The 144,179-nt window shown below is 45.4% G+C and overlaps 1 protein-coding gene across 1 annotated transcript; it reads right to left on the bottom strand.

The window, feature by feature from the left end:
• Window positions 1-46,106: 46,106 nt before the first annotated feature.
• INSC (INSC spindle orientation adaptor protein) lies at window positions 46,107-139,795 on the bottom strand. The gene is made up of 12 exons (XM_080687939.1): window positions 139,698-139,795; window positions 112,635-112,980; window positions 111,598-111,650; window positions 110,346-110,469; window positions 96,961-97,074; window positions 89,402-89,527; window positions 70,967-71,138; window positions 66,878-67,056; window positions 57,444-57,510; window positions 55,156-55,311; window positions 53,203-53,279; window positions 46,107-46,755 (listed from the first exon to the last, which is right to left on the bottom strand). The coding sequence occupies exons 1-12, from the start codon at window positions 139,751-139,753 to the stop codon at window positions 46,627-46,629; spliced, it is 1,599 nt and encodes a 532-aa protein (XP_080544065.1). The 5' UTR covers window positions 139,754-139,795; the 3' UTR covers window positions 46,107-46,626.
• Window positions 139,796-144,179: the final 4,384 nt, after the last annotated feature.

Below are 144,179 nucleotides of genomic sequence, written 5' to 3'. Positions count from 1 at the left end.
ATTCAAAAGGTGGAGAAATAGATTTCACCTCTGGGTGGGAGGAGCTCCAACACCACATTACACAGGAGTATACATACTGGGGTGGGAAGTATCCGTGGCTATTTTTACAAGTTACCTCTGAGATAAGTGCTTCTTCCAGGGCTGTCTGCTTCCTATGACCCAGTGGCTCACACAGAAAGCAGATATCCTCTATGCACATCAGGAAACGTTCCCATAACTTTTCCAGCATTCCTCCAAATCAGTGCCAAAATGGTGTTGTGGTCTCTAGCCTAGAAGCCTGTGAGCAGGAGACAGAGACAAAAGAACAAATGCTTAAATTATCTGATGAATGTCAGATACATTAAACTAATTTATGTAATAACGTAAGCACAGTGATGGGAAGGTAATATGAGAGACATAAATTATACATTATTATTGTCAGCTCTAGCACTTATCTTAGTAGTGTGTCAAAATACATCCTGATAAGCTAACATTTATAGAAATGAACAAGTGCTTGTGCTCAGGGATACAGCAGTGAGAAGCTAGATGTCATTTGCATGTATGTACCAATCCATCATTGTCTCTCCTGGGAATGAATGACAAGGTAATGAGAAGAAGGTGCCCAGTGTGCTTAGCTTCCCTAGACACCCTGGGCTCAACTCCCCCTGGCAAGGATTCCAGGGTGTGGTCAGTGTGGAAAGCCATGAAAGAGCATGGTCTTAGGATCAGACTGGCAACTTAACAGCTCTCAAACCCAAGTCATTTCACCTCTCCAAACCTCAGTTTTCACATCTGTGAAATGGGAATAATAAACCTATCTTTAAAAGAGTCCCATAAAGATAAAATAAAATTATTTTGTTATCTTCTCACAGAGGCACGTCCTGCGTAGTGGCATGGGAGATGCATCTGAGGTGCATGTAAGTCCTAATAAACCCATGTCTTTCACAAAAAAAATAAAAAATAATAAAATATAAATAAACACAGGAAACCTCAAGGAAGGCTGGTCAGCTTTTCTCAAGCACAGTTACTGACTTCCCGACTATGGTTTTGTTTATTCACCTCCACTCCATCCACAAGATACTGCCTGATGTTCCCTTTCTCTTCTGTATTACGGCCAGACTATAATTCTCATGCCCAGAGTTTAACACCAGAGTGTAACGCTAATAGCAATCTTCCAGGGCTCACAAAGGTCTGCAAGAAACTGTGGGTTGATCTCAGACATATGCAGGGTCTGGCCTCTGAGGCAGAAGAAACTCAGGGTCTCAGAGGCACAGAAGTCTCTGGACACTAGAGGAAGATGTAAGTAGGACATCTCCCACTGGAAAACATGGCCCTGGGGAGGGGAATCCAGCTCACAGGGCCAAGCATGTGGGCAGCCCTCCTCAGGAGGAATGCCCCATGGATGACAGCCCATCCCACGGGAGCCAAGAGTGGGCCTCCAGCTAAACCAAAGCTAAGTCCTCAGCGTAAGCAGCCCCAGGACAGGGAAACCCAGAAGAGGAGCAGGCAGAAGCTCAGCAGAGAACCCCAGGAGAGAGGCTGTGCACAGTCCCCAGAAGCTCATCATGTCCAGCAAGGGTGGTGGTGAACCAAGGCTGTTCCAATCCTATCTGCCCAGTGTACCCACTGGTCTGGCTGAATCTATGGGAGGACACAGAGGGGACTGAGCCCAGAAGTGAGGAGCTGGAGAAGCAGAGGCCAGAGGTGGGGTGGGGCAACAATGGCCCTGAGGTGGCATCCAGACCCCTGGAATCTGCCTCCTTTCCCTTCTCTTTCCTTAAGACCCCCCACCTCCTGAGCCTATTATTCTTTCCATGATTTCTAGTCAGGCAAGTCCAGATCCTCTTCTAGACTTCAGTTTCTTCATTCTGAACAGGAGTTAAAAGGCCTTGCCACTCAGACCATGCCCCTTCTGGACCAGCCTCCACCCGGGGGCTGGGAGTATGGTGAGGCAGGAAAAGAGTCCAGAGCATGAGATATAAGGAGGTGCTCCCTCTCAGATGCAGGCAGGTGCAGGCCCAGCACATAATGCTTGCCTCCCTTGCTCACCCAAGTCCTGGCCTGAGCCTCCACTCCCAGGGCCTGTGTGAGGAGTCCTAGGATCACAGCAATGAGCATCTTGGAGTTTCCAGAGCAATTCTCAAGACCACACCATGCTCTGCCCTAACAGGCTGCACTGGGAAGAGGAGAGACACTCACATCCCTGCCTGGACAGACACACCTTCTCTTGGCTCCTTATGGTCCCTGGGGAATTATGCAGCGATACTAATGCTTAAATCTAGTCCTGCCTCTCCCCTGTCTGGGCGGTCTCTATGGCAAGCCCGTCACCCATGGAATAACAGCTAACCTCCTTAAGTCAAGGCCATTGTCTATACTAGCTTTTAGCATACTTTGCTGTAACCACTTGCTGTATGACCAAACTGGATGGTGAGCATCTCCAGGGCAAGCAATACCCCCCATTCCAATGCCAGGCTCAAAGATTCTTGAGTTAGTGAGCACCTATTCTGTGCAGATTCTATGCCCAAGGCTGGGTATACTACAGAAATCACCATAGACTAAGCCCCTGCTTTCATGGGACTTACACTCTAATTGGGAGTCACAAACAAAATATTAATTAAATACATAACACCCCACATGATGCATGTGCTAAGAAAAAAATGAAGCATGGCAAAGTGACAGGGAGACAAAGTGAAGGATGCTGTTTTATATATAGTGCTCAAGCCCGGCCAGCCTGGCTCAGTGGTTGAGCATCGACCTATGAATAAGGAGGTCACAGTTTGATTCCCAGTCAGGGCACATGCCCAGGTTGCAGGCTCAGTCCCCAGGGTGGGGTGTGCAGGAGACAGCTGATTAATGATTCTCTCTCATCATTGATGTTTCTATCTCTCTTTCACTCTCTGTTTCTCTGAAAGCATTAAAAAAATATTTTTAAAAAATAAAGAGGGAGGAAGGAAGGAAGGAAGGAAGGAAGGAAGGAAGGAAGGAAGGAAGGAAGGAAGATAGTGTTCAAGGAAAGCCTCTCTGAGGAGCTGCTGTTTAAGGAGAGAGCTACAGGAATCAAGGAAACAAGCCATGTGGGAAGATCATTTCCGGAGTGAGAACAGTGAGCATGAAGCTCCTCAGTGGTGTTCAAGGAGCAAATGCATGCCTTCCCTCACACTCCCTCACACTCCCATGCTTCAGCCACATTAAAAATGATCTTTAATGCCTTGTGTTGCAACTGTTATTCCCTCTACTTAACATGCATTTTACCCTTTTTTCTCTGCCTGGCAAACTCCTATTCATTCTTCAAAACCCGTCTTAAAAAACACTTATTTATAGGCTTCCCAGACAGATAGATACCATTGCTTTCTTCTCCTGAATTTTCACAGTATTTTGCAAATCCTCAATTACAGCAATTTAATAGATCTGTCTCCTCTGTAGACTATGAGCTCTCCAAGGGCAGAACCCCCATTGGCCCAACACTGAGCCGTTCTTATAGATATTCCTACTAATGCTGACCCCACCAACTAGTGGCTGCTCCCTTGTTTCTAAGCAGATTGTGTGTCTTTCTCTCGGATGGTCTGCTTTGCAGGGTGATTAGAAAGGTCAGCAAAGATAGTAGTAAGAAATGGCTTCCTTCCACAGATGCATTTTTAAGTTAATCCTGGACCCAACTTCATAAAAACCTTTTCTCTGATAGATTAGTCATCTAATTCAATACACCAAAATAAATAAATCCTAACACTCTAATAGCAGATTCCAAAGAAAGAACTTCACCATTAGAATGTGAACTCCTTGACATCAAGACACCTTTTTTGTTGTTGTTTTCATTGATTTTTAGAGAGAATGGAAGGGAGGAAGGAGGAAATGAGAGAGAGAAACATCAATGTGAGAGAGGAGGAAATGAGAGAGAGAAACATCGATGTGAGAGAGACACACCGATTGGTTGCCTGCCGCACATGCCCCAACCAGGGCCAGGAATGAACCTGCAACCCAGGTACGTGCCCTTGACTAGGAACCGAACCCATGACGCTTTGGTGTGTGGGTCAATGCTCTAACCCAGTGGTCGGCAAACTCATTAGTCAACCGAGCCAAATATCAATAGTACAACGATTGAAATTTCTTTTGAGAGCCAAATTTTTTAAACTTAAACTTCTTCTAATGCCACTTCTTCAAAATAGACTCACCCAGGCCGTGGTATTTTGTGGAAGAGCCACACTCAAGGGGCCAAAGAGCCGCATGTGGCTCGCGATCCGCGGTTTGCCAACCACTGCTCTAACCAATTAGCACCAACTGCCAGGGCCAGGACACCTTTTTTTTTTTTTTTTTTTAGTGATCTGTCTATTTAATGATCTGTGTATTTATCTAGCAATGCCTATTGCCTTAGATGGAAGTCAAAAATATGCTTGATGAATGGGAAGTCATGAGTCCTTCTTAGGAGAAAATTGGTGGAGAAGTGTCCCTTTAGTTTAATGTATTTGGTTGGCATGACCAGATCCACATGTGGCATCCACTAGAGCAAGGTCAGCAAACCAGGACCTAGGACAAGGATGGCTCCCAACCTGTTTTGGTAAATAAGATGTTATTGCAACTCAGCAACTCCCACTGCTTCCTTGGACTGTTTTCACACTACAATGGCAGAGTTGAGCAGTTGTGACATTGACTGAATGGTAAGGCCTTCACAGGAGAAGTTTACGGACCTTGGAATTAGAGAATCATGGAATATAATACATAGTAAAGTGCGGATTGCCATGTGAACAGACCTTAATGCTATAGTAAGTGCTTTCTCTGTGTCATTTTCATTCTCTACAACAGAGATGGTACCATGCCTTCAGCTAGGTTTTCCTAGGCACTGTGTTGGAGTGATAATCCCAGATCCCTGAAGGGGCAAAGAGGTGGAGGTGCTCTTAAAGCAGGCTCCAGCTGGAAGGAATGCCAGTCCTCTTGTCTTCTGATCTATAACCCCCATGACACCCAACCAGCGATATCATTTCCCCCATCTCCTTGCAAAGCCAAGCAACTTTGCCCACCCATTTGCCATTTGACAAAGTCTTTTAAACAGATGACTTTTAATAAGTTAATCCATTCATTGTCTGGAGCTCTGAAAACTGACATAAAAGCACAATGACGCCTAATTAAACTTGTTCTGTGAAAACTAATTTGTCAAACCCAGAAGCACAGTTCATAGATAAATGCTAATATTTGAAAGTCAAATTAAAGTTGAAAAGGTTTGTAATAACAGTTAATTAACTCTTGTTTTGTTTTCCTTCACTGCAAACTGGCACCAACTGCATTGCGGGCGCCTCTTTAACATTTTGGACCACAAAGATAAAATTCAAAGCTTTGAGATAAGCCTTTGATGTTGGTATTCTCTGCAGATTCGATATTATTTTAAGTCTCTTTGTTTAAAAATTCATTTTTATTATCCCTGCATGAAATGCATGGCAATTCCCCAAATAACGAGCCATCAGTGCAATTAACATCGTCGATCGACACCAGCGTCCTGATAATTAATACAGACGCGCTGCCTCCCCAGCGAGAACTGTGAGGGCTTGATTTTTTCAGAACAACTGTTCATTTACAGACTCAGCTTCAACCTAATGAAAATGGATTGTGAAACTTTAATGAACAAGACTTTGCTGTCATAATAATAAAGACTTTGAAACAACGCGGAGGCCTCCATAGCAAGTGTCTGGCGCTGTGCTTGTTGCTACGGTACATCAAACCAATTAAGCCATATGATGAATATTTACACCGAGGTTTTTTTCAACTCTATGACATAAGATAAACTCGTAAAAATGAGCATTAATTCTGCATCAACAGTTTCCGACATTACATCGCAGCAAAATCGCATCCGCCCAGCCAAAAGGCTGTCTGCTCACTTCTGTTTTGTCTTAATAAATGTCAACAAAGGATTAGAAGGGTCTGAAAATCCAATTTGCATGCACAAGTTGTCAGTACAAGTGCAAGGAAAATATCTACCTTGAGATGCATGTGTGTGTGTGTGTGTGTGTGTGTGTGTGTGTTTTGCTTGTGGGTATGTGTATGATAGCACCCGGGTGGGCCTGATTTGTATGTTTGCATCTCTGTGCCTGAGGGAGTGTGTGTCTGCCTAGTGCACATGGATCTGGGGTGGGGGGAGGGGTGATGGGGTAACAGTGCATAAGCTCATATCTCTGTGCATATATCATATTTGTGCATACATTTATATCTCTGATAATATGTATATGTGAGTGACTTCATGGGTTTGTTTGAATTTGCATGACTATTTCTTGTATCCATTCAACAATATTTATTGAGCACCTATTATGTAGTAGACAATGTGAAGTTACAATTGTTATAAAATTTTTAAAAGCATCTCTACTCAGTGAACTAATGTCTGGTGGGGGACGCTATACATCAATTAATATTCAATCACAGGAGAGTATACAAGTGCTAAAATGGGGAAAGGAGTATTTTTGGTGTGCATAAGAGGGACATATAACATACATTAAGAGAAATTAGCAAAGATTTCTCCAAAGAAGTGCAATGTAAGCTGAAGCCTGAACATCAGGAGGAGTTAGCCAGGCAAAGCAAGGGATCCAGGTGAAGAAAATGCAGGTAGGTGCCTTTGTGTGCAGTATGTATCATGCACGTGGCAGATACATTTTGTCTAGGGTCCATATGGGTGCCTGTGTGAGTTCTTTGGACAACACATGGGTACATGCACCTTTGTATAATGTGTAAGAAGCATAGCACCCCCTGGCAGGAAATACTATCTCAAAACCAGACCCTGCCCCTCTGGGTGTCAATGATGCAAGTAGAGAGCAAAGGGCCATGACTTTGGAAGACTCGGGGCAGCAAATCAAGCTTTCATGTACCATAATTGCCTGAGGTTCTTATTTACAGAAGCACAGAACTTCCCAGAGGCTAATGGAAGATACATTTACCCTCTGATTTTGAGCACAAGGTTATTAGTAGCATAAGAATTCACAAGTCAGAGATTTTTAAACAATCTTCTCTTTCAAGTAAGAGTGCCAGATATAGAGAAATCAACCAAACTATAGTAACTTCTGAATCTAGCTCTACTCAGCCGTATACAGTTGTGCACACATGCATGAACACAAAAGAACAAGCCCTGATTTTAGTATTTTTAAATCAAGGAGTCAGCATTGCTCTCAGACAACATCAGAGAGCAGTGGAAGATTCCACAATTTGTTTTCCAGTTGGAGGATAGGTCATAACTATACTATGTGTGTCCAGAGCACGTCCAGGTACAAGAGGGGAAACAATCAAGATGGGAACCAGCCAAAAACACTGTCTCAAACCCATGCACTTTATTCACAGGGGGCCCTTCAGGCATGTGGAAACTCATTTTACTCACAAAATTCTTGAATGTTCTTTTTCCAGCCTATAGAAGAGAAGAGGTAACTAATTTAATTTGTAGAGAATGCTACTATTCACAGATATATCACCAGAAGTGATAAGGAAGAAGTTTGTTCTGGGGCCATTTATCATGGAGGCACAACTCCCTACCCACTTACCCAGGGCCTCTCTGGGCAGAGCTTGGTGTTCATAATGATGACCCGAGACCCTAAGAGAAGGTTAAATCATATTCAGTTTGCTCCGGTGAAATAAGGTATAAAGATCTGCAGCAAAATACTTTTTAAAAGATTTAAAGTTTAAAGGTTTAGTCTCTGGCTATTCAGAAAGTTCAACTATCCAGTTCATATTCACAAGCACATACTGAGTGCCAACAAGGCCTTGGGCTAGATATTTCCACCAGTCATCTCACAGAATCCTTATCAAAATCCTGAGAAGCAGAATTTATTACCCCCACATCAGAGATGAGGAAACCAAAACAGAGAATTGGGGTAGTATAGGGCATTTCTTTTGTTTCTCACTCTTTCTACTTCTACATCTTCTTTTAGAACAACAAATTGTCCCAGGGTTCCAGAGACCTAAGGTCTTATGGCAGATGCTTAAAATTTCTCCATACCAATCAGCTGGTAGTATCATCACTAATTGAGAGACTATCTTCCCTTTGCATTTTTCCAGATCCTCTGTCAGTATCCCAGTTCTGGGTGGGTCTCCCCATCAGAATCAGCAGAAATAGAAATTTCTTAAGGCAAAACTTGAAGAAAGATGTTAGAATATGTAAAGTGATGCATCAGAGGATGCAGCACAACCCCCCCCCCACCTTGAAACTCCAAAAGGGTTTGGGGAAAGGACAGTTACATGTATGCTTTCCTGTGTGCTCTCTTACTTATTCTGCACAACCACCTTGTAAATATGTACATCTGTAATAGGCAATGTACATAAGGCACATTATAGAATTCACCTATGCTGTGCCAGGCACCATGTAAGCATCATCTCTATTCTGTATGATGCAGCAAGTGGATAACATGGACCCAAGAAATCAGAGGTACAGAGAGGTTTAGCAAGTTACCCAAAGTCACAGAGCTATGAGCGAAGTGCTGGGATTTGGACACAGGCTCTCTGACTCTAAGTCCAGTGTTCTTTCCCTCACCTATGCTACCTCTCAGTTCCTCATGCCCCCCAAAGGCTAAACCTATCATATCTGGGAAGTTCCTTCCAGTTTGGGGCTCATGGTACAGAAAAGAGGGTTAACTGTATCTTATCACGGAGGCACCTCGCTCCATGGCTGGGGTCTCCAGAGTCTCCAAGAGTGTTGGGAAAAGACCTAGTTCTGTGCCTCCTGATGTCAAGAGAGCCTTGTCACCCAGCCTAGAGGCTTAGAACAGAGACTCCCATGGACCTATGGACCTCAAGCATCATCTTGCCTAACCTCTTTGCAACTTGCCAGAGGCCTCTATTTAAAGGTTATTGGTAGCTGTGAATTCTTCTCAATGAAATATATTATAGAGTTCTTGTTCTACAGAACTAAACTAGAGTTGAAATCTGTCTATAGGTTCCACCAACTGGTCCAACACAGGCCCTTCCTCCATGGGACCCCATTTCCATTATGAGGGTGGCAGCAGCAAGGCCACAGGCTTTTCCTCGGAATGCATACCTGGGGTCTGTTTGTGGTTTCCATTCTCCTCAATGAGCTTCCATGGGTCTCAGATTTACAGACATGAGACAACCAGACCTCATGAGCCCTGCAATAATCTGACTGGCCCTCTCTGACTGGGGCTGAAGGGGAGCATGTGCTCTGGTCAGGCTGGAGCCTCCATAGCCTCACTGGTCAGACTCTCATCCCACCAGACAACACCTCCTCTTCATCCTCAACATTGGGGCCCAGGACCTTTGTGAATCACTCACCCAAGGGGCCTAAAGATCTAAGTGCTTGACAGAGTACCTGGAAGAAATGCCCACTGAGTATATGGTATTATTATTACTACTAGAGATCCGGTGCACAAAATTCATGCACGAGGGACGGGGGGTCGGTAGTCAGACATCCCTCTCACACTCTGGGACTGCTGGCTCCTAACTGCTCACCTGCCTGCCTGCCTGCCTGATCACCCCTAACCACTCTGCCTGCCTGCCTGATCACTCCTAATCCCTCTGCCTGCCTGCCTGATCACCCCTAACTGCTTTCCCCTGCCAACCTGATCACCTCTAACCACTCTACCTCAGCCCCCGCCACCATGGCTTTGTCCAGAAGGATGTCCAGAAAATGTCCGGTCTATGCAGTCTAATTAGCATATTACCCTTTTATTAGTATAGACTAGAGGCCCAGTGCATGAAATTCGTGCACGGGGGTGTGTGTCCCTCAGCCCAGCCTGCACCCTTTCCAATCTGGGATCCCTCTCACAATACAGGACTGCTGGATCCCAACTGCTCGCCTGCCTGCCTTCCTAATTGCCCCTAACCGCTTCTGCCTGCCAGCCTGATCACCCCCTAGCCACTCCCCTGCCAGCCTGATTGATGCCTGACTGCTCCCCTGCCAGCCTGTTTTCCCCTAACTGCCCTCCCCTGCAGGCCTGGTCACCCCTAACTGCCCTCCCCTGTAGGCCTGGTCACCCCTAACTGCTGTCCCCTGCAGGCCTGGTCCCCCCCAACTGCTCTCCCCTGCAGGCCTCGTCCCCCCCAACTGCTCTCCCCTGCAGGCCTGGGTCCGCCCCAACTTCCCTCCTCTGCCGGCCTGGTCACTCCTAACTGCCTCCCCTGCAGACTTGATCTCCCCCAACTGCCCTCCCTTGCAGGACTGGTCCCTCCCAACTACCCTCCCCTGCTGACCATCTTGTGGTGGCCATCTTGTGTCCACATGGGGACAGCCATCTTGTGTGTTGGAGTGATGGTCAATTACTCTTTTATTAGATAGGATTATTAGATAGGATAGAGGCCTGGTGCATGGGTAGGGGCCAGCTGGTTTGCCCTGAAGGGTGTCCTGGATCAGGATGGGGGTTCCCTTGGGGTGTGGGGCAGCCTGGGCGAGGGGCCTGTGGTGGTTTGCAGGCCGGCCACGACCCCCGGTGACCCAAGCGGAGGCCCTGGTATGTGGGATTTATTTATCTTCTATAATTGAAACTTTGTAGCCTTGAGTGGAGGCCTGGGCCCGCCAGGGTGTGTGGAAAGCTTGGCTTCCTCCATTTCTGGGGAAACCCAAGCCTCCTGCTCTCTCCATGGCTGCAGCCATCTTGGTTGGGGTTAATTTGCATACTCACTCCTGATTGGCTGGTGGCCGTGACTTGTGGGTGTAGCAGAGTGATGGTTAATTTGCATATTACTATTTTATTAGATAGGATTGTTGTTGTTGTTACATGGCAATAGTATCCCAGGGTTATTAGCAGGGGGGAGGCACTAAGGCTCACTAAAGACCTCACACTGCTTTGATGAACATAAATTGTGGTGATAAGGAAATCTGAATTTTAAGTAGTCTCACTATTAAAGATGAAGAGGAGGAGGAGAAGGAGTTTTATAAGGGACACAACAAGAGCAATCACCTTTTCTACCCTGCTTATAAACATCAGGCACACTAAAATGAATGCTTATAACAACCCTGTAAAGTGGATACTATTATTTAGCCCCATTTTGCAGATGAAGAAACTGAGGCTTAGAGAGGTTAAGTAGCTTGCCAAGGCCACATAACCAGTATATGATGAGACTCTTGTGGTCCAAGAGTCCCTGAGCCCCTGCTTTTAACCACTATGTGATATTTCCTGTCATTAACCAGCTGTGCAAGTTTGGGCAAGACACTTTCCCTCCCTGAGCCTCAATCCCCCATCACGCAGGGATTTCACAGCTCAATAGCCCATAGTATGGACTTGAGAGAGTCAGTAGAGCTCATGGAGAAGCTAAATCACCCCCAATGAGCTCTCCCACCCCTCCAATTTTCTGCATGTGAATTCCCTCCTGGCTTCCAGGACAGCTCTCAGGCTCATCTGAACATGCAAATCAGGATTAATTATTCAAGACTTGGCTACTTTGCATACCAATTCTATTTTCTTCTGTGTGGGAAGGTTCTCACCCCTTTTAACACTTTGGAATAATGTGTATCAGACCTCAAAAAATGAAAACAAAAGTTAAAAAAAAAAAAAAACCTAGAGGAAGAAGGGATAAACTGGTTTCCTTTGCTGGTTCTCCCTGGCTGGGGCTGGGCTGGGCTGGAAACCAGATGAGCAGAGGCTTCTGCAGGCTGGGATGGTCTCTGCCATTGATGATGAACAAGGGCTCTTAAATTCCAGGATCATCACTACCTTTAAGCTGTGGAGTCTATTCTCAAAAAAAAAAAAAAAAAAGTGCAAATCTACTAAATGTGGTATACAGTATGAAACATTTCCTAAGAACCTGAAGTTCAACCTGGATTCCTGATTAAAAAGCCAGAAATATTGTGGGGATGAGGGCCCCTAAGATTCCTGGGCATGCAGGTGTATCAATGAGAATTAAGGAAGATGACTGAGTCATTGGTCCCCAGCCTGGTTGAGTACAATTTATCTAAGATGCCTAAAGATCCCTGTGTCCTTCATTGAGACCAAGGTGGACAAGGGCCCATCTCAAGGCACCAGAGCCTTGATTGGCTCACCTGGGAGTATGTGCTTAAAGGAAGATATCTCAACCACATTTCTGCAGAAGATGTAAAAAATGTTACTTACACATTATACTATTTTATATCACCATTAGAGGCCCGGTGCACGAAATTCATGCACGGGGGGAGGGGGTCCTCTCAGCCCAGACTGCATCCTCTCAAATCTGGGACCCCTCCGGGCCCGCTGTGGGATCAGGCCTAAACTGGCAGTCGGACATCCCTCTCACAATCCAGGACCACTGGCTCCTAACTGCTCACCTGCCTGCCTGCCTGATCACCCCTAACTGCCCCCCTGATGGCCTGGTTGCCCCTCATTGCCTTCCTCTGCTGGCATGATCACCCCTCACTGCCTCCCCTGCCGGCCTGGTCGCCCCACACATCCTGCTGTTTGGTCATTTGGTCATCCCTCACTAACCCCCCTGTCGGCCTGGTTGCCCACACAGCCTGCTGCTCAGTCGTTTGGTCGTCCCTCACTGAGCCTCCTGCCGACCTGGTTGCCCTACACAGCCTGTTCAGTCGTCCGTTCGGTTGTTTCGGTTGCAACAGTCGCTTAGGCTTTTATATATATAGATAACTGTAAGAATAACCACACAGAAACAAAGATAAGAAAAAATAAGTAAAATTTACTTGGACATTATTGATGAGTGTAATAATAGGTAATTTTTCTTTTAACCTATTTTCTATATTTTTTCCAGTTTTGCCTTATGAAGAAAAACACATTAAGTTTACATCAAAAATTTTTAAGGTGGGTGGGGCCCATGCTTAGCTTCTAGCACAGAGACAAATGAAGTCTATCATGATATTTTAAAAAATAAATAAAAGTTGGGTTAATATGTAGGGATGGCTGTGATGACTTGAATGCAAGCAGAAAAAATAAAACTGGCCAGAGGAGAAACAGAATGAATTGTGCTCAAAGAGGCAGAGAGCAGAGCCTACAGTGCACTCCTCTCCTGAAAAAAAAAAAAAAAAGAGGGAAAGTCACACCCTGGCTCCTGATACCCCAGGAGACCTGGCTGAGCTTTGTGAACCAGCTAATCTTCCCAATAAATTCTTTTTGCCTAAGTTGGTTTGAGTGGGCTCCATCTCATGTAACCAAATAATACCAAGAACAGTGTGAAGCTAAACAGAACAAGTATGTGATTGAGTGTCTGTAACATCTGAATGAGTGTAGGTGACATCTGAGAAATTATGTGTAACATCTGCATGGGTGTGTTTGTGTAACAGGCTGAGTGTGTGTAACATCCAAGCATTTGTGACATCTTGAGAGAGTGTGTGTGTGAGATCAAAGTCAGTGTATGTAGCACTGGAATAAGTATGCATAGTTAGCTGGAGTCAATAAATGTTTAAATCTGTGACCTGTCAGTTGTAATTTTTGTCAATTTCCTCTCCACAATCTGGTCTTATACTCAGCCCAAGGGTTCCATCTTTTCAAATATCAACTGATATCAGGACAGACTCTCTCTGGACACAGATGCCCAGCTCCCTGTGCATCCCCTCCTGGCTCTTCTCTACAACGTCAGCTGATTCTCTACAAGCCCTCTTTTGGAAAACTCAAACTCAAGGCAAAGAGGTAGTTCCCACATAATCTTAGCATCAGGCCAGTATTTCATCTGATACCCAAAGCAACCGTGGGTGTCATTTGGGCAGAGATAACAATATCCATGTCACAGATAAGTAACACTGAGGTGTGTATTGATGAAAAGACTTGTCCACGTCACCTGGTTAAGAGCAGCCAGGATTTGAACACAGCTCTCTTGACTGCAGAGCTGTGTCCCTCCTAGTATGGCACACTCCTCACAACCAGACTCTGCAGATGTCATGATCTGTTTTTCTCAGCTCCAATCTGGTCTCAGCTAATTTCCAATTTCCCATCAAGGGCTCCCAGATGGGCATCCATGGCAACACTGAGCCCTGGCAACAGGAGTAACTACAGACCCCACTTGCTGGTGGCTTTCAGCCCATTGGCACAGGGGTTGACATAGGGACAGAGGACACTGTGCCTGCAAATTGTATAGGCCTACACCTGACCGGTGTTGGGAAGGCAGATTTGTTCTGCTAGTTTCTTGGGATTGATTTAATTTGGAGGACTGGTGACATAGAGATTGCTGCATAATGAAGCCCTAAGAATATTTCATCCAGGCTGATGCAGAATCCAGAAAGCCCAGCAAATACAGCCTGGTTGCACATTGTACCAGGCATGTATGTTTCTAAAGCTCTATCAGAAAACTGGGGAGACTCCATTGGTATCCAATGGACGCTAGGAAGACATCTTACTTGGCTGAGACCTAGAAGAAGAATGCATAGTTTCATCAGGTGCTGAGGCCACTGGGGGATGTGGCATTGGGGGTTGACCTTGTTTTATGCTATTTCCTTTCCTGTTGGTCACATGAGGCATGTCCAGCCCACAGGGCCATCTACAGTGAACAGTAAAAATTGTGTGGGTAATTCCTATAGGTGAATTCCTACAACTGGGCTTGAAACTCCCATGGGATTGCTCTGTAAAGGGAATCCTTGGTTCAACCCCAACCCCCATCCAGATATCATGCAGAACAATATTCTTCCTTGAGACCTCACTGTGAATAAATCTATCAGAGCCTTTCCTGAAAGCTGGATTTTGTGGGAAGGATGTGGGGAGCATGTAAGGAACTGGATAAGGTTGAGGAGAGGCGGAGGATATGGAAATGTAAAGACAGCAAGCTGAAAGCTTAGAAGACAAACTGTACCAACAGCTCACTTTGCAGAAGGCCTGTCCACTCACATTCAAAGTGAAGATCCTTGTGGCTGAGCACTGATGAAATTATTTCTGCATGTTGGGCACAGTTGTAAGCACTTCGTATCCATTAACTCTCTTAATCCCTTTTCTCTCCAGCTCTTGGGCTCACTACTTTGCGCCGATAAAGTAATTCATGGGCTAAAAGATTACCAAAGTGACTAAGATGGATAGGTGTGATAGTGAGCCAGTAAGAAGAAAGAAAGAAAATGGCCTGTGGGATATCTCTTTTGTGTCACTGTCATTAGTTTTGAAAACATTTTCCTGCCCTTATTCTCCATAAACTATTTTCAGTGGGTCTTTTTTATCCTGGCTGTCTTTTTCCCACTTGGCTAGGAAACCATTGAATGAAGAAATGGTAGATTTCTATTAGAAATAGAAGGCAAAATCACAAGCACCACTATTAATGAGGTGATTTAAAATATATATATATATTCAATCAAGAGTAATTGGGGCTGAGCATAGTAAGTCATGGAAAATTATAAGCTCTGCCCACTCTAGGGCATGACTGACTATTAAAATCTTTTTCACACCATTGCCTACAGAAAGCAGCTGGGCACCATGCCACCAGGGATGTGGCAGTAGAATGGCCTCATGCCCTAAACAAGCTTGCAAAAAGAGGACAGTTTGTTGGATTGCTGAATCAAACTTAAGTCTTTTAAGTGAATTTTTGACAAAGAAATATCAAGAGTTAACTCCTTAATAGCAAGCCATTGGATGGCATATTCATTTGAAAAACATTTTTTGAACATATTTATTGAATACCCACTATGCACTTCTGCATTGGGTATCCCATTTCCTTTCATTCTCAAACAAACATATAGCGATTTTATTCACCTTTTTTATAAAAGCAGAAACTGGAGGTGAGAGAAACCAAAGTGATCTGGCCAAGGACCCGTAGAGGACCTGTGGCAGAGCTGCAGGTGGATATTTTGACTCTGCTCCCAAAACTCTTCTCAGGACCCCCCAGACACCTAGTTTGCTTGTTCTGCATCCCCCAGCTATGGTTCGATAAAGACCAATAAACCTCAGTTAACCAGAACCGCTGGCACCTGGGTTTTTCTTTAATAATCCTCCCCATTTTACTCAGAGTTAAAGACAAAACCCTTCTGTTTCAGCCATGGTAGTTGAAAAGTTTGGGACAATATCCAGATCTGTTTTCTGTACTGGCCCATGCAGTGAGCAAGGTGAATTAGAGTCTTTCTAGGAAGGAGCTACTTGCAGAAAAGATCTCTTTGAACACCATCCAGGACTAGGAGTAGTGGGAATCCCAGTATCCCTGAATGTCCAAGTTCTCTCATCTGGCTCCCTCTTCTTGCCACCCCTAACTTTACCTCCACTCCCACCATATCAGAGATTAGCACCCCGAAAGAGACAGTGACTTGGCTGACTTAGATAAGGGCTGATCCTAGCATATATGTTTTCTTTCATACTAATAAACCCTTAATATGAGTCTGTTTTATTGTGTTATACCCCATGTTCCATTAAAAAAAAAAGCAAAGGGAAAATAAAAATCCTATTTCAGTGAAGTATTTGATTATCTAGGATCTATTTTGTTAAGGTGAGAGGCCACATTGCCTGATAAAAAGAACTCAGCTGATGTGGCTCATTGCTTGAGCATTGACTTATGAACCAGGTGGTCATGGTTAATTCCCAGTCGGGGCACATGCCTGGGTTGCGGGCTTGATCCCCAATGTAGGGCATGCAAGAGGCAGCTGATCAATGATTGTCTCTCATCATTGATGTTTCTCTCTCTCTCTCTCTCTCCTTCTCCCTTACTCTCTGAAATCAATAAAAATATATTTTTAAAAAAGAACTCTAAATCAAGCATTAGTTAACAAGGATTCTAGTCTGAAATGCACTATCTCTTATAAGTGTGACCATAGGACATTTATTCAATCTCTGTGGGTATCAATATCTTCAACTTTGAGTGGAACTAATATTAGTTACCACAAGATGGTTGTGAAGATCAAGTAATATAATGAATATGAAAGTATTTGGAACATTTAGAAATGCTGTCAAAAGGGTATGTGTCTTGTGCTCATGACTTGGGCCACCAGCATTCCAATCTCTGATACATGGAATTGAAGCATTACTGGGACCATAAATGGAGTAGCATGAAAAGAGCAAAGTCTTTGGGATCAGATTGCTGCTGGTTCAAATGTGGATTCTACCATTACTAGTTGAGTGCCCTTGAACAAATTACTTATGTTCACTGAATCTCAGTTTTTTCATCTATAAAGTGAAAGAAAATAGCTGTACTTTTGTTATTTTGTTGTGGAGAGGACTAGAGTGGCATGCTGGTAAACATTTAACCACCAGCTTTCTGAACTACAAAAAAAGCCCTGGGTTTGTAGCGCTTCCTGGTTCCTGTGGTGTAAATACTCTCACTGCAGCTGACATCACGTTACCAACTCAGAGATGGATGCTGAGTTGGGAAGTTGGGCACACTTGGATTTTGCAAACCAACCTGAGCCAGAGCTGCCAGCCCACCACTCAGATTAGATGAGTTGATGCATGGAAAGTCCCAGTATAAGTCTCCCATTTACCAGGAACTCAATACATATACATTGATTTTCTTTTGCTTGGGCCCTGTCCTCCAAGGCTCAGACTCTGAGGCAGACACTGAGGCAACTTGGGGGAGGAACGGGGAATCTACAAGGAGATTCATTCCTGGGGTAAAGAAAAAGGAAGAGGCATCTTCGTCCTGCAGTGTGGACCAGATAACTAGAGGAAGATCATCAGCAGAAAATGGAGGAATCCTTCCCCCAAGCCCTGGAAACAGTGAAGGACTGGATCCTACCTAGTCTTGGCATCATCCAGATCCTCTTAGGATCATCACCTAGGTAACTGGGACAATGTGGAATTAGTTGCCTGGCAATGATGCCCACCTCTCTACTCCTATATATACCCATATATATAGGTAGATATAGACATAGATATAGATATCTATCTTACCTAATAATAGACAAACATGTAAATTGACCATACCTCCGCTACACCCACAGCCAATCAAAGTGAGTATGCAAATTAGAAGGCCAAAGATGGCGGCTGCCCAGCTGCTCCAGGCGCGGAGTGGCCAGGCAGGGCAGGACGCCTGCTATGAGAGGGAGGGCGGGGGCAAAGGGATCTACAGGAGCGGAGTGCCTCAGCGAAGCCAAGACTGCAGACTCCAGAGTCTACAGCAAAGACAAAAATGGCAGACTCTGACTGGAGTGAAGGCCTGGGTCCCAGGTGCCAAAGGAAAACCAGTGCTGGTAGCCAAGGGAAGGAAGGCCTATTGCACAAATCTCTTCATGCAATGGGCCTCTAATATATATATATCTGACCTCTGATGTCATTCCCTCCCCACAGGCCACTGCCTGTCCCAGTAACACATCTCTACTCCCACCCCCAGCCCCTGGGTCAGGCCCCAGGCTTATTTAACCAGAGTCCACTGACCCAGAAATCCACCAGCCAGCCTGCTCTCATGGAGGAAAAGCACCAAAGACAAAGAGCCCAGGTCAGGGGTCAGGAGTCTTAACGTCTAGTCTCAGCTCCACACAAGACCAGCTGCTGTGGGATCTTGGGCAGGTTGTTTGACTTCTATAAGTTTGTTGGTTTTTTTGTTTTTGTTTTTGTTTTTTGTTTTTATCCCCCCAAACAGAGAGTCCCTTCTCATCTGTGCAATGGGGATTTTCCTTCATTGGCAAAATGGGGGGTTATAATGCCTTCTGGGCCAACACAAAGAGCCATCCTGGGGTCCATATGTGTGGAGAGTCCCCTGATGCACATAAAGGGCAAGGGGAGTTCCCCAAAGCTAGGTGGAGGCCTCGGCACCAGTAAACCAAGAGACAAGTGAAGTCGACATGTTCTAATGGATTCTGAAGAGCGTTTGTGCTCCTGCCCTTAACTATTGTAGCACCATGTGCACAGGCAGCCCGGGATCCTGCCCAACAGCGCGCTCTCTGCTAGAATTGGCAGCCCTGGGAAGTGAGCAGCTCTCAGGTTGGACTTGATTAGGGACCAATTTGGGACTGTTAGCCGAGCCTCCAGTATCATCTCAGCCAATTACTGGCCCAGCCTGGCCTGCAGCTTGCTGATCTCTTCCAAACTGGACACTTTTATTTCCAGTAGAGCTCTCTCTGCACCTGAGGCAAGAGACCAGGGTGACTGTGGCCCATTAAAAAGATGGAGAGAGAAATAACTCACTCAGTAAAATAATGGTGTGGGTGGGGATTGAGCTGGAGCTTTAATTAAAAAAAAAAAAAAAAAAAGTTCTCAATAAACAGTCTTATGCCTTGCACGTAATAAGTATGGGAATTTATAAACTCTCCCCAGCTATGGGGCTCTGATGACTATTAAACTTCACATCTGGCAGAGGAATTTCGGCCTTATGGGCTAACTGTGCTACTCCACCTCTGCCAAGGCAAACAGGTTGGCAACCCAGGAGGGAGGCCAGGGAAACTGTGCTGAGACCGCCTCCCTACCGTTCAAAAGCTCCTGGGGTCAGGCTTTACCCCAAACAGCGCTGGCCCTTAGTAAGACCAATATTGGCCAAAAGACTCTCCTTCCTGCTCCTTTCCTGGCCTCCGCAGGAACCTGGCACTCACTCCTGCCTCCCTGCAGTCAAAGCATTGCCTGCAGGAATGCAAGGGAGAAGGGTCAAATCTCAGAATAATGTGTTACCTCTTCCCAGGGGGCTGGTGTTGCCTTGTATGTTTAACAGCCCTCACTTGTCAGCATAGCAGTCAAAGCCCCCCACCATCTGGCCCTTCTTACCTAACTTCTTGACACTCTCTGCTTCCTGCTTAGCCCTCCCTGCACTCTTCGTACAGTCCCTTGCCTTTGGGCTTCTCCCTCTGCCTGGATGCCCACTCCCTTAAATTCTTGCCTGATGTAAAGTAGTTTGTTAAGTGCATGAACCCCAAGGCCAACCTAGAGTTTGAATCCCAGTTCACCAGTTATTTTGCTTTTGGGCAATTTTAACCATTAATACCTCCAACTTCTTCACTATAAATAGGAAACTGTGATATCTCCATCATACAGTTATTGGGAGGAGTCAATGAGTAGTGTGTGCATATATAGTGTGTAGGTATGCATTGTGTTTGGCACACATTAATATAGCTATTTGTTGTTATTATACCCTTTAATATAAAAGCCTATAAACAATAACCTACAGGCCAAATCCATCTTGTTTTCTTTCCTTTTTTGTGTGTGTTTTTTGTTGTTCTTGTTGTTGTTGTTGCCAAATCTTACTTGCTTTCATAAATACAGCTTTATTATTGGAGCACAGCCACACCCATTGTTTATTATTATCTATGACTGCTTTCCTGTTACAATGGCAAAGTTGAGCAGTTGTGACAGAAACTGTACAGCCCCCAAAGCCTAAACAATTTACTACCTGCCTCTTTACAGAACAACTGCGTTGACCCCTACTTGAAGATTTAGTTGAAGAATATACTGACTCTGACACTTCCCACCATCCTTTCTGTCCCCATGCCCAGCTCCTGGCACTGCAGGCATCTCAGCAGATGCCTTCCTCCATTGGACTGTGAGCCTTCAAGGGAAGGAACTACATTTTTTTCATTTGTTTTTCACCCATAGGTCATAGCAAGTAAATTATGAATAATAGATGAACTAGGGAGGGATCATGGTTGATACCTGAGCCACAGAGACTCGAGCACAAACCTAGCAAGCTGAACCATGTGCCCAGTTTGGGATGGGGCAGACCCAGATCACCAGGTGGGAGCTCCAGTGACATTTATAGGACAAGCCTCAGCCTTGCCTGATTCTTGTTGGAGCTTCCCAAGACGGAGCCATTTCAGACCGAAATCGCTTCAGAAACATGAGTTAATGGGGGAGAAGAAAGAACAACCTGATATCCACACACAAATTTTTATTATTATTAGTTCAGTGTTTCAAAATCTCATTTCTCCGTCATCTTTCCCTAATATTAGAGTAATGCTCAGAGGTGGCTCACCAAGTTATTCATATGAGGTTGGATGGAATATGTGATGATGAGGCAAGAATGAGGCTGAGGATCCAAGAAACACAGGAATAACATTCCCAAGTCATTGGGAGGCTGAGAAAATGGAAAGATGGCCAAGTCTGAGGTTTTCTAGAACATTCTTCTGCATAGCCTTAAGTGAAGAGAAGTAGGACAGCCTGGCCAGTGTGGCTCAGTAGTTGAGCATCAACCTATGAACCAGGAGGTCACGGTTCCATCAATTCCTGGTCAAGGCACATGCCTGGGTTGCAGGCTCGATCCCTAGTGTGGGGTGTGCAGGAGGAAGCCAATCAATGATTGTCTCTCATCATTGATGTTCCTTTTCTCCCTCTCTCCCTCTCCCTTCATCTCTGAGATCAACAAAAAATGTAAAAAATAGAAGAAGGACATCTGAGCTGGAAGATAAAGGAAAAAGAAAGGTTGCTATGACCTTGATGAACACCTAATGTCACATTCATATAAGCAGGAGCTACTAACTCACAGCCTTGAAATAAATTGTTGTCTTGACAGCAGGGATGGAAAGTCCTCTATGTGCCACAGAAGGGAGGGGATTTAGTGATGGGCATGTGAACAAGCACAGATTGGAAAGGGACCCCCATTCCTGCCTTCAGGGAGTCCCCCATCTAATGAGAGGTTAAAACCAGTAGGACTGTAATTATCCTTGTAAACCCGAGTGAGAAACCCAACCAACAATGTGCACAATGAACCCCAGAGACTAAATCAGTTCCTATTTCTGTGAAATCTCAGTTTAACCAAAGATTCCCAGCCAGTGACGCACTGACTGTAAGCAATATTTAAAACAATAAAACCTCCTGTAACAGGGAAAGAATTCAAAGAAGCCCTTGGGGTCTTTGTAAAAAGGTTTGGCCTATATAAACACTTGCTGTGTAATTGAGTACCTAAGAACACTGGGCAAACGATGAGGTGGCATGTAACTTTGACAAAATTACCCAGCAGGACCAAAGTCAGCCGAAGCCCAGAACTGAAAGATACCAGCAGTTCAGCATTTTCTGAAGTGCATATTTTGAGATGTTTCTAAATATTTTACCTGGGAATTGCTAAGTAGGCATCTTTGCAGTAGAACCTTTAGCATTTTCTTACATAGTATGATGTGACATTTCTTAAATATCTTATATGTATTTGATCAGGAAATATCTTTTCTACAGAATATCACCCAGATCTCCTGTTCTGCAGAGCACATTTAGGAACATAATAAAGGTGTTGGGAATATTGCAAATAATTTGAGGAAAGAGTGACTTATCATTTTTGAGATTGCCAGTGCCCAGGACAGAACCTGGGACAAAATGATTAGAAAATGTTAGTGGAATGACACTGACCTAAAATAAGAAGCTGACATCCTGAGCTTACATCACAGATATACAATGGCCTCAGCCCTGTATAGACTTTCCATAGCACCGAGAAGGTAGAGAGAAGTTCATCGAGGATGCTTCTCCAGTCTCCAGACTCCAACTAAATTCAATTGCATCTGAAATTAGGAGGTATTCCTGGCTAGCACTTCAGAGAATGTTTCAGCAGAAATACCTGGGCCCGATATAAATAAGTTTCTAATAATCTCATGAACAAATTTCTGTAACACTCTTGCTGTTCCCTTACATACACTATTAAAATTCCTGAAAATTATAGAAATAATTTTATCAGCTACATTAATTTCCGCTTGAAACATCTCAACATATCAACTCGAAATTAAGCATCAGAATCCTGATGTTGCACTTAAATTTGTTAATAATCACAGGTAAACAAACCAGAGGCTGAAATTGTCTGCAAAGGATGGAGGGCAGCTTGTTGGAAGCCCACAAACACAGTATAGGATAATTATAGGCTAAAACAACCTTGGGGACACTCAGGAAATTTACAACAATCATTACTCATAAAAAAAAGAACAAATGATAAGTGAGAGAGTTACCTAGTAAATGGTTAGAAAACTTGATGGAAATTCCTTTGATAACACTATTTTGATTTGATGAGTTGTACTATTTTTATATCTTTAGTAAACAGAGTTTGATTATACCACAGTTCCTTTGTACTACAAATCAGTCAGTGGCAAAGAACAAAGGGTAGAATGAGCATTCAAAAAACATTTTTGAAATTACAACTCACCCTTCTCTCTCCTTCTCCTTGTGTTCTAGTGGTGTTAGTTTGCTAGGGCTGCCATAACACAAAACCGCAGATTGGCTGACTTAAACAACAAAAACTTATTTTCTCACAGTTCTGGAGGCCAGAAGTCAGGAATCAGAGTGTCGGTAGGGTTTCTTTGTCATTGGCTTGTAGGTAGCCATCCTCCTGTGTTTTCACGTGGTCTTCCCTCTGTTTCCACCTGTGTCCAATTTTTCCCTTCCTATAAGGATAGCAGTCCTATCGAATTAGGGGCCCACCCTGTGGACCTCATTTTCACTTAATTACCTCTTTAAAAACCTCACTTTAAATCTGGTCACATTCTAAAGTACTCAGGGTTAAGATTTCAACATATGAATTTGGGGTTGGGTGGGGGGGGGGGGAGACACAATTAAGCCCAATCGAGCCTAATCTTCTCTTCCTCCATTTTTTAAAGGAGAGATTATCGCCGCCTTAAAACGTTTCCTCTTAAAAATTTACATTTCTACTCCCTAAATCTGTCATCCATATCAAATTATCAAATTACAAATGTGTCTACTGATTTTATCTTCTAAATTTCTCTCATTTCTCTTCCTCAAGTCTTCATCATCCTTCACTTAGATTCTTGCAGCAGCTTTTTCCCTGACTGCTCCCAACATCCAGCAGCCAGAGTGACCTCTCTACATAAAAACCGTATACTGTTTCTCTGTTTAAAATTTTTCCCCGGATATTTAAATATCCAAAATTCTAAGAAGCTGTAAATTACACTCTGGTGGAGTTATCCAAAGGAAAGAATCCAAAAATTTATACAAGTATGTACTTGCAAAGATTTTTGTTACAGAATTGTTGTCAAAGGAGAAAATTGAAAATCACCCAAATCCCCAATACTAGAAGACTGGATAAATGAAATCTTGATGTTCGTCCATGCAATAAAATACCAGTTAGTCATAGGATGACAATGAAAAAAAATGCCTATTAAATTTTTTAAAAGCTAAATAAATAATGGTATATATAATATGTTCTTATTTAAAATATAGATGGATGAAAGATGAATAGATTGAGAGAGAGAATATTCTGGACAGACAGAATACAGAATTCTGGATAGACATAGATCAAATTGTTACCAGTGGTTATCTTTGGTGGCATTACAAGTGTTTTTTTTTTAATTATCTGTATTATCTAATTCTTCAAAAATAAATATATATTGGTCATGTCAGAAAGAAAGTTTAAAAAGCAAAACTCTGCTAGTTCCCTCTTTCTCACAGATACAAATTTAAGCTTCTTATCTTGATATCCAAAGATGTCAAGATAAGAAGCTTAAACCCTGGAACTAGACTACCTTTCCAGGTGCTCCTATGACCCCAGCTCACCATCCCCCACCCTTCCACTCCAGTACTCCCTCCTCCCCTAGCAGGTGATGCTATCTCCTACCTCCGAGCCTTTTCATATGTTTTTCTCTCTAATGAATTGCCTTTCCCCACACTTTTTGACTGACAAACTCCTATTCATCCTTCAGATCTCATATCAAATATTACCTACTCCTTCAGACATGATTGCTCCCTCTTCTGGTTCTTGTTTATGTTTCTATCACAGTATGTATCTTATTCCCTCTTGATCATTTTTTATGTTTCTTTCACTACTGAGTGGGAATGTCAAAACCATATCAGGGACTTAGGAGCTAAAGAGCCCATGATACTAGTAAGTTGGCTCCCACTGCTGATGTAGCATCCTTACTGTAATAGAGTGGGAGGACTAAAGGGAGTCTTTAGAACTCAGATCCAGTCCCTTCCAGAAGGCAAGCTTTTCCTGACCACCCCTACCCTTGCCTCAGGCTAGATCAGGTCCTATTCTTTGTTCCCGCCACTGCTTACTGCCAGCCTCCCTCCTAAGGCTGTTTTCTCCCTCAGGGCGGATCCATGCATGCTCAATGTGCTTCCCATTGCACCCCAGTGCTCATCCCTGTAGGAACTCAGTTACTTCTTGAATAAATGAATAAATGAGTGAAGTGCCCCGCCTAGTGCCTGGCCCACAGGAGCCTAGACTCTCCATTCCAATAATTACAGGCTGTTGTTGTTCCTTGTGATTAAGCCTCTAATGTGTTCTCTTCCCCTTGCCTTTCCCTGGAATTATGAAGTCTGAATAGTCCATACTCCATTCTGTGTCTAAGAAACGCCACCTTCTACAGGAGACCCTAGAAGGAATCACATTGCTGCTCTCTTTCAGAATGATTTTGAAATATTTCCAACAGAGATGTTCTTTTGAGCCTGGAAGAAGCTCCGGCTCATGCTTCATAAAGGGCTGTGACATTCCTCTGAGTTTTCTTTATGGCTTTTCCAGGAAGGACCCCTTTTAGGACCATTAAGAAAAGTGTGGACAGGAATATATGCACTGCAAAAAAAAAAAAAAAAAAGAAAAGAAAAGAACCAGAAAGAAATATAATAAAATGCTAACCATGGCTTTCTCAGGTGGTGGGACAGTGGGAGATCTCTTTCTCCATAATTTTCTGTAACTTCTAGATTTTCTATATTGAACATGCATTGTGTTTATAGTAATAAAACAACATTATTTTAAAAAAGAAAACCAGTCCTGGTATGTCTGCAATGATACATGAGTAAATCTCAAATTTCATGTCATCTTTCATGAATAGATATAATCCCACGTTTGGGGAAAGTAGGCCCTTAATGGACAGCCACGTAAGAGACAAGGGAATGCAAATGACCTTGTCAATCTCCTTCCCAGATCACAGGACAACTGCCTGCCTGGGTCAAATAAGCCAGATATGGTCCCTCTGCCCAGAGAAGCTCTGTGGGCCTCAGGATGAAAGCCACGGAGCCTCCAGGGACAAAGACAGGTCTCAAATATTCAAGAACAATTTTCCTGGCCTCCACTCTTAGCTTGTTTTGTTTTATTTTGGAGACTAAATCCCCTCACTGGAGTCTACTGTTCTCATAGGACCTTATTCCCATCACTCTAGTCACCTTTGTTCGGGGCAGCTCCCAATATCAACTATCTCTCTTCAAATATGCCTTGACTGTGGCAAGTTGTATTAGGGCCATCACCTCCCTTGCTTGGAACACAATGCATTCATCTTAAGATCCAGCTGCAATGGAGAGGTAGTCTGGAACCCATATGCTTGGTTCAAGTCTCAGGTCTGCCACTCGCTGTGACATTGACCAATCTCTGACATCCCCGTGCCTCAGATAAAGTGGTCATGACTGGCACAAAGATTAGCTGTTATTATTGTGACCCAAACTGCACTGCTTTGCATTTGGGTTTTTCTGTTCTGTTTTGTGGGGAGAGAGGAGTTGGCTGCTAAAACTGACCATTGACTGATATTAAGATTGAAAGCAAGCCCCCTCAGATCTTGGACTTGCCCCATATTGGAACTGTGCAACTGATTGGTGAACTTAGAGGCAAAAACATGAATTTGCATTTTTCCCCAAAGAAATTTCAGAGAGAAAGTGAAAGGGGGTGGGGGGGGGGGCGGGGGGAGAACAGATTAAAACTGCTAGCCTGGCATCAGGAGTGAGGGCGTTGGAAAAAGCTGTTTCTTTCCCAGCAGCTTTCTTTCGTTGTTCTTTCTTTTCCTTTTTCTTTTTTTTTCTTTCTTTTTTTTTTTTTTGGTTCTTTCCTCTTTGTCATTTGTGTTCATACTTCCCCCTCTTGTGGCTCACCGGAAAATTACAGGTGTCCTAGCCTTTTAGTGGATTTCTGTTTCAAAACTGGTGAGCACTTAAGGCTGGCCGTTCTGGACAAGGCAGTTGGGAGGGGAGGTGGCCAGGCTGGGCAGTAGTCACACACATCACCTGCTCCTTATCCAAAGATCATATGGGAGAAAGAACCTGCTACTCTCTTACGTCATTAAAGGGGAAAAAGAAGCTCCAAGAAAGAGTACCAGTTTCTCTCAGGAATGCCCCCAAAAGGCTATTTTGGGGAGAGGAGGAAGGTACACTCATTTGGGGACAGACCAGAACAAGCCCAAAAGAGAACTGCATCCTTCACTGCTCCAAGCCGTCCCCATGCCTTTGCTGACTATAACCTACACCAGGTGCCCATCCTTCAAGAGCCAGGGTAAATGTCACTTTTTCATATATGCTTACCAAACCCTCCCCAGTCCCTTTACCCCACTAGAAGTGTTTTCTCCCTATAGCACCTTATTGAGGGCTCTAATATGACATCGGTCAGGTCTGCTTTCTGTTGCAATTTTAAGTGTCCTTGTCTATCCCATGAGAGACAATGAAAAGGCTGGGTTTCATTCATCTTCAAAGATCCAGCCTCCAGCATATGGCCCGCTGCATAGGAGGTGCTTAGGGAACATTCAGTGAATGTTTTTGGTCATGGACTTGGATGTGACCTCACCCACGAGCAATGAGTGTCTCCATCCCATGACAGAGGGTCCAGGTGAGACTGGGTGTGAGGCTACAGTAGTCCCAGAGTGTATTCATTCCTCTCCATGAGGATTTCCCAGACAACGACAGTTCCAGTTACCTATGTCTGCTTTTCAAATGTGTGGCACACCTGCATTCCAGAAGTAGTTCAATGATCTCTGCAACTTATTTTCACATGATTCAGAAGAAAAGAAAGGGAGAGAAGAGGGAAGGAGGAGTCAGAGGAGGAGGAAGAGGAGGAAGAGATGAAAATAAAGAAGAAGAGAAGGAGGAGGGAAAGAAAGAAAAAGAACAGAAAGCAAATGTCACCATTGGCAACTAGCTGCAGAGTATATAGATAATCACTGTACCTTTTTTTACATTTTTTCTGTAGTCTTGAAAGTTTTCAAAATAAAAAGTTTGGAGAAAGCACACAAAAGTCTTTAAAATGTTTTGCAAGTTTAAAAATAAAGTGAATGGCAGAGTAAGAAGTAAAATCAAGACACATAAAAATTAGTCTCTCAAGCTAGGCATCATGAGTAGGCTTTGAGGGTTACAAACCTCAGGAAATTTTAAGTACAAATTCTGTGTTAGTGCACTTTTCTAGGGAGGAAGTTTATATCTTTCCTCAGCTTCTCAAGGAGTTTATAACTCCCCATACCCCTCAGAAAAATGTTCAAACAGTAACCTAAAGGGACCTGAGAGAATCGCTGTTACCAGACACAGGAGAATCAGCAGGCGTCGAATGTCAGGTTGAAGTCATCAAATTCCAAAGACAAGAAGTACCTGGGGGAGCATGGAGCCCAGACCTCTACGTCCAGATGGAGAAACTAAGTCCAAAGTAAGTTGAGTGCGTTTGACTCCAAGAAATTTAACATGTTCCACTGGTTCATAAATGATGGCCCATTATGCTCTCCTTAAGTCATGGAGAATTCCACCACCCGAAGAAAAGCTGTCCTGAAAAACATTACTAGACAATGGCCATTTGTCAGTCCTCCTAGACAAGGACACGCCTCTTTGTTCTGAACCAGATGACGCATTCTTACAGTGCTGATTGCAAAGGACGCTTTGTTGAGGGGGTTACAGGCATCTCAGTGGGACCAGGGACACACTCAGTGGAAGGAGCAGGCCACTAACTAAGATTGATGGATGATGTGAGCTCTGGCAGGCCAAACACAATGTGGGGACGGTCAAGTTGGGGAACAAAATTAGTTTGCAAGATTAGAACGTATTAACACAAGTCAGACAACTGTCATGTCACAGCTCTTCACCGTAATGCTGATTGGCAGGCAAGCATTTCTGATTCTGATGGCCACGGAGGCGAGGCATCTGCAATCTGTCTCGCATGACATCCACCGGCTGGCAAATCTCCCCTGCTGGAAAAAGTCAGCTTTTCTTAGAAAACTGTGTCCCCTGGGTCTTGTCTGGCAGGCCTCCAGGCCAAAGGTGCACAGTAAGGTTAGAGAAAGCCGGGAGGATGAGGCGGCTGTCAAGAATTTCAGCTGGAGAAGAAAGGTAGGATGGTTTCCTGAGCTCAATGCAACAAGTACTTCTGGGCCACTTACAGGCCTGGAACAAGAACAGGGATGGCAGAGAGATGCAAGACGCACCATAGTCCCTGCCTTAAGGAATGTTCAACTTCACTGTGGTGCCCAAGCCTACCCATGTGGCCAAGTTCAATAATGATGCAAAGCAGGCTGGAGGCAGCAAGGGCAGCCCTGACCAAGCCCATCCAGCTGGTTCTAGTGAGCACCCCTAGTCTCTGCCCCACTCACTCTTCTCTGGACCCAACAAGAGGTTAGAAGTTCAGCATATTCATTTTCATTACCATTCTAAATTTGAAGAATTTGGAAATATTTATGATTAACTTACACCTAGTCTTGGATCGCACTTGTTCTTCATTTATATTTTTATATTATTTGAATTTTTGAATGTGGGCCTCCTAAATTGACTTTATTAAATATTGAGTAAACACAAAAGAATTTTTTTAAAATATGTGTATTAGTCCATGTGGCTAGGGTATTCCGCAGGGACAAACAACCCCAAAATGCCAATGGCTTCACACAACGAACGTGATTTATTTCCTCTGCAAAACCCACTGGGGATCCAGACACCTCTCCAGAGTAACTCTACGAGAGTGAAACTCAAACTCACCGATTCAGGAGGCTTTGATCTTGTGTCTCCTTCATCTCAACATAAAGTCATGGGAGGGAGTCAGCTGGAGGTCACACTGACCTTTGGTACAGAGTCTCTCTCTCTCTCTCTAGAGAAAGCACCTCTGTACTCATCAACAAAGTTAAGAAAAAGAACATTAGCCCTAACCGGTTTTGCTCAGTGGATAGAACATCGGCCTGCGGACTGAAGGGTCCCAGGTTCGATTCCGGTCAAGGGCATGTACCTTGGTTGCAGGCACATCCCCAGTAGGGAGTGTGCAGGAGGCGGCTGAATCGATGTTTCTCTCATTGATGTTTCTAACTCTCTATCCCTCTCCCTTCCTCTCTGTAAAAAATCAGTAAAATATATATTAAAAGAAAAAAGAACATTATTGTTATAGGTGCCTTGTGTGCCCTTCTCAGGTGCCAGCCCCTTTCCTTCCCCCCTCAGAGGTAACTGTCATCCTGAATTTTGTGTTTGTTATTTTCTGGTTTTCCTTTAGAGTCTTACCACCTATGATTATAGCCATAAACAACATAGTTTTCAGTTATACATTTTCAAAGTTTGTATAAATGGATGCAGGTATTTTGTGACTTTACTGCATTTGCTCAACATTATTTTACTAATATTTATTCCTTCTTCTGCATAGCTGGACTTCATTCATTTTTCATGGTTGTATAGATTTCCACTGAATGAATATAACAAATTATTTATCCATTATACTATCAAATAAACATTTAACTTGTTTCCAGTTTGGGAATTATGGAGGGTGTTGCTATATACATTCTTGTACTTGTCTCCTAATAGTCTTGGGCAAAAAAATTTTCTACCAAAGTTATCTAAGATGAAATGTCAGAGATGCCAGTAGTAATGATGGAAGTGAATCTAAATAAATTTTAACTATGTAAAGTAATATAATAATATCATATAGGTTAAAAAATACACACGGATAAATATACCAAAATATACCCAACACCTTCTGGCAAGAACTGATTGAAGTTAAGGTCCTTGTAATGTTTTGGAGGGTGGTAAACATATTGTTCATTTTTTCACTTTGACATGTTAAATATTCATGGTACATTTCTAGGGTAACCCCTAAACAAAGAGAAATAAATAAAGCTGAAAAATGCAAAAAGGGGGGAAATACTCAATTCAAAAAAAGAAAGGCAAGAAGAAAGAATAACAGAAAGAAAAGTTAAGACACATAGAAAGCACAAAATAAAGTGGTAGAAATGAACAGTTACGATAAATGTAAATAGACCAGGTGTTTTTAAATACAAATATTGTCAGACTAAATTTTTTTTAATTAAACAGCCATATCTTGGTGCTTCCAAGAGTTGCCTAAGTCCCTACACAGGGCTCTCTAGAACTGAGGTGGGACCCCACCTGGGATGTATGCCCTCAGCTGTAGGTTCAAGGCTCCAGGGACAGTTTGTATTAATGTTATATTGATTTTTTAATAAATTTCAACATTTCCATGTTTGTCTCTGGACTGGAATAATTTTAGTACTTACTTTTTCTTTAAATATTAGCTCAAACTCAGCTCTCAAACAATCTATTTCGGATGTGATTTACAAAGTTTTCTCATGGGAGCAGTAAGGAAAACCATGCCCAGAAGAACTAAGATGTATGTCCAAATGGAAGTTGTAGATGAGCAGATCTGCTGTTAAACTTGGCAAGGGTTGTGAGAAAAGGAAGAACAGATATCAATTGAGGCCTTTCAGCCTGAGCACCTGGAACAATGATTTGTCACCATCTGAGATGAAGGTGACTACAGGAGCACAGGACAATTTGGATATGGAAAATCATCCAGGCCATCTGATATAAAGACTTCCATTTCATAAAAAGCATACACATATATACACATATATAAATCTTTCAAAAGAATGAAAAAGCTGTGAAAATCCAGATCACCCCTCTTGAAGACCTCAGGGTTGATTAATTATACAAAATAACCATAATGACTTGCAGAAATGTATGCATACAGTCAACAATTTGGCCCTGGGGAATTTGAGGATGACTTGGCCCAAGGATACAGTGTAGGATAACCTTAGGGGTGCACCATTTAGCTATGCTACCGTGTGAACAGTGGCCCCCAGGAACTGTGCAATGTGGCCCTGACTTGGCCAATCTAATTCTATTTGGAAGAAGCATGAGGATAGAAAGAAGAATGAACCTCTGCAGGGGGTACTTGCAATGAAAAACTTCCTTGGTGACAGCGAACTGTCATGTACTGGAACATGCCATGGAATCAAGTCTGGGGTTGGCATAAAAAGTCCATCTGATTGATAATATGGAAACATTGCTTTTTGATTTCTGGAAAGTCACAAATCTTAGCTATATATGGGCATAGCTTTGATTCCCATGGAGCTGAACAATGATGAAGATTTGAACACAAAGAAAGACAAGAAGATGTCATGTGGGATGCTGTTCAAAGGTCTATTTGATCCAGTATAAACACTTCACAGTAGGATCTTCCTCACCACTGCTAATGAAGGAATTTCCATGAGAGGTTTGAAGAAAAAGAAACAAAATCCAAAAGACACCAGGAATTCCAAACAGCTGTGGATGGAGAAAAGGCTCACCATGTCACAGCTGGTAGAAGAAAAGTCCTCCAGAGAATAGAGAAACCACAAGCATTGCATGGTAAGTGCCTAAATACAGTTGGGAGACTTTGTCCATTTGATCACAGATTAGAAAAAGAGACATTAGTGCCTCAAATGAAGGCTCAGAGCATGTAGCAAAAGCCATATCATCTCAAAACTGTGGCTAATTGAATATTCAGTAAGTTACTTTAATATACAATAGACAAAGATTTAATCGAAGTACCCATTCCAAAAGGATAGGTAGGTGTTTATGAATGTTTGAGCACCTGGAAGGGAAAAGTATTACTGTATTGATATAATAATAACTGCTAATGAAATAGCTATACCATTGAAGACAAAATTGTTGACATACTGAGTAGAGAATCATTGTTTCACAAGCAGTGGCTGCTAGTTAATTGGGATATTTTATCATAAGGAATTCAGATTCAAATGAATGCAAAAATGTAAAAATTGCAGATTACCCTGTATCACTCTATGATTAGTTTCTGTACCAATTTGAAGTTAGTAATATAGGTATTGAAGGTAATTCTTACTTTCAAATAGCTTTTTTTTTTCAAGAAACTAAAGCTATACGAAAAACCATCATAGTGTATATCTGTCCATATAATCTTACATTTCAGCTTCCATGACCACTGTTCAGAGGGTCAGGGTGAAGCCCCAGAACAGAGTGACAGAGTGTAGAAAAGGTCCTATTTGCTCTGTGTGCTGGCACATCCCATTGCTCCACTAATCGTGGCACCTGTGACAGTGGACTCTTATACCAAAAGGATGTGTATATTGAGATAACTTGTAAGTTGGACATGGGATTTTACTACAGTCAGCAATAGCAACCAAGGTATGTAGGAAATTCAGGGGTGGCCAAAAGTAGGTTTACAGTTATAGCACAAATAAATCTAATCTAATAAAAGAGTAATATGCAAATTAACCATCACTCCACTACACCCACCAGCCACGCCCACCAGCCAATCAGGAGCAAATATGCAAATAAACCCAACCAAGATGGCTACGGCCACAGAGAGCAGGAGGAAGGCTTGGGTTTCCCCAGCAATGGAGGAAACCAAGCTTTCCGCCTGCCCTTGCCGGCCCAGGCCTCCACTCAATGCTACAAAGTTTCAGTCATAGAAGATACATAAATCCAAACAGAAATGGCGGCAGCCATGGAGCTGGAAAGAACAGGAGGCTAGGGTTGCCCGTGGCGATGGAGGAAGCCAAGCTTCTGCAGCCCTGGCCAGCCCAGGCCTCCGCTTAAGGCTACAAAGTTTCAATTATAGAAGATACATAAATCCCAACAGAAATGGCTGCCGCCACGGAGCAAGTAGAAGGCTTGGCTCTGCTCCAGGCTACAAAGTTTCAATTGTAGAAGATAAATAAACCCCAGATACCAGGGCCTCTGCTTGGGTTGCCAAGGGGCGTGGCCGGCCTGCAAACCACCACAGGCCCCTTGCCCAGGCCGCCCCACCCTGATCTGGGACACCCTTCAGGGCAAACCAGCTGGCCCCCACCTGTGCACCAGGCCTCTATCCTATTTAATAAAAGAGTAGACAACAAGATGGCTGCCCCCATGTGGACACAAGATGGCCACCACAAGATGGCCAGCAAGGGAGGGCAGTTGGGAGGGCCAAGGCCTGCAAGGGAGGGCAATTGTGGGTGATCAGGCCAGCAGGGGAGGGCAATTGGGAGGGACCAGGCCTGCAAGGGAGAGCAGTTGTGGGCGACCAAGCCTGCAGGGGAGGGCAGTTAGGAATGACCAAGCCAGCAGAGGAGGGAAGTTGGGGCGACCAGGCCTGCAGGGGAGGGCAGTGAGGGGTGACCAGGCCTGCAGGGGAGGGCAGTTAGAGGTGACCAGGCTTGCAGGGGAGGGCAGTTAGGGGCAAACAGGCTGGCAGGGGAGCAGTTAGGCATCAATCAGGCTAGCAGGGGAGTGGTTAGGGGGTGATCAGGCTGGCAGGCAAAAGCGGTTAGGGGCAATCAGGAAGGCAGGCAGGTGAGCAGTTGGGAGCCAGCAGTCCTGGATTGTGAGAGGGATGTCCCAGTGGGATCGGGCTTAAACGGGCAGTCGGACATCCCTTGAGGGGTCCCAGATTAGAGAGGGTGCAGGCTGGGCTGAGGGACACCCCTCTCCTGTGCACAAATTTTGTGCACTGGGCCTCTAGTAATATAATAATTAGTAATGCAAGAATAAACTCTGTTTTGCATAGTCATGACTGTAAACTTACTTTTGCTCGGACCTGTATATTGGTATTCTTCTAGCCCTTAGTTCCACCTATTTCAAAAAGCTTCTACTTAGCTCATTTCTTATAAAATTTAATGATCCATTTCTCACAGATTATAGATATGACCAGGAAGTCTCTACTTAATTAAAGACATGTAACAATAAATGACCTGAAAATTGCTAACAATAAATGAAGGCCAGTGCAGTTCCTAAGGCATATTTAAGTTTCTGTTCTGATGTGTGTCCCTGACATTCCAATGTTGAAAAATGTGCAAAGGAGCTCTTCAAGATTACATCATGTTATTCATTGACTGAACCCCACCCTTGGCCAAAAGTGAATGCAAATGTGACATATTCCTTTAATTTGTAATTTAAAATGTTGGTCAGAACAAGATCTGGAAAATGAAGGCTGCATTTACTCCTTCCTAAGGAACATCTGGATTATATGATTTCACAGCTGTCCTTATCTGTATCAATGCTTCTTGGATGACTGTTGTCCACATACCTTACTTGGCACACTCCCTGTGAATGACCATTGTATCTCTCACTGAAGCAGGATCCAACTCCAAACTTTTGTTCTAATATATATGTTCCCCAAATAAAGGTTGGACAAGGGCTTCTTTGTGTTTTAATAAAGTCTTTTAAAAATTGCCCCTTATCTAGATTCTATCTAGACTTACCTAGGTGTAGTCTCATTAGTGAAGAATTGTCAATATTCCTTTTAAGGGTACTTACCTTACAGTATTCCAAAAATTCTATATCATTGATGTAATAACTGTGAAGTTTCACTTTCTGTTAATTGGGGAAAAAAATCCGAGAAATGATCTATGGATCTTCTACTGGTGCTGTGGAGATACCAAATCTGTCTCATAAACATTTTACTTTAATGAGAGCCCTGATGATATCTCTTGGATGAACAGTTGGCAAGATGCTGCTTTTGGCCTGGGTTCAGTGTGATCCATGGTAAAACTCTGATTTTTCTCTCTTCTCTTAATAGTATAAATGTGCCTGAAAATGCTTGCATATAGCCTTAAAAATATCATGGTGAGCCTTGAAGAACATCAGATGATGTTTCATTGAAGAGCAGTGTTCCTGATATCTCATCCCTTCTGATAGTATTAGGGTATCTCATCCCCTCACGAATGATGTAAAGATGTGTGACATTTCTCTTTTCCTGTGACACAAAAAGGGCATACCTTGTATTTACCATGAGACTATGGACTCCACCTTTTTATAGATAAACAACTTTGAACCTATTTTTATCTCATTCTAGACAGGTCTTACTTTTAACTTATTTTATTCCCTTCTCCAAAAATATAAATAATATGCTTTTTAGGATAAAATTAACTCTTGTCCTGCAGATATTTGGAACTGGATTATAGAAACAACCTCCATGAGTTTGGAAATGGCTTCTTCCCAGAGTCTCCCAAAAAGAGACCAGCAGGCTGACAGCTTGTTTTCAGTCTTGTGACCCTCAGAGTACAGAAATTCCTTGGACTTCTGACTCGCAGAACTGTGAAATGATACCTTTGTGTTATTTTAAGTTGTTAAACTAGTGGTCACTTGTTATGACAGCAATAGAAAAAATTAATACTCAGTACATTAAAATATCTTGTGGATTTCATTTTTGCTGTTGAGAAACCAGCAAAAATGCAATTTTTAAAGTAATATTTTCTCTGCCTACCATTGAGATCTTATCTTTGTCTTTAATGTTCTGTGGTTTCACTTTTACATACCTATACAAAACATGTGTATTTCTTTTTATTTGTCCTGCTAGAATACACTGTGCTGTCTTTTATCGGTGTTGGAAAATTTTGAGCCCTGATATCTTTAAATATGATCATTGCCCCATTCTCTCCTCCTCTTCTGGAATTCCAGTTAACATATGTTGAACCTATTGACTCTGTATCTAACTTTTCTTAACCTCTCTTTCATATTTTTCATGAGAGACTCTCAGATGTACACTTTTTTTCCAGATATATCTGCTAGATCAGTGGTTGGCAAACTGCGGCTCACGAGCCACATGCAGCTCTTTGGCCCCTTGAGTGTGGCTCTTCCACAAAATACCACAGCCTGGGCAAGTCTATTTTGAAGAAGTGGCATTAGAAGAAATCTAAGTTTAAAAAATTTGGCTCTCAAAAGAAATTTTAATCGTTGTACTGTTGATATTTGGCTCTGTTGACTAATGAGTTTGCCGACCACTGTGCTAGATCATCAATTTACTATTCAACTTCTTCTAATCTGCTTTTAAAACCATATATTGAATTCTTGTTCTTATTATTTTTTATTATTTTTAGAAATTTTATTGCTTTTATTTTAAATCCATTTGGTCATTTATAGTGGTCTTGCTCTTTTCAAATATTGTGAATCCTCTTTATTTTTCTAAAAATTAAATATCCTTACTTATATTCTTTATGTGATGATTAAATTCTCTATATTCAATGTAGATCTAATTCTTCTATTTCTTTTTTCTTCCAGCCTTTCTCAAAATGCTTTATTTCCTTTTGTTTCACATGCTTTATTCTTTCCTGAATTCATATATTTTGGAATTTTTCTGTGGAAATGCTTTGAGGACATTGAGAGAGAATTGTATTCTTATCTGATTAAATGACCACTTTAATTAAAACGTGTGTCCTGGAGATTTTTTTCTTAATCTTCCAAATAACATGAATACAGGCTGCAAATTCATATGAAAGCCATCTTGTAGCACAAATTTCCCTCTGTATTGGTGCCAAGAATCAAGGCAGGAAGTCTTTCTTTCTACCTCCTGGGGAGATTTGGGCTTATTCCTAGCTCACCCTTATCCTGAGAATGGAATCCTTTAGAGCCTTGACTTTTTGCTGGCAGGTTCCACTTCAGGCAGGCTCTGGATTTAGCTTCCATTCAGCAATACCATGCAAGGCTCTGAAAGCCATAGCTCCTTTTCATCTGCTTTAGCAAATGCCCTCCTGGTAAAGCCTGCCTCTTGGGTTTCTACTTTCCCTTGGTTCATAGCTTCTTATTCTCTTGCCAGCTCATTAGAGCCTTTAATAAGATGTTGTCTATAATTTATTCACTGTTTTCAGTGAGGGCCAGTCAGAGTACCTCGTATCTGGCACACTGCTAGAAATGGAAGTTCCAAGAGTTTTTTCTTCTGCAAGATGAATTCTCCAAGGGGAGGACAAGCTACCCCCTGCTTGAGCTCCTCCTCTCTCTCTCTCTCTCTCTTTCTCTCTCTCTCTCTCTCCCTGTCACTCTGTCATACCTTCTGAGGTGCTAGGACCCAGCAAGATGTTTTGGGGGTGTGGGCCAGGTCTCCCCAGTCACGCTGGGCTGGAAAGGGTCCTCCCACTGTCCCATGTTTCTTGGATCCTTGCCTATCATGGCTGTAAAACTAAAGCTCCACCTGTGTTGCCTTCACTCACTGATCATTCTGCCATTTTTGCTTTCTGATTCTCTCCCACGTTGGAGCACAGAGCAGAGATTCCAGCTCTGAATGCTGAAATTATAGATATTTTCAATTGCCTAGGCATACAAAAGAGACCTAAGTAGAATCAGGTCATTTACATACAGCAATTATAATAGAAAATAAGCAATATTATACAGGGAGAGAGAGTGGGCTGTCAAGTCAGACAAAACCAGGTTCCTATTATAGGTCTGCTTACTAGTCATTAAATTTGGGGTAAAATTTAACTTCTTTGACACAAAGTTGCTCATCTGTAAAGTGGGCATAATAATAGCTGTTAAGAATGAAATATAAGGAGGCATGTAAAATGTCTAGCACTTTAATAAATGCTTATCTCCTTCCTTAATCCTGTCTCCTAAACAGAAAGAATCTAAGAGTTGACTTTTATCCCACAATAGACAAATAGGAGTGAAATTTGCTTTACAATCCAATTTCAACTCTCATCATACAACACTTTCTTATATTGGGAAGGCATGGGTTGGAAAAGATGAAAAAATAGTTATTTGTTATAATCAATAGTTCCTTTTCCAGAAAAAAAAAGTAATTTCATTATTATCTACAAAGATAGCATTCAACATTCATGCCCCGAGAGATAGTTAGATTGTTTTCATTATTTTTTAAAGATAATCCCACTCTTAGAAAAAAATTTTCTGTAAAATAAACTGCAGATATTGGATAATAATTCACTTTCTTGTCTTTATTAAGCAACAATAAAGTCTAATGACAATTAGAGCTTTCAATTGGCATGTATCAGCATGCCCCAAAGCAAAAGAACTTGGTTTAAACTGCCTCTTCCTGGTTCATTTACATATTCACTGACTCCCCTAAGGATCCATGGAAACCAGTTGGATTGAAATGTGACTCTGGAGAGATGTCCAAGCTGTGAACTTACTAGTACATCTAGAGCCCAGTGGACCAGAATCTGACAAGATTTCTTTTTCCTGCTGCACAAGGACAGAGCAATTGCTGAGTTGGGCCCTGAAAACAAGCACTATTTTGTATGGTTACCACATGGCCCCTTCCACGCTCTTTGGAATTTGACAAGCAAATTGGCATTTGTGTTGCCGAGACTGCCGTAGAATAGTGATTGTTAATTACACCCTACGTGCCCTGCCTCATTCTGCCATGGGTGTATTATGCTAAATGTGTGCAGTGAGCAAAATATCTTAAATTTGATTTCAAGTTGCATATCTCAGCATGCTGCCAGACCCGCCCAAGGCAGAGAAGTGGCTTTGGGGAGTTCTGCTCCAGAATTTTGGTTCTAACTTAGACCAAGAAGTATACAAAGGGCCCAACAGATGTCAGTATGAATTCCTAAGTCTTGCTAGGTTGAGTATTAACACATCAGATTACATTACCCACTGCCCTGGAGAGCTGTCTTTAAACAGGAGACGATATTTTTCATAAGGATCAAGACAATATTTTTCATAAGGATCTACTCACCTCTAATTGGTAAAATTCTGATCTTATATCTCAACCCCAAAGTGGGATGAATGATGCAGTCTCAACTATAAAGAAATGGTGAGGGCTGAACAAGTGAATAAAGTAGCTGCTTCTAAAATGAATCTAGTCTAGGCCAGCTACCTGGTGTTCTCTGCATAGCCCATCTGGATTGATTCTCAGCATCTTCAGTCACTAATTCAGCAGGCTCGCCCTTTGTTACTGAAGATGAGGCCGGGTTTTGGGTTTATTGTACATTTAGAGTCAACAACCAGAGAAAACATACTATGTTTTGGGTGTGCTGAAACACTCCCTGAATAACTTTGTGATTCTTTTTGGGATTCTTTACATATGAAGCAAAGTACACAGAATAATATACAAGTGCCATATATTTACTACCCAGATTTAACAACTATTAACATTTTGCTAGTTGTTATTACATATTACAAATCTTTATTTAAAATATATTTTTTATTGATTTCAGAGAGGAAGAGAGACTGAGAGAGAGAGAGAAACATCAATGATGAGAGAGAATCATTGATTGGTTGCTTCCTGCACACCCCCAACTGGGGATCAGGCCCACAACCCAGGCATGTACCCTTGACCAGAATCTAACCTGGGACCCTTCAGTCCCCAGGCTGATGCTCTATCCACTGAGACAAACCTACTAGGGCCAGATCTTTTTATTATTAACTAGAGGCCTGGTACACGAAATTCATGCATGGGGGTGGGGGTCCTCTCAGCCCTGCCTGCACCCTCGCAATCCGGGAGCCCTCCAGGGATGTCTGACTGCCAGTTTAGGCCTGTGGGATCAGGCCTAAACCAGCTGTTGGACATCCCTCTTGCAATACGGGACCGCTGGCTCCTAACCACTCACCTGCCTGCCTGCCTCATCGCCCCTAACCACTCTGCCTGCCTGCCTGATTGCCCCTAACCACTCGCCTGCCTGCCTGATCGCCCCTAACTGCTCGCCTGCCTGCCCAATTGCCCCTAACCACCTCTGCCCCGCCACTGCGGCTTCATCCAGAAGGACATCCGGAAGGTCGTTCGGCTGTCTGGTCTAATTAGCATATTATGCTTTTATTATTATAGATGAAATAAAGGTCTCATATATGCTTCCTCAATCCATGCCCCAGGATAAGCTTTATCTTAAACTTCATGTGTATCTTTTCTGCTTGTATTAGTCTTCTGGGATTGCCATAATAAAGTCCCACAGATTGAATAATTTAAACAACCTAAATGTATTATCTCACAGGAGGCTGGATGTTAGAGATCAAGGTGAGGACAAAGTCATGCTGCCTCTGAAGGCACTAGGGCAGCATCTGTTCCAAGGCTCTCCCAATGCTGGAGGCTAATTCCAAGATGTCATAATAAATGCAAGAAGTCTTCAAAAGGTTGATGGGCTTCTATATTCAGCAGGGCTGAATACATGTTATTGCCTACTGGAATAGCCAAAAGCATTTCCCCAAACCTGAAGATCTGCATATATTATTGCCTGTTACCAGACAGCTGAGGGCATTTCAATTTGCATGTTATTGCCTCCTGCTGGCCAAACAGCTGAACAGCTGAGGGCATTTCCCCCAACCTGACAATGCCTACTGTATATTAAACCTTACCTTTGATATGTATAGCTACTTTGCTATAGGGCAAAATGTGGGAATAAAAAGATCCCTGGGTCCGGAGATAGGGAGAATTTAGCTACTACAGCTAAGCTTCCTCTGTCTCCCCAAAATGTCTTCCAAATTCATATTTCTTCTCTAGCCTCTTTATTAATTTACACGCAGCTTTTCTCCAGATTCCTGAACCCTTCTAGATGCTGGATATCACCCAGGCATCCCAGCTTCTGGTAGTTCCTTGGCTGTGGCAGCACATGGCGTCCTCCCTGTGTGCATGTCTCTGTGTCCATGTGTCTGCTTTTGATAAGGACACCAGTCATATTGGATTAGGGACCCACCATACTCCAGTGTGAATCCATCTTAAAAAATTACACCTGCAATTACTCCACTTCCAAATAAGGTCGTGTTCTGAGGTACTGGGGCTTAGGACTTTAACATATGAATTTAGAAGGACAAAAGCTCAACCCATAACACTATCCATGTATTAATACTTTTACTACATTTGATTTTTTCCACAAACATGTATTATTTTGTGCATAACAATTTTATAAATGTGGTATTATACTATATGTATCCTTTGTAACTTTTACATCTAACAATCTATTCTTGAGTTGTATTAATGAGACAAATTTACTAGTATACTAGTTCATGTATAGTACTTCTCTATATGAATGTACAGCTATCCTCTCTACACTAAAATTAGAAATATCGACAAAGTTTAAAATGTCATTCATTCCGTGAATAATAACAGATACATGAGTCTTGGTCTTAGACTCCGTGAGCTCTCTAGTTCCAGTCCTTGCCAAGACCCCCTGGATCTTCAATTGTATTTTGTCACCCTGCAATCTTATAATTTCAGGCCTCAGCAGTTTTTATTGTTGAGGACATTTCAGGCAGCAGGAGGAGAGCCACTTAACTGTTGGGGAATATCAGTAAGCAACAAAGAAGAGAAGGAAGATATTTGAATAGATGAATAAGCACTAAAAGTTGGAGTTTGGTTTGAGAGAGCTCTGGATGACAGCTGCATGTCTCCAGCCTGTGAGATATGCCTGTGGGAGGAAGGCAAAGCTGAAGATGAGGTGTGTGCCCCACTCCCTGAGTCTCCTGGACAAGTCTTTGGGGCAGGAAGTTGACCCCAGTGTCTTTTGATCATAAGTCACAGTGAGCAGCCAACCCTGCAAAGGGGAGTTAAATAGTAACCTGAAAGCTATGGAAAGGCTCACAGACATTCTTGCAAGTGCACAGCCCGGAACCTCGCCTGCTTATCTGGGATCACCCTTGGCCAGGGTTTCAGCCATGGCTGACTTGGGATTCAGTAAGGTGAAGAATGTCTTGATCTTAAAGGTGGAAGATACAGCACAGCTGAGGTGGGCTCATGTAGCCAACCGCGGGGAGGAGAGGAAGGCCCACCGGCACGTGCAGGTACTCCACAAAGCTGTCAAACTCAGGTGCCAAGAGATAGACAAGGAGATGGCCATCCTGGGCAAGTTCTTAGAAAAAGTAAAAAGGTCCACTGGTCATTTGACTTGGAGTCACCAGCATGGATGGTGTGATGGGAGCCTTCCTGAGAAGGAGCCTCAAAAGAAGAGGTATTGACTGCCTCTGCTCAGGGCCATTTTCTTCCTGTGGGATGGCGTCACATCTGGCACCAGTGAGCACCTTCTGCTTTTGTGTCCCTCCATTGCTATCACTCTCTGAAGAATCCCTATGGAAGAGCCCCATGTCACTTCCAAATACTAGGCCATTGAGGAAAATGCTGGGAAATCAGATGAGCTCTGTCTTCTGGAGGTGGGAAACGAGGTTGGATATGAGCTTTAAGGAAAGATCTCCACTTTTTTTGTCTGCTGCATGGGCCTTTGCAATGTCATGTTCAAATTTTGTTAATTCTTCCCAAGATCCTCCGTAAGGAAAGTGCCACCCTATGGGAGGCAGGAAGGACCTCGAGATGGGTCATATGAAGCATTCCTTATGACAAACCATCTACATGAAACTCCCCAGATGAATTTTTAACTTTAGAAGTACTTTAGAAGTTTAGGTAAGTTTATCATTAAATTTTAACATGTGTGCGATCTAAAGACTAAATTTTTCAAGGACTGTTAAAAATGAGCGTGTGCCTCCTGCCACCTCCTACCTCAAGGCACACATGGATTCAGCAGAAAGCACACACAACTGGAAGCAGCCTGAAAAATGGGGCTGAAATGCCCTAAAAACTTCTCTCTCCCCACCTTCCCTAGGGGCAGAAACCCCAGGAGCCTGACTCCCCTGTCCCAGCTGTCATCCCAGTCACACTGGCGTGCACCAAAGTGAGAAATGATTCTGCATTAAAGTATGACAGTGGGAAAAGCCTGCGGTGGGACTGATGAAGTCTCAGGGTGGAGAAGAGAGAGGCCATTGACTTTGTTTTCAATGCCATATAAATGCTGTAGATAAATTGACAAGATTCTTGTTTCTATATGATTCCAAAATTTGAAAATATATAAGTAGCCTTTTATGGATTTTTCTAAGAACTTCTATTTGGATCTATAGTTTCCCTTGAGGCCCTCAAGGGCGAGACACACACACACACACACAGACACACACACACACACACACACACACACACACACACACACACACAAATATCCTCTCATTTCTGCTGTCAGTCATGAATAGCCCCAAAAGCTGTATAATAAACCATGAATAAAATTCATGGGGAAGGATGTTATAAGATTGTGGACATAAATGGAATCCCTACAAAGGGACCATCAGACATTTCTAACAAAAAAGACAGTTTTAAAACAATTGTTCCCAAAGTCTGGTATTGATTTTAAAATGGAGCTGATAACATTCAGAACTGATTTTGATTTGTCTTTGAGGCTCTACTCTGAAACTAGACTAAGGAGTAGCTATTTTAGAGATTTTCATGGTATTGATCATAAACTATATAGGATTTCTATTTTGATTATTTTTTATATTTCATTGTTTTATTCCTATCCTTTCTCCCTGAAGTAATCTCCATGTCTATTACTGCAATTTTAACAAATGAATAACTAAAGGTTGGTATCAGTTCTTAAAATCAGATAATTAAAATTCAAATGTGTGTGGGGTTTTTTCAAATAAAAAAGAAGTTTAGAATTTGCCAAAGTGCTATGGTACTATTTTTAAGCTCAAGCATGGTGTTTGGGATTATACATACATGAATACACATGTCAAATGTGTGTTTACCAAAGTGGAAGGATCATGAATTTTGGAGTCAAATCCTGGTCTTCCATTACCAGTTGTGAGATTTTGGGTAAGATGGAGAGTCTCTTTGAACCTCAGTTTCCTTGCTTGTAAAAAGGGATTAATAATAACTCAGCATTGTCATTTTAGAAGTTGAATGAAGTGGTGTGTGTTACAGTTCCCAGCCAGGGCAGATGCTAAAAAAATAATGGCAGCTATGGGGGTAGTAGTTACTTCTTTGATCCAAATCCCAGCCTTTCCATTAATTACCTGTGTAATTTTAGGCAAGACTCATTACTCCTAAGTGTGGGGTGTAGATATGGAATGGGATGGTCTCTCCATTCCTCACAGAATAAGTCTTTGTTTCTAACACACTATGAGTCTACATTTGAGGCACCATCAAGAAGGACCAAGCAACCTAAAGAGATGCAAAAGTGAGATTTGATTGGCTTCATAGCCACATTTTTTGTGCACTTGTCATCAGAGACTATTCTAAGCCTTTCCCATGTATTAGTGTACTTAATTCTCACAGCTCTATGATTAAGGCAATATCCTTAATCCCATCTTAGAGATGAGGAAACTGAGACACAGAGTGGTTATGTACTTTGCCCAAAGTCACACAGTTAGTAAATGCAGAGCCAAGATTCAAACCAAGATAGGCTATAGAGCTCCTATTTGTTTAAACCATTTTGCTTTATAACTTTTCTAAGGGGATTGACTTACTGACAACTAACCCAGCATCCTCCAGTTCAAATACACAGGTAACCCTCAGGACTTAGCAGTTATTTTTACTTTTCTTTCCTGGGCCCAGAATAGAACCTCATGATACATTTGCTGGAGGATAATGTTCTATATAGGTCCAGAGCCACACTTACCTTCTAGTAAGTGTCTGGTGCAAAGGTCCTGCTTTCTTCCTAATTGGCCTCTGAAGTCAAAGACATGTGGGTTCATATATGCCCCACATCAGCATTAACTGTTGGATTCTGGTAACATTACTTAACTTCTCCTAGGCTCAGTTTCCCCATCTGTAATGGAGGGTATAAGTGGGAATATTAATTACTCACAAGTGTGAAAATTGTGAGGCGTAATACATGGTAAAATGACTGCATGTAGGAGGCAGTCACTAAATAGGATCAGCATTAGGACTGATCCTGAGGCAAACTTCAAATGAAGCCACTGAACTAAAGAAGGGCTCTTATTCTGAGCTTAGAGTGGGGTTCTCTGGCCTGGGGCCTGGCTAAGGCAGCTCCTGAAAGCCCAGAAGCTGCTCACAGATATAGCCAAGCACACAGTCAACCTCTAGACTGTAAAATTGAGGGGGACCAAGGGTGGTTTGAGGATTTCATCACATTGATGTTTCTCTCTCCTTTCTTCTCTTCTCTCTCTCTCTCTCTCTCTCTCTCTCTCTCTCTCTCTCTCTCTCTTTCCTCTCTCTTAGCATGCCCTTGGTTGAGAATATTTTTTAAATCTCTGCTTTGTAGTATCTGCCAATTTCTACGGTGTAAATATTCTCATTGTTGCCAATTTCAAGCTACCAACATGAGGTCACTGAATGTGGAATCGAGAGGAAATCCTCCCAATAGTTCCTTGCAAGTTCCAGCTGCGGGAAGCCACCACTTGCCAATACTATCATGGGAGTACACCAAGGAACGTTGAAGGCCAATGGACCTTGAGCATTAGTAGGGCTGATGCTAAGCACTGATTGTTCATGTTGTTAGTGGTGGCTCAAAGCAATTTCCTGACCTGATAGCCTCCAAGTAAATGTTTACTAGAACTTACTGATCTTTACTGGTCTTTATTGACCTTAGAGATGGTCTGTCTGCTACCTGTTTGCTGGGCTTTACTGAGGGCAAGATGTGTATCTAAAACTGAATAAAAGCAGACGGGACCCAGTTTCGGTGTGTCTCTTCAAGAAAGAGGCTCCACCTGGCCCCCAATGCCTTCTAAATTTGTATTTCTTGTACAGCATTTTCATTTGTACGTCGGCCCCTCTTTTAGATCCTGAACCCTGCCGCAAAGGTTGCATCATCCAGCACACCACTACTTTCAAGTATACTTTTGAAGAGGTACTACTCACCACGAGGCTACACAAAAGCGAAGAAGCTAAGGGAAACTGAGCTTCTGGAGACTTTGGAAATATTTTTTATTTCCCACTAACTTAGAACTTTACCCATTTATGTATTTAAGAAAAAAATACAACTCTCTCTGCAGTTTTAACAGTGGGAAATTTTTGTGGCATAAAACCTTGGGAAGCAAGAAGTTAGTTTAAGGCATAATTTATTCAGAAAAAATCCAAGACAAATTTAGTATGATTTCATTTATTAAAGAATAAAAGTTTCCTTCTAGTATATTCTGTCCAACTATGAATTTCATTTAAAATCTTTTAGAAAGAGCAAATCCACTTTTTAAAAAAATTCTAGGTAGTTATAATACTTTGGTTGCCAAGTTTTAAAAAAATGAGGCAAGATTATATAGTGAGAGTAGAGAAAGCAAGATGAAGTGAAATCACCCATGACAATCTGTCATATTAGCCATTATGCATTTCAACATCTGCAACTGAAAAGTCACAGAAGTCAAAAAATAAAAACAAAAAAGACTCCCAAGGAACACAGACTGCCTGATGATGTTGCTAGAATATTTAGCCCTATGTCCACTTCATGTAAAAAATAAATTAAGTATAAATAATGAGGTGAGGAGGCTGGTGTGTACTCAGGTGTGTTCACAGGTGTGTACTCAGAGGGGCAAGAGAATGGGGCCAAATGCCTTTCCTCTCTCACATTTGCTACACAAAACTCTCCTCCATGTTGCTACAGAGTAAGAAAGAGTCCACAAGCCGGGGCTGGACCAGTTGCTGGAAGTCGGAGTCCTGGAGGCCTTCAGGACAGACCCCGGCCAATCTACGCAGAGCAGCCTGGGAAGAAAACAGAAGAGATGACACGAGTTGGACTGGGCTCTGCTCAGGTGCATGTATTTCCTTCAACTCCCAGAGAGATGCATTTCAGGAAGTGGCTTGTTTACCAGGTAATTTGAGCTGATTGTCACCTTAACACCTTTAGTCATCTGGTTCTTTTGGTCACCTGATCATCATAGCAATCGTATCACTTGGTCCCCTGGTTTCATTTGCACCTTGGCCACCATGGTGGATATCATCTAAAAGTCTTCATGATCTTAATGGTCTTGCCATCTTGGTTTTTCAGCCATCCTAGGAACCTGGTTGTTTTCAATATCCGTCATTTTAAGGATCTGGTCAACTTAGTGAAATATATGGTCATCTTATAGACAAGAACTGCCAGGGGCATCAGTAGATGCTTCCAGATCCTTAGAGGAACCTTAGAATGGCAAGGGCTATTCACTTATCCATAAATTCAGCTATGTTCTGAGCAAAGCATTATGAGATAAGAAGGAGGGAAGAAATAAAGAAAGAGGAAGGAAGCTCATAAAGTTGAAGGAGGTGAAGATTCTGCCACTAAGATGTGGATGAACAGGAAAGAGGTGCAAGCAGAATGAAATCACTGCTCACATCTTCACAAACTGAGAGTTTCACTTTCCTGAGTATGCTATCCTGTTTCACACCCACGTGCCTTTCCTCAGCTCCTCTCTATGACATGAGTCCCTCCCCACTCTTTTCTAGCCAGGAGTTGCATTCATCCTTCATGGCCTGTCCCACTGTCATCTCCTCTAAGAAGCCTCCCCTGATTCCTTAAAGCAGAGACAGTTCCTCCCTCCCCTGTGCATGCACAGTCCCTGCACTGACCTTAACCTTCTCATACATGGCTGCAATTGTCTTTTAAGTGTGTATCTCCCACACTACACTCTGAGCTCCTCAAGGGTACAGACTGTTTGTTTGTTTTTTGTTTTTGTTTTTGTTTTGTTTTTTGGTTTGTTTTTTCTGTACCGATAGCAGTTAGTACAGGGGCTGGCATGGAACTCAATAAATGTTTGCTGAGAAAAGGGATAAAATAAAGTGCTTTAAAATTGAGTCCACTGCTAGAACTACCTGAAGCTGCACTTGTGAGCTGCGCATCTATATAGACCTCTTTATCAGGGAGCTGAAGTAATGCATACTAAGTGCTCAATAAATATGAGTTCCTTCCCTCTTCTAGAACCTATACACATCAGGAAACAAGGTGGGAGCTTAAGGATGCCCTTCCCCTGGGAAACAAAGACAGGGGGCAATATCTGGAGTGGCAGAAGAAGCAAAGAAGGAAGAACCTAGGGTTTCATTTAATCCTTACAGGATACTGCAAGGTAATTGTCATGATCCCCAATTTGGAAATAAGGACACTAAGGCTCAGAGAGAGAAAGTGGCCTTCCTGAGATCACACAGAAGTTCATCTCCAGGGCTCTCATACCTACACACACAGCAGGATGCTGCAAGCCCAGGACACTAGTTTATATTGCGTTTAAGGCGGGCATAGAAGTTATTACCTAGACATGAGAGGTAACCTATGGCTGAGAAATCACCAAGTTGGTGGAAGGAGAGGATGGCTTTAGTTGGCTGTGGGACTAACAGGCTCTGCCATGTCCACTGGGTTACGAGGGGCATGTGCCTCTGTGAACAGGGACAGGGTCTGAGACACTAGTGGCAGGAAGGAGGCTCCAGGAGACTATCTCTTATAAGTGTGTCCTATTTCCCCTGGGGCATGATTTCCCGAAGGGCTAGAGAGGCTGATTCCAGAACACTTTCTGATTGCTCTTGATCCAACAAAGAGAAATAACCCCATTATCCTTGAGTTATCACAGTAAAAACAAGCCAGGATCTTCAGCAGAAGAGGTGAGACCATCGATGTATTTTACATCAACAGGGATTAAAAATAAAGCAAAAAAGAAAGAAGGAAGAAAAATTAGACAAAGGGAGAAAATAAACCCATACAGAGAAAAATAAGATAGAAAAAAGTAGCAGACAGAGAAAAGGAGACAACAGAAAAAAGGTAACAAAAAGGTAATATTAAAACAGAAGGACAGAGATGAACTGATGAAAAAAACTGAAACCATGCATGAAAGGGAGATGGAAAGAGGACGAGTGATGACAAAAAAAGAAAGAAAGAAAGAGAGCACACCCTGGGGCAGGAAGCATAGGAGAGAGGTAGGAAGAGATGAGGAGTCAGGAAGAGGAGGAGAGAGAGTTCTGGGGGAATAAAAAGAAAGAGAGAAAGGGAAAGAAGGAGAGAGTGAAACCTCTAAGAGAGGAGGCAACCTCTAGAACAGTGGTCGGCAAACTCATTAGTCAACAGAACCAAATATCAACAGTACAACGATTGAAATTTCCTTTGAGAGACAAATTTTTTAAACTTAAACTTCTTCTAACGCCACTTCTTCAAAATAGACTTGCCCAGGCCATGGTATTTTGTGGAAGAGCCACACTCAAGGGGCCAAAGAGCTGCATGTGGCTCGCGAGCCGCAGTTTGCCGACCACGGCTCTAGAACAATGGTTCTCAACCTTTCTAATGCCGTGACCCTTTAATACAGTTCCTCATGTTGTGGTGATTCCCAACCATAAAATTATTTTCGTTGCTACTAGAAAAGAAAAGCAAAAACAAAACACAAGAGGGAGAACTAGAAACAGACCTAAAAAAAACACAAAAGCAAATAGATACCCAGGGTCCCTAGAAAGTCTACAGGGCATGAACCCAAACCATCTGAGAGCACTGTCTCGTCAGGGCCCAGGGGCTTAAAGGACCTCCCACCCTTCCAAAGCCTTTCTCTCTCAGCCTCTGCTTTCCTCAGAGAGTTAACAACCAATCATCTCAGGATCTCATTCCCAGACAGTCTGAAAACACGTAAGTATTTAACAAGCCCAGCAGCCCACTGACAGCTGCTTCATTAAGGAAAAATCAAGCCTGTTTGCAGGAGACAATCTGTGCTGCCACTTTCGCAGATGTGGGAAACAATGATTGAAATGTCTTCCATCCCCCTGAAAGGAGCCTTTAAAGCTGGAAAGAACACCTTGAGGACCGGCAGGAGAGGCAGTCTCCAACTCCACCCACCAGGCAAGGCACCTAGTAACTCCGTCTCACCAGCCAGGGGGGCGCACTCAAATATGGAGGCCCTCTGGCAGCCAAACCACAAACACTCACCAACTGGGGGTGCTGAGGGTGGCCAAGTCTATCAGTTCCTCAGCCAAGCCAAAATAGTCACCAAACCCAAAGTCCTATGGAGAAACAAAGAACTGGAAAAGGATCCTGACCACAAGAAGGCCCCAAGCTAGAAGGGGAGAAATTCAAATCCCCTCATGAGCCAAGGTAACAAGACCAGGACCATAAGGCATGGGGGAGAAAGCATGGCTGGAGACAAGATGGTCTGGTCAAAAGTCAAGGTCTTCAGCATCAGGCTGGCCTGTGTTTGAATTCTAAGAGCCTCCCTTTATAACACCCAGAACACCAGAGAGCTCATCCTGCTCCTACTGGGGAAAACAAAACCCGAGCAGGCAGGCCCAGGTGCATGCTGTGTGCTCCTATCTTGAGCATGGAGAGCTCCCAGGAAGCTGCATGGAGGAGAGGTGTTTTGCTCTAAGCCTTGAAGGAGGTGCTGGCAGAGCTGTAGAAAGGGTATCTGCTTGGGCCAAGGGCCAAGGGCCAAAGGTAGTGTCGGGTGGCTCATAGCACTCTGGCCTAGCCAGGAGGACGGGGCCTGGAGGCAGTGGGAGGCCTCCAGAGCCTAGGGTGGGTGGGATTCCCACTGTGAAGGGCTGAACCACATGGACAGCAGGCTGTGGGTAACGGGGACCATGAAAGGATTGGTCATGGAGTGTCATGGTTCTAAACTGTCATGAGGAAAATTAGCCAAGCAGCCAGATGAAGGGTGAATTAGGAAGAGAGGGGCTCTCCTCTAAATCCAGCAACTTGTCCACAAGGAGAAATGTAATCCCTTTTCCACTGGAAATCCCTTTCGGAGATTGAAGGTAGCGGCTAAGCCTTTCTGTGTGCTCTTCTTCAAACTAATAGCATAAATGAAAAAAAAATCACAGCAAGCCCATGTATCTGAATGGAGCTTTATAGGTTCCCAACACTTCCTCAGGGCCTGGTTAGTGTCAAGCAGTTGCTAGATGCCTGAGTTGTGAAGATAATGGGAGTTGGGAGCAATTATTATGTTTGCCAGGTATTAATCTTCTCCATTTGACTCACTAGACTAGACAGAATTAAGACGCTCTATGAACCCAAAAAAATCACATCTTGACATTCACTAATCTCTAATTGAAACTTAGCCTTTCCTTCTATTGTGGATGTAGCAACAAACCATGAAGTCTCAGCAAGCCCTGAGATTTGTTCACCAGTAGAAATCCCAGGAACTTTCATATCTCACGATGTGGTAGGTAGCTTCAAATACCATTGATGCACATTGCTAGGCTGGTTACAATGCTTATTAGACTCACTGCTCAATCTTACTTAAGTTATTAGTTAAAAGTACACATGTTTAAATACTCTATAATTATGTATATATATAAAAGGCTAATATGCTAAATGTCTGTCCGGGTAATGACATCACATAGTAACACCTGGCTTCCTCCCCCTAGCAACTAGCCTCCTTGCAATTTCTTCAGCCCATGAACACAATTTGCTTTATAGCCAGGTGGAAACACTTTACACTGTAACCAAATGTCTGTGAAGCATTTTCCCATGCCTCATCTCATTTGATCCTCACAGAAGTCCTGGAGTAGGTAGATAAGAGACTCCGTGGAATCCTTTCTTTTCTTTTTTTTTTTTTTTTTTTCATTAGCCAGAAAATGGAAATTTAGAAAGCTTAGAAATTTAACCCAACTGAAAAGAAGAAATGGTGGACCTTGAAAATGACTTCAGGTTTCTCACTGCGCAGAATATAGTCAAACACAGCTGCAGTTAAATATTTTACCCTTTGTCCTCCCTGTGTGATCTACAATAATAATCTGCTTCGTGTTGATATTTACTGTTGTATTGCTGACAATTACCTGAAAGAGAAGTTGGGGTGCTTCACTGGGCTGGAAAAAGTTTAGCTACATCAGAAAGCAGGTCTAATTAAGCAATTTTATTCTATATCTATAAAAGGCTAAGTTGACTAGCACAGGTGTGATATATATAAAGCTCTTGCTGGCACCAATCGCGCACATGTGTTTCCATTTGTCATTATCGATTGTGAATTTGGTTGACACTTCTATTATAGAGAAAGGGCAAATAGCAATATTAAAATATTTCTTATAATTAATTACCTCTCAATGTGCACAAATCCATATTTTATTGTATATGTTTAAAACATCATTCTGACAAGGGGTCCATAAGCTTCACCAGATCACCAAGGTGCAAGAAAGGTTAAGGTTGTTCTGCATGTACCAGAATAAAAGCCCCATGACAGCATAGATTTTTGTCTGTTTTTTCACAGCTATATCCTTGTAGCCTAGAAGAGTGCATTTTCAGACAGAATCACTCAGTAAATATTTATTGAATAAAATGTATAGCATTTAATGACCTACCCAATGTCACACAGCACATTAATGGCAGAACCAAGACAGGTGTGTCTGACTGTAAGGCCCTGCTGTTGCTACCCCACAGTGCCCATCAGGAGCTCCCAGAAATGAGATGAACTCAGTTAAAACAAGGTTGGTGAGAGGGGGCTTTACTGTGAAAGAGCTTGAAGGATCTCTAAATTCATCCCTTCTCCCTTGCATCTTTTGAGGACCAATCAAGGATCTGGAAGCTAAATGGGTCTATTTATCCAATGGCTTCCCTGCTCCTTCATGCTTCCAACTGGAAGCTGCTCTGCTTTGGGATCTGTTACATCCCATCAGGGAGGAGTTCAGAGACAAAGCATACATTCCCTATCTGGTGCTACGGGATGAATTAATGAGAGAACCAAGCAGCAAGGAGAAGTCTGGTGGGAACTTCCCAGGATGCACTTGCTTGGTTCAGGTGAAGGTCCTGGTGGCTGGCTGAATAATATTCTCTGTCCCATCCTATTGCCTCCAGTCCTGTTCCACAAAAGAGAGAAGGAAGCCACAATGCTTCCTTCCAAGGAGGGGAGGGAAGCTTTCTCACTGTGCCAGTTTGGAAGAGGCAGGAGACATCCATACCCTAGCTCCCACATACATCAGGCACAGTGACATCACTAACACCACCTAGCATCCCGCCGCCAGCCACTCAGTCTTGATCATTGTTCACATTCCCTAAAACCTAAATGTTTGAGGTTCCCCAGCCTCCCACCTTTCACATACATGACCTCATATCATTCTCTTCACAATTTTATGAATTAAGTGAACAAGTATTACTCTTATCGCCATTTTAAAGAAAAAAGGTGAAACCCAGAGAAGTTTCGTGGCTTATGCAAGCCAACCAAGGCATAGCCAGCTACCCTGACCAGGGGGAAGGATGGGGGAAGACTGAGAACTCACCAGGCAGGCCACCAGCACGGCATCGCTGCTGTTCCTCTCTGAGGGCGATCGGCAGAGCTCAATGAGGCGGGACATACCTGTGTGAAACACATGGAAAACCTCAAGCCTTGGGTGGGGACCAGCCTGGCCAGGCCTGAGCCAGGAGTGCTCCACTCTCTCTCACACAGCTCTCCACATGGGACCTGTGGAAGCAGGTGGTTCCCAGGGCCCCTGTCAGCCCATCAATCAGCCGGGGAAGGAGAGTGAACCCACCTGGAAGAGCTCATGGTGGAGACCTGCTCCCTCAGGTGTGACCAGACCCTCGTCAGGGCCAGGATGAGCTGCAGTGTCAAAACCAAACCCCTAAGTGCCAGAACCCTGGCTGGAACTGAACTTGGTTAAAACTGTAGCCAAGGTGGTACAGGTCTCTCTGAAGAGCTACTTCTGTGGAGGTACATCTGATTTTACCAGAGCCACATTTAGTGTTTACATCTTTATCAGTGGAACTGTTGGCACCTTTTATTTCTCAATTGTCTATCAGACAATATGTTGTTGCCCAGCTGGTGTCGCTCAGTGGGTTGAGCCTTGCCCCATGCACCAGGAGGTCACCAGTTTGATTCTCAGTCAGGGCACATGTACGGGTTGTGGGCTCAATCCCCAGTAGGGAGCATGCAGGAGGCAGACTATCAATGTTTCTCTCTCATTGATGTTTCTATCTCTCTATCCCTCCCCCTTCCTCTCTCGCTAAAAAATCAATTAAAAAAACATATTTCTTAAAAAAGAAAAAATATATATTGTAGCTGAAACTATAGAAAAATACAGATTGAGTAGGTTAATGTTGCCTAGGCCTTTAGAGAAGAAAAGTTAAATAAATAACTGCTTTTCAGTGCAAACTGACTTCCTTCAAACTTTAAAAACCACCTCATTATAACATAGTGATAAAAGGTATGTGACACATTCTGGGTCACCTCTTGCCAACCTTGTTGTACCTGGAGGACAGGCATGATACTGTTTCTACCTAGAGAGTCCTTTCTCAACCTTAACACCAGGATAACTCCTCAAACCACAGCTGACGACTCACCTCCTTGCTAAAATATTATCTGACCCCCGCCCCCAGATGAATGTGGGCTACTTCCCTTGTGTAGCAAATGTGCTATGGACATGCTTTGAGCATTGCTCTATGACATTCAAGTGCAAATGTTTCTTTTCACACCTGCCACGCCATAGGTGTGTAAGTGCCTGTGGTCAGGACAATGCTATAGTTTATGTTATATCCCTAGCACTCAGAACAGAGCCCAGCATTTGTTGGGTAAATAAGTGACTAACTGAAGGAATGAGTGATTTAATGAGTGAATTAATAAATGAGTTAATGGTGAATAAATAAAGTAATAAATGTGCTAATGAATGAATAAGCAAAAGGATGAATTAATGAGTGAATGAACAAATGAGTAAGTGAATAACTGAATGAGGAAATGCATTAGTTGAATGAAGAAATGGAGTCCTGATTAACAGGAAGTCTGCAGGTGAGTCATTGTTCTGGCCCAGTGGTCGGCAAACTCATTAGTCAACAGAGCCAAATATCAACAGTACAACGATTGAAATTTCTTTTAAGAGCCAAATTTTGTAAACTTAAACTTCTTCTAACGCCACTTCTTCAACATAGACTCGCCCAGCTGTGGTATTTTGTGGAAGAGCCACACTCAAGGGGCCAAAGAGCCGCATGTGGCTCGCGAGCCGCAGTTTGCCGACCACTGTTCTGGCCAATTAAAACCTCCCTAGCCTAGGCCCTTCCTCTGTCTTGCTTCAGCCCCAAATTACAAGCTAGACTAGGGGCTACACCCCGGGCCTCCATGCCAGCATTTCCCAGCACCCAGAGAGTGGGGCTCACCCCAGCCAGCCCTCTGTTGCCACCGTGAAATCGAGGCTGCTCTCCCACCCCCCAACTCCATTCCTGATACAGCCAGTACCACTTACAGCTCAGCTGCACTGCCTCCCGTGCCACATCTGGGTCTCGGCTGAGACGGGCCAAGGTCACTGCAGCCTTCTGCTGGACTCGCTCGCAGGCTGCCACCTCAGCAGGAGTCCCAGATCTTGGCTTCTCAGACAGCATGCCCATGATAAGTTGGACCCCTGGACAAGAGGCAATGAATAGTTGGCACCCATCTCAGTGGGGAGCCTTCTCCTTGGAACCTGGTGGATGGATAGCTGCAGGGCTGGAGTAAAGGCTGTCAGAATGACTGAGGGGATATCACACACTGGAAGGAAGCTAGACAAGGCCACCTCTTCTACTCCTTCTGCCCTGGGGGTGTCTCTGGTTCCATGTACCAAGTCACTGTACTTGGAAAGGACCTCTGGAGGACATTCTTTTTTACTTTTTAAATGCTATTACTGAGCTTTTTGACTACATATCTGACACCGTGCTAAATGCATAGTAAGTACATGATCCCCTAAAACCTCCAATAGTCTTGAATTTGATATAATTCCCTTTGGGCCCAGAGAGATGTGAAGTGTCTTTTCAGGGTCATGCAGTTATCTGACCTCCCACCGCCCTTCATCCAGCCCCACATCACCAACATCATACACAATTTGGGGCAGGTCAGAGATGACATCACCAGACTGCAAGGCAAAAGACATCAGAGTCAAGTGCACCCTGGGAAGAGGACCCCTTTCAAAGTCCAGCCTGTGCAACAGGGCCTGCCCTGTCCAGCCCAGGAGGCCTACTGTCTGTGTCATCATTACTGTGTATCCCTCAGGTGCTGCCCCACTTTTGCAAATAGTCTCTTTATCAAACTCTCTTCAATTGGGCCATGGGGACTGCCACTGTTTCCTGAAAGAGCAGATACCCTTGACATAGTGCTCATTCTGTGCCAGGTACACTTCTAACATGCTATCCTCCCATCAGCCCTATGAGGTAGGTGTTACTATTGTACCCATTTTGCAGATGGAAGCACAGAGGTCATACAGCTAGTAAATAGTAGAGCTGTTTCCAGTTTTTATGGTATCAGCTGCTATGTTACCCTCCCTCGACTGCATTGTCTTATTGTGGATGTCACACTTTTGTCATGTTATCACTCTTATCAAATTGGCCTCTCCTTCTAGACTGTGATCTCCTCCAGGACAAAGGCAAGGATTTATTGATGTCTGTGTTTATTTGTTTAGCACAATTCCAGGCACATAGTAGATTTCTATAACTATTGACTGATTGAGCCCATCCATAGCACTTTATGAACCATAAAACCCTCTACAAATGCCAGATAGTCCAATCTCAAATCCACGGGCCTCTGCATTACAATCCTGCTGACCAGTTGAACTTAAGGCTCCAAGTACTGAAGGAATAGGCCACAATGACACCCCTTGGGCTCCCAGCTTCCCAATTGGTTCAGGAAAGTTTTTCATTATTAGCTCATCACATAGAATGAACATGAAATGATGTCTTTCAATTAGTAATAGAGCAATGGGGGATGCAGAACATGTATGTTTGTTTAAACCACAGGGCAACCTGGGAAAAGGGGGTTTAGCAAGAGCAGAAGCAACTGGTGGGCTCATTAGCATCTCTGGTTTCCAACCCGTTGCTAATTGTTGGCTTATTTTCCAGTCACAGGAAGCCCTCACCACTTTGTTCCCAGGTGATGGGGGGTCCCATCATCTTTCTACAGGACCCAGGCACTGAAACCTGGCCCACTTCACATGGACGTTGGTGACACACCCAGCACAAGGTGGGAGGGGGAGAAAGTGTGAAAGCAAGGCTCTCAGGTGAGGTGTTGAGGGATCCAGCTGGCCCTGACCTGCTCCCCACTCCTCAGGCTCTTCAGCATTCTACTGAGGCCAAAGCAAATGGGATCAGAATGATTGAAAATTGGAATACATCCTTTGGTAGGAATGGATTTTTACTCTTTGGATCATAATGAAATCTTTGTCTTCTTTTTACCATCCTAGTGAAAATAGCAACTGCCACCCTCCTACCTTGGGTCTGTCTACCTTACCTCTTACCCCCTTTATCTTCCTCATGTCACTACCATCATCTAACCTTCTCTATCTCCTGTTCACTGTTTCCCACTGGAATTGAAGCCTCATGAAGGCAAGCAAACAGTTACACATTGGCCCAGCTGCACACATAAGCACACATATACATGCTCATGCAATTGTGGAGACCTACATGTACAAATGCACTTGCCTCCACATAGCCTTCACACAAACACAGAGGCCCACAGTTCTGTATGGCCACATCGCCCACACAACATGAACATGCTGAAAATGCATACCGTTCTCCTGAATGATGTCCGAGGCGCACTGCTCCAGGACAGACATGTTTGCCAAGATTGTCACAATCTGGAAAAGAGGATTGAGAAGCTAAGAAAGTGGGCACACCTGAGCCAAAAGGTGCGCCCTACAAGCAGCTGAGCCAGGGGCTACAAAGCTTTCCTTTAGCCTGTGACTCCTTCCTGCACACCTGGCTCATACTTCCAGGGTATTTTCTTTTGTCCCCAGGGTCTCCTGCCACCCAGGTGTGCTTCTCCAGTGACTGGATGCCTGTTCATCAGCACATGACCCTGAGGTGGAACCCAGGACTCCACTGGAGAGAACAATGTCACTTGAGTGAAGAGGGGGTCCCATCATCTTTCTACAGGATCCTTCTGGTCCCAGGCCCTGAAATGCAGACAGAACTGGCAGGTTCCTGGCTATCCCCTGCCCTGGATTGGGCTCACTCCATCCTAGCTTTCTGCCCTGATACTGAACCCCACCTATTTTCAACCTGAAATCAACAGAGACTAAGGCCAAGTTAGAGAACACGAGTGGGCTAGAAGGCAGCATTACACCCCAAGTATCAGGTATTCTGGGGAATCTGATGAGAAAGTTCATGCTCAGCTACACTTTGCAGGTCTGGGCCTGCAGGTCTTGCTTGCTGGGCATCGCTGAAGGCCCTGCCTATAGTAAAGGGATGCTGACATCAGGTGGACAGTGAGCCGTGGTTACAACCTCACGGGCTGGGCAGCCAACAGCCTCACCAATGTCCACCCCCCGGCCTAGTCAAGGTTGCAGAGAGAACTCACAGCACAAAACTGGTTTAAGGAGTGCACCACCAAGGGACCCACTGCAGACCCCCAAACTGTACAGGGTGCCAAAATACCACTGGAAAATGTTGACAACCTGGCACCTTTTAACTCAGGTACCACCCATGACACTGCTCCTGACATAAACGGCAAAATGACTATCCAACCACGTCCATGCAAACAGACAACACTTTCATGTGGTGGTTACAATAGTAGTGAAATAAAATGAGCTAGGGTTTCTCACCGGTGCAGGCCTATCTCTGTTGAAAGGTTTCTCCAAAGTTTGGGGCGCAGTATAACTGCAGGCCATGCCCTGCTCTCAGGTGGCAGCTGGCAGTCTCCTGAGGACCGTTTAAGCAGCTTAAAACCTGAAACTCGACTATTACTAGGTAGTAATGTGGCATTTGCCAAGAAAGAGTGTTAGCAAGATTTTAATTGGCTCAATATTGGCATATTACTCTGGATAACAAATGTATGTAACAAATCTCTTTTCAACAGAAAGAAAAAGTTTGCCATATTAATAGAATATCTATCTCCCCACTTCCCCATTACACATATGTTGGAAAGGGGTACTCATCTTACAGTGCTGTGGCCTCCGTGCCTACAGCCCTTCCAGCTCAGATCTGGGCAGGGGTGGGGCGAGGTAAGCATGACCAGGAGAGGTTGCAAGGGGAGAGACTGAAGAACCCCCCAAGAGCTGATCCCAAGGCAAGTCTGCCCCACCAGATGTTTTGGGAAGGGGGTGACAAGCTCCTGTTTGCATTTTAGAAAGATAATGTGACCAAAGGAGGATTAGTCCTTGGAAGCCCTTCTCCGCCCTGCCCACCCCCCTTTTAAGTTAGTGTTTGTGGGCTAAGTGGAAGGAGTTAGAGGAAAAATATGGGTTGAAGATGTAGTTAAAAGTGGAAGGTTCCCCAGGAAGCACAGAGTGCGCAGTCTTCTGAGGAAGGAGAGACAAGGCTATTGGCTTTCTCTGAGCTGTCCATAGTAGCAGGGAGCATGACCTCTGCTCCGGCTACACAGTGGCCGCTACCCTCCAGCCACCACCAGCCTGGTCTCTCTGAATAGACCCATGTTTGACATACAGATCCAACAGGGAAGGGAGGGATGGAGGAATGGAGGACATGAGGGAGGAAAGACAAAATTTTAAACAGAAAAAGAAACCTTTGTCTGCAGCATCAGGTTCATCACATGGCAATTATTAGGTAGGTGTTTCAGATTGTGTTAATGAAAATTACTTCCTCTTTACAGAGCCTGTACCCCATGTGGTTTTCGAGGTGCAGATAACGTATTCAATTAAGCACAATTTGAATAAATGCCAATTAGGCCCTGCTTTGAGTCCCCCTTTTGAAACATCCTTATATGCATCGCCATGTAGAGGGGAAGGGGGGTCCAAGTTTCTTCGCACAGTGGAGCCCAGGGCTGGGATTTTAGGCACAACTGGTTCACCTTGTTGTGTACCAGGTGGTGATGCTGTCAGGGGACAGAGTGCAGGATCCAGGCAGACAGTTTCCCCTGGCCCAGGCTAATTCCATCCTGTCTGGTGATTTTTCAATTAAGTTCCATTCCCCCTGAGCAAAAAGGCACTGTTCCCTGTGTGGTTATTGGTGAACAGAGAGGACACCGGCCTCTGGGGCAGCCCTATGAAGCGTAGTGGCTGCACAAAGGATCAGACTAGTTCCGAGTCTCGGCTCTGTCATTCATTTCCCATGTGACCTTGGCCACATTTCTTAACCTTCTGTGCCTTGGTTAATGAAGGTGTATTAGATTAATGAAGGTGTGTTGCTGCTATAACACCCTTATTGCACAGTGCTAGTGGTCAGAAGTCCTAAGTGAGCCAAGTGGAGGGAGCATCAGGGTACGGATGGAGCTGTGTTCCTTCTTGAGACTCTAGGAGAGAATCATGTCCTTGTCTTTTCTAGTTTCTAGAGGCTGCTTGCAGTACTTGCCTCTTGGTGCCACATCACTCTGACCTCTGGTCCCTCAATCACATCTCGGTCTCTGACTCCCATCCTCCTACCTCCTTCTTATAAGAACACTTGTGGTTACACTGGGCCCATATAGATAACCCAGGATAATACTCCTAAATCAAAATCCTTAACCTTATCACATCTGCAAATTCCCTTTGGACATGTAAGGAAGCTTGTTCACAGATTTTGGGATTCAGAGGTGGACATCTTTGGGGGGAGCAAAATACTAACTCATTTAATGCTCATCACAGTCTTATCAATTATATTACTATGAGCTCCTGTGGTAGCACCCAGAACATTTGTTAAACAAGTGAGTATGACATGCCTGAGGAAACAACCTGAAGACACCCAGACTGTGAACAACTGTGTCAGGGAGCACTAACCAACACCATCCCCAGTGTTGGCACATATTTTGCTGATGTGAGATATTCCCAAAGGGAGGCCAGGTCCCAGCTCAGGAGGAACCCTTCCCAGAAGAGAACCCAACAAACTTTGCACTTATTGCTTTCTGCCACATTTTGAAATCACTTTCCCTTTGGCATCCCAAAAACTTGACTGACCACCTTAGGGAAATTGAGGTAAAGAGCAAATTGAATCAAAAGGCAGGGGACCTCCCGTGTCACTGGCCCTGTGTGGCAAGAAGGAGGCTGGCAAAGCCTTTGATGTCAGCGTGGATGTGGAGGAAGAGGTTTACTCTGTGCTGGCCCAGGGCAGATGCTCTGGGAACACTTGTCCACAGCCCATCCCGAGGCAGGAACCAGGCTTGTCTCACATCCTCACCAATGTCTGCCTGTGATCACACACGGTCTCCGCCTCTGACCCTTTTGTGCACTATGTGTAAACTAACACTGAAGACCATACCACATAAAACCCTAGTGAGGGTTACCCAGGACACCCAAATAGAGGCAAGTGCTCTGGTCTAATAGAACTTACCACACAGATATCTGACATACATTTAACAAAAAGTTATAATTGCTTTTATGCTGTGCAGTAATTAGGGCAAGAAGGCCAACAGTTCATATGACTGTAATTAGAATTACTCTCTAATTGCTAGATGGAATATTTAGATTTCTGTTATCCCTGTGTTAACTCTCTAAAAGCTTTATCAACCATTGTCAACTGCAGCCTTGAGACCAGCCAGCAAAATCCCTTTCAGCCTCTAGGGAAAGCCCACTGCTCTCTCTGGCCTGCCTTCTTCCCTTCACACCACTTCTTCCACCAGAGATCAGAAAGAATCAAGACCAGGATTTGGTCTGAAGGATGAAGGGGTCTGAGAGAAGAAAGATGTAGTCTCTTTTTATATACTATGGCCATGCTTTTTTAAAAAAATATATATGATCTTATTAATTTGAGAGAGAAGGGAAGAGGGAGGGAGAAAAAGAGAGAGAGAGAGAAAAACATCTATGTGAGAGTGTAACATTGATCAGCTGCCTCCTGCACGCCCCCTACTGGGGGTCAAGCCTGCAATCCAGGCATGTGCCCTGACTGGGAATTGAGCCAGCAACCTTTTGGTATATGGGACAATGTTCAACCAATTGAGCTACACTGGCCAGGGCTGTGTCCACTCTTTTGCATGGCTTATAGTCTTTATCACACACACACAACTTGCATATTCCCAGACCCAGACTGAAACAACACACACCACACATTGCCTTATACCACACTACACTCACCACCTCATTAACTACCTTTCCTAGCCTACTTTCCTGCCTCAAAGCTGACCTTCCCTATCTCAGACCCGTCCCAATTCCTGGTTCTATCACAGACCCCTGCCCTGCTCGGGTTTGAGCATACACTTTGGTGCTAGCCACTTTACAAGCATTATGCCATCTGGTCACAGAGGGAGAAAACATTATCCTCATTACCCATATGAGGGAAGTGTGGCTTAGAGACATCAAGCGATTTGTCTAAGGTCACACAGCTAGGCAATGGCAGAGTCAGGATTTGAACTCAGGTCTGTCTGAACCCAAAGTCTATGCTGTTTCTACTATGTCACATGTACATATGACAGGACTTTATAAACTATAAAGGTCTTTTTCAATGTGAGTCAACATTACAAACCCTAGTAACTATTTCTAATAAAAGGACTCCTGATAATGCATTCACAGTGAGGTCTCAGAAATGCTACATATCTTGACATTCTAAAATGCAAAGCAGACGATGTGCTTTCATGGGAAGTGTATACCAGCACCCTCCACCTCCATGAAAGCCACTAATTTCTGAAGGCCACACAAAGTCTTGCTCAGTGGAAGTCTCTGTTGTGGGTTAGATAAGATAACAGGGTCTCTCACCTGAGGCTGTCACTACGTGACAGGCAGGGCAGAGGTGAGTAAGCATGAGGCAGCCCCTCTCCCATTGCCCGTGGCACACCTGTAGCTGGATTCCCTGCACAGAATGACCCCTAGAAAATACCTCCTGTGGATTAAAATTTGAGCCACCCACACAAATGGTTTGTTAGCAGGGGGTTCTTCTGGATGTCTGACCACAATGGCTCCCCTAGATTAGCAGCAGGGGGAGGAAGAACCAGACACAATGCTGCCCTTACCCCATCCACACCCCAAGGGTGGGTCCAGGATAGGCCTGGCTGTTGAGGCTTCTGTTGGACAAATTAAGTGGACTCAGCTTGCTGAGATGATGGAGAGGTTCTCATTGAGATGTCCAAATGGAGGTGTACCAAGTACACATCCAAGACCAAGAGGCTCCGCACAGCATTGGCGTCATTGGCAGATGCATTACTGGAAACTTCACGGGCATTTAATCTCCTAAGTGTTTCAGGAGGCGGTGAGCACTTCAGAGACTAATTCATCTTCTTTGTCTTCATTGCGCAGAGCTCTCTGGTCATCTTAATCCTCCCTCTGCCACAGGAAATGGCCATTTGTTTCTTTAATGGATGCACTCTTGCTAGCTAAGTGGCTGCTCTGAGTCAGAGCAGAAAGCTAAGCTAACCTGAGGATGGTGGGAGCCGTGCCTGGCTCAGACTTCAAGGGTGTGGGGAAAAGGGTGTGGAAAAGATGAAATTGGGGGGACAGGGTGGTTAGGGAGTGAAGCAGAAAAACTCCTGACTCCAGATTCAGAAAGAGTTTCCATCTTCTAGAACTTGACCACATTCTCTCTTCACCCTGAACCCCCTCCTCCTTCATAATGCTCGTGATGAAACAAGGTCTCTGCACAGAGCTTGGGGATGTCTGAGCTGGAGGGGCCTTGCCCCTTTTACAGGTAAGAAAATCCCACTCCAGAGATGCCCCACTCAGGGCTGTGTGCCACATCCAAAGGCCAATAGTAATAATAACATTGATATGAGCTTCCATTTATTTAATAGTTTCTTTGTGCCAAGAATTGTAGCAAGAGTTTATAATCATTCATTTATTGAATTCTTATTTCAAATTTATGAAGTATCTCTTATTCAACCACATCCACAAATAAGAAAAATGAGGCTTGAAGTTAAATATCTTACGTTATATGATTATCATAACAGAGGAGTTTTGAACCCAGATCATCTGACCCCCAAAATTCCTATTCTTGTTGTTTTACAACTAGATCTTGTATGAAATGACCAGAGTTGGCCACAAGAAGGAACTTGAAGGTGAAGGGACCTAACACTGTCAGGTAGATGACAGACCCAGAAACTGGAGGTGTCTAGCTGAAGAAGAGAAAGTGCAAAGCACATCACACAGAGTGCGCCCTCCACCCCACTCCCCACAGCCAAGGGCTATGACTGCAATGTCCCCCTCTTTTTCTGTCTGTACTGTCACACCTTGTTTCTATGGGGAACTTGTCCAACTCTAAGAAGTGAGTGATTTGACTGGAAAGGAAATCATGAACCATACCACACATGGCTTGGAAAGCCAAGTTGAGGACTTTAAATAATCCACTATCCATGCTCTTCCTTAGAGCATCAAGTTTAAAAATCTACATTATAAAAGGCCAGGGGCTGTCACAACCTAAATGACCAGACAGACGACCAGTCACCAGGAAGTGCATGGAGCACCTCTTGGTCCCTCCCCCATGGCCTACAGGCTCCTATCACAGCAAGGCTGGTGGCCGGTGGGCGGGGCGGCGGGAGGTAGGCGGGTCGAGGTGGGCATGGTGAGCAACTGCTGATCAGGCCCCGAGAGAGGCCCAGAGAGAGAGGCAGGGCCTGATCCGCAGCCATCATGGCTGCTGGTGCGGCCCGGAGAGAGAGAGAGGTAGGGCCTGATTAGCAGCTGCCGGGGAGGCTGTGGATCAGGCCTAGAGATAGGCCCAGAAAGAGAGGCAGGGCCTGATCTGCAGCCACCTTTGATGCTGTCTGGCATAGAAACCGACCAATCAGAACCAAATCTGGATGAACTTCGAGAAGCCAAGGGCTGCCTAGGAGGCGGAGCTTTTGACACTGACTGGCATAGAAACTGACCAATCAGAACCTAATCTGGGTGAACTGGGAAAATAGAACCTAAAGTGGGGGCTGAGGAGGGACTTTAAGGACAATAGCTGTTTGGTGTAAGGTGTAAGAAAGCGGTTCAATTTTTTAATGACCGGTTTGGCAGTATAGTGGTGCATATGGCTGGCTATCAGTCCAGATATAGGGATTATGTATTTTTGTCAGCCTAGAGCATCTCCTTCTGCTGAAAAAGGCTCCCCCCACCCCCAATTTAAGAAATCCTATCCTATATAATCTATCTATACTAATAAAAGGGTAATATGCTAATTAGACCGAGTTGACCAGCCATCTTCTGGATGTCCGACTTCCTTCCAGACAAAGCCATGGTGGTGGGGGCTGAGGCAGTTAGGGGCAATCAGGCCAGCAGGAGAGGGCAGTTGAGGGTGAGATCAGGCAGGCAGGCAGAGAGGTTAAGGGCAATCAGGCAGGCAGACAGAGGGGTTAGGGGTGATCAAGCAGGCAGGCAGAGTGGTTAGGGGCGATCAGACAGGCAGGTGAGCGATTAGGAACCAGCAGTCCCAGATTGTGAGAGGGATGTCCAACTGCCGATTTAGGCCCAATCCCACACGGATCAGGCCTAAACTGGCAGTCAGACATCTCCCAGGAGTCCCCGATTGGAGAGGGTGCAGGTTGGGCTGAGGGAACCCCGCCCCCCCCCCCTGCACCAATTTAGTGGACCAGGCCTCTGGTAATAATAATATTCATCATTTATTGAGGATTTAGAACGGCTAAGCATTGTATCAGGTTCTTTACATGTATTATCTCACCCACCCTCACAATAACCCTGCGAGTTCGACATTCATGTCCCAATTAATAGTGAGAAAATCAACACCCAAGAGGCTGTGACTTGTCCAAACCACCCAATGAATAAATTGCCAGGATCAACGTCAGTCTCTCTGACTCCACAGCTACACTGCCTCCACTTCATGTTCACAACAGGTGAGAGTCAAAGACCCAAATCTAAGTTGGGCCAGGATGTAAATGCTGGCAACTGCTTGCCAACCCTATGATAGGGGGACATCCTTTTTGAGCCTCAATACTCTTATCTATAAAATGGAGCAAATATTACCAGCCTCACAGAATTATTAGAATCCTCATAGGAAAATGCTTATATGTACTAGAAAATGCTCTCTGAATGTGAGTTTCTATGGTCAGTAATTCTAAGGATAAGGAAGAACTACTTATCCTGCTTCTTCCTTTTTATGCCCTAAAGAAGCACTTAGAGAACTTCATCACGGGCCAACTTTGGGCAGAAGCCTAAGAAATCCTGGGGAAGTGTAAACCTGGACCATGCCCTGGGGGCTTGGGAGTGGGGCTGACATGAACTAACTAGAAAGGAACAAATACCATTAGAACAGTCACCACTGCATTGTGAGGTGTGGCCTCCAAAAGCAGGAGGGCATTCCAGAGACGTGGAGCCACCGGGAAGGCTTTGCAGGATTGCTGGGTGGGAGCTGGGATAAGAATCTATGGCAGCTTTACTAGGTGATGAGGCTGAAAGACACAGGCGGGGATTGGAGGCTAAGATGCAGACAGGGATGAGCTGGGTTGAAGGTTGGGGATAATCTAACTTAGAGCTCAGGCACCTGATGGAATTTACAGAGACCTGAAACCCACTGGATCCACTGCCCCACACACCTTTTGGTAGGGAAATGGGAGGCTGAGTATGGCAGAGGTGAGACAGGTCAGAATACCATAACCTCTGAACTCAAGGCTTTTTAAAATCCCCTCGCTCAATGTTTTCTAACATGTTTGAGAGTAAAATCCTTTTTTCCCAAAAAAAACTTTACATGGATCTCAATCTACAAAATCATTGAGATGGATACAAGAGCTGAGGCCCAGAATCCAGGTTCTGACCCAAGCAAACCCCTGTTTACATGGAAGCAGAGAAGGGACAAAACTCACTGCAGGGCACAATGTCAGATAGGCACCAACAAGAGTAGGACACAGACTTTTGGAGTAGGTCCAGGGACCTTCCCATGATGCTCTGCTTCCTAGAATGGACAGGTGTGAATGGAGACAGAGAAAGGCCTGTGGTGGTTGGGTTGAGAAAGGGGGTAGAGAATGGGCTCGTGGAGATGCTCCAGGGGCAAGGAGGCATGATGAAAACATTTCCCTTTACCTTCCTACAGAATGCAACTAGCAGGACTGACCAGGTGTTGCCAGGCCATGCTGTCCCCCCTCCCCCCCCCAGGGCTTAAGCCCTGACCTCCATGGTGACAGGTACTGTGCCTGGTCCCTCCCCAGCTTCTCACCTGGTCCCGGGTATAAGGCGTGTCCACCCTCTGCTTGTCGCTGCAGGCTTCCAGGAGGACACGGATGGCATTCAGCTGCAGGAGCATCTCGCAGGCCATCGTGTCAAAGAAGGTGATGTTGGCAAGGGCCGCAGAGGCCAGCAGGAAGACTTCCCCGGAGGAGGCCTCTTGGCACAGTTCTGGATGGCAAGGAGGGAGAAAATAGCTTCACTGAAAAGTGCTTTCACATCAGTGTTCTCATTTGGTTCTCACAATAGCTCTGGGAGAAAATCTGGGCAAGTGTTATCGCACCCACGTTACAGATAAGGAAAGTGTTACTAAGGAGGGAAATGTTTCTGTGTAAGTGGCACAGCTTGGATTTGAATACTGGTATGTGACTCCTATTCACTTCTTTATCCATTATGTACCAGGCACTACTGGGGTCTTGGGATGACACAGTGAACAATATAGACCAGGTCTTTGCTCCTGTTAAGCTCACATACTAGTAGTGGGCAGGAGAAAATGAGCTTTTTAAAAATTAATATAAATAATTGCAAATTCTAATAAATGTGAGAGAGAATAAACAAATGCTAAGACAGGAAAAAACAAAAAGCCCAATGAGGTGCATAAGGAAGGTCTCCTGAAGAATATGACAACTTAGCCCTTAAAGATAAAACGGGACAATCATGAGAATATTTGAGGGAAGAGTATGTTCTGGGCCAAAGGGACATCATATACAGAGGTCCTGAGGCAGAAAACAGCTCCTAGTCCATTACATCTCTAGTAATGTACACTAGACTGTTGTTGAATTTGCCTTGACCAAAAGGCTGAAGTTAAAACATAAAGATTCTACCTCTCCAGCTGCCATCAGCAGAGCTTCAGTGTTTCCTTTTGGTCACAGAATAAGTCCTACACTAAGACCCTGAATGTTGGGTTCTTTCTAATACTAGTGGTCATAACCCAGACCTAACATCTATAATAGTAGATGGGTATGATGGTTCTCTAAGGCAGGGAGGACCTTCCCCAATCCCAGTATCCCTTTACCACCTAACACATTCCCCCATGGACCCCACTGGACTGAGAATGGACTCCTCCCTTAGGAGAAGGCATGGGAAACTCTGTCCATGGTGCTGCCCGCCCATCCCAATGGATCTGACTTCTGACTCTCAGCTCCAACTTGACCATCAATCAAGATGCTTCCTGGGTCCAGGCCCTCTTCTGCTGATAACACCTCTATGAAAATACAGGAGGAGAAGCCACACTTCAGAAATATAGTCCCAGGAGAGAAACACAGTTTCAAAGACAGACTGAACTATGTTTTATCCTGATCCCTAGTTCTTGCTTCCAGACAAAAAGTCTGTACTTCTAGGTTCTGATATTGAAACTGGCACCATTTGGCACATTCCAGGGCCTGGTCCCTTACTACAAATGGACAGAAAATAACATTAGTTGAACCTCCTGAAGTCTGCCTGGCACTTTGCCATTAAATTCTCAGCACCCTTAAAGTAGAACATGTTGCCTCCATTACAGATGTAGAAGCTGAGACAGAGAAGCTAGCAGCAGCAGCCACTATTTATCTCAATTGTTTACTCTGTGCAAGGCACGCCATCCTCACAACCACCCAATGTTTATCACAATTTTATAGATGATGGAACTGAGGATTCAAATGTTAAGTGATTTTCCCAAAATCATGGAATTGAGGATTGTTGGTAACTGCTGAGACCTAGGATCAAAACTAGGGCTGGCTGACCCCAAAGTCCCCATTTTTCTGTACTCTAGGGTGCCTCTCCTCTCTAGACCTCTTTGATTCATCCCATTGATGCTCCTGCAGACCTGGGTTTCAGTTCTATCAGGAGGCAATGTCTGCTTCTGGGCATCCTGCTCCCCACAGCCCAGGTGTGACCACTAAACAACCCAGAATCTTGACCTAACCACCCATGGTTGAGACAGTGGCTTAACCAAGGAGTCAAGAGGTTTATAATTCCCCTTTTCCAGTGACTCCCTATCCTCTGATTTTTGGGTAACCATTGAGGACAACCAACCCCTTCCAGACTACCTGCCTACATCCAGAGTTTAGGTGAGACCTTAGGACTCAGTGGCCCACTTTGCTTCAAGTTCTCTTCTAGGTCTAAATGCCCACCCTCATTCTTATGCAATCACCATTGCTGCCAACACAGCAATGAACACAGCCGCCTAAGTGTCTTTTAATTTGGGTGCACATTTATTTGCTGCACATTTTCTGTCTGAGTCACCTGGGATGTGTTAGGAAGATTAAATGGAGGATTCCAGTGACTCATTTATAAATGTTTCCAATGAATGGCAAGAAATTGGAGGGCTATTTCCCACCAAAGAACAGAGCCCTGGCGTCCTGCCCAGCAGATATATCCCATCTGCTGACTCTCAGGGCTGACTCCACAATACATCTTCATCAGAGTGCGGTACATAGGGAGACTCCTCTTCTCCAGGCAGAAATCCAGCCGGCCAAGGAAGTAGAGATGGACATGTGGCAATAGTGAAAGGTCATTCAGACTATATATGATTTTTTTAATGATTTTCTACCATTTATAAATTAGGAGATTTTCTATAAAACTTAGGATTCTTGTCTTATCTTTAAAAATAAGTCTTTCCTACATGGCAAAAATCAACTGGGGTTTATCAGTGACTGACCTCTTTAGTCATAACAGTGGTTTTCAATTCAATGCAGGACTTAAATCACCTTATTTTCTCCTTCCATCTGGTCTCTGCAACTCATTTCTGCTTCCTACCTGGCTCTGGTGAATGACTGAACATGAGACTCCCGGCAGACGTAAATCCTAACTCTGGTGTGTGGCCTTGAAGAAGTCCCTCAGCCTTTCTGGGCCTGGGTTTCTTCTCCTACAAAGTGGGCATTAAAGTTCATAATCCCTTGAATTCCCTCCAGCTAAGACGTTCAACAACTGGGCTTCTGCATTTTCCCAACTTTGAATAAATGTGCAAGCTGGCAAACTGATTTCTCCCAGCCTGGCCTGTGGGTGCCACTGCTTCAGTGACTGGGATCAGCCACAAAGTCAACTTAACTGATGCCTCCTCTGTGCAAAGTAATTGTGTATCTTCAAACTGTAGAGCTAGAAGGACCCTTGAGAGGAATGGGTTTCAAACCCTTGTTTTCTGTTAGGAAAATTGTCATGTGAGCCTTGCAATGTGACAGGGCCAGTGAGTGGCAGGATCTCACACAGCGCCTGCACAGTAGCTATTTGCAGAATGGATGAATGAAAAGGCAACAATCCAAACCCAAGTGCTCTCACTCCAAGTCCAGTGTTCTGTGTTGCCCCTAAATGTGTGCTGTTCCAGATATTCCCAGCTCTGGTGCTAACCCTGCATTTTCTGATAAAATTAATTTTCATTCAGTTTCAATATCATATAGAACTAAAACAGTGACAGACAGGGAGATAGAAGCAAAAACACAGGTTATCACCAGCACTCTAAAGGAAAGAAAGAAGGTGGTTTGCAAAACAAATTTCCTGAGGATTGTTATACGGATGAGTTCTAGAATCTGCAGTTCTGCACAGGAAAGCTGGGGGGCGGGCGGGGGTGTGTGTTCTAGATACTAGGCTCTGGTTCTCCTGCCAGGAGCACACTTGTCTGAATAGGGGAACCTGGAAGAGTCAATGCCTTGAGGCCCCATGACTGGAGAGCAATGGAGGGGTTGCAGGGAGTAGTATGGGGTGAACCGGTGCTCTCTGAGAAGCTGTTGTCCCCAGTCATTGCTGCCATATTTATTGGCTACAATCAACTGAGATTTCAGGAGCAACGCCCATCAGAGTCTTTCTGGTCAAGTATCTGAACCTCAAAATTTGAGGTCCCCCTCTTCCCTGGGGTCAGTCCTGGTCTCTGATCTGAAAGGTCAATTAATCCCAATCTGACCGCCATTCAAGGAGCTTCCAGAAGGGCTGCATGCATTTTAACAGAAGACTCCACAACACAGCTGTTTCAAGCCTCACTGACACGTCGGTGGTGACAATGATTATCCTTGCGGAAAGCATGTGAGGACAGCATGATCTTACTGTCCTTCCCTGAAGACGACTACGGCAAGGCCCCTCCCTCAGCGTCCCCGTTCCCAGGATGACTCACTGAGGAGAGCAGTCACTATCTCCTCCATGCTCTCCAGGAAGCTGCTGAGGTGCTGTGTGAAAGGCAGGTGTGGGGAAGTGACCTGGGCAACCACTGCCGCGGCCTCGGCCCGAGTGGCCTCTGAGTGGCTGTCGTCAGTCAGGATGTCGGCCAAGCACAGAACGCCATCCACCTGCAGATGGAGAGAGGACATCCTGTGCACCCGGGAGCACCACGGCTCGTGACACTAATGAGACAGAGAACCAGGCCCTGCATGGCCCAGCCCTGGATCCAGTGACTCTGGAGGCCTATCCTTCGGCTCCAGCAGAGATCATGGGCTTCATAGAGAGAAGGCATCAAGCCAGGCATCCAGGGAGCAGGCCCTGGCCATCCACCACAGCAAACTACCGTAGAAAAAAGCCACTTAGAGCTCTCACGTCCCAGAGCTCCCAGTCTGGCGCTCTCTGGCGTGTGTTGTGTGACTTGGCATAAGTCACTTAGTTTTTCTAAGGCTCTGTTCTCTCACCCACCCACAGGGTGTTGGGGGGTTAGGAAGATGAAACAGGTGATGCTGGATCCTGAAGAGACGCTCGTCACATGTTGGCTCTCTCCTCCCTTCCTTGGGTTAGCAGCAGGCTGAGCTCAACATCTCTCCTTTCTCACCTTCCGCCACCATCCTCTCCCACAGACAGCCCGGCTGCTTCCCGGAGGCCTCTCTCTCTCTCTGCCCAGCCACAGAGGAACGAACTTGGGCACGATGGGACCTGAATGCCAGATAAAGACTTCACTTCCCACCTGGTTGGTGTGGCTCAGTGGTTGAGCATCAACCTATGAACCACACCAGGAGGTCACAGTTAGATTCCTGGTCAGGGCACATGCCTGGGTTGTGGGCTCAATCCCCAGTAAGGGGCACGCAGGAGGCAGCTGATCAATGATTCTCTCTCATCACTGATATTTCTATTCCTCTTTCATTCTCCCTTCCTCTCTCTGAAATCAGTAAAAACATATTTATTAAAAAAGAAAAAGAGTTCACTGCCAGTTCTGCCCCCATCAGACCTGCTCTTGGCATCATAATAATAGCTTCTGCTTATTGAATGTTCTATATGTTTCAGCTACCACTCAAAGTGCATTGCATATGTTTAGTACACAGATCCTTGAAATCACCCTCTGTGTTATTATTATCCCCATTTTACAGATGAAGAAACTGAGACACAGAAAGGTTCATTGACTTGCCCCGGTTCACAAACTTTGAAAACAGTCAATTTGAGATTTGAACCCACATGGTCCATAAGCCCATGGAAGAACCAGGACTTTATGCTGCCTTCTGAGAAGGGCCACCTGAACACAGACCCTGTGCCTCCACCAAGGGGCAGCAGATGAGAATTTGGGGGGAAGGGGGACAGTAACTTGTGAATGTTACTCAGCAGTGCCACTGCAGCCCCTCAGACATCCCAGGATACCAGCCTGCCTGAAGCCCTGCAGCTGAGAACCAAAGAGTCCCTCTCTGTTAGGAGCAGTGGGGTAGGGATGAGGCAGGGGAAGAACCAGGGAGAGGTGATTTGAGGAGATGCTCCCCACACCTGCTGCAGGCCTGGGGCTCCTGTCCCTACACCCTGACTTCCTGCCACTCAACCCCAGCTCCCCCCGGAGGCCTGCATCTTGTTTGACTAATTACCACCACAGAGTTCTGAGCCTCCCTTGAGTGGCTCCTGGGAGCTATGAGGTCCATTAGCTCTGAAAGCCTTGGCAATCTCAGACTCAAGAGAGACAAATGTGGAAACCAAAGCCTGGGGGAACTGTCCTCAATAAAACTCACCTGGGTGTGCTCAATAAAAGAGAACAAACAGCAACCCGGCTGCCCTGGCAGGACTGAGTTCATGCCAGGTGTTGACTAACAGGCCCTGAGAGACCGGGGCCTCACTTGGGCCTAGAAATAGGAAACAGCCCTATTATTGCCAACAAAAGAAACCTCTCAGGCCTGTCTGGACTTCATCCCTTCTCTCCCTCCAGGACCATCCATGACTGTAGCTAAGGGGTCTCCAATGGGGGGATGTGTCAATCATCCAGTTTCCCTAATCTCACCTGGGATGCTGATGGAGTTACATCCCTGACCCAGCTAGGAATACAGGTCAGACCCAAAGCTAGTCCCCGAAACCTGCTTGGAGATGGGCCAATCGGAAAACACCAGAGAGGCCAAGGAGTCAATGGCCCCCACGGGCCTGGTGCCACCCAGGGCCTGGATGGCAGGCCAGCTCCCCAGCCCAGAATGCTGCTTGGCAAACCCACTGAGCACCATGTCCCTGAGCATGTATGGGTGCCAGCCCTCACGCTGGAGCAGAGGGGCCGAGGGGCATGGGGCATCATCCACAACAACCATTTGCAACGTGACTTTCCATGAGGAAAGGGGCGGCCTTCCACAGCCGCCCTGACTCCATGCCCACACCCCAGTTGCGGGAGGTGGCCCTCCTTGTTAATACCCAGCCCAGCACGTCTGCTGTCATCGTAGTGTTTCCTGCACTGACCGGTCCTGTTTCTCCAAGGTGTGGGCCAGCTGCACCATGGAGGGTTTCTTCAAAGCACATTCCGGGGCCCCATCCAGACTTACTCGACTGGACTCCGGGGAGACCTGGGATCTGCCTTTTAACAAGGTCTGCGGCGAACTGTGTGCACCAGAAGCCCCATGTAATGTGATTCTCTGCTCTCCTGTCTGTCTGTCTGTCCCTGTTCCACAGGGAGCTCTGCGAGCCTGGGGACCACAGCTTGTTCACTCCTGGCTGCCCCAGGCCAGGCACATAGCAGGCTCTCGGTAAATGGGGAATAAATTCAAGAGAGTAAAACTTGATGGAACAGGGGGGTGGGGGCATGCATGGGGAGGGGTTTGGGATGGGAATGGGGGGATGAGGACAAATATGTGATACCTTAATCAATAAAGAAATTAAAAAAAAAAAAAAACTTGATGGAAGACCCGGAGGAGGACACACCTAAGACAAGCAAAGGTGGAGGAACCGCCATGCAGGAGGAGGGCACGGCGGGAGCGACAGCCGCTGCAGGGAAGGGCAGCTTTGGAGAAGCAGGCAGCTCAGAAGCATGGATTCTGCAAGTTTCTGACCCTCACCCCACCCTGATGTAGATCCTGATCTCTTCCCTGCCTTAGGTTTCCCAGAGAAGAGCATCTGGTGTCCTGTCCAGGCAACTGACCACTGTCTAGCTTTCCTTCTGACTTGTTTTATATGCCTCAGACCATTTTTGTTGATTTATTATTATGAAACATGTCATCCCTTCCAAAGAGAGCATTTGCTAATTTATTAGGCATTACAAAATCCTATCTAATAAAAGGGTGATATGCAAATTAACCATCACTCCATCACAAAGATGGTGGCGCCCATAGCCACAAGATGGCGCCCAGTCCTCTCAGCCCCACTGGAGTCCTCCAGTCCCGGGGTGGGGGGTGCCCACTGAGAGCGGGCAGTGTGAGTGGCCTGGCAGAATGCTTGCTTCGTCAATGATGCAAGCGTTCTGCGCCCGGCTGTGGATGGGCCTCTGGGCCACGGAGAGCCTCTGGGCAGCAGGCGTGGAGTGGCCAGGCCCTGCAGAGAGCTACTGGTGCACAGATTCGTGCACAGGGCTACTAGTAATAAAACAAACACCTATACTATATGTATGTATAGGTGTCTAATATCTGGGAAATCTACTCTTAGGAATAAAATAACACCAGAATCCCCCTGGACACCATTCTTGATCTCATACCTCTGCTTCTCCCCCGTGAATTGTGTGCTTGCCTTTCCCTTGTTTTCTTTAAAGATGTATTGCATGTGTATATTGTTTCGTTTACAAGGTTTTGAACTTGACATAAATGGGATCATACTGTATGTAGAAATATGCTTTTTTCCTCAGTCAGCATTACGTTTGGGGAACTCCTTCCTGCTGCTACATGTGGCTGAGGTCACTGCTGTGTGGTATTTCATTGCGTAAATCATTTGCAATTGAATAGAGAATTCATTTCCGCATTCTCCAGTCAGAGGCCATTTGAGTCATTTCCCAGTTTTTGCTACAATGCTGCTATAAATATTCTTCTAAACGTCTTCTGCTACACACGGGCCAGTTTCTCTGGTTGTCTCGGCCTAGGAGTGGGATTACCAGCTCATAGAGTCTACACACCTTTCGTTTTATTGGTGTTGTCAAATTGCTTTGCAGAACAGCTGTAGCAATTTACAGTCCCACCAGCAAAGTATTAACTCATTTAACTCCATATTCTTGCCAACATTTGGTGCTGTTGGATTTTAAATGTTTGCCATTTGGGTGGGTGTGTAAAATGTTTATTCTAATATGCCTGTCTCCACTTACTACAATGAAGATAAGAGTCTTTTCATATGTTTTTGTTTTGCTTTGCTTTGGCTTTTGACATGTGGATTTCCTATGAAGTGTGTTTCATGCGTTTTGCTCATTTTTCTATTTGGTGCGTTGTCCTGTGGGTCTATTTCTCAGGCCTTGGGCTCTGATGTTATTGACCTGCCACTTAGCCTGCTGCCAGCCAGCTGCCACCCGCTCAAGTTGATCGTGTCCATCACCACCTCAGTGGCTCCATCTCATCACAGCAGGTGGCCCTGAGGGGCCCCACACCACTGGGCTCTGGGCTCCCTGGCGCCTGAACCAATTCCCATAGCATCAGAACAAGCAAAGGTTCTAGACTCAGAGTCATGCCTGGGTATAAATCCTGCCTCTGTATCTTACTACCTAGACAATTTGTGTACCCAGACAATTTGCGCCTTTATCTATAAAATGGGGATAAAAATCCCAACCTTGGAGGACGCTGGGAGGTAACTGAGATAATGCATGTACAGTGCCTGCCACAGGTGGCGCCATTATCCCGGCTCATTCCCATCTGCTGGTTGCAGTCACCTCCTCTAGACCCAGGGCCCTGGTCCTGCCTGGTTTTTCTGCAGGTTTATCTGGCATTGAGACCCCACAAAAACCTGGGGCCCACAGGTTTACCCACTTGTTGGGACTTCCTTGGATCCTGCAGCCCAGAACTAGAACTTGAAAAAGCAGAGTGAGTCCTGTTTTAATTCCTGACCAGGACCAAGAAGATGAATAATTATAATCCCTCCGGAAAGACAAATAGTCTTATCCCTGCATCTCTTTCTAGTTCAACATGAATGGAGAACTTACCTTGTGATTGGCGCTGACCTCGGCACTGATACGGGTCAGGAAGAAATAAGAGACGGAGAAACACAGACAGACACATAGAGAAACAAAAAAATGAGACAGACAGACAGACACAGCGCATGCTTAAAAGGATTTGGGGATTTGTCTGGTGTGGAGCCCAGCCTCGCAGTCTTACTTGGCCTCTCTATAACACCTCCTCCTGCTGAGAACTCTCCATCTCGGCCTTCTTTCGTTCCTGGGACTCCCTGACACCCCACTTTTGGGGGCTCCCTAGCTAACTACTAATTATCATCTCTTTTAGTCTCTCTTCTGCATCCTAAGGTGACTCACACCAACTTTTGCTGTCAGCCCACTTTGTCCCATCTCAGTCAATAGCACCCAAACCCAAGAGGCCTCAGTGGCTCACTATGATGACCCCACACACATACACACATCTAGCCCTCCATCCCTGACTTTCTTTCCTAAGATCCACATGTCAAACCTGCTACTGGATCTCTTTAATTCCAAAACTAATTTGCCTGGATATTTCATGGCCACCTCAAACCCAGTTCACTTAACCCTGAAGTGGTCCATCGTCCCTGTCTTCCCTCCTCACTGCCCTCTCAGACCAGGAGAGAAGCCACCTCCTCTGGGAACATGCACCTTCTCTCCCCCACGTCCCCAGCCAGAGGGTCTCTGTCCTCCCAACTACCTGGTCTGACCACAACTGTAGCACTTATGTTGGGCTATCCTTATCAGTTTGGACGCTCATCTCTGCACTAGATTTGAGCTGCTCAGGGCAGCTTCTGTATTAAAACCTCTCTGGTCCCAGCACCAGCTGAGGCCTGACACATAAGCAGTTCACTTGTCAAGGGTGGGCTGAATGGTGAAGAAACAGAGGCCCAGGGCAGGGAAGAGATCGCCTAAGCCAGTGGTCGGCAAACTGCGGCTCGCGAGCCACATGCGGCTCTTTGGCCCCTTGAGTGTGGCTCTTCCACAAAATACCATGGCCTGGGTGACTCTATTTTGAAGAAGTGGCATTAGAAGAAGTTTAAGTTTAAAAAACTTGGCTCTCAAAAGAAATTTCAATCGTTGTACTGTTGATATTTGGCTCTGTGGACTAACGAGTTTGCCGACCCCTGGCCTAAGCCACGCAGCACATTAATGCCAGGACTGGCACTTCATCCTGGCCCCCCTCCTGGCCTGTGCCCCCTAAGTGGGGCCTCTGGGAAAGGCAATGAAGGGATAAGGGGGTGAGAAGGCTAGGCTGGTGGGGCTGCTCAGCTCAGCCTGAGGCCAGCTTCCTCAGACACGGGTCCCATTTATGGACCGTCTCCATCCCCAAAGCACCCACAACCTGTCCCCAGCCATACACTTAATGATGCCAAGAGAACAATTTAACCAAAGCACTTTCACATCCTAAAGAAATTGCTGCTGCAAGCACTTATAAGTAATTAGCTTTTACGTGGAGTGGGATGGGCCTGGGCCTGAGGCCAAGCTCCCCTTATGGGAGGGCATGCAAGTGGTGGCGAGGATGGTCTGGGCTGGCCATCCCCTGGGCAGCAGGACGATGCACCCGGAGCACAGACACAGGGTGTCCAGAGCTGGTGGACGTGAGATTCTCCCTGAGCAGTGGGCAAAGGAGCATAGAACCCACACAGTTGAGGGGCCCAAAATATTCAGTAAACACTGCTGAGCTTTATGGGCGACGTTTTTCTGCTGATTACTGGAAACGCATCTGTGGTGGCTTTTATGCGAATATCTCAGGGACACAGGCTGGTGCACAGGCCCGTCATATATCACCGGTGTTGTCTGCTCACTTCCAGTTCCTTCTTACAGGTCTAGCATTTGAGAAAGGCAGAAGAGTGGGTTGCTGGGTTGTGACAGTTACACAGAATATGCAAATGCAGGGAAGGGAGCGTGACCTAAAACCCCCAAGTTTCCTCCTCCTTTCTGTTCACTCAGACACCTCAATTCTGCACACAAAAAAGAAAACAGACAAGTGGGAGCCACGAAGCCCTTGGACTGCCTGTCACAGGTCCAGGCAGGACTGACCTGTTTGCCCCGGGGAGAGCCAGAGGGAAAATCCAATCATAGAGAGGGAAGCAACGGCCACGCCCAGGAAGCAAAGCCAAGTGTCAGCCAAGGGGCAGGGCAAAGCTTTATGTGGAATACAGGACCCTGTGGGAGAAGCAGGATCTGAACAAGGGATGTGAACCAGATCAGGGAAGGCTCAGGACAAAGTCTGTGGACAATGGAAGGGGCTAAACGCTTGCTTTATAAATGAGGTATTTACTTTAAGGAGTGATAGTATAGCTAATCTATATATATAAAAGCCCAGCGACCAGAACAGCCGAACAACCAGAACAACTGGTTGGCTATGACACTCACTGTGGCAGCTAACCAGCCTGATCCAGGCCCCGACCCCCGGCCCCCTCCAGCCCAGCCCCCGATCAGCCCCCATTACCCTGATTGGGGGCAGAGCTGGCCAGCCAACTGCCCCCAGACCCTACCTCTGGCCAGCCCCACCCCTGATCAGCCCCCAACACCCCAATTGGGGGTGGAGTCAACCAGCCAACCACCCATGGCCCCTCCCCCCAGCTGGCCACACCCCTGATTGGCCCCCAACACCCCAATTGGAGGCAGAGCCCACCCAGCCAACTGCCCTTGGCCCTTCCCCATGGCCGGCCAACCACCTGTGGCCCCTGCCAGCCCAGCCCAATGGGCTCTTATCAGGGCAGGCTGGCCAGACCCCACCCATGCACGGATTCATGCACCAGGCCTCTAGTAGCTCAATAAAAGTGACAGAAAGCCCAACCAGCCTTCTATCTTCCTCCCAAACTAATATATCCCAGCCCTCTCTCAACCTGTTTTGCTATGTCAAACAAGAATCTTTGATTAAAAGTGCCAAAATGGATAAATACAAATATTAATATGTAATAGGGAATGGAATAATGGATGCGAGAGATTATATAGCCTGTCTGGCAAGCAAGTCAGTGAGGTAGAAAGAGCTGAGTTGTTGAGGTGGAAAGAAATCAAGAATTAAATCACTTAAGAATATAAATAGAAAATAATTTCCCCATCAAGCAGATGGTATTTCCTTATAGCAGATTATTAAAAGATGCTCTGAAGGCATGTGTAGGGGAGAAGGGTGGAGATCATGAGGAGGCAGCAAAAGGTCATAAGAACAAGTTCATCTCCCTTTGGGTTAGAACCATTAGGCATGCGCAGATGTTAAAATACCAAGTTTTCAGCAATGTACCACTGGGTGCAGCTGGGATCTGCCCTGTACCAAAAATAGAAGATCAGTGGTTCTCAGCCTAGTTCTCAGATGATTAGAATCATCCAGGAAAGTTTTAAGATACGAATGCCCAGGCTTCCCACCAGGAATTCTGATTTAATTGGTCTGAGGTGGAGGCTTGGCCTCAGAAGTTGGAAAGTCCTTTAAGTAATGTTAGAGGAGATCCTGGGTGGAACACCGCTTCTAGAGAACCTGTGGTGCAGTGTAAGTGACACAGTCGTAGCAGTGAGTGGGGAAAGCCTGGGTCACAACTCGGCTGTGCTACCTGCTGACCTGGTGACATAAGCAAGTGATTGACATTGTCTGAGCCTCGGTATTCTAATTCCTAAAGTGATAATGATATCACACTTAATAATGAAATAGTAAATAAAATACTAAAATCGTTCTCTCTGAAATCAATATCAATTTTTACCTCTCCTAGTCAACATTTTACAGTGGCCCTAGCCAATGCAATATGACAGGGAAAAGAAATGAAAAGGGCCCTAGCTGGTTTAGCTCAGTGGATAGAGTATCAGCCTGTGGACTGAAGGGTCCCAGGTTCGATTCCAGTCAAGGGCACATGTCCAGGTTGCGGGTTCAATCCCCAGAAGTGGGGAGTGCAGGAGGCAGCCGATCAATGATTCTCTCTCATCATTGATGTTTCTATCTCTCTCTCTCCCTTTCTCTTCCTCTCTGAAATCAATAAAAATAGAATTTTTAAAAAAGAAATAAAAAGGTATAATTATTGGAAAAAAGGAAGCAAACTGGCAAACTGCCATAATTTACAGATCTCAAATTGTGTATACCAGGTATCTGTAAAATCCAAAAGAATCTACACACCATTAAAATTAATTAGTGACTTTAGCAAGGTAATTAGATACACTATTCAAAACTGTTTTTTCTATGACCAACAACAAACAATTAAAAATAAATATTTAAAAATAACACTTATGTTAACATAGAAACACACCTAGAAATAAGTCTAAAATAGATGTGTAAGATGCCGACACTGAAAACTTAAAACATTGCTGAGAGAAATTAATGGTCTGTGTAAGTAAAGAAATAAACCACGTTTATTGATTAGAACACCTTATATTATTTAAGATGTCAATTATCCCAAAATTTCTTTATAAATTTAAAGAAATCTCAATCAAAGCCTCAGTAGGTGTTTTTGTGGCATTAACAACCTTATTCTAAAATGTTCATAGAAATGCAAAAATATATATATATATAATAGCCTAAGCAACCATTATAGTGGAATGACCGGAATGACCGGTTACTATGATGTGCACTGACCACCAGATGGCACTCAACGCAGGAGCTGCCCCCTAGCGGTCAGTGCGCTCCCACAGTGGGAGCACCGCTCAGCCAGAAGCCAGGCTCGCGGCTAGCGATCGTAGCTGTGGTAGCGGGAGCCTCTCCCAACTCCGTGGCAGCGCTACCAAGCAGCGGCAGCAGGCGCAGCGGGCCAGTGTGAGCATGAGCAGCGCACGCCTGGCCCCGGTTTGAGCTCCTCCCTGGCCACCTGCCACTTGGCACACGGCTACATCCCCTGAGGGGTCCCGGACTGCAAGAGGGCGCAGGTCGGGCTGAGGGACCCCACCCCCAGTGCACAAATTTCATGCACCAGGCCTCTAGTATATATATAATTCCCCATAATCTTAAAGAAGGACAAAGTTGTAGGATTTATACTACTAAATAACACAATGTATTGTTTTGTTACTTACTAATTTAGGAACTCAAACAGTGCCATATTGGCAAAAGGATGGCCAAAAGACTAATAGGACAGAAAACAACCCAAAACAAACTCATGCATCTGTAATCACTTTACTTACAACAAAGCTGCCACTTTAATTCAGTGGTGAAAAGATGGTCTTTTTGATAAATGGTGCTGGTTAAATTGGGAACACCATTGAAAATTTTTAATTTAAATGGATCATATACCTAAATGTGAAAGGTAAAACAATAAAGTTCCTAGAAGAAAAAAAAAAGGAGGCTTAACTTCATGATTTTTATATTTTTCATGACAGTTTGCATTTAATATTATTTTGTATTAGTTTCAGGTGTACAGCATAGTGGTTAGACAATCATAATTTACAAGTGATCCCCCCAATAAGTCCAGTACCTGCCTGGCACTCTACTTAGTTATTACAATATTATTGACTATAGTTTCTATGCTGTACTTTACATCTGGTGACTATTCTGTAACTACCAAGATTTACCTCTTAATCCTTTCCCCTTTTCATCCAGACCCCAGTCCCCTTCCCTCAGTCTGTTGTCTGTATCAATGAGTTGATAAAAGCAAGCATATCTTAAATGGACACAAAAACACTAACTACAAAAGAAAATAATCAATAAATTGGACTTTATGAAAGTTAAGAATTTTTATTCATCAGAAGACGCCATTAAGAAAATGAAAAAGCAGCCGAAACCGGTTTGGTTCAGTGGATAGAGCGTCGGCCTGCTGACTGAAAGGTCCCAGGTTCGATTCCGGTCAAGGGCACGTACCTTGGTTGCGGGCACATCCCCAGTAAGAGGTGTGCAGGAGGCAGCTGATCGATGTTTCTAGCTCTCTATCCCTCTCCCTTCCTCTTTGTAAAATATCAATAAAATATATTTTTAAAAAAAAAAGAAAATGAAAAAGCAAAAAGCCTGGCTGGCATGGCTCAGTGGTTGAGCATCAACCTATAAACCAGGAGGTCATAGTTCTAATCCCGGTCCTGGTGTGGATTCGATCCCCAGTGTGGGGCGTGCAGGAGGCAGCCAATTAATGATTCTCTCTCATCATTGATGTTTCTATCTCTCTCTCCCTCTCCCTTCCACTCTGAAGTCAATAAAAGTATATATTTTCTTTAAAAGTATGTTTTTTTGAAAAATCAAACCACTGGCTGAAAATATATATTACAAAGAATTCACATGTAGAATATATTTTTTAAAGTTTATAATTCAATAAGAAAAAGACAAACAACTTAATTTTTAAATGGGCAAAAGTCTCAGACCAACATTTCAGAAAAGACAATAACAAAATGATCAATAAGGATAAAAGAAAATGCTCAAAATCATTACTCATCAGGGAAAAAGAAAATTAAAACCATCATGAGGAATTACTATACACCCAAGCAGTTCAGAATTGGGGGATTGTTCTTAATGCGCACCAGTAGTTTTATTGCTAGCTTTACCCAGTGGCCAGATAAGTTTCTATTGAATGAGTACAAAAAAGTTTTACAAAATATCATACTTTAAAAATATATTAGCTTGTAAGGACATGTAATAAATAACTTCAAAATGCAATGGGTATTTAATTTTAAGGCGTGCCTTAACATTTATGTAAAACACTGTGTAATATGAAAACACGAGAATGCTCGTGATCTGCCCGCAATGTGTTAAGGCACCTTCATAGGCTGAGGGGTCTGGATTTTTTCCAGTGAGAAGTGGGGGATTTGGGCTAAGGGTTCTGCTCTGAGAAGGCCCAGGACAGACTTTCTGGGGGAAGCCAAGTTGGAAACCTATTACATTACAAGATGTATCCACATCCTCCTCCTGAAAAAGACTGGCTCCATAGGAAGAATCCCCTGTTGCCTTGAATTTGTAACTCTTCCCCCCAACATGCACCACACACACAGGACACACCGGCCCTGACCTTGGTTCCAGACCAGAGTCCACATCCTGCTAGTTCAGGAGAAAACAACCCCAAGCAGCATGGCAGGGCTGCCACTGCCGCTTCTGTCCACCAGAGGCCGCCGTTGCACAGCATATGGGGACCTCAGGTCCTGACCGAGCAGAGCCTTCGCCTGCTGCTGCACTTCTGACTCAGGCCGCCAGATGGCGCCATGCCGTTTCCAAGCTCAGGTTGCACTTTGTGCTTGGGGTGCAGCCCCTGAGACACCTGGGCCTTCCTTCAGTCTGAACAATATTGGCCGGTAATCTCAGCGGGAATCTTCGCGGGGAGAGGCGGGGGAGGCGGGGCAGTGTGCCTAATTTTGTTCTCACTTCTCATCCTGGCCTCCTTCAAATATTACCCGCCCCTCAAGAAAGATGGATGAGGCTGGGAGACTTGGCAGTGGAGAAATGAATGAACCACACCCCCTCTAGAAAGCCCCACTTGCAGGGCTGGGGAAGGTGACAGTGGCAGTCTCCACTCCAATCTGCCTGTTGGCCAGTCACAGCACAAACAGCTGGCACCCTGGGGTTCTCTGCACAGTCCCAGCCCATTCCCAGGGCAGCTGAAGGCCCGTGCCACAGGGTGTGAGGGGTGGAAGAGGCTGATGAGTCCAGGTGAGTTAGGCCCGAAAGAGAAGTGAGGAGGCAGCTGGGATCTCCATTCAAAGGCATTCTTCTCTCTCACTCCTGGGTAAAGAAGGGCTGCAAGTCAAATTGAGAAACTATTTCTTGCCTGGCATTCACAGCTCCTGTCTCCCTACCCAGCCTCACTTACAGACTAGAACTGACTCAATCACATGAAGCAGCAGTCTCACCCTAGGTCTGCATAACTGCCCCCCACGCCCGGGGCAGTTAAAGCAAACTGAGCCTCTGGCTGGGAACAAAAGCATGGGGTTCCCAGCCCAGGCTCTGCCTCTCTCAGTGTCCCTATGCCCTCCAGCCTCAACTTTCCCTTCTATGAAATGGCCATGACCATCCCTTCCTTCCCTTCTTGCAAAATAATTTTGAGAGTCAAATAAGCAAAAGGGTAAGAAAAACTAGTTAACTATTTTGGTTTTTTGTTTTGTTTTATTTTCTTGCAAATATTACCTATTTCTGACCATCTGCAACCCTACAGGGAGTGGGCACTGGAGCATCGGAGCCTCCCCATCGTCCCCCTTGCACCCCGTTCCCTCCTGTCCGGGGTCTCTGTGATTTCAGTAGCCGGTCCAGGCCTCCCTGTCTCTGTCCTGGAAACAAGGTGAGGGGACCAGTGAGGGAGTTGCATGGAGACAGAGCAGTTTTTGCACCCCTCTCCTCTAATGATTTCCTCCTCAGACATTAAATGTAGCTCTCCCCTCCTGCCCCCTGCTCGTCTTTAATTTCTTCATCGATTTTCATTAAACTCTCCCCTTGGCTCCAGCACAGAGTGAACTCCTTATGTGAAAAACTAAAGCAGGAGGGAGGGAGGGAGGGGAATAAAAGGAAGCTCTGTTGAAAGCAAGATAGTCTCTGGTCCCAAGGCTGGAGAAAGCAATTCCTGGGACTCTTAGAGGTTGTGTCTGAGGCTGTCTGAGCACTGAGCTTTGAGAGCTCCCCACCCTTAGGGCCCTACATGTGAAGATTCCTGCCCCTCAGATCCCCAGCCTCCCACCTGGACCCGGGCCCCCAGTCCTGCTCTGGTCCCCAGCCCCCGCTAATCCCATCCTGGTCTTGGCCCTCACCTCTTCCTCCCGAGGTGTGGTTCAGAGGACACCGCCTCCTCTCCTGTGCTCCCCCAATTCACTGAACACAGAGCTTCCAAAGGACTGAGCGCCCCACCGGCCAACTGGGCAGCTGTGGAGTCTCTGGTCGGTTGAGGTCACTTTCCCCTGGGCTGCCAGGGAGCTCCACCGTGACCCTCTGGGCCCAGCTCCACTGCCTCATCGGGCGGCCTTCTCCAGCTCCCAGCAGCGGTGGTGCCACTGGCCTGTGGCCGCTGAGGGCCATGGGACAGCCTTCCCCCTGTCTGCACAGCTGGGCCTCTCCCGCGCGGCCACCCAGGAGGCAGGGGACACAGCTGCTTGTCTCTCCTCCCCAGAGCCCAGCATGGGGACTGGGGAATGCGGGGGGCTTGTTGGCCAAGGACACAGGGGAGGTAGGGCAGGCTTCCTGAACCTCACTGTTCCAGAGGGAATATGATGGTGGGTAATCTGTGGCCAGGATGACAGGCCTCTAGAAAGAAAGAATGGAAGACCCGACCTTCAGACACCTCTGGAGAGGACTTTGCTGTGTCTGACATCTTGCCCTCCACCCCCATCCCCACCTGGGGCGTCTCCACCTCTGCCGCCAGCCAGGCCCACACTCAGCCTGGCACCAGGGAGCCCTCCCTGCAGTCCCCACCTCAGAAGGCCAGCTCTTCCCAGGGTCACAGAGGGTGAAGAACACAGGCTTTAGAACCAGCCAGACTTGGGTTTGAATCTAAGCTCTACATGCATGAGCTGAGAGCACACAGCCTCCAAGTCTCAGCTTTCTCATCTGTAAAATGGAAAAGTGGTGAGGACTCGTGCTCAGGCCCCACCCAACTTCTCCATACTGCGCCCTGGGCGGTGTCTGTGACCCGCTAGCCCCTCCTGCTGGTACACCCAACGCTGCCTTCTCCACCAGCCCGGAATCTTTCCCAGGCTACTGATGTGTTTAACCCCAGCGGTTCGCTTCGTCCCTGGCACAATCACAATGGCTACCATTCATTTGTGCCCAGCGCGTGCCGGGCACCACGTAACTGCACATCCATCCTCTGACAGCCCTGCAGGGATAGTTCATCGTGCCCATTGGCCTGATGAAGATACCCCACCTCTGGGAAGGCAGGCCCCTCGCCCAGGATAAGCATGTCCAAGCTCACAGGTGGAGAGCCTGGTTTCCCACGGCGTCGGCTGCTTCCCCACCAAGGTGTGATGAAGGGATGAATGCGCAGCGTGACCAGCTGGTGATTGCCTGGGTGAGTGAGCGAGGAAGTGAGCGAGTTAAAGTGACTGACCGGACGACAGAAAGAATGAAGGCGCAGATGACTAAGGGACCTGACGGGAGTGGATGAAATTATGACCGTGCAAACGCCCCGACCCGTCACACAGCAGGCCTGGAGATGGATGGGGGTGTCTGGCGACTTGTCGAGACCCACACCCCCGCAGCGAGGTCTGTGTGTGATTTAATGTTGGGGGGCGGGGGGTAGCTGCATGACAGAGATGAATTTCACCAGGTCCAGCACAGTTTCTCACTGCCAATGAATTAACTGAGCTTCATGGAGGAGGCCAGGCCAGGAAATCAGGGGAAGGCTGGGACTTGGACATTATCCAATTAGGGCACATGCTGTGCCTGGTGGGTGGGGGGCTGGCGAGAGCCCCTGGGCACCCCACTGCCCCACCCTGTCCCTGGACTTCACCTGTTACCCTGAACACCGACAACAGCCGGCCTCAGCGGAACCTCCGGAACCAGCACTCGGCAGCCCAGGTCACAAAGGGGTATTGGCAGGGCCCGGGCAAGGGCGGGGGACAGAGGCAGAGGGCAGGGGACTCCAAGGCCCTTCCTGGGTTGTCTAGAACTTCCCACAGCTTCAGAAGCAGCGTCATGTGGGGGATGAGTGTGGGCATGGGCCTCATGACATGGGATGTGAGTCCCGTCCACAGAGTGGGTCCCAGCCTCGCTGGCTCTGGCTCAGCGGAGCAGAAATTAAATTACTGTCCGGCCATGTATTAGCCGTGTGTTCTTGAGCAAGTTGCTCGGTTCTTGTGAGTCTCCCCTTCTTCTAACTGCACCAATGGGTTCACAGTTACGTGACACAATGAAAGGAGGGGCTTAGCGAAGCGCTTGCCCAAAGCCAGTATTCCATACGTGTTAGTTACTGTTGTTTCAGTGGTCATGATACCCTGAAGACCTGACAAAGCAGGGTCCATCTCATTTCCTGCAGAGAGCCACACAGAAAGCATGTTTTACTTCGCAGGCCGCATGGCCTCTTCAGTCACTCAAAAGCAAAGACGACACCTATACAAAGGATCACGGCTGTGTCCCAATAAATCTTTGACGCAAAAATTTGAATTTCACATCCTTTTCATGTGACACAAAATGTTATTCTTCTAATTTTTTTCAACCATTTATAAATGAAAGAACATATATTCTTAGCTCATAGGTCATAGAATAGCAAAAGAGACAGCAGGCTGACTTTGGCCCACGTCCGTCACTTGCCACCGCCTGCACTAGAATGTGAGTTCTATGAGGACAAGGGCTTTTGTCTGCTTGGTTCACTGCTATTCTCCCAGCACCTAAAACGGTGCCTGGCAAATAGCAGATAGTCAATAAATATTTGCTGAATATTAATTAGGAGCTGTGCCATTTGCATAGGTCACTTAGCCTCTCTCGGCCTTGGTTTCTTCATCTGTACAATGGGGATGTCTGCACACTGAGGCCAACATCACGTGAAAGGAGAATGCCACGTTGCAAGCTCTACAGCTGCCATACAATGTAGTTGCTGTTTCTGACCACACGGGGGCTCTTCTCAAGGAACTCTCTCCCCCTCATGACACTCCTGAAGCATCCCCTCTCTGCCAGGCACCGAGTGGGAATGAGAGTTGCCTGTATATGGAAAGAAATCGGACCTGGAGAGAGGAATGCCCAGGAAGGGATACCTTCTCCTGTGCCAATTGGCCTGGCCAGCCTGGCTCAGTGGTTGAGCATCGACCTATGAACCAGCAGATCACGGTTGTGGGCTTGACCCCCAGTGGGAGCGAGCAGCAGGCTCCCGATCGATAATTCCCCCTCACCATTGATGTTCCTATCTCTCTCTCCCTCTCCCGTCCTCTTTGAAATCAATAAAAATACATATTTTTTTAAATTGCCTCCAGCTTCCAGCCTTCTGGTAAAGGTTTTCCACTCTAAACAAAAAGCCCTGCTGTTTTTCTTCCCCAGGTTGAGCATTTCCTGCTGCTTTTCAAGCTCTCTATAGCCAAGAAATCGGAGAACGTATGATTCTAGTCTGTCCTATTTTCTCCTCTTATCCTGCCAACCAGCATGAAAGAAGATGAGAATACCCCATGGGCCATTTTACCACGGCCCAAGGGAAGACTTTACAAAAGAAGAGAGGACTATTCAGCACGCGAAGTCGGAGTCTCCTGGTGTGTTTATTCCATGGATTGTGTCTGTCTGTCTCTCTCACCATCGCTCCCTGCTCCATTTGGCCATCTCAGCAAGCACACTCATACCAAGGCTTCCAACCCCACGGGAAGGGGGCACTCTGCCCAGACGGCTGGCACTTGCTCCTCCACCACATTGCTGTGTGACCTCAGACAAATCACTTCCCCATTCTGAGCCACAGCATTCTCATCTATACAACGAGCAGATTCCCCATCTGCCCTCCAGCCTCAGCTAAGAGCATCTCCGAGCCCGTGGTGCTGTGACCCTGCCCCACAATCTGAGTCCATTTGGAAAGAAGCAGGATGATCTGTCCAGGAGTCCAGACCAAACGTTAGAAGCTGGAGGAGAATGCAAGTCTTCGGGGCAGCCTGAACCAGACTGTGGGACACGACGCAGAGAAAGGAAAGCAGTTTGCTTGCCCATCCCCATTTAGACCAGTCACAGGAACAGACTCAAGGTACCTACCCCCAACCCTGCAAGCAGCACAATTGTCACCGGGACATACCAGGCCTTTCTACTTCTCTTCCATAAACATGTTCAGCATCTTTCCTTGAAAGTAGCCCCACTCCTCTCCTGGCTAAAGTCCCTGAGGACCTTTCTGCAGGCCCAGACCCACTCAGGTCCCCGTGGAGGAGCAGCCCAGCCCTACAAACTGGGGTGAGTGCAATGGCCCGAACGGGTCACATTGCCTAGGTTTGTCTCTAACCCCACCGAACCCTGTGCCTTGTTGACCTGGCATATGCTTGGACTTAGGCTTCACTTTCTCTTGCCCAAACTGTCTAGTCTCTAGTTTTGGTGGAGCCCCACCTGCTTATCAAGGCACCTAGTACCCACCATGCTCTTGCCCATTCTATCCCCTGAGGAGCTGGATCCTCTTCTCCTAGGGACCTGCCCTGAGTGAAGAACCAACCCCCTGACCTTGGACACCACTCCCACCCAACTTGCTGCCTCCAGTTCTGTTCCACCCACTGACTCTGTTCCACTCCACCCAGGAAGTGCCCAGTGCCCCTTTGGACCCTGCCTTTCCTGGTCCAGCTCCTCAGTCCCTATTCCCTTCACCTCTTCATCATCTCCCATGGCCAAGATCCCAGCCCCATCTGAATGATGCCTCAGAAAAGGAAGGACTCAGGGACTTGCTCCATGAAGAGGCCCAGGTGGCCACCAGGATGTCTTTTCTCCCATCTACCCACCTGGGACCTCAGGCCCTGCCCAGCCAGCTGCACTCTTACCTTCTCCAGCTGGTGGACACCCTCCTCTACGCAGCAGATGGAGGCCAGCGTGCGGAGCGCCTGAGGGTACAAACACCGGAAACTGTCCTGCCGGCAGACTTTGAAGAGTGCTACGACCCCACCCTCCTGCCAAGAAAAGAAAATGGCACATGACCTTACTGTGTGACCTTTCCTGGGGCTGACTCAAAAATAAATAATTGACACCTCTCCTCACTCGGCAGGGATGTTTTGAGTCTATAGGGTGGCAGAAGATGGCACCCCAAAATATGCCACTTTGGCATAAGGATTATTTTGAACTGAAGACACTGGGAAAAAGCAGATATATATATATCTGCGAGCCTTCTATTTGCCTAAAAACAGAACATACACTGAGTGGCCAGATTATTATGATCTCTGAATGCATAATAATCTGGCCACTCAGTGTATATCCTATATAATAAAAGGCTAATATGCAAATTGTCCCCTCAACCAGGAGTTCAACCAGCAGGCAGGCCAGCCAACTGCCCATGTCCCCTCCCCCTGGCCAGGCTGGCCGGACCCCACCCATGAACGAATTCATTCACCAGGCCTCTAATATATAAATATAAATATAAATAATATAAATATAAATATAAAAATAAGTATAAATATAAATATATAAATATATACACTGAGTGGCCAGATTATTATGCATTCAGAGATCATAATAATCTGGCCACTTAATGTAGATTTGTTAAATTATCCCCCTTCTCCTCTCTACCAGGAAAAACAAAGTTAATCACCAGAGATAACTTTAGGCCTTTATCAGCCTGGAATGGCATCAGAGGAATCTACACAACAAACTTTCCTACCGGCCTTTATCTACAATTGGTTCCCCAGATATTTGCCTTCCCACAGTTTGCTGCCCCAGAGACTCAAGGTCCTTTTTCTTTGTCTTGTCACTTCTTTAAAAATACATTATTCCTTTGCTAAGATTCCAGTTCTAACCAACTCTGAGTTAATCATCTCTGAGCGCTCCCATGTGTATGAGCTAATAAAATGCTATTTGTTTTTCTCTTGTTAATGTCTTTTGTCAGCCCATTTCACAGGGCACCAGCAGAGAACCTCAGAAGGTGGTAGATAAAATAATTTTCTCCTCTGCACACATGCACATCCATACACACTCCCATGCTCACATGCATGCTGCAGTAAAATGCTAGCTCTAAAAATAACGTTGCCCTTGATAGTCTAAACTGGAGGTGGGAGTCCCCAAATGCTCTGGGGTTCAAGTGCCAGGGACCAGGGCAGGCATGTTTGCTAGGACCAGGCTCAACTCCACTCAACACTACTCCCAGGTACCTGGTAACTCCCCCTATGGAGCAAGCCTGCAGTCACCTGAAATAGCTTCTAGAAATAAGTCTGAAGCAGGTGGAGGGAGCTGAAGCCAAGAGGCCCACTGCTGGTTCTTGCCCTGCCACAAACACCCATTACTTCTCAGGTCTTTCCAACCATAATAGGCAGAAAAGGAGTTTTATGCCCTGGCCTGTTTGGCTCAGTGGATAGAGCATCAGCCTGCAGACTGAAGGGTCCCAGTTTTTATTCCAGTCAAGGGCATGCACACGAAGAAGAAGAAGAAGAAGAAGAAGAAGAAGAAGAAGAAGAAGAAGAAGAAGAAGAAGAAGAAGAAGAAGAAGAAGAAGAAGAAGAAGAAGAAGAAGAAGAAGAAAAAGAAAAAGAAGAAGGAGGAGGAGGAGGAGGAGGAGGAGGAAGAGGAGGAGGAGGAGGACAGGTTTTATTAGTTTATTCCTATTTTATAATGAAACAACTAAAGTCCAGATGGGTGGAATAATTCACATTATCCTTGTTTTAACTCCTTCACTCCTGTTTGTAAAAGGAAAGAAACTACAACCTTTAGGACCCATCAGCCTGGCTCTTAAGATGAGCCTGTACTTTTCATTTTGTGAGAGCTGCTCACGCAAACACCTTTAACTTGTGAAGACTTCCCACACAGACTCATCGAAATGAGTCATCGCACATCATCCCTCCCCCGGCACATCATAAAGACAGGCTCCGGGCCCTTTTCATTCTCAGAGTTTATGGCTTATCACTGCAGGGACCAAGATGAAAGTGTCTCACTGTGGGGGAGTTTATAAATGCTGGCATTTTAGAATCAGCTCACAGTGATTCTTAACTTTTCTATTCCTACTTCCTTTTGAGGTAGCTCATTTGTTGGGAAAGGGCATATCTTAGGACTGGTACATTCATTCAAGCAGCCAAAAAATATGAATGGTTTATTATGTGCCAGACTCTGTGCTGGGCACTGAGCACACAGCCTCTGTCCCTGTCCACACTGAGCTCATGGTCTGATGGGCGATAAGTCAGGGGAAGGCAGATCATATTGAAGGCAGGAAGAAGCCTGGGTAAAGGTGCAGTGACATGGGGGTGGGGGGGTGGGGGCGGGGTGCAGGGTTAAAGAGGCATGGAGCAGGCACTCTTGTCCTAATCTGAGGTCAAAGTGAAGAACTCTGATTCCAGACGCACAGCCTCACTCTGATGAAAACCTGCTCTGGTATAGGACAAGCACCCGCTCTGAGTCCGTGCTCCACATCCCCTCTCCCTGCCTTCCTGCTTTCCCACAGTTCCTGGGACATCTAATGAAGGGTCTACTTAAAGGTCTCACTCAGAGAGCCACTGAAGTAAAATCAAATTATCCTTTAAAGTGGGAAGAAAGAAACAGCCAGCCCTGCTGGTCATTAATGACCTCCCTCCTGATTAAATATTTATATATGCGTGTTTACATAGGTATGTACATTTATATATGTCTGTATTTATACTTTATCATATATATTATAGAAATATTATTTTTATATACATAATAGAGATAGATGATAGATAGATAATTGTAGATAAATTATAATAGACTAGAGGCCTGGTGCACGAAATTCATGCGGGAGTGGGGGGTGTCCCTCAGCCCAGCCTGCACCCTCTCCAATCTGGGACCCCTTGGGGGATGTCCAACTGCCGGTTTAGGCCCGATCCTCCAGGGATCGGGCCTAAACCAACAGTCAGACATCCCTCTCACAATCTGGGACTGCTGGCTCCTAACCACTCGCCTGCCTACCAGCCTGATTGCCCCTAACATCCTCTGCCTGCCTGCCTGCCTGCCTGCCTGATCACCCCTAACCACCTCTGCCTGCCTGCCTGCCTGCTTGCCTGATCACCCCTAACCACCTCTGCCGGCCTGATCACCCCAACTGCCCTCCCCTGCTGGCCTGATCGCCCCCTAACTGCCCTCTTCTGCTGGCCTGATCACCCCCTAACTGCTTGCTCCCCTGTGCTGGCCTGGTCTCACCCCTAACTGCTTGCTCCCCCACTGGCCTGATTGCCCCCCCCCCCCCCGATGACCTGATCACCCCTAGCTGCCTCTGCCTCACCCCCACCACTGTGGCTTTATCTGGAAGGAAGTCAGATGTCCAGAAGATGTCCAGTCAACCCGGTCTAATTAGCATATTACCCTTTTATTAGTATAGATAGGTTGATAAATAATCATACATTAGATAAATGATAGATTGATTGATTGGTAATCATGCATGAGATAAATGATAGATAGATGATGGATAAATAGATAGATGATAGATAGATAGATAGATAGATAGATAGATAGATAGATAGATAGATAGATGTAGATCATTTATATCTGGAATAGCCAATGAATAAATGGTGCCAAAGAATGCAGGCCAAAAGCCAGGATCAATGTGGCCGCCTTCCTTTGGCTCAGGAAGCACTGAGCCCAGCATATATTTAAGCCTCTGTTCCCATTTGCATTTGCTTCTCATTACATCCTTTCCCAGGCCTGTGAAAAAAATGGCCTTCTTAGCATTTTTAGTTACTGAGAGAGGAAGGGGGGCAATTCTGACCCCATACTGAGGGGATTCTTCAAATCTTGGTTCTGCTGCTGGTTAACTTTGGCCAACAATGGGGTCATGATACAGCTACATGATGGAGTCCATGAGTTCATGTAAATGAAAGGGCCTGGCACCCAGTTCTGGACAGCTGGGTGACAGCAGGCTATGAAAGGGATCCTGGTTAGAAGGGTGTCTCTTAACCTCATGAAGGGTGGTGTCTCAAATGCTGGAATATGTGGGAGGGTGAGGAGGAATGAGACAGTGAGCGAGTGAGATGGATTAGTGGGAGGGACCACCCTGAAGTGCCCGCCGAGGACCCAAGAGCAGCACTCATCTTCGCGTGGAGCCGGGAATCACTGGAGCCAGCAGAATCGCACTGTTGGCTGGAGCTTATTTAATTTTATAGAAAGCTCCGGGCTCAGAGCCCAGTTGTATATAGTATGCGTTACTCAGACAGACTTGGGATAAGCTACCAAAGTTCTGGTGTGTGTAGACTGGTGGTGGGAAGAATAAAGGAGTTGGGGTGCAGGGTAATCTTGACAGAGCACAGTGGAGTTTTCTGTGCTTTGCACTCAGGAAGGGATGGGGAAGACTGGGTTTGCTCCGTGGCCTGCAGGGGAACCCAAGACGCTGAGATGATGGACCTCAAACAGGCTGTCACATCGTCTCCTGGAGGCAGCTCAGATGGATGGAAAACCCAAAGACAGATCACACTGGGCCCCAAGGAGGTGGGTGGAGAAGTCCAGTGGGGGAGCTGCCCCACAGTTATTGCAATTTTGGGCACATCTCCTAAACATGGACAGTGAGGTGCTGTGCAGGGTATACCAGGTAGTCAACTGCTCCAGGTACTCAACCACTGTGAGTCTTATATCCTTTTTTTTTGTAAAACAGGGTCACTAGCCCTACCCGGTTTGGCTCTGTGGATAGACCATCAGCCTGAAGACTGAAGGGTCCTGGGTGGGATTCTGATCAAGGGCACACCCCCGAGTTTCGGCTTGATCCCCAGTAGAGGGGGTGCAAGAGGCAGCCAATCAATGATTCGCTCTCATCATTAATGTTTCTATCTCTCTCTCCCTCCCCTTCCTCTCTGAAATCAATTTTTAAAAATGTTTTTAAAAAAAGAGGGTCACTGATACCTATCTCAGAAGTATGTGCGTAGACAAGATATAACATGTGGATAGTGCCCACACTCAAAGGACCATCCAAATCTTTAAACAACTACTGGTCATAGTTCTTGAAAGCCCAGGGCTGGTGTTGGGATTGAGAGTAGTTAAACAGCTGAGGAGTGGGTCCCGGCAAAGGCCTTTCCCCACTGCTTTCTTAACACAGAAAATATTTGGGATGGATATTTAACCAAAGTCCTGGTCCCCAGAGAAGACTAAGGCCATCTTCAGCTTACATCCCTCTCTGCTTCTGAAAGTGCAGTACAAATGTAGGCAGTAGGGGCCATCTGCAGTGCATGGAGACAGAGCTCAGAGTGCCCAGGTCAGGGGTCCTCAATCTTTTTAAACAGGGGGCCAGTTCACTGTCCCTCAGATAGTTGGAGGGCCGGACTATAGTTTAAAAAAAAAAAACAACTATGAACAAATTCCTATGCGGGCCCAGGACGAGTCAGCTGCTAAGCAGGACAGGCAGCGACACCGGCGGGCCGGATAAATGTCCTCAGCCAGCCGCATGTGGCCCGAGGGCCATAGTTTGAGGACGCCTGGCCCAGGCCCTGAAACAGAATAAGAGCTCTGGCCAACTTTCCTTCTCAGAAAAATGTTAAGGCCTGTTCTTTCCAAAGTGTAAAAACATTTCAGGCTCTAGCCAGTTTTGCTCAGTAGTCAGAACGTTGGCCTGAGGACGGAAGGGTCACGGGTTCAATTCCAGTCAAGGGCATGTATGTTGCTTGTAGGCTTGATCCCCAGCCCTGGTCAGGGCACATGTGGGAGGCAACCAATCAATGTGTCTCTCTCATGTCTATGTTTCCCTCTGTATGTCTCGCCCCCTCCCTTCCCCTCTCTCTAAAAAACAAATGGGGAAAAATATCCTCTGGTAAGGATTAACAGCAACAACAAAAAACTTTTCAGGCCCCACGGAGCCATTCAGCAGAGTTCCTTGCTCCTTCCACACCTCCAATCCATACCTGGAGCTCAAACCCAGCCAATATTTGCAACTCATTTTGAAGGAGAAAATAGTTCTCGTTCTAAAAGAGAGTCAGTTAAGTTCTGTTTGAAGTTAATCATTAAACTGCCATTGAGTCAGTTCCAGCCCCAGTTCCAGTCCCCATAGCACTGAGCACTGAGCAGACCTCTGCAGAGTCAACAATCAAGCTGAGTGACTGGGTCACAGAATCCTTGGAGAGGACAGACCTCATGCTACCCTCACTGTGCCCTTTGCCCATCAACACCACAAGCTTTCCAAGTCAAATCACATCCAAAGCACTCTCTAAGAGATGGTCCCAACCCAAGAGGCACATTAGAGTTATGCAGAATGCAAAAATATTCACCCCAGATCCTATTCTGGACCAATTAAGTCTGAACCAGAACATTCTTAAAGCTCCCCAGTGATTCTAATGTGTAGAGTTGAGAACTTCCGAGTCATGCTTTGGTCCAAGAATCTGAAAGGCTGAAGACTGAACCAGAAGTTACCATTGTGGGTTCTAGGACCATGAACTCTAAAGTAAAGAGACTTGGGTTCGAATGCTGATTCCACTCTTTATCAGTTGTAGGACTCTGAGCAAATCCCTCAAACCATTTCTTCAACTAGAGATGGAAACAACATGACACCTACTTCATAGGATGGTTTGTGATTAAAAAGAAACAATGTGTGCAAGGCATTCAGTGCAAATGTCAGCTATTGCCGTTATATAGAATTTACTGCTCCCTGACCAGGGTTCATAAGCATTTACCCTACTCTTCCAGATTTCCTCAAGGGCTTAGATCAATGAATCTGAGAGTCTGGCCATGCCTCAGAGTCACCCATAGAACTTGTTAGATGCCCAGTCTTACCCCAGGACCTCGGTAAATGTGGGTTGGAGTAAAAGGATCTGTGTTTTCCAAAACTCCCTGGGAACCCTAGAGCTGGAGCATCTTCCTGTGAATGGCATCTTAAGCCTATTGAAGGGCATTAGTTTGCTTCCAATGAGACCACTGCTTCTATCCCCAATGGGATGTCATTTCTCAAGCAGAAAAGTACAAATGAAGCAGGCCCTGGTGAGGTCCAAAGGTAACCAATTACCTGTGTTTGCCCTACATGTTTGAACCTTTAGGGCACGAGCATATTGATCATGAAGCTAATGAATTATAACTCCCATTGTAATTGCTGAAAACCACTGTCTTTTCAAGTGTGTCTTCCCCTTGTGGCTGCAGACATTTTTGGGATCCAGCCAGCAACCTGAGTTTGGGTCTGGGGTTTGGTGGGATATGTGGAGACGAGGAAAGAGGGTTAGTTTTTATAACAGGCACCATACATGAAGAAAGATGGTAGAGGGTCTGAGGGCACTGAGACATCAAGTAGGGAATGAATCAGAGGGGAAAGCCACTATTAAAGATGGAGACACCAAGGTCCAGGGAGGAGAGGTGTCTCTTTCAATGTCACACAGCAAGCAAATGCTAGAGCCAGGACAACTTCCCGAGCCAGTTATTCCCCAAAACTAGCTTCCTTGCGCTCTCCCCAGGCCTGTCAATTTTGGCCCCTAACCATGAACCTCACCTTAGCTATTATGCGGCACAAGGGAGCCCCCTCCTGGGTCAGGCTAAACAGGTTCCCTGTGGTGGATTCCGTGGTGTAGATATTGTCCGAGGCGTCAATTTTTCTCACCAGTGCCTAAGAAAAGAGAGCAGAGGTTCACAGTTACTCACCCCCATCTACCCTCTGTTCATCTTCCTTAACAAAGCATCAATGGTTTCATGCTCTTAAGAGCCCTCTGGAATCTATAATCCTGTCCCATCCACAGTCCTACTATGGGGGTGATGAGGTTCTAACTTTGGGAAAGATGTGAGCCAGCATGGAATCAGAGCTACATTTCAGAAACATGGGATCATTTCAAACCCCTGGGACCTAGATGACAAACATGCCCTGCTCTAGTGGATCAGGAAATAATGATGGTCTCAGCTAGTACCATTTTGTTGTGCTACTGACTCCTAAGAGAACAAAAAACATCAGTTAAATAAACCATCACGTTTAAAAAAGAGCTGCAGTGGTGACCAAAGAAGCTTCTTATTTTTGGACTAGAGGACCAATGCATGAAGATTCATGCAAGAATGGGCCTTCCTACCCCTGGCTTCAGGCACCACCTTCACTCCAACCCGGAGCCACCTTTCTGCCTTCCCATGCTGCCCAGAGGCCCTGAGCGGCTGGGGTGGTGCGGAACGCCCCCAGCCGCTCGGCACCTGTGTATGCAAATTAATGTGCCATCTTTGTTGGGTTAATTTGCATACTCACTCCCGATTGGTTGGTGGGCATCATGAAGGTATGCTCAATTAGCATGTTACTCTTTTATTATGTAGATGGCTATTAGCCAACAGAGAACCCCAGCTGGGTAAAGGGTTAAGTGAAAAGAAGCACTCTACAGTAGCTTAGTGGGGATTGCAGGGCGTGGGGGGGGGGGGGGGGCATGCTTGCACTGGGTCTCTAGCCAAGCCAAAATAGCAGCACTGGTCCTATCCAAAAGTGGGCAAACTCGGTGAGGAATGTCGCACTGATCAAGGCTGAGGAATCCCAGGCTAGTGGTAAGATGGCTAGAAACACTAAACACAGGACCCAGGGAGGCCTGGGAAGAAAACAAATAGTAAATTATCAAGAAGGTAAGAACATTATTCCTAGAAGAGTTATGGTATTTTAAGTAAAACCTTTTCAGGTATCTTGAAACTACTTCATAATCATCCATTTGCTTTAAAGCACGTTACTCATTTATAAATGATTCCTGCCTGTTAATTAATGCTAATTTCTTGAGGGTTTTTTTTTTTTCTGAGAGGTGTGGAGATGGAGATGGGGGAGAGCTGCCTTTGGGGGGCCTCATGCAAGAAAGTAAGCTCTTCAGAGATGGGTGCTCTGAGCAGCCACTTTTGCACTTTCAGTTGCCATGTTTATTTTAAAATATTAAATGGATTTATTTTTTTATTAGCTCTGGTATTATAGAAAAGATACTTAATGAGATCTGAGTTCTAGTCCAGCTTGCCTTTTTTAACACACTATGTTGATCAGGAAGTGTGTGTATGGAAAAGCGTGGATTTCAGAGCCAAATTGCCTGAGTTCAAATCTTGACTGCAACTTCTGTGTATGTGCCCTAGAGCAAGTAACTTAGCCTTATTTGCCTCAGTTTTGTCATCTGCAAAATGGTGGCAATAACAGTGTGTATCGTGATTATGGTGATTATAGCCATCTATTAAGGTTGTCAAAACATATAAAGAACTTTTAAAGGTACCTGGCACTGAGAAGCAAAATAAAATTGTTTTTGTGATCTTGGGCAATTGAGATAAACTCCCTAGGCCTCAGTTTCCCCTTTTGTAACATGATTGAAACTAAGGGAGTTTGAGTCTCCACATAAATGGCTCTCCCTCTTTTTCTTCTTTATTCAAACTCATAGCGTTCTTCACACTAAGATTAAGTGTGCATCTAATCAAATTACATAAATATGAAAATTATCCCGTAAGATCTGATAGATGCCTTTTGTAAGATATTCAACAAAAGGTAAAATTAAAAATCAAGATTTGTCACTACAAATCTCTATAATGAGCCTATTTCTTAGAAGCTGCTCCTCTCGTTACCGTAAGCAGTTACATAAGTGATACTAATGCTCACATGAAAATGCAGATGTCATATATGGGGTCCTATACCTAAATGATAATTACCTAATGTTCCTGATTAGTGTTTGCACTTGAAGCAAATTAGCATTACATTAAACAATCCAAACCCAATGTCTTTTGCAATCACCTGAGACTGTTAGACAATTTATGTCTAAGAATAATTTCTTTTAATGTCCATGTGCATATTACCGTAATTACCCCCCAGCTATGTCGCAGTGAACCAGCTCTCTGACCATGAAAAGCGTTTAGCATCATGTTCACAGGTATACTAGTAAATGTGGAAAGACGTGCGTGCAAAGGCTCCTCTGAAATCGTCAAGGCCCGAAGTATCATAAAACGTCAGGGCTGGATGGGCCCTCAGAAGAGTAGTCCAAACCTTATTACACAATTGAGGAAACTGAGACTCAGAAATCTGGCATGTGGTACATAGTGAAGCTGGATCTTAACCATGTGAATTGGACTTCCTGTTTCCAAACATCAGTGACTCCTCCTTCATTGTCAGCGGAACCTCAGCCGGACCAGTAGAGATGAAAGTTTCCAGCCTCCATCCTGGCTTCCAGAAGCATCTACAACGCTCTGCCCTCTGGTGGCCCCGGGCTCCTGCTGCAGGGACAGAGGTGACAGAGTCCCAGCTGCTGCCCCTCGGGATCCACCACCCTTGTTCTGGCCAAGGTCACACTTCCCCTGAGCTACGCCCAGCTGTGTCTGACTGCAGTGCAGGCCCATGACTGTGGGACAGGAGACTCCTCTAATGGGTGACTTTGACTTGGAAATTCTGAGTCTCTTTCTACTCAATTCTTCCTTCTTCCTCTTTCTCAGTTGTCAAAACAGCAACGTGGTTTTCTATCCCCGCTCCTGCTTCCTTCCCTTTGTCTGTCACAGGCATTTCTTATCAAATTCTATCTTGGTGTCAGCTTTAAACTCACACAGTCTCTGAAGTCAATTTGTTTTTCAGGAAATCAATGAGGAATTGGATAAGTTTCAAAAATGTGCTTCACCTTATATCATGAAAAGAGTGTTGAAAGAAATAGAAACAAAATAAAGGAAAGTAAACCAATTAGGCTGAATGACAGATATATTTCCTTAAAAGATAGACTATGCAGATGTGAAACACAACAATGAGATATAAGCAAGAGACAGGGATAAGAAAGAGATAAAGGGATGCATGCAATTTAACTACTCTAAATAAGAAATTAGAAAAGGAAGATAGATTTTTCATTGTTTTTCAATCAGAAAGAATGACTGCAGCTCAGTGATATTTATCAAGAGAGGTAAACTCTCAAACAACCGCCTAGAATGAGTTTCTCAGAACGAGCCAGGAAAATATGAGGAGGCCTCTTCCTGGAGCTTTAGGTGGGAATCCACAGTTGGGCATGGTTAGGGCAGCCCAGCTATGCACAAGGACTACATAAATGTGGGCTATTTGAACAGGGGACAGTATGTTAAAGATAGTCACAAATGCTTTGCTATTCCTCCCAGAGAGATGTGGGTTCTAATTTCCCTCCTTTTGAATCTGGAATTGCCTCAGTAACTAACAGAAGCCAGCACTTGGCAGAAATAATATTCTAGGACGTCCAAGACTAGGTCATAAGAAGTCTTGAAGCTGCCACTCAGAGTCCTTGGGATATTCTTGTCGGAGTCCTGAGTTACCATGTAAGAAGTGTGATAACCCTGAGGCTGCCATGCTGGAGAAGCCATGTGTAGGATCCCTGATCAATACTCTCAGTTGGAGACGCACTTTCCAGTCATTCCCTCCAAGAGACCACACACAAGATGATGCTTTCTAAGACTCTGTAAACCAAGTGAGCCCTGTTGATGCCTCGTGGAACAAAAGAATCACTCAGCCAAGCCTGGACCAAATTCTTGACCCTTAAAATTATAAGATAGAATAAAAATGATTGCTATTGGGCATTAATGGAGCTCTGGAGCACAGAAAAAGAATCAGAGATGAGCATGAAATATTCAAAGGGTAAATTTCTAGGTAAAATGTTTTGAATATGTGGCTATAGTATTGTCTCTGTCCTAAGAGAACATATTGAAGAAATGCATACGTTAGGACTCTGAGGAAAGACAGAGAAAGATTGGACATACTCAGTAGGAGACAAACAAAATAATAATTCCATCCAGGCTCAGATTAGCTTTTGGTTTGATAGAGAAATATCTCCTGGGTGAGAATATCCAATTGAGGGAGGCAAATGTAGATAAGATCTCTTAAAACTAGAGGTTTGAGGCAGACCCAGACCTTAATTTATTTCATTTCTCTCAATAAGGCACATCCCCAAATCTAAAAGAATGTTTTGGGAAAACAAAAACAAACCAAAAAGAAAAAAATGTGCTGGAAAAGAAAGAGAAGTCAAAGCGGGAAAGCCGATCAGATCCAGCAACTGGTGCTCATTCTATGAATTAGAGAATGCAACAAATTCACATGAGATGCAGGGCAAACTTAGAAATTCAGCTGAGTTTCCCTGAAAACAGGAGGGGAGTAACAGAAAGCAAGAGAATGCTGGAGGCAGAATTTATTACTGCACACACAAAAATATGTAGCAGAAAGAAATGCTACTCAAGGCTAAAATATTCAAAAGAGATGGAAAGACAGTGCTCTGAGAATCACATGACCAAGGGACTCACTAGGTGCATAAAGGCCAGATGTCCCTTGAAGATTGCTCAAGGCCTAAGCAATTCTCCAGCCGGGGGCAGGGCCAGCAGCCTTCATGACAAGGAACCAGAGCACTTGTCAAGTTTTTTTTTCTCATTAAGCCCTAAAAGAATTGTAAAAAAATATATGACTCCTTGCACATTTTTTACTTGACAGGGAAAATTTTTCATCATATATTTTAAAAAAATAAAGTAGAGAAGGAGGTAACAGATTGTAAATATTGACATAAAATATAACCATTGTATTACTCTTACAGATGTATTCAATGAAATCTGAATACCAAAACAACTTGATGCCATCATCATCCATTTAAAAATACATGAATAATCTCTAACATTTGAACAATTTGCATTTTCTTTTTCATACTTATATTTCCATCCCAATTCTCTCTCGGAATTTTATATTTATGTCATACATTTAAGTGTTAAAATGTTTTATTGCTCACCCTTATCATACTTAACATTGAAATTTTATTTTATTTCCTCTGATTCTAAGGCAATAAGTGTTTAAAAATAGTCTCTTCTTGGTTGCGTTAGCATTACAGTTATCATCAGTACTAAGGGTCAAAACAAGATAGACTATAAGTTGAATAAATAATTATAAATCATAAAGCTTAAAATATTAATAAATAGATCTCTTAATAAGATGAATGAGGTGTTTCATTGTTTTTTGGGGTTGTTTTTTTTTTGAGAGAGAGTGGGAGGGAGAGAGGAAAGGAGAGGGATAGAGAGATAGAAACATCAATAAGAGAGAGAAATAACAATGCTTTCTACTGCACACCCCACAATGGGGACCAGTCCACAACCCGGGCATGTACCCTGACCAGGAATGGAACTGGTAACCTCTTTGTTCATGTATCTAAGCTCAACTACTGAGCCACACCAGCCTGGCCAGTCTTTTTATTCTTTTAAGACTTTCTAATTCATCCACATATCCATGATTGAATATTGACTTAGTGTTATATTTTTAGATGTAAACCCTGAAAAAGCTTGTTCCCATAAATCTATAGAGAGGGATGGGAGTTATATAGCCAAGTTGGATAGCCAAGTTATTCAGCCCTTTGAGCATATTCTGAGTTATGTAATCACATAGTGATCTATCATCAAACACTATTTTTAATGATCTGCCAGCTGATAACTCCTCTAAATTGGTCCTCCTTTACAGTGGTAAAAGCAAAGAATTGGAAACCATTTGATTTGCAAAAGCATTTGTTACCCAGTCATTACAGATATTCATTCACTATTTCAATTTCTGGGAAAAATTCCAAAAAGTACTTTACCAAGGCTTATCAAGGAACTATTAATTATACCCACTGCTCTTTCACTAAGAGACTCTTGGGTTATCCAAATTATTCCAAAAGAATTAGGAAACTCAAAATATTATTAATATCATTGCCAATACAACTCTTTAAATAAAATATCTTTGGATGTTTCAAATATGTTTTACCAAAACCTTGAAGCTATAGCTTTTGCTTATTTAATTTGTGGGAAATACCCACCCTGTAAACTAATTGGCAAAGACAGTTCTTTTAGTCAAGTCAATCAACAAACCAACTTAACTTTCTCTAATTAAGCCCTGACTTTATTTTTAATTAAAAATGTGTTGATATGTGTTTCAAAAGATGCTAAAAAAAACAACCCACCAACAATAATTAATGGAAAGCATTCTCTAAGGGAAAATGCTAAAAACTGTCAATATTAAAATAATGTAGACCAAAAATAAATTTTTATTTGTATATGTTATAAAGCAAAAATAAAACAATTTACTAATATTTTAATAATTCAAAATAATATGCAAGCTAACACTGTAAATTCATTGTAAATCTAAAAATATGATAAAATGGCATTGTGTTCCTTCAGCAAATAGGTGTGTATATGTATTAAACTCTGTTGTTCATTTTACAGAACAATGAAATAAGATCTGAGAACAAATCAGAAAGTCTCTGATCATATTTAGTAGCTCTCAGGATCACACTTCATGTATTTAGAGAAGGAAAAAAGGTATTTACTGCTTAAACTAATTAGTTCAGCTGCTAAAAATTAATTTTATCTTTTGTTAACAGGAAGTAGAATTACTATAAATATGTCATTAAATGTTTCGACAAAATAGGCTTTAACTGCATTCTTAAATGATGTGCACCAAATCTGCAAAAAATCATGCAAAACTTGTCTCTGTAGATTCTAACCACTATAGCTTGAAAAATGTGGTTGTTCTAAAAAATATCTCAATTACTTTGAAAAGAGTCAATCTCATTAACCTTTAGAGTCTTTGAGTTTTCAAAGATACTTTTCTTTACAGTTAATGACATAAGACTGAGGATAAAATATAGCTGAAAAAAATTGCTTGCATTTAATTATGTTCTCAAAAAAAAAAATCTTAGGGTTCTATGTGTTCTATCAGTGCTTTCTTTCCTTTGTCTAAGGAGAATGTCCCAGGTATCTGAATTCAGAAAAGCTTCACACTGGGCAAAAGACACAATTTCTAATGCCTTGCTCAACAGAAATATATGTAAAGCGATTCATGGAGGCCAAAGGGCTTTATGGTTCATGAATGAAGGTTCTCCTTTGCTTGATCTCACCACTACCGTCCCAAGGTTTCTGCACAGCCAGGCAATGCGCTGTAAAGTCGGGATGAGTGATGAGTATGCCTTTCTTTTGGAAAGTAATAGGACACTATAAACTCTGTATAATATTAGGAGAATCATTTTAGGGAAGGAACAAATAAAATGGGAGATCTGGAAATTAATTTCCTTAAAACTATATGTGCTTGCATTTCTCCAGGGAAATCTGGAGAACACAGTGCATTGGCGTGGTCTGAAGACCACTGGCCTAAGTCACTCCAAGGAGCCCAGATCAACGCAGCCTAAGGTAGCAGAAACACAGCATTTAGAGGGGAGCTAGGAAGTAAGAATGTTAAAAATGCTGGATAGGCCAGGATACAAATCAGTAAGTCCTTGGGAAGCAAATGCCTGACTTCGCAGGAAGATGAAAACTTACTAACACCCTCGAAGAGAAAGGGTGCTTCCCCCCAGGGAATGTATGTTGATATGTCCTTGTGGACTATGGACAAGCGAAATAAACTGAGTGACAACCTGCTGCAGCTGCAACCAATACGGTGTCACCACCACCGTCTTCTCCCAGGTACAGAGGAGTGTCTGGCTATAAGAGTGGAGTCTGGGATAACATGATGCCTGGAGTCCCCGCTCTAGCAATTGAGGGTTAGCCTGTTTTAACAGTGCCAATGAAGGGGTAAGGCTGTGATAAGATTGTGTATCTAATGTGTTTACTCTTGGGCCCTTTCACCAATGGTGGGGAAAGAAAAACTGAGAAGCTCTGATGGACCTCCCTCCCACTGCTGGAGAAACAGCCTGGACTGTCTGCCCAAGGAAATGCGACTTCCCCTCCCCCCCTACACACACACAGATGAGACCCTCCTGGCTGAGATGAGCAAGAAAATTGAAAAGAATTATATTAACCTAAGAATTTGGTGCTTTGAATTACTCCTGAGGGTAAAGGGGTTCGGTTTTCTTTTTTCTTTTACTTTATTTTCTCCAAGGGATCTTTAAAATGAGATAGGAGACTATATTAATTTTTTTGGACATCTTTCTCATCTGTCCATTATGTTTGGATTATCTTTGTGCTGTCATTTAATCACATTGCAGCCTCTAATTGCCGATTGATTGATTGATTGATTGATTTTTCTTGATTTCAGAGAGGAAGGGAGAGGGAGAGAGAAATAGAAACATCAATGACGAGAATCATTGATCGGCTGCCTCCTGCACGCCCCCTACCAGGGATGGAACCTGAAACCCCAGCACATGCCCTGACCAGAAATCGAACCACGATGTCCTGGTTCATTTGTCAATGCTCAACCACTGAACCACACCGGCCAGGCTAATTACCTATTTTAGACAACAGAGCTGAGCTAAATCGGAGAGAGGGGAATAAAACAGAAAAGCAATTTTGAGCTTTCGCTACAAAGCCTCCTTAGAGTTAATTTAATGAAGGTAATATTGTTAGTCATTTCCGAGCCTGCTGGGAGCAAAGTCAAAATTGCTCACTGTGATTCCAAAGAGTCTGCAAAGGAGTAGGAGTTGTTATTTGGTGAAATGGTTTCATAAAGGTGGAAAAGGATTGCTCCGCGGACAGCTGACCTCCTTCTCCAAGGGGCACAGCCACACTCCGGCCTCAGCATAGCCTGGGGCTTAATCACAAGGAACAACAACAGCCTGTAATTATTGGAATCGAGAGTCTAGGTCAGTGGTCGGCAAACTCATTAGTCAACAGAGCCGCAGTTTGCCGACCACTGGCCTAATGGATAAAGTCAATGAGATAATAGGACAAAAACTGTGAAGTACTAAGGAGCAATACTTGGTTCCCACTTCTCCTGTTCCCCTGATGGGATTTCAGCATCACCATCTGTTGGCTTCACTCCCTACCCCTTCATGTCACCATGCTGAGAGGTTAGGGATGAGTTGAGTGAGTTTGGAAGAAGGAACTGAATATGCTCAGCTTGGTGCCCACCCCTCTTCACTTAGAAAGTGTCCCTCTGGTTTGACCTTTGTTATAGGATAGGTGTTTGTCCCTCAGGTGAGGCCCAAGGTTGTCCAGCTCTGCCTGGGCCATGAAGGGGAAATTTGTGAGATAAAGTTTTAACAAGCTTACTTAGCCATAGAGCCAAAATACATTCCCCTTGCCTGGCTGGCGTGGCTCAGCGGTTGAGTGTCAATCCAGGAACCAAGAGGTCACCAGTTCAATTCCTGGTCAGGGCACATGCCCGGGTTGTGGGCTCGATCCCCAATGTGGGACATGCTGGAGACAGCTGATCAATGATTCTCTCTCATCATTGATGTTTCTATCTCTCTCTCCCTGTTCCTTCCTCTGAAATCAATTAAAAATATTTTTTTTAAAAAAAATGCATTTCCAGACAGTTTTATTAGCATCAATTTGCTAGTTTAAACTAAAAGAAAAAGGGATTAATGGAACGAAAGGATGAGTAAACATAACATCTATCCACATGAAGCTGAGCGGTTCAATGGAGAGAGTCCTAGAAAGTCATCTTCAAATAGATAGGTTTTTGTAAGTCAAGTCTTTTCCCCTTACCTCCCACATGGCTAACCCTTTATTCCCAGATAGACTAAGCATCAATGTTCATTAATTTCCCACTCGTGACTCCCAAAATTTAAGACTTAAATTTTTCCATGACCACTAAGTAGTTTTTAACAATTAATTAGGTGATTAGGAGTTGTTGTTTTTTAGCAAAGCTTGCTATTGGTTTCTAGTGAATAAGTCAGTTGACACATTCAGAAGAATGTCACCCAATACTCATGTGTTATTTCATTTAAGCTCACTGTAGAGGTGAGGAAACTGAGGATCAGAGAAATTAAGTAACTTGCTCAAGTTTGCATATCCAGAAAGTAGCATGGCCAGGATTTGAAGCCTGATATGCCTCCAAATTCCATGCTCAGACAACCCTACAGTACCCGCATTCATAGAATCGCGTACTCTCAAGATTGGAAAAACCCTTGCAAGTCACTCAGCCTAACCTCCATCCCCTGCTGATGTCCTCCCAGGCATCCTTGCCCATCTCAATGGTGGGGAGTTCCTAAGGTGGCCCCTTCCATTGTGAAGCAGCCCTATCCTATATAATAAAAGGGTAATATGCAAATTGACCCTAACAGCAGAATGACCGGTCACTATGATGCACACTGACCACCAGGGGCAGACGCTCAACACAGGAGATGCCCATGGTGATCAGTGTGCTCCCATAGAAGGAGCTCTACTCAGCCACAAGCAAGGCTGATGGCTGTGAGTGCAACGGCAGTGGTGGGAGCCTCTCCCACCTCCTCGACAGCGCTAAGGATGTCCGACTGATAGCTTAGTCCCGCTCCCCGAGGGAGCGGGCCTAAGACGTCAATTGGATATCCCCTGAGGGCTCCCGGGCTGCCAGAGGGATGTCTGACTGCCAGCTTAGGCCCAATCCCCTGGGGAGTGGGCCTAAGCTGGCAGGTGGACATCCCCCGAAGGGTCTCAGACTGCAAGAGAGCACAGGCCAGGCTGAGGAACCCCCCCCCCCCCCCAGTGCACGAATTTTTGCGCACCAGGCCTCTAGTTGCTTCATAAACTTTTCACATAGAAGGTCTTATAAATTCACTCCACTGGCTTGAGGTCCTTCTTTCCTTTCAAAGCACAGAACTTTGGAGGTAGCAGAGTACCCATCATTAAAGTAAACATCCCCTGCTCCTCCGCCTATTCTCCACGTACGTTGATCATCAGCCTGACCCTATCCTTCCAGGAACCTCTGAGCACAATCATTGCCAGTGACACATCTGGGGTCTGGTAACATTCCAGGATGGACCAGGCCAGTGCAGAGTAGTGCTAGCTCATCACTGCCCTTTCTGTAAGCACTGTGGGGTGGGGAAGTGGGAAGAGCATTGTTCCTCTGTTCAAGAGTCTGTGTGGCTCCCTGATGCAAAAAAAAAAAAAAAAAAAAAGTGTTTCCCAAATTATATTTTCTAAAGCACCAGCATCCCAGTATAAGTGAATAGATCCTTTTTAAGAATAAAAAAAAGATCTGTGACTATGTAAGTTTGGAATATACTGCTTATCATTTGTTCATTAGTAAATATTTTTTAAATATATATATTTTTTTAATTTCAGAGAGGAAGGGAGAGGGACAGAGTGATAGAAACATCAATGATGAGAGAGAATCATTGATCCGCTGCCTCCTGCACGCCCCCCACTGGGGATGGAGCCCAAAACCCAGGCATATGCCCTAACCTGGAATCGAACCATGACCTCCTGGTTCATAGGTCAATACTCAACCACTAAGCTATGCTGGCTGGGCAGTAAATCTCTATTGACTGCCTACTGTATGCCAGGTACTGTTCTAGTCTCTAGATATATATCAATGAACAAAACACACCAAAATCCCTGTCTATGAAATACTATGAATGTGTGAAGACCTTTAGAAGAAATTAGATACAAAGTCCAAAGGGCCCAAGTAGGCTTTTGCAACCCAGGGAGCTTTTCCCAGGATTCTGTGACTTAGAGAATCAAAAAGACACCTCCCCTTTGCCCCTGGGTAAAAGACCTGATGGCTGCTTCCAAACCCAGCTGGCTTCTGTTTACAATCCAACCTTACTCTTCCATTTTGGCGCTTTTCATTGAACCTGGTATTTTTAGGCAAGAGAACACAAAAATGGCATAAACAGCATCAGCGGCCCCTGAGCCTCTGCTCAAACATTCCTCCAGGCCCCCCTCCTCCCCACCACTAACTTCAAGATCCTCACTCATCACTCCCCAATTTGGCCCTCGTGTTCCACTTGGTCCCTCTGGGACTTCATGGTTCAGTTTGGGACACTGACCCCAGCTGGAACCTCCTCCTGACCCTAGATGTGACTGTCAGCATTTGCTCATCAGCTCTAAATGCCGGCCCCAGCACCCTAGCCTGGCCCTTTCTTCCCCTTGCCCCAGACTCTCAAGGCAGGATGAGTGGCCTTCGTCTTTCTGGATCGGGAGGGTGAGGATGCATGGTACCAGCCTCGCTGGCCAGTAGGTGAGCCCGGCCAGCAGGGCCTGTGCCCGTGCAAAACGAGCCAGTCACGGGAAAGAGACAAAGCAAAGTCCCGCCTCGGCAGGAGGGCTGAGCTTGGAGGAAAGCCGACATGGAGAGAGATCTGTTATTTGTGGAAGGCTTTTATTTGGTGGTGGGAAAAGAATGGCAAATATGTAACACAATCTTTCTGTAACTATAAATAACATGTAAATACCTTACGGAATGAAAACCTTATGGAAGGCTTTTAAAATAGGAAAAGGCAAGAGAGAGAAATAACATGTACTTAACCCGTACTATGTGCTAAGCAGTTTCCATATGTTGTTTGCTTAGTTCTCTCACTTTCCTTCAGGGAAAGGGCTGCCCTTGATTTATTTGTTTGTTAAATATGGAACGCTCAGTGAATTCACATGCCATCCTTGTGCAGGGGCCATGCTAGTCGTCTCTGTATTGCTCCCATCTTAGTATATGTGCTGCCGAAGCGAGCGCAGGGTGGCACATTGTAGATGAGGAAAATGAAGCTGAAGAGGCTTATGTGCCAAGGTCTTGTGGTGAACCACAGGTTGGCGATAGACCTATTGGCTCCAGAAACCCTCATTCTTTCTGGAACCAAGTTTGAGTCTGCCTAGAGGCCGGACTGGGCTATATGACCTTTCTAGATTCTTCTCTATAGCCAGGATTTGCAGAATCAGCTTGTTTTCTTCCGGTGCCTTAAGTCTTTCAGGACGATAAAAATCCAGGGTGCGCACTGTGAACAGTAACTCAGCAGAGAAGATCTAGGGTGGTGGGAGCAATTCTGAAAGTGCTATTGCACCACGACAGGTCCTGCCACTGCCATGCTGTGTGACCTCGGGTAAGTGTCTTCTCTCTCTGGGCTGCACTGTTTACCTCTGGGAAGTGCAGGGTTGAGCTAACTGCTTGAGAAGGCTGCTCAGCCCTGACAGCCCTGTCTCTTGTGTGCTGGAGTTCCCGTGGGTGGTCTAAGGAGGATGTCCTCCAAGAAAGGGGACTCAGAGCTTCCCCCAGCCTGGCCCAGTTCCTCTGCCCACCCCTCCCCCTGCAGCCCAGCCTGCACTGACCTGCACCTCCCGGGTCAGGGCCAGCTCCAGCAGCTGGCCAAAATGCTGGCCCAGCGTGCTCAGGGTCTCGCTCACGCAGGCCTTCATTGACTTCAGGACATGCTCATTCTCAACCTGGAGGCACCTGGGGAAAATACAACATGGGTGGGCCATGGCCAGGGGCAGGCAGTCAACCCAGAGTGCTGCAGGGGCCAGATGTGGACCTGCTGCAGGCCGGCTGGGGCACAAGTGGCCTGGGGAGGACACAGCAACTCCTGCAGAGTCTAAGATGGAACATTCCATAGACAGCTCATCCCCTGGCCTCCTAGTGTTCCGATCAGGTAAGTGCTGGCCTGAGATGGGAGTTAACAGTCCATGGCACCAGGAAGAAAGGCCACCAGAAAGCCACCAAATCCTACCTGGGAGAATCTGCCATTGCCGCAGCCAGGGTCTGGGGAAGGGGGAATGGGAGCTTCGCTGGTGCTCATTGGAGGTGTATGGCAATGCCCTTTAAGGAATTGCTGCCTACAACGTGCAGAAAGGAGCCTTGAGGATTTTCACCCCAGACAGGAAAACCTTCTGGGGATCAGGCTCAAATGTATCCCTATGTCCTGAGAATGTTCCACACTGGGAGGCCCAGGGCCTCATGGGGGCCTGGGGAATCCCCAGTTCCAGGTTTTTCTTCCAAGGCATGGGGGCCGGAAGGGGTGAGGGAGAATGCCAACACGTAACTGGGTGTGTGTACCTGTGAGGTTGAGTGTGTGGGTATGTGGGGGGGGGGGGGTGTCCAAGTATAAATGATGTATGTGTATGTGTGTGAGATACAGAGAAAAGGGTGTGAGTGTATTTCTGAGATTGCACGAGTGTGTGTTTATATATCTGCAAGTGAGTGTCTGTGAAATTCCTGTCTATGGTATATGTGAATGTAAGCATGTGAGTTTCTGCTTTCACCTTGCCTTGACCCCGGGGGCCAGGGGGCCTTCCCAAAGCTGTGGGAAACCTATTCCTTAAAACCAACCCTCAAGAATCCTTTCTTCCCATGCTCAGGCCTCTCCTCTGTCGTTTACATTCTACCCAGGGCCTGAAAATGGGACAGAAAATCCCAAGGGAGTTTTTCAGTGCTGCTGATAAAAGTCAGCAGAAGGAAATTCCCAGAGCATCACCAGCCACCCCCCACCAACTCCCACTCTCCCTCTGGGAGAAAATGCCAGCCCCTTCCACCACCTGAGGACAGCGCACACCCTGTCCACGTTTGCCCAGCACCCAGATTTACCTCTCTGTGACTGCTGAGAGCTCTGAGCATTTCTCCATTAGCAGCTTCTCAACCTGTAGAAAAATAGGTCAATTTGGTTCGATTCAATAAACATTGACTGAGGACCAACTGCTGCACTGGGCCCTGTGGGGCATAAAGATGAAGAATCGAATCATCCGATTTGGGAAACAGGCACATAAACTATAATACAATGTGATATGACAAAAGGGATCATCACCAGCTGCTTGGGGAGCTCTGAAAAAAAGAATACTGAGCAATTAGTTATGCCTGGCAATCTGGGAAGCTTCAGAGAGGAAGAGGCATTCAAGCTGGGCTTCCAAGGATGAACAGAAGTTTACTGCCTGCAAAGTGAGGCAAGGAGAAGGTAAAGCACTAAGGTGGAAAGTAAATGCCAGTGGAAAGAGAAACAATAGGGGTGAGGTTCCAATGGTTCACCTTGATCTTGGAGGAGAAGAAGTCATGGGCTTTGGAATTAGAAAGGTTTAGGTTGAATCCTGTTTACGCCATTTAGTGCATCACTTTGGACAAGTTAGTTAGGTTCTCTGAGTTTCTGTTTTCTCATCTGTAAAGTGAGGACAATACTACATACCAGCTAATATTTTTAATCAACTGTTTTTAATGTTTTACATGTAATAAATCAGTCCTCATGACAGTTCTATGAAACAAATACTGTTATTATACTCATTAGGGTGATAGAACTAGGGCACAGAGAAGTTAAGTAACTTGCCAACATCACACAGCAGAGCTGACATTTGAACCCAGGCAGTCTGGCGTTAAAGTGGTATACTTAATCATTGCGCAGCCTCTCATCATGGCTATATCTGCTTCAGAGGTTGTGCAAGTTAAATAAGATGTGTGTAAAAAGGCCTAGCACACTTCCTAGCACAGAGTTTATACTCAATAAATGTCCTTACTGTCTTCCCTGCTTACCCGGAAAAGGAAGGAGGTCTATGGGGCAGGGGGAGTTCAGATGCCACAGAATTTAGACCCATTCTTCTAGAAAGCATGCCCTCCCACACCCAACCATGGCAACTGACCTGGCCCATCTCCTGCGAGGAGCTCCTGCTAACAGCACTGTACTCGCTGACCATGGAGCGGGCGTGGCAGGTCAGACGCACGCTCATGCTGTGGACGCGCGCCCAGCGGTCCTGGGCCAGCTTCTGCCCAATCCTGCGCAGCTCGGTGCTGATGACCCAGCCCCGCTTGAGCAGCAGCTGCAGGGGGTCTCCAGGGCCTGGGCCGCCTGCCAGGATGAGGTCACCTTGTGCATCCTCCTCCAGGCTGATGGGCTTTGCCTGCAGGACACACATGCACTCGCACTCGGTCATGAGCTTCAGGTCCTCCATCCAGCGCTGGACCGAGTCCACCTGCATCAGGTGCAGCCTGCAGCCGGGGAACAGCGCAGTGGCTATCAACCCTCCATAATTTCCAAAGGTTTCAATTCCAAGACACCTGATGTTTACGGAACACCTATGTGCTCATCACTGTGTCTTGCATTCGCCTACCTTAATCCTTTTATTTCTCACTAGAAGCCCGGTGCACAAAATCTGTGCACTCAGTGCGGTGTGTGGGGGGGTGTCCCTCAGCCCAGCCTGTGCCCTCTCACAGTCCAGGAGCCCTCAGGAAATGTCCAACTGCTGGCTTAGGCCTGCAGTTGGACATCCTTAGCACTGCCATGGAGGAAGGAAGGGCTCCCGCCTCCACTGCTGCGCTCACCAGCCATGAGCCCAGCTTCTGGCTGAGTGGTGCTCCTCCTGCATTCAGCAGCAGCCCCCTGGTGGTCAGTGCATGTCATAGCAACCAGTTGTTCTGCTGTTCGGTCAATTTGCATATTAGCCTTTTATTATATAGGATTATGTTCATTTAACAGATAATAAGACAGGCACAGAAGTTTCAGGAGCAGATGACCAGACATATAATAAGCAATAAGTCTGCAGAGTAGCACATGATCTTTGCAATAAGAGGAAACTGGAAATAGAGTAATTATCAAATGTTAGTTAAGTAAGCTGTGATACAACTACTTGGTTATATAGTATGCACTTATTTAAATTAATGCTTTCCAAAAGTTTAGAGCAAAGAAAAATGTGTGCACTAATAAAGTAGGGAAAGCAGTATGCGAGACTGTAAACACATAATTGTTATAAATGTGTTTTAAAAAACTATATCTGGAAAAAAATATTTAAAGAAAAGATTAAAGTGCTGATGGTTCTTTATGGGTGGTGGAACTAAGGCTTTTATTTTTTCAACTTTTCCCTAATTTCTCAATTTTCTATCATCAGCATGTATGCTGTTTTTTTTTTAATATAATAAAATTAACTCTATTTCATATAACAGCATGAGAATGTAGATTAGATCCCAAGATCTTTATTGAATATAATTCACTCTGAAATTCACTAAATCAAATACAGTCCAGTAATAACATCATTAATGAAGCACTGAACATTTGTTGAGTGCCTCACATTTAATATCATGTAAATGCCAGGCACTGCGGGAAAATGGAGATGAACATGCCAAGCCTCCACTCTCCTGGGGCTTTTGATCTGCCTAGAGCAGTGGTCGGCAAACTCATTAGTCAACAGAGTGGCAAACCGCGGCTGACGAGCCGCATGTGGCTCGCGAGCCGCGGTTTGCCAAACACTGGCCTAGAGCATAGAGACAAAGTAGGAAGAAATTTCACAATGACAGATTTCAACATCATCTGAAGATTAGGGCAGAAGACGTGCACAGTTCATCGTTAAGGCTTGGCTCAAGCCCCCTTGTCTCTGGCTTGCAACAGTCATCTAACTAGTGTTTCTGTCCCTAATCTTGCTGCCTCAAGCCATTCCCCACCTGCCTCCCACTTTCACTTATTTTAAAAATATGTACTTGGTGCCTAATATGTGCCAAGTACTCTTCAAAGCCCTGGGCTGTAACAGCAAACACGTACATAAAATCACTTCCCTTGGGAAGCTTACATTCAAGTGAGATGACAGTCAACTTTCTAAGCAACTTCCAAAATAAATAAGCAATGCATGTAATATGTTGGAGGTGGTACGTGCTGTGAAGCACAAGAGAACGGGGAAGGAGGGTAGAGAGTGCTGGGAGTGGAAGGGGCAGTAGACACAGCAATTTAAAATAGGTGGGTGAGAGAAGGCTTACTGAGAAAGGGGCATTTGAGCCAAGACTGGAAGGATAGGAGGGAGTAAGCTACATGGATATCTGGGAGCAAACTGTTTTAGGAAGAGAGCACAGCAAGTGCAAAGGCTCTGGAGCATGAGTGTCCTTGAGATGGGTGAGGAATAGCAAGGATGCCTGCGTCAGTCAGGAAGAGAGAGGGATGGAGGACATGAGGTGAGAGAGGTGGGGGTGGGGAGGGCAGGGCAGGGAGGCAGCTTCTGTAAGGTTGTGTGGGACACGGTGAGGACATGGGTTTTATTTTGAGTCAGGACAACACCCAGAGGGCACTGATGAGGCCAGCTAGGTGAGGCAAATGTGCCCAGCAGTACTAAAATTATAAAGGCATGCTCCATTTATCGCAGTTAACCCATACCTTCATATTTACTGTTATTTATAGAGAAGGAGCAGGACTTTCTGAACAGTCTAACTGTTTGACTATTGCTAAAAAACAAAAACTCACCAATGACCTTTCTTTCTTGCTCTCCCTTTATAAAAATAGCTATTATGGTTTATAAAGATTATATAAATATATATGTATATACAATGAAAGAGAGAGAACCACCTGAAATTACAGTGCCCTGCTGCCCACTCTATCTTTATGAACTCATTATATATATATATATATATATATATATATATATATATATAGGCTTTCATATATATATGAACTCTATTATATATATGAACTTATGAACTCATAATATATATATATGAAAGCCTAATATGCAAAGTGTCCCCTCGGGAGTTTGACTGGGAGACCAGGAGTTCGATCGCTCGCTATGATGTGCGCTGACCACCAGGGAGCAGCGTGGAACGAAGGAAGACCCTGGCCAATGGGAAATGGAGGTCCCGGCCGGTAGCCAGAAGGCCCCATCGGCCCTGATAAGGACCCTACCCGTACACAAATTTCATGCACTGGGCCACCACCACTGCCCCTACATAACTCAAAATTCATGAGGCTCAGATCAAGGGCATCCAAGATCTGGCTCCAGCCTCCCTTCTCATGCCTCTCCCTTTTCCATCTTCCTCCACTTCTTAGCACCCTTGCCAAAAACATATACTATAGGTGTACTGGTTAATAATGCGGATATTTTTCAATAGATGGAGTTATACATATGTTGATATATATGCGATTTGATATGTATGCTATTTTGTTGTATTGACAGCAAGCTTCAAAACTTCTTATGTCCAATTTGCTGAAGGTGTTAAGATCATAGATATTTTTACACTTAAAAATGTCAAATTTTGTGCCAAAAAAAGAGCATTTGTGGGAAGTTATAATTCATTACTTTATTTTGTAGACTTTGGGAAGCTTATGGTGAACTTGCTCCATCTCAAGATACTTGTGAATGCTGGTTTAAATGCTTTAAAAGTGATGATTTCAATGTGAAAGACAAAGAACGTCAGGTCAACTGAAAAAGTTTGAAGACCAACAATTACAAGTATTACTGGATGAAGATGCGTGTCAAACTCAAAAACAACTTGCAGAAAGATTAAACATTGCTCAACAAATAATTTCCAATCATTTACAAGCAATGGGAAAGATTTTAAAGGAAGGAAAATGGGTGCCACATCAACTGAACGAAAGACAAACGGAAAACCAAAAAGTCATCAGTAAAATGTTGCTTCAACAGCACGAAAGAAAGTATTTTTTGCATCGAATTGTGACTGGCGATGAAAAGTGGATTTATTTTGAGAATCCCAAATGCACAATATCATGGGTTGATCCAGGTCAACCATCAACATCGACTGCAAGGACAAATCACTTCGGAAAGAAGACAATGCTCTGCATATGGTGGGATCAGGAAGGTGTGGTGTATCATGAGCTTCTAAAACCAGGTGAAACCATTAATACTGATCACTACTGACAACAAATAATCAATTTAAACCACGCTTTGATCGTGAAATGACCAGAATGTTCCAGAAGACACGGCAAAGTAATTTTGCTTCATGATGATGCACCATCACACACTTCAAAACCAGTTAAAGAGATGTTAAAAGATCTTGCCTGGGAAGTATTAACCCACCCGCTGTATTCACCAGACCTTGCTCCTTCAGATTACCACTTGTTCCAATTGATGGAACACCCACTTTCTGAGCAGCACTTTAAAACATACAAAGAAGTGGAAAATTGGGTCTTGGAATGGTTTGCCTCAAAACAAGAAAAGTTCTATTGGGACGGTATCCACAAATTACCTGAAAGATGGAGAAATGTGTAGCTAGCAGCGGACATTACTTTGAATAAAGCACTTTTGATGTTTCTCTTGAAATTATCATGTTTTCTTTGATTACAAAACCTACTATTATTAACTGGTACACCTAGTACACTCCACACAATCAACTTTTCTGATTCCCAACCATACCACTCTCTTCTACAAAGTCCTGTGGCCTTGCACAGTTCTCTCCAACAGACCCTCCTTTCCTTCCTCTCTACCTAATAGCTCCTACTCACTCTTCAAAACCCAGCTCTAATGTTACTTTCTTTGAAAAGCCTCAGCCAGAGCTCCCCAGCTGCTCCCCACGGCCTCATACCCCTTCGTGCATCCTCCACTGGAGCACTAACAACGTTCTATTGTAATTGGTGTGTTTTTCTGAAACTCTCCAAGTCCCGTGAGGGGCAATCCCTCGTATCTGGTTTATTGCCAGTGCCCAGCATATACCAGCTACTCAGTAAAAGTACTCCAGCAAACGAGTGGCAGAGTGCAGGCACGTAATGCTCTCCCCTGCAGAGGACTCCCTATGCCTCCACTGCTCAGGCTACCCCAAGACCACAGGACTGGAAAGGAAATATAGAAAATGGAAAAGCATATGATCATCATGTTCTAGAGATAGAGAACTGGGAGGCCAACTGATCTTGGGTTTCAAAAGGCAACAAGTGAACTAATCACTCTCTCACTGGCATTCGCTCCATAAACACTTCGCAGTGGACATCTGTTGTTCTTGACTTCCCAGCCCCCTTCCTCCTTCTTTCAGTAGCAAAGACACGTTACATTCAGCTGCCTCCTGGGGTGGCTTCAGCTTTTCCCTTCTCTTTGGGAAAGATCTCTCCTTCCTAATACAGGAACAGCCCGCGCCCCCCCAGGGGTCCTGTCTGTTCTGTGAAAATGTCCCCAGCCATAGTTGCTGGTTGAGCCATGGGTGGGCTCCCGAACCAAGCTGCATTCATCCAATTTCCTCTTCCCAAACTGTAAAACTTAAAACAGTCACAGAGACCGGAGCTGTTGAACGTGGGTCACATTCACAACAGCAGTTTCCGTGAGGGACTAAAGAGTACGTCCAGGAGTCCACTTCTACTGCTTCTAATAAAAAGAACTGTTTCTACAACACAAGTACACAAATAACTGAGCAGAGATGAGTGCGTGCCATCCCTTAAAGAAAAGGTTTTCTGGAAATGCAAAGAAGGGAGCTGTCACAACCAATTGGAGGACAGGGTAAGGTACCTGGAGAAGGTGGCTTCAGAGCCAGGGAGGGTTGGACACATGAAGAAGTGGGAGCATATTCCAGGGGGCAGACAACGGGACGATGGTCAGTTGGGCTGGAAAAGAGGGAGCAGTGAGAGGGAAAGCAGGAGAGGAGGCCAGGACCCTGATCTTAGAAGCTTTGAAAGCCAGAGTCAGGTTTATGCTGAAAGTTCTGAGATGCTATTGAAGGAGGACAGGGAAGGGCAACAGAGGCGGAGCCTAGTGGGGCTGAAAGACTGCTGCCTCGCAGCACCTGGCACCAAGGAAACCAGTCCTGAGGTGGGATCTCAGTGCGTCTCCCTGTGGAAGAGTTCTGGGGGAGACATTCACACCCTCTTCCTTCTGGCCTGGGTGGGAAAGGGCCATGGAAGAGCCAGGAAGTGAGAAAGGGGAGCCACCAGAGGCCTGATTAGATCCAAAACCTGCATTTCTGTCACCCCCACTCCACTCCCAACTCCCTGGAGTCATACCTGGTTCTTGCTCTCTAAGACACTTACAAAGTAGACAGGAAGTGGGATTTCAGATGCTGTGTTCATTAAAATCCTAATTGATTTATCACTCTTCTGGTCAGAGAAATGGGATGACAAAACTATGGATTTCTCAGTATCTGCGTATTTGTCCCTGTGAGCGTCTGTTTGTGGATATGGACTCGTCTGGGTGTCTGTCTATATAATCTGTATGCCCAAGTCTGGGTGCCTGGGTGTGAGTCTGTATATCTCTCAGACTCAGGTGAGTGTGTTTACAGGCCTTGCATCAGATAAACCTGATTACAAACAGATGGGATGGGGTTTGAGTGTGGGCTGTACTTAGTGACTCAATTCCAGAGAAAAGAGTTGAGAAAGTGGAGGGAAAAGGTAGCTTTGCAGTAGAGAAACCTAGCACCACCTTAGCCAAGTGATCAAACTGAATCTCGCCACTTGATAAGCTTTGTTGATAGCACGTGCTCCTGATGCAATGTGTTGAGAAGAACACTTTGCTTCTAAGGCATTATTCCCCAAAATACACAACCTCGGTCTCATCATGGGAAAGACATCAGGGACCCAAACTGAGGGACATTCTACAAGATACATGATCAGGACTCCTCAAGGTCACCAGGACCATCAAAAACAAGGGAGGAATGAGGCACTGTCATAGGCCAGAGGACATGACTGAGTGTAATAGGACACCCAGGATGGAATCCTGAAAGAAAAAAGGACATTCATGGAAAACTAGTGGCATCTGAATAAAGTCTCACATTTAGTTAATAGTGATGGACCGGTGCTGGTTCCTTGGTTGTGACAAATGTCCCTTGCTCATATAAGACATGAACAATCAGGGGAACTGGGTGTGGGGTGTGGGGTGTGGGGTGTGGGAGAACACTCTGTGCTACATTTGAAACTTTCTGTAAATCTAACACTATTTTCAAATTTTAAAAAAGTTTCTTTAAAAAAAATAGAGGGTTTGGGGGAAGAGGTGGAATCTGGAAGATAGGCCTGAGGATGTCTCACCACATTCCCCCAGAAAGAATTTCACTTCATTTGCTTCTTCCCAGCCAGAAGCACAGGCTGAGATGGACTGTCTCTCTGACTTCATGTCACGTGCCCCATGGATGGAAGACCTAGAGAAACCAATCTCCAGTGCATGGGTAGGAGGGACCTGGCTATGGAGCAGGAGTGGAAGCTTCCTCAAAGAACCTGAAAGTGCCCAGCTGGTGTGGCTCAGTGTTTGAGAGTTGACCCATAAACCAGGAGGTCATGGTTCAATCCCCATCATGGCACATGCCCTGGTTGTGGACTCGATCTCCAGTGAGGGGGCATGCAGGAGGTAGCTGATCAATGATTCTCTCTCATCATTGATGTTTCTATCTCTCCCTCTCCCTTCCTCTCTGAAATTAATTTAAATATATATTAATCTGAAAGTGGTGAAAAGGGGGGCCGCAGGTGGGCCAAGGGATAGAAGTTGTTCTCTCAGGAGAAGGAAACATGGCAAGCCTAGCTGGGTTTGTCTTCCAGTCGGCCCATTAGCTGCCCTGGAGCCCTCCAGTGGCTGACCCCCAGGCAAGCCTCTTGGATCCGCACCTTCTGTGCTTAGCTGCCTCAAAGAGGCCTCCCTCTGGCAGAGTCAGATCCTCACATTGGCTCATGATAACCCAGCTTTTTCCTTCATTACATGAACAGGCCTTGAACCAGAGCTTCCTTGGGATGGAACAGCCCATTGTGTAAGGGCCTTGAGCCCACGAGGAGCTTTGGCAGACCAAGGCTTCCCGTCAGTGTGCGGGGGTAGAAAGAGCTGGCTGTGCTCCCCATAATCTGTGACCAAGGGCAGCCTGCTGCTGCTGCTGCTGCTGCTGCCATTTATGTTTTCCTGTTTCTCAAATTTTTATTGAAATAACATGTGTAAATAACAGTTAGTAAATCGTAATATCGAGTTGCAGCTCAATGAATTTTCATGAGGTCAACATACCCGTGTATCCAGGAGCCAGATAAAGAAACAGAATAGTACCAGACCCCAGAAGTCTCCCTGTGCCGCCAACTGGTCACTCCCCAACCAGGACAACCAGTATCCTGACTTTTGACAGGATACCTTAGTCTTTTGAGTAAGTTTCTTAACTTCTCTGAGTCTCAATGTATCCATCTATAAAACAGAGTAATTGAACTTTCCACACCAGGTTGATGGAATAATTAAATGGTGAATGTGAAGGGCCTAGAACAGTCCCTGGCACAAAGGAGATTCTCAAAAATCTTAGTTCTTTTTGCTGCCCTTTCCCATATGTAACAAGTTAGCACCTATGATAATAACTATAATAGGGCTAGCATTTATTTAGCACACTCCACGTTATGAGCACTGTGCTAAGTGCTTCACATGGATTATTTTATTTACTTCTCAAGACAACTTTCTGAGCTAGGTCCCATTGTTATCCCCATTTTTACAGATGAGGAAGCTGAGATGCAAAGAAGTAAAATTGCCAGGTAGAAAGTAGTAGCCCTGAGATTGCAACCCTGGTCTCACTGACTTGAGTTTGCTCTTCACCTCTATGCTTTGCTGCTTCCCTCTCTGCCCACCCCTCAAAAAAGAAAAATAGAGGGGCAGAGAGCAAGATGAGGCTGCCTTAACACAGGGAGACAGGAAGGACCATTTCCAAGCAAGCACTTCAGGGCAGCTTATGAGCAATAGTAAGATGAAGGGAAGCTGTGAGCCCCTGACTCTGTCTAAACATGGCCCTAGCTCAGTGGTCGGCAAACTCAGTAGTCAACAGAGCCAAATATCAACAGTACAACGACTGAAATTTCTTTTGAGAGCCAAATTTTTTAAACTTAAACTTCTTCTAACGCCACTTCTTCAAAATAGACTCGCCCAGGCTGTGGTATTTTGTGGAAGAGCCACACTCAAGGGGCCAAAGAGCCACATGTGGCTCACGAGCCGCAGTTTGCCGACCACTGCCCTAGCTGGTTTTCTCAGTGGTTAGAGCATTGGCCCATTGACTGAAGGGTCTTGGGTTCAATTCTTGTCAAGGGCACATATGTCAGTTGCAGGCTCAATCCCTGACCCCAGTCAGGGCACATGTGGGAGAAACATCTCACACTGATGTTTCTCTCTGTCTCTCCTCCTCCCTTCCACTCTCTCTAAAAAAAAAAAATAAATGGAAAAAATATCCTTGGGTGAAGATTAACAAAACAAAACAAAACAAAAAAATGGCGGGCAGTCCAGGATCCGGGGCCCCAGAAATATAATTACTGCTTTCAGGCCACACCCTCTCCTGGCTGTCCAGTGGCAGGAGCCACTTCCAGGGTGACAGCTTCCGAAATGAGGACAGATGGTGGACACCCGTGGGGAAAGAGGAATCTGGTTTTCTTTAAGAATGAACTTAAAATAACTTCTCTTTAGAGATTGTTTAAACAGATTCCTTCTCCTCCCCAAGTAGGAACCAAACACAGAGAAGACTAAACCGAGCCGTTAAGTAAAGCCATGGATCCCTGCCTCCTCTCAACCATACTCAGTGGCTAGTCCCCAGCTCCTGCCAAAGAGGCATATCCCACTCAGGTCCAAGGGCAACTCTGCCCAAGACACGGGAGGACATTAGGGACTTTGGCCCACCAGCAGGTGGAGGGCACAATAGATTGGCCATTCAAGGCATCCCATCCCGCCTGACTTCTCCCAGCATGTTTTGCACCCAAACTACCCAAGTTACAGCTAAACCATTAAGATAATAATATAGCCGTGTTTAGCTTTTTTAAAAAATGGAGAATAGGATGAAAAGCAGTTCTGAAGTCACAGGAAAAGGGAAAGTAGACAAAAGCCACCAATAATAAAAACAAAGTTTTATTGGACTCTTATAGCACCCCCAAGGCTGTGCACTCATCATGCATTATTTTATTCTCACAGTAACCTGATTAAGTGCACACTGTTATTGTCTCCATTGTACAGATGAAAATGTGGAGGTACAGGAGACTTATGTGACTGAAGAGAGCCAGCACTCCATGCAAACAGCCTGGTTCCAAAGACTGCGCACCTACCAACCACACCACCGAGTTTCTCCACCGGTCTCGCTCCTCCAGCAGACTTGGAGATAGCCTCAATGACAAGCACTGTCTGATTTATCTCAGCATCACCAGCACTCAGCATGGAGTCTGACACATAGTAGGCATCAATAAATATTTAATCGAATCAAGTAAACCAAAGACTGCCTGGGAAACATCAAACATCGTGTGAGCCTTGCTACAGCAGCTGCAAGTGTTTTCTGAACTTGCAGAGTGTTACTCAAGATGAGCATGACTGCCCTGGCCTGGTACATAGGAACCCCCTGAACTCACTCCCTCCTCTGTTCTGGAACTAGATTTCAGGATTTTCAGACTCTGTCTTCGGCTGGGATCTCAGGCAAAATATAGGTGAGTTCCCTGCACTGTGGTAAAAGTGTGAGAGATGGGCAAGTAACTAGATCCACAAAAGACAATAATAAAATTTTTGTTTTAAATAGAAATACTTGAAGCAGGTATCAGTAGAACCAGAGATGCCTTTTATACAAGTAACTAGAGGCCCAGTGTATGAAATTCATGCACTGGGGGGGGGGGGGTGGGGGGAGGGTGTCTCTCAGCCCAGCCTGCACCCTCTCCAATCTGGGACCCCTTGGGAGATGTCCAACTGCTGGTTTAGGCCCGATCCCACAGCCTAAACCAGCAGTCGGACATCCCTTTCACAATCCAGGACTGCTGGCTCCCAACCGCTTGCCTGCCTGCCAGCCTGATCATCCCCTAACCATTACCCTGCCAGCATGATTGACGCTAACTGCTCCCCTGCCAGCCTTATTGCCCCCAACTGCCCTCCCCTGCTAGCCCAGTAACTCCCAACTGCCCTCCCCTGCCAGCCTGGTCACCCCCAACTGCCCTCCCCTGCTGGCTTGGTCGCCCCTAACTGCCCTCCCCTGCTGGCCTAGTTGCTCCTAACTGCCCTCCCGTGCCGACCTGAACACCCACAACTACCCTCCCCTGCCAGCCATCTTGTGCCAGCCATCTTTGACCACATGGGGGCAGCCATCTTGTGCAAGGGTGTGAGGGTCAATTTGCATATTACCTCTTTATTATATAGGATTTTCTAAACATCCCTATACTCCACTAAAGCAATGCTGTGGCTGGGCAGAGCTTGTACCCTTAGCAACCATTGTCCAAACTCTCGGAACTTAGAAATAAACAGTTTTCCGGTAAGGTGTGGTATATTTCCTCAAGTCCAGGGGAAGAGGCTGAAGGGGGATCTGAGCTCTTCGGGGAAGTGTCTGTCCCCACATGATACAGTAACAGACATACGATATTCTCAACCAGTTCAACCAGGTTTAAAACATTAAGCAGTGTCTCTCAGTCAATCCCTGATGCACCTGATTTCACAAAGCACATTTGATGCTAATCGTGTGCCAGGCCTTGTGCTGGTGATCATTGCCTGCCCTCGGAAAGCTCATGTGGTCCCAGAGAAGAGATGTAACCCAACCTCACCCTCATCCCAAAACAACAGCCAGAAGTCTCAAGTATTTCTGGGAGTCCCTAGAGTTCATCTCATGTATACCCACCCCCGACACACACCCAAAAACAGACCAGTTCAGGAAGCCACAAGGTGGCATTGGACAACTGTCATCCTTTCTCCCTTCAGCACCTCACACTGGGTATCCCTCTAGCTGCCAGGTCCTGCCAGGCCCGCCCCGCATAACCACCTTGCCTTCGGGGCAGTGCCATGCTGTCTGGACTCCACTAGACATCTCTGGCTGTCACAGTCACCATTTCACTTACATACACATTTGCTTAGAATAACCATCCCTGACAGGCAGTGCTATGTGTGCTCATGATTATTGAAACTGTTTAAATTAAAGAAGCTGCCTCTATCTTCTCCCTTCCTCTCTGAAATCAATAATTTTTTTTTTAAAGAAGTCCATCTGGTCTGGCCCAGAGGTTGAGCATCAGCCCATGAACCACAAGGTCAAAGTTTGATTCCCAGTCAGAACACATGCCCGGGTTGCAGGTTCGATCCCCAGTGTGGGACGTGCAGGAGGCAGCCAATCAATGATTCTCTCTCATCATTGATGTTTCCATCTCTCTTTCCTCCCTTCCCCTCTGAAATCAATAAAATCCTATTTTAAAAAAAGGAAAGCTGTATCCTCAGAGCTTAGTTACTTAAAAGTCAGAGAAATAGGAAAAATTCTAGAAAGATGGCAGTGATGGCAACATAGATATTTAATCTCTCCAAATCCCCACATAAGAACTGACAGAACCATTAGCTAACACTATCCAAACCCCATGGATAATATTTTACCACAAAACTAGATGGTCAAATAGCCCACAAACTTCAAAATACAGGCAGGTGGGGACAAGCCCCCTACAGCTGCAAGGCCTGCCTGGTGTCCTCTGTAGGAGAGGAAGAAGAGGGAAGCAAGAAGGTGGCATCTGATGAATGTGAGAAAGGAGGACCCCAAAGCAACCACCAGGTATTGACCGGGAAGCACAGTAGGACAATTTGAGAACAGTAACTGAAACTCAGAGGAGGGCGTCCTCTCCGATGTCGGGTGAAAGCAAGACACCCTCTCAAAGCCGATCCAACTCTACAACCAAGTATCACACTAGGAAGAAACTTCTGGGGTTAGAATGGCAAATGAGCAGGACAGGGGTGGCAGAGACAAAGGATGCTCAGGTCCTCGGTGCGAGGGGCGGAAGCAGCGCTGGAACTCTCGGAAGGCAAGCACCATATTTTTGAATCCTACGCAAAAACAAAACATGATGAAGCTCTGTGTATGTAGAGCAGCTTTCCTGAACCCTGCCTCCCTCTGAATGCTGGCGGTGATTGCAGTGACGCTGGAGAATAATTATGCCAGAATAATTAAAAAGATAAAATCAGCAGGACCCAGATACTGACTCATATGGATAATGAATAACTGGAAATAAAGATGTGACACGGGTGTTTTTTTACTTGAGTTGCTGAGTGAATTAGAAGAAACAAGTTTGGAAAACAGGAAGATGAGTTCGGTTTGAGTCCCACAGGTTAAGTCTAATGGGACTACTGTCTCCTCTTTTGAGGATGTCCAGCCCCTCTCACGGACTGGACCTCCCCCAAAAAACTGCATTCCCACAACTTCCAGGCACTCCCAGCATCCTTGCAGAATATGCAGCCTTCATGCTTTCACAATTCCCACCCTGAATATTCATTCATTCACTCAGTAAATACTTCCTTAGTGCCTACTATGTGCCCAAATCTGTGCTAGCTGCTTGGGATACATTACAAACAAACAAGTACAAAACCCTGCCCCTATGAAGGGTACATTATAGCAGGGGAAAACAGACTATAATAAATTTAACAGTAAATAGTATGTTACAAGCCAATAACTTCAATTAGAAAGTAGAATCAGGACCCAGCTGGCATGGCTCAGTAGTTGAGCATCGATCTATGAACCAGGAGGTCAATGGTTCAATTATCGGTCAGGCCACATGCCTGAGTTGCAGGCTGGATCCCCAGTGTGGGATATGCAGGAGGCAGCCAATCAATGATTCTCTCTCATCATTGATGTTTCTGTCTTTCTCTCCCTCTCCTTTCCTCTCTGAAGTCAATAAAAATATTTCTTTAAAAAAGTAGAGTCAGAACTTATATGCATATATGCATAACCCATGACACACAATAGTGAAGGCCTGGGGAGAGGTTAGGAGTGGGGTGGAGGGGTCAATGGGAGCAAAAAGGGGACAGCGGTAATACTTTCAATAATAAAGATCCTTTTTTTAAAAAGTAGAGTCAGAATAAGTGGGGAAAAGATTGTCCATGTGGGAAGCAGGAAGGTAATGGCCATTTTAAATAAGTGGTCAGGGCGGGGCCTTTGGGAATGTAAGACTTAAGTAAACATGTCAAAGAGGTTAGAGAATCAACTAAGCTGAAATATGGACACGGACATTCCAGGCAGAGGGAACAGACAGGCAGAGGCCCTCAGTGGGAGTGCGCCTGGTTTGTTCGGGGAAACACTATGGACATGAGTGGGCTAGAGTGCCGAGAGCAAGGGAAAGGTGAGAGGACGTGCCCTCGGAGAAGGGACTCGGGCTAGGCCACGTAGGAAGCCACTGCAAGCACGCTGGGTTCCACACTAAACACACAGGAGAATTCTTTCTGAGTCATCTGATGTCACCAGATGGCAGCTGGGTCCACCTGACATCTCTCTTCAACCCAACCTGGAAGGCTCTCTGGCGAAGGGCTTTATAGAAACAACACAGGTTGTTTTAGAATGCCTTAACCTCTGATGCAGTGAAGTATAAACTGTTTACTAAACAGTTAACTTGAGTATAATTATTTATGCAACAAGCTATAAATAATTTACAGTGTGGTTAGGGCATTAAGTTCAGCCCCTCCTCACCAAGGCACTGAAGCCCCAGCCAGTTGTGACTAAAGGAAATGTCGCTTCTCTGAGTTTGTTCAAATCGCCCAATGCTATCATTACCCTGCTTCTGATCCACCTCCGAACCCTACACTGAGCTGCCTCAGCAGGGGCCTCTGTGCATCGGGGCTTCTGTGTAAGGAGCAGACCATTCTCCAGGCCTAACTCCGAGTTCACACTTTAAGTGCAGAGCCTCCCCAGGGTCTGGTGTTGGACAGCTCACAGCAGTCCTGCTCCCAATTGGCTGCTGATCCATCTGTGCAGCATTGGAGCCAGAGAACCAAGAAGGGGGCTTTCTCTCCTTCAATGGATTCTGCAAAAAGCCTCCTGCATCCACCTGTTACCCTGGGGTTGGCCTCTTTCCATCTGTGATCCCATGTTCTCTGCCATCTCCTGCATGACCCTCTGCTCCAAGCTGTAGCACTGGAGTTTCCTGATTGTTCCCCAGAAATCCCCAATCTAACACCATAGCAGGTTGATCCCATATTTCTGATATCCCCAGGAATGCTGGGGAAGGGGCAGTGGGGCCCACCGTACACCAGGAGTAATTTGTGAAGGGGCATGAATAATGTCACTTTGCCCTATCCATTTCTCCAGGTTGTGACCTTCCATCAATCTACAGAAGGGTTTGAAGGTTAAGGAAGAGGTTCGACCACTCTAAAAACCCATTCAAAAAAATCTAGCTCATTTCCAAGCTTGCTATAAAGAAAACGTTATTGAGTACTTTTCTGTATGCCAGGCACATATCAAGTGATTGCATATACAATATCTACTTTGTATTCACAGCAAGACTTTTTATTATCCTCATTTTACAGAGAAGGGAAAGAACAGAGGCTCAGAGAGGTGCCTACGGCTAATCAATGGCAGAGCCCAGACTTCAATCCAGGTCTGCCTGGCTCCAAAGCCCTGGCCGCCTCCGCAGTCTGTCCGACACCCTGAGACAGCGGGCTGTTATTTGTTTCAGAAAGTTAAGAAACATGAAGTTAGTTCAGGTAACTTTCCAGCCCAATGAGCCAGTGTGTGCATTTGACAACCGCCTCCTCTCGATGACTCAGAGCTCATCATCTCACGCTGTCGAACACTGGCATTTCAGATGCCCTCAGAGAGCGCGGGGGCGCTCTGAACATTTCCTGGCCTCTATTAGCTCAGCAGCAACTCATTTTCAACATCTAAAAAGGATACACTTGTGCGTTGCCAATGTACGTATGAGAGTCAGCATGACGATGCTAGCAGCAAGGACACCTGAGGCGGAAGCAGCATCTGGTCCCTCTCCCACTTCTACCCCTTGCTAACTGTGCGTTCTATAGGATGCTTGCCCTCTCTGAGCCCCAGTCCCTGACCTGCCTGCTCCCTCATTTCCAACCACTGTGCCAGCCACGGTTTCAGTCCCTCTGCTATGACTTCCAGCCTCCAGACTTTGCATATACGGACCCCCCTCTCTCCATCTCCTCTTCATCTTGCTGATGCCTGTGCATCCTCGAAATCCCAGCCTAAATATCCCAGCCTAAATGTCTCCTCTGAAGCAGGTTTCTCTGGCTCCTAAATGAACTTATGTCCCATGTTCCACATATGTCTGCAATACCCTGTCTTTCCCCCATCAAGAGACCAGTTTCAAGTGTTTAACTCCTTGATTAATATCTGCTGTGTCCACTAGACTACAAGCAAAGGAGGGCTTGTATCTGCCATGTCCTTCCTCCATGCCACCTCTAGCACTGTAGATGCTCAGTGTCTATTTATAAAACTGAATTAAGTATCAAATGGGAAGGACAAGAATCTATACAGTTGTACTGTCTGTCTCATTGGGTTGTGTGAGGGTCAAGGAAAAGAAATCCATAATCATTACTGCTAACATTTACTGAGGCTGGGCCCTGTGCCAGCTATCATGTGGTCGGCTTCATGTGTATTATCTCATTTAGCTTTCACAACGACCCTGTGAGGAGGGGCCTCATAGTATCTCACTTTTAGAGATAAGGAAACTGAAGCTTGGAGATCACCTAGCTTGTGAGTGGCCAAGTTTGGCTCTGAACCCAGCCCATCGGGCTCTGGACCCCATGTCCTGAATGTTACTCCAAGTGCTCTGTCCAAATGGCATGTTAGTACTGCCAGGTGAAATTATAACTGCATGCTCACAGGCACTAAGTCAGCCTCAGCTGCCCTCAACCTTCATGGCTAAACATGGGGCCTGGTGTGTAAACTAAAAGGGTTTGGCTTTATCTTTCCCATTCTGTTCTCCTCCTTACTTTAAGGAGAATTCTTTTCATTTGCTGAAGTGAAACATTTAGGAGAAGTCACAGATCTAATATGCTCGTTGCCATCCTGATACCTCTGTGTGGTTCTAGAAAATGCAGGTGAGAATACAGAAGCCACCACTAGAGGGTGGCCAAGAGCCAGTCTACCCAGCCTGCAGGGCTGCAGAGCCTCATCAGCCTCCAGGCCCCACCACTTGGGACCCCTCTCCTCCACCACACGCTCGCTCTATCCCCAAGCCTCAGGCCCTGACCAAGGGTTCTCTACCCCCAATTGTGGGAAGACTCCTTCATGCTGGGCTGCCCTCCAGAAGGGCCCCCAGACCCAGTGAGAAAGACTGTTACTACGCCCATTTACAGACCTGGAGACTTCTGTCAGGAGAGGTCACATGGTGAGTAAGTGGTGGGGCCATCACTCAAACTCAGTCTCTAGAGTCCAGCGTCTCTGCTCTTATCAACTGACCCGCAGGGCCATGGGCCACCGCAAAGCTGTGAGCAGGAGCCCAGGATCCTAGCAAACAAGGCCTGACTTCGCCTGGGAATGTGTACACAAAGGAAATGACATTTGCCCGGTTCTTAGAGGAGGGGAGTTGGCCAGGATGACAAGGACAAAACGATTTCCACAGAAATGTGAAAAGGCCTTGAGGTATAAAAATAGCAATACCACAAGAAGTCTCATTGGACTCAAGCAAGCGTCGGGGGCTCATGAGGGAGGGGCCAGGAAGGGGCCTAAAGGGAAAAACAGGGACCCATGGATCAAAGACCTTGACATGATTCGGAATTTGAATGTAATCCTGAAGGCAGTTTGGAGCCACGGAAAACATCTTAGAGCAGGGCAGTGACATAACTATGCAGAGGGTTAGTAGAAAGTGAAAAATGAACCAGAGCAGATAGGAGGATGGCCTGCTGGGAGATGATGGTTATAAAACAAGGAGAGGACAGAAGCCCGAACGAGGGCAGTGACATGGGATAGGAAAAGCAGATGACCTGGGAGGGACATGAGAAAACGTGAGGGTGAGCGGAAGGAAAGAGTAAGGCGCCCTTGGGTTTCTACTCTGAGTGAAGGCACTGCCTTGGCCGAGACAGAAAGCCCACCCAGGGAGGAGCTGGGGCTTCATTTTGCTTGGTTTCAGGGTGAGGCACTATGACAAGTGGGATATACGAGGTCACAGCAGAAGGGGCCAGGCCCTGCAGAGAGGTCCATCAAAGAGGCCCCAAACTTTCCCGGGAAGGAGGGGACCAGGCCTGGTGAGCCCCGCATGGCCCCACCACTAGCCAGTCCACTTCCAGACTCAGTCACCATGCCGCCACATAATGAGCTGCTCTTCTCAATTTGAGAGTCTAGGGACTGCGGCTCCATTAAGGTTTGGCCTGTGTTCGTGTTGAGCATCCCGTAATTGCACAGCTTGCCTGACTCTGTCATTAGCTTTCTGGTCCTCTGGGTTCCACCTCTTCTATTGGATTTGTTGATTAACCCTAATATATAAAGTCTGGTTAAACTGGGCAGCTCCTGCTGTGCAGTGGGAGCTGCTTGCTGTCCCTGCACCTCCCAACTCCCAGTGGTTCAATTGTCTTAAGCAATGAACTTCAAGGTGCCATCTCACTGTGCATGAAATCTTTCCTTTGCGAGTACAGTCGACTGCTCTGATTACTCACACAGAGGAAGGAAACTGAAAATTGAGGTCAAAGTAGATGGACTGGCAATGAATCACATTCCCTTCGTGGAGCCGTAGGGTCTCCAGCCAAAGAGCTGGAGGGGCCAGGGACTGGGACCAGGGTTGAATTTCCTGTCTCCACAGTGAACTAGAATCTGAGCCTGATGCTATAAACATTGCCCCCACGCCTGGGAGCAGGGAGGGCATCCCAGAGTGGGGCTCACAGGAGCCCTGCACAGTGCTCAGCAGAACCCCTGAGATAAGCAAATGCCTAATCCCCGAGTAACCCCACTCCTTGCTCTCTGATGGCAGCTTTCCTGGAACATCTGGAAGGAGGTGACCAGGCCTCAAAACCTGGGCTTTCTGGAGTCTGGCAGATTCTAAACACAAAGCCAGATGTAACCACAATCATCTCCACATACCAGCTACTGGTCGGATACATTTTTTTTTTAAGCTGGATTTATTCAGGGTGGAGTTGGTATAAGAGAAGGGAGTGGCATAGTAACAGACCAAGAAATTGCAGTATGCAACAATGGGCTCCCTAAAATATTTCTAAAGTCAGAGGGAATTAACTGCCCACACAGCAAGCAGAGAGGATTATCAACAATAGAGTACCGCTGTGTATCAAGCATTCTCTCCTTTAAACCTTATAGCTGTTACATGGTTGGAGATTACCATTCCATTTTACAGATTTAGAAACTGAGGTTTAGAAACATTATATAAGTTGTCCAAAACTCACTGCCAATAGTGATAATAAAAGTAAAGTTATTGAATGCTTATTATATTCTAGGCACTGTGTTAAGGGCTTGATTCAACCTTAATTATTCACTTAACCTTCAAAACAATTCCACGAGCCTCGCATAACTGAGATTTGGTAGGTTAAATGACTTGACCAAGGTCATTCAGTGGATAAGTAGAAATAAGAACCTAGGAGGTCTTGCCCTAACTGGTTTGGCTTAGTGGATAGAGCATCGGCCTGTGGACTCAGGGATCCCAGGTTCCATTCTGGTCAAGGGCATGTACCTTGGTTGTGGGCACATTCCCAGTAGGTAGTGTGCAGGAGGCAGCTGATCAATGTTTCTCTCTCATCGATGTTTCTAACTCTCTATCCCTCTCCCTTCCTCTCTGTAAAAATCAATAAAATATATTTTTTTTAAAAAAGAACCTAGGAGGTCTAAGACCAGAGCTTGCTCTTGACTATCATACTAGGCTCTCTGATTTCTTTAGCAATTTAGGTGCTATTCTCACCCTCAAATCCATAGTCAGAGCTCTTCCTACTATGCTAGACTACCCTATGTGACATATCAATGCCCTTTTAAAGCTTGTGATCATTTAGGCCAGCGGTTGCCAACCTTTCGGACCTCATGGGCCACCAGTGGTCCACAGACCACTGGGTGGCGACCGCAGATTTAGACTACGGTATATCTAGTCATTTTGCAAACACTTGTCTCATTTCTTTCTGGGAGAGAATTGTTTATACATTGTTTCACATCAAGACAAAACTTGTCAGATGCCTGTGGCCCCATCCACATCTGAAAAGTTTGTGCCAGAAGTACTGCCAGAGCGGGGAGCCAGGAAGACCATGCACACAAGGTGGGAAGTAACCCTCTCAGGACTCCAGCTGCAAAGAGTTCTCCCCACCCCCTTACTGGCCTTGCTCTGCCTCTGCTTCTGTCCTTAGATTGCCACCTTCATTCATCAAATCCCATCACTGAGGCAAGGTAATAGTGCCTCATTCTTCAGATGCCAAAGGGAACACTATTTTCCAGTTCAACAGATCCATACCTTGCCCCCCAACCCCCGGCCAGCTGCTAGTACCAGTTCATCACCCCCAGCTAATCCTGCTGGCCTGGCATCCAGTGTTCCCCAAATGTTGGAGGTCAATAGTTTATGGAAAGCTATGCCTACACTCTTGTTGGTTCGTTTTAGTCTTTTTTCACTTAAAATGGACTTCAATTGTTCCTTCAAAGTCTAGAGTTTGGATGTCTCTGCCTTACTCTATTCCACCTACTGTGTGAAGTGGTGAATTCTCTGTAAGGGAACACTCTAGTAGGCTGAGAACACTTTGTAATGGCCCCCAACCCTTACTAGGCACCCCAATGTGTCCGGTACTGGGCTACGTGGCTGGGATTACAGAGGGAAGATGATGAAAACATGTTCTCCAAGAAGGCAGGACCTTGTAATGCAAATGACATGTTCCCTCCACCAAACACAGCACCTGGTACACGATAGGCACTGGATACTATTTACTGAATGAATGACTGTAAATAAGCAATTGTGGCTCACTGTCCTTCACATGGCATTTGGAGGTAAGCACAACGAATTTTGGAAGCACAGAGAATGGAGGCTTAGCCCAAGCTAGACTCTCTGAGAAAGCTCCCCAGGCCAGCACTGAAGGATGCCTCAAGTTCACCAGTGGAAGAAGCAGAGGGTTCCCACAGAAGAAACAAACAGCATGTGCAAATGAGTGACGGCATCAGACCACACGCTGAGAAAATGGCAAGTTGCTAAGTATAGTCAGAGGGGTGAAGATGAAGTCAAAAGCAAGGACTTCAAATCACGAAGCATGTGGGAGTGCTGGGATTTATAGATTTATCTGTTTTGTATCCCATCAAAATAGGGCAACCTATTCCTCCCCAAAGAACACTTCTCCTGAATATACCAAAAGCTTCCATAAAACCTGAACTGGACACAGCCTCGGAATCTGGAAGGGACTCCTAAGCTGGTAGGTCTTACAACTTCCATGCCAGCTACAAGGCAAAACCTAGACCTCTGTGCATGTCACAGGAAGGAATAGAAGACCTAGATTTGGTCAATGAGATTGCTTTCCCAGCCCTGAGGCATTGAAGTAGGATTTTTTTTTTTTTCCAGAAAAGGGAACAGACTATCCAAAACTCACTCACAGACTTCTAGAATAGTAAAGGCTGGAAGGGTCCCTGGAGAAACTTGTCTCCTCATCCTCACACAAAGAAACTAACGCTCAGAGAGTGGGGAGGTTGAGGCAGGGAGGGGGGGCGGATTTGCCTGATGACACATAGCAGGTAAATAAAAAGCATGGCCAGGAAGGAAGGAAGGAAGGAAGGAAGGGAGGAAGGGAGGGAGGGAGGGAGGGAGGGAGGGAGGGAGGGAGGGAGGGAGGAAGGAAGTCTTTGCCTCTTAGTCTCTGCTCCCCACTGCATTCTGTTCTTCAGCAACAGACTGCATAATAAAACTGCAGCTTTTTTCCAGTGAATTTAAAACTAAAGACTGAAAATATTTTTGAATCACTATTCTTTAGAAGGAAAAAAAAATGCCTCTCCAGCTCTCTGACTCCATCAAGCAATTAAACCTTTGGCTTTCACTCAGAAAGAGTATTTAAATTAATGAAGATAAAACGCTAGCTTACTCTTTCCCTCTAAGCAGCAGTTTTCTACCAAAAAGAATGAGAACGGCTTGCTGGAAGTAGGGATATTTTGGAGAAAAAAACAAAATCCAAGCTAATTCTCACAGTCACCTGAGACCCCTCACTCATCAAACATTTATTAAACACTTATTCATTCAGCCACTTACTGAGCTCCTACTGTGTGTATTCTAATGTTCACAGGAGCACAGATATGAATCAGAAATGAATTCAGCCCTCAGGACATTTATCACTGAGCAGGAAAGATGATATTTACATAAATCATTATTGTACTACCCAGGGCCTGGCCTAAAGTTCTTAGCCCAAACTCATTCGCATGAATGAGTGAATGAATGAAATGGGGTCTGTTACAGATCACTGCTAATGAGAATTACTCTGGGGCTTGGACACAGAGCCTCTAGGACTTACTGGAGGCTGGGTGGGAGAATGAGCTTTAAGAAACAGCCCAGAGAAGGCAGGACTCCACAATGGGAAGGAGGAAGCCTGAAGAGCATTTTGGCAGCTCTATTCCCTTCTCTGGGCCTCAGTTTCCCCATCTTGTCATGAAGGGATGACACAGATGAGCTCTGAGGCATGTCCAGCAACAATGTTCCATGCTTCTATGATCCCCGTTCCCAGCACTGTATTGAATTTAAATCTAACCTCTCTTCTTAAAAATAACTGTTGAATCACTATCCCTCTGCCTTCACCAGGTCACGCCCTTTGTTTCTGTGGATTTCTCTTGGGAGATGTTGAGAAGGGAGGGAATTTGATTCTAACTTTGATTGGCCTTCCTGTTGGTTTAAACAACAGAAAAATATCCAATTATCCCATTGACAATTACAGTCTGCACATTTCACCGCAGGCCCAGAAATCAGCCCAGCAGCAGAAAACCAGCCACAGACCAGGGGCACACACATGCAAGCCATTATCTACTTGGAGACAGGCTGGCCTGCGACGGTCCCCACTGGCTCAGGAAGCTGGAGGGAGGGCTCCTCGCCAGCAGGCCAGCGGTGACCCAGCAGTAGCACTCCCCCGTCCCGACTCATCTCAGACAGTAAGGGGTCCAGAATGAAAGAATCAAGTTGTATACTTGCTACAGATCCAGGCCTCATCAGGTCAAGAGATAAGTCAGTGAGTTCCATAGGAAGGGATCGTGCCCTATTTGGTTAACAATATAAGCAACGCACAAGGCATGTGATCTGCACTTAATACATTACTAGTATTTATAGAAAAAATTCAGTTGAAGGCTAATGAAGAAACAAGTAGCAGAATAAAGGAGTGAACAATTTGCTTGTGTAATGCTCCCAGGAATACCGTGGAAAAGGCAGACTGGATGGAGGATGGGCCAGTGCTCAGGCTCAAGCTCCCTCTGGGAGCATGTAACAAGCTCTGCTCCTTCCCAGCTCTGTCCTTGGCAAGTCACTTCACCGCTTCCAGCCTCAGTTTCCTCATGAGGTGAATGTTGCATATGCTGCTCTGATTCCTCTTTAAGAACGGACTTGTTGTCTCTAGCTGCTGGGAGTATCATTACCAAACAGCCTCCAGCTAGACACATAGCAGCCACAGTCTCCTGCTCTCCAGAGAGCTGATCTCCTGCCCTCATCACTGCCACTCATAAATCCTTGACTCTCCAGGGAGGTATTTGGACCTGAGCTGGCAAGGGTTTCCACTACTGAGGGATGGAGGGAGGGATAGTTTCTGTCACCAGGATGGCTGGTAAAGTGTGGGTTGTGCACTGCCAAGCACCCTGCACCCTAGAGAGACCTTCCTTCTTGAACCCCAGTACTGACGCAAACTTTTAAAGTAACGATCACTGCCACCCTGTTATAGAAGATGAAACTGGTGCTTACATGGCTTTAGGGCCAGCCAAGGGCACACAGCTGGTAGGAAGCAAAGCTGGGAGTTGAGCCCAAGTCCAATTCCAAGGCCTATAAGCTATCGCCACTTAGACCCACGTTAAAGTTTCCAAGAGCAGGGTTTTGTACTTTGGCTTCCTTATTTTATTGCTTTTAAATATAAAAGTTTCCCAGGAGATTCAGATACAGTCAGAGTTACAAAGCCTGTCTCACGCCTCCTAACACCCATATCAGTTCAGCATAGGATCCCAAGCCCTGGCCAGGGACACTGTTGCTCCTCGCCCTCTACTCTCACCCAGGAGCCTGCACCTAGAAAAGCCTTTTGATGCTATCTACACTCATAAAAGAGTAAGATGCAAATTGACCATACCTTTGCAACGCCCATCAGCCAATCAGGAGTGAGTATGCAAATTAACCCAACAAAGATGTAAGGTTAATTTGCATACACAGGTGCCGACCAGCTGGGGGTGGGGCAGGATGCTTGCATTCCACAGCGCCCCAGCCGCTCCAGGCCTCTGGGCAGTGTGAGAAGGCGGAAAGGCGGTGCCAGCAGCCAGGGGGAAAATGGCCCATTCTTGCACGAATCTTCCTGCATCGGGCCTCTAGTTTACTTATAAGGGTCTCAAAAAACAAAAGCCTGACCCATATGATTCACCCAGGCTGCTGGATGGTCCCACACAGCTTCGCAGCATTTGTTTATTTTGTATATTGAGGTGAACATTGGCACCACAGAGTGAAATTGAGTCTCAGTGGAATGCAACAGAAAGAAGCCAATTATCTAACATGAATTATTTATCTGGGCACAATAATCATGGTGTTGTTCCCCATGACAGAGGCCTCCGCAACTTGGAACAAGAGGAAAGAAGAGGTGGCTGCATTGTCTGTGGCTGCTATGTGTCTGGCTGGAGGCTGTTTGCTAATGATACTCCCAGCAGATTCAATGAATTAACCCCTCCCACATCCTGTAAATACACATGAGTCTTCTCTGTGAGTGTGGCCTATGCACCTGTCCCCAGAAAACACATGATTGATATGTTGGTAGGCACAGGGATTGTATTCCTCCAGTGTTCTGGGAAAGCCTGACAATTTCAGGCTGTGACTCTATTAGAGGAAATAACATCTTCTCTTTGCAGCCCACCCTGTGAGGATGAAGACATTCTAAAAAAGCATTTTCTCAGGTTGCAATGCTTGTGGCCAGCCAGAACTCATGAAGTCATCTTAGTTCAGAGTTTTCCTGTCAAGGTATTTGCTATATAATATCAACTAGAAGCCCTATCCTGCCTCCAAAAGTATACAATACCCCCCCCCCTTATCTGTGGGGATACATTCCAAGGCCCCCAGTGGATGCCTGAAACCATGAATAGTAACACCAAACCCTAGGCATACTGTTTTTTTTCCCCTATGCATACATACCTATGGTAAAGTTTAATTTATAATTTAGGCACAGTAAGAGATTAACAACAATAACTAATAATAAAATAGAACAATATACTGTAATGAAAGTTATGTGAATGTGTTCTCTCAAAATACCTTACTGCCCTGTACTCACCCTTCCCTTGGTGATGTGAGATGATAAAATGCCTATGTGATTAGATGAAATGAGGTGAGTGAATGACAGAGGCATTGACATGGCCTTAGGCTAATAGTAACCTTCTGATGATACATAACAAGCACTATATGGCCTCTCTTTGGCAGGTTGAAATTGCCAGCATCACTACTCTTTCGCTTTAAAATAACTTTTAAAGTGACTATTAAAATAAGTTGCTGGAACACAAGCACCACAGGAGGCAATCTGATAACTGAGACAGCTTCTTAGTGACTAATAGGCAGGTAGCGTCTCCAGCCAGGACAAAGGGATGACTCATGTCCCAGGCGAGACTGAGGAAGACAGCACAAGATTTAATCGTGATACTCAGAACATCACACAATTTAAAACTTATGAATTGTTTATTTCTGAAACTTTCCATTTAATATTTTCAGATCTCAGAAGACCACGGGTAAATGAAATCTAATTTCTAAATCATTTTTGTGTGATTTAATTTCCTTTTATCCTTATAACTTCTGGGGAGGTTGGAAGTGGGAAAGAGATATCAGTGGTCCCCAGAAGCTTGGAAGGGCGCCAGGCGCTGATCTACCTTGGCCCACATGCCCTACTCCGGGGAGCTATTCCTCTTCTGAAGAAGCTGACATTGATGGAGCAGCTCCCATGTCAGGCAGGTGCTTTATGCAAATTATCCTAAACTCTCATAACAACCCGATGATGTAAGCATAAATATCTCCCTTTCATAGATGAAGAAACTAAAGCCCAAGGTTTTTACAGCTAATAAGTAACAGAACCAAGAATCAAGTTGAGACTCTCCCAACTCCTAATCACTGTCCTAAGTGCCCTGTGAGTTCAGCTTCCTCACCCCCGCACAAGCTCTGATCTGACCATCCCGGGACCCAGGAGGCTCTGTGGAGGTGTCCCAAAGTACTACGGTCAGAGCTGCTACTGCCCATCTGGCTCCATAGGAATGGACCTCCCACGTGGTTGGCACTGGAGCTGTAAGACTAAGAGTCTGCTTCATCTACATCAGTTCCACTTTCTCCTGGCTTACAATACTAGGCTGCTGAGAGTGTCTGTCTGTGATTGCTTATTTTCTCAGTGAGGTCACTTGCTAAGAGAGGTTAGAGGAGGGATTTCTGGAAGAACTCCCCAAGATCACCTACATGATGAGCCACAGAGGCACTCATTAAACCATAGCTCCCCCAGTGTAGCTCTCTCTGTATGACGGACACTCATTTATATTTAATCCACACATCAACCCTATGAAGTAGTACTATTATCTCTCCATTTGACACATAAGGGAACTCATTTAATCCACACATCAACCCTATGAAGTAGTACTATTATCTCTCCATTTGACACATAAGGGAACCAAGATGCTCAGAAGGCACCTCTGGGGCCATGAGTCTCTCCTTTCCCCACCTTCATCATCTGGGCTTTACCTGTTCAGTGCATTCCTCCCTCCCTCACCCCCTGCCCCTCTAATGCCCAACTCAGGGCAACAGTCATTTCCCAAGGACCAGCTCTGAGCTCACTTCTCTCCCTGGTGCTCTGGGGGAAAGAGAAGACACTTAAAGGTAGACTGACCTTTCAAAGAGGCTCAGAGAGGACCTTCACGAACCCTAAGGGCCCCCAGTGACTCCAGCCTCCTGGCCTAGGAAGGGTCAGGAACCTCCTCTGGGGTCCCCTATCTTAGCAGCACACCCCACTTTGCTTCACTGTCTGCCTGGATCTTAGACTGTAGCTCCTTGGGAGATGGGATGTGCCGGACTCCTCCATGCCCCAGGGCCCAGTTCCATGCATATTTGCTGAGTGAACCTGGTATCCCCAACACCTTGTCCTAAGCTTCCTCCCCAGGACGGTGCATGGAGAGGACACCGCCTGCAGGCTTGGCACCCAGGTCTGGCCCTGAGAGTCAGCTGTGGGACTTACCGCTGACCCGGGAGGGTGATGGAGTCCACCTGGCGGCCTCCAGGCAGAGCCATCATGTTGATCCCAATCTGCAGCAAAGCCTGCCCGCAGCGGTCGGGACCCTGGAAAGAGAAGGGAGGATGGGGTCAATGAGGGCCCCGAGAGAGGAGACACAATCACTTTCTCTCCTAGATCCTGGCCACAAGGAGTCAAGGCAGATGTGGAGGAAAAACCCCCTAGCTCTCCTCTGCTTTTTGAACCAGTTTATGCTCTGCTGTCCTCACACAAGTAATACAAGACTCTGATCTTGGTTCTAAGTCCCTAGCCCACTATGAACTTCCACAATCTTTTATCCCATTGTCAAATATGTGCCTGACCCATTTTGCTTTGTACCAAATATTGGACCATAGGGACCACCAAACATAACAAGAGGAAAACTTATACTTAAGTCTATGGTTTATCTGAAATGCACATTTAACTGGGCATCCTATATTTTTGCTAAATCTGGCAATTCTACATGCTAATTCCCTAACTGTATACCATCACAGCACTGGGTTATTCACTTTGATTATGCCTGGAAAATGTGACTCTGTAATGGGCATGGTGGTTGCTTCCCAAAATCCATTCCACTTCAGATGACGTAATTTCACCCAGACTGCCAGTAATTGGTTCAGAGTGCTTCTAGGAAAAATGTTCTCCTAACTACAAGGTAAGACTGGATCTCTCCCACTGAACCTGAACAAGAAAAGAATGTCATTTCATTGCTGCTAGAAACCATCTTGCGATCAAGAGAGGACCTAGCTGGAGAAGAAAGGTCCTTGATCCCTGAACCCCTGAATAATTGATCCTGGAGTTGGGCCCACCTCTAGGCTTCCTGTTATGTAAATAATGAAGTTGTTGTTTAAGTGAGAATTTGGGTTCTCTGCAGACAAAAGCAGGCTAACTGATAAAGGGGAACCAGTCCCAGCACTGAAGACCCACTTGGCTTGCCTGTGCTTCACAGGTTGGATCGAGACAATAGCATCCTTCTTCCCCCATAAAACAAGCTGCCCACCTCTTTGTCTCCTCCTACCTTGCCTTGTCCCTTTCCCAATCCTCCCTCTCTGCCAACTCCTTCTCTGAGCCAATAAAGAAGCCCTCCCTCTGGGAAATGGAGATTCTGTCGCTGTAGCCTGGGCAAAGTAATAAAAGAGAGGGATGACTGTCCCCTGACATGCCCTGGTTTGAGGACAGCAGATTTCAAGACATTCAGAGAAAACACAAGAATGAACTGGTAGAAAGATACAGCGGAGGTGGTTACAGTGACCCTTATGAGAAAAGAGCAGAGGAGGACTTTAATTAATAGTGGTGTGGCTGGACATAAAGTACCCCTTATGATGCTTGGAATAAAGAATGCATGTGTCCATCTAAAAAGTATGGCGAGGCAGGGGCCCAGAATAAACTAAGGCTTTGATTAATTCCAGGGACTCACTGCCACTGTGGGCCTCACTAGACTGTGAGCCTTTCAAGGGCAAGAACCACTTGCAAGCACTCTATGTTGCCTATTGAAAGAAGGAGTGGAATGGATTTTTAATACCTTTATGTTGAGCCCTAATTATTTATCTATAGCTGAGACTAATATCTATTTCACAGAACTCTATAACAATGACGTGAGATAAGTAACAGAGATGGGAACTAAATAAATAGAAGCTGTTATTATTGTGTCCTGTGAGTCTGCTGTGTGCTTAGCCCCGTGATCAAATAAAGGTGATGAGGAAAATGAGATGAAGTGTATAAAGCTTCTCACACAGGGACAATGTGCGTCACTGGTCTCAGAATTGTTATTTCTACCATTACCATCATTATTGAGAAAATGTATTTTGGGAACCCAGTGAGTCACTCGCCTGAAACGTATGACACAAAAGAAAAAGTTAGAAATAACAAAATTCCCTTTGTGATGTGTCTGACTAAAGAACCAGAAAGTAATACCAATTTCTCCAAAAGTTATGATGTGTTCAGAGTGCATGAACAAGCAGGCCTTAATTTATTGCCATCGTTGTCATGGAGAACGAAAGGGGGGCAGAGAAAAACTGCTGAAGAGGGGATTAAAGCTCAGAGCTGCTGAGGAGACAGAGACAATAAGGAAGTTTGAGGTCCTTTAAGCTGTGAACCAATCAGTCCTGGCCGGCGTCACGGTTTGATGCCCAGGTTGCTGGCTCGATCCCCTGAAGAGGGCATGCAGGAGGCAGCTGATCAATGATTCTCTCTCATCATTAATGTTTCTAGCTCTCTCTCTCTCTCTCTCTCTCTCTCTCTCTCTCTCTCTCTCTCCCTCTCCCTTTTCCTCTGAAATCAATAAAAATTTATATTTTTTTAAAATATAAAAATAAATAAGTATGAACCAGTCAGGATTCTGTAACTAGGTGAAGCACACCCTAGAATATTGAAGGAACCTCTGGATCTGATCAAGTCATATCTGAGGGACCCAGAGGAAGAGCTGTTAGGCACAGAAGCCTGGATGTTCTGAACTTCTAAGAGGCAGATTCCAGGAACACAGCTTGCTGAGCAGAAAATTCTAGAACAGATTCCTAATCACTGATCAGGGGGCCTTTTGGACAAAAGCAGTGAGCACAAGAGGCCAGCAAAGGCACAGTAGGAACAAGTCATGCCCCAAAAATCTATACCCTTTTCGTTAGGGACACTGGGCTCTTAGCTGAGGGGAATGCACTAAATCTACTATAGATTTGTTTTGTCAAAGCACCCTGGTGAGATGTCTTTGCTCATCCATTTCATTCATAGTCTCCCAGCAGTTATGCTAGTGGAGGGTGCCCACTAACAAAACCTGGGGAGGCCTCTTGGGCACATCTGGACTGTATATAAATCACTGGCCTTCGCAGACTGCATTATTGATGCCTGTCTCCTTTCCCCAATGGGACAAGATTCCTTGATGTCTGAAACTACATCTTGCTCAATGTAAGAGTAGGCACAGGACCCTACACAATGAACTGCTCAGTCAAACTGGGATTATGATTCCGATGAGATCTCAGAGGAGCTACACTTCACATTCACTGGGAATAAGAAACAGGTTAGAGAGAAATCTATAAAGTGACAGAGGGAATATCAAAGACTTTAACCCAGCTGATGTTTATAAAGTACCTCTATAATGAAAACAATAGGTAATATTTATTGACTAGGTACTATGTGCCCGGCCCTGTTCTAAATGGTTCATGTAGTATTAACTCATTTAATGTTATCATCATCCCTTTGTTACAGGTGAGACCTCTGAAATTCAGTGGAATTATGTCCATTACCCAAGATCACACAGCTAGTAAGTGACAGAGGACTAGTATCCAAGTTTTATGATTGCAGATGATGATGAGAGCGACGAACAGGTGACATGTGTTCAGCATTTGATAACAGGCAGCCTGACTGCATTCCATGGTGACGACACCCAGCCCCAACCCTTCATAGCCAAGCCCTCTTCTCTCTCACCAGCACCTCCCACTGTTCCCACCTCCCAAACTGTGAGTCTCCCAGCTCCATCTAGGGATGCCCTTCAGTGACACAGCCAGAGAGAGGACAGAACAGTCCTCAGAAAAATGAAGCAAATCACAAAAACTGCACCCAAATGGTGGGAGGAAGAGAAGCACAGACAGTGGGGCCAACTCCCTGTTCCTCATCTGTGGGTTCTTTCATGCCAGTCACATGGACATCTTTATGGGGCATAAAGGGATCAGGGGAGGGAACACCGCAGTCCCAGCTAAGCCTAAAGTGTCACTAGGTTTATAGAGAGACCTGTTGCAAGCATGCAGCCCTCAGGGACACCCTTGTGGCCTGCTGCCCTGGCAGCCACCCCTTCCCACTGCCCTAGGCTGAACTCATTCTATTGACAGGGGCTCAGAGTAGAACCCCTCCAAAGCTACACAGCATGTCAGGAAGCCAAGAATAGATTCAAGGCACCCTCTTTGCCCCATGCTATCTGTGTTGCAACATAAACTTAAATTTGGGAATCTGACAGATCCAGATTCTGTGCCTCATTAGTACATGAACTGGAGAAAATCATCAGCCCCCATGAAGGTGTTTTCTTCAGTTATACCTGCCTCCCAGGAGCTTCATGAGGATTAAATGAAACCACTCACAAGAGTTCTAATAATATCATATCATATCATCCTATCTAATAAAAGAGTAATATGCAAATTGCACTCCAAATATGCAGACTGTCACTCCAACACACAAGATGGCCATCCCCATGTAGACACAAGATGGCTGCCACAAGATGGCCAGCAGGGGAAGGCAGTTGGGAGGGACCAGGCCTGCAAGGGAGGGCAGTTGAGGGGAACCAGGCCAGCAGAGGAAAGCAGTTGGGGGCACCAGGCCTGCAGGGGAGGGCAGTTGGGGGGGACCAGGCCTGCAGGGAAGGGCAGTTGGGGGGGGACCAGGCCTGCAGGGGAGGGCAGTTGGGGGAACCAGGCCAGCAGAGGAGAGCAGTTGGGGAGGACCAGGCCTGCAGGGAAGGGCAGTTGG

This window comes from Plecotus auritus (genome assembly GCF_963455305.1).
Source record: "Plecotus auritus genome assembly, chromosome: 9".
NCBI lineage: Eukaryota > Metazoa > Chordata > Mammalia > Chiroptera > Vespertilionidae > Plecotus > Plecotus auritus.
Note: the sequence above shows the minus strand (reverse complement) of the source record. Positions and strands in the feature narration are given on the sequence as shown.

Bases quoted from the DNA above. Each gene is read 5' to 3' on its own strand.
- INSC (XM_080687939.1), bottom strand. From the start codon at position 139,753: ATGATGGCTCTGCCTGGAGGCCGCCAGGTGGACTCCATCACCCTCCCG. The intron at 112,981-139,697 runs GTAAGTCCCACA...CCCCGGCTGCAG, and splicing joins ATCACCCTCCCGGGTCAGCG to GCTGCACCTGATGCAGGTGG. The intron at 110,470-111,597 runs GTAAATCTGGGT...TATTTTCCCCAG, and splicing joins CTCTCAGCAGTCACAGAGAG to GTGCCTCCAGGTTGAGAATG.